The following is a 144,179-nucleotide window of genomic DNA, read 5'->3' on the forward strand; positions in this document are numbered from 1 at the left end:
TTCTCTGGCTCTATGAAGCCAGAGCGATCAAAGAATAGGGTGTGGGGCGGAGAGCGAGGGGGGGGGGGGGAGAAAGCAGGTGGAAGGCTGCATTTAAATGTTTGGCTATAGCAGAAGAGCAACGAACACCTGTACTTTGTTTGAACAGTCATTCTGTGCTGACAAAGTCTAACATGCAAAACAAGCAGAAAATAGATTTCATATTTATGAATAATCCCTTTAATCAATTTCACTCTCCCACCATACTATTGCTTATGGGGTCATGAATGAGAACGCGTTTTACTTGAACAATGTTTACTTTACTAAATATGTACAGTACAGACCAAAAGTTTGGACACACCTCATTCAGGCTGTGTGCCCACATAGCGATTTTTAAGCGTTTTTGCCACGATTTTCGGCGGGAAAACGTTTAAAAATCGTGTACAGAACGCCCCCCATGCATTCCTATGGCATTCCGCACATGCTGTGCTAATGCTGCGCTTTTTTCCGCGGCGGAATCGCATCGCGGAAAAAAAAAAAAAAAAAAAAAAAAAAAAAAAAAAAAATCGCAGCATGCTCATTCTTTTGTGCGGAATCGCAAAGAATTGCCGCGATTCCGCACCCATAGGAATGCATGAGAACCGCTTACTTCCCGCATGTGGCTCTGCCCACCATGCGGGTAGTTAAGCGTCTCATGTGCGGTTGATACCCACTGTGTGGAGGAGAGGAGACTGTCCTCCAGGCCCTGGGTACCATACCCCTGTAAAAAAAAAAAATTAAAAAAAAAAAATAAAAATCGGGGTATATTTACCTTCCGGCGTCGCGCGCTGCATTCCCGGCCTAAGCGTTCCCAGTAATGCCTTGCGGCACGGTCCAGTGATGACGTGGTCTTGCGAGATGGCTATAGCACGCTAGACTTCGTCATCACTGGACCGTGCCGCAAGGCATTACTGGGAACGCTGTGGCCCGGGAATGCAGCGCGGGACGCCGGAAGGTAAATATACACCGATTTTTTTTTTTTTTTTTTTTTAGCATTTTAACATTCTATCTTTTACTATTGATGCCGCATAGGCGGCCTCAATAGTAAAAACCTGGTCACACTCGTCAAACACTATGTTTGACGAATGTGACCAACCTGTCAATCACTTTCCAAGCGACGCTTCAAATCGCTTGGAAAGTGCTTGAATATCGCACACGAAAATCGCGGCAAAAACCGCACGATTTCTGGGAAGGAGTCCGGTTTTTGGTGTGCGTTTTAACACGCACCGTGGGCACATAGCCTCAAAGAGTTTTCTTGATTTTCATGACTATGAAAATTGTAGATTCACTCTGAAGGCATCAAAACTATGAATTAACACATGTGGAATTATATAATTAACAAAAAAAGTGTGAAACTGAAAATATGTCTTATATTCTAGGTTCTTCAAAGTAGCCACCTTTTGCTTTGAATACTGCTTTGCACACTCTTGATGAGCTTCAAGAGGTAGTCACCGGAAACGGTCTTCCAACAGTCTTGAAGGAGTTCCCAGAGATGCTTAGCACTTGTTGGCCCTTTTGCCTTCACTCTCCTGTCCAGCTCACCCCAAATTATCTCAATTGGGTTCAGGTCTGGTGACTGTGGGGGCCAGGTCATCTGGCGTAGCACCCCATCACTCCTTCTTGGTCAAATAGCTCTTAAAAAGCCTGGAGGTGTGTTTGGGGTCATTGTCCTGTCGAAAAATAAACGATGGTCCAACTAAACGCAAACCGGATGGAATAGCATGCCGCTGCAAGATGCTGTGGTAGCCATGCTGGTTCAGTATGCCTTCAATTTTGAATAAATTTCCAACAGTGTCACCAGCAAAGCACCATCACACCTCCTCCTCCATGCTTCACGGTGGGAACCAGGCATGTAGAGTCCATCCGTTCACCTTTTCTGCGTCGCACAAAGACACGGTGGTTGGAACCAAAGATCTCAAATTTGGACTCATCAGACCAAAGCACAGATTTTCACTGGTCTAACATCCATGCCTTGTGTTCTTTAGCCCAAACAAGTCTCTTCTGCTTGTGGCCTGTCCTTAGCAGTGGTTTCGTAGCAGCTATTTTACCATGAAGGCCGGCTGCACAAAGTCTCCTCTTAACAGTTGCTGTAGAGATGTGTCTGCTGCTAGAACTGTGTGGCATTGACCTGGTCTCTAATCTGAGCTGCTGTTAACCTGCGATTTCTGAGGCTGGTGACTCGGATTAACTTATCCTCCACAGCAGAGGTGACTGTCTTCCTTTCCTGGGGCGGTCCTCCTGTGAGCCAGTTTCTTTGTAGCGCTTGATGGTTTTTGCCACTGAACTTGGGGACACTTTCAAAGTTTTCCCAATTTTTCAGACTGACCTTCATTTCTTAAAGTAATGATGGCCACTCGTTTTTCTTTACTTAGAATTTGTATTATGACAAGAAAAAAAGCAGCTAACAGTCTATTCAGTAGGACTATCAGCTGTGTATTCACCAGACTTCTGCACAACACAACTGATGGTCCCAACCCCATTTATAAAGCAAGAAATCCCACTTATTAAACCCAACAGGGCACACCTGTGAAGTGAAAACCATTTCCAGTGACTACCTCTTGAAGCTCATCAAGAGAATGCAAAGAGTGCGCAAAGCAGTAATCAAAGCAAAAGGTGGCTACTTTGAAGAACCTAGAATATAAGGCATATTTTCAGTTTCACACTTTGTTGATTATATAATTCCACATATGTTAATTCATAGTTTTGATGCCTTCAGCGTGAATCTACAATTTTCATAGTCATGAAAATAAAAACTCTGAATGAGGCGTGTCCAAACTTTTGGTCTGTACTGTATGTTTTAGCTTTATATAATTTGAAACTTATGAATTCCCAGTGTTGAGTTTCAACCTTTAAGCACACCATTTCCTGCATCTTCTATAGATTTCATTGCTTCTAAATGGATTTGAAATATACAGTAACTAGTTTTCTTGGCGTCTTATTTTTCAATATATTAACGAGAATCTGTCAGTAGGCTCATCCCTCATAAGCCAAGTATATGGCCATGTAAGGTCATAGGAAGCTGAATAAAATTATCTGATGTTGTAGTCCAGAGAAATTCATGTTTTCCTTACTAAGTAAATGAGTTAAGATCTATTGGCGAGACAAGCTCTGGGAGGCAGATTCTTGCAGAAATCTATTTCAAATGAAAGGGGTCTTTACCAGTGTGAAACATGTAGTGAATGACAGTCTGCTCTCCTGAACTACATGGCTCACACTAGTAATGCCCCTTTTATTTAAAATAAGCTCTGGAGGCAAAAGTCTCCTACAGATCAGTGTCCAGCCATAGATCTTAACAGCTCATTTACATATTAAATTGTGTATTTCTTAAGCTGGAGTCACACATAGTGACTCACCAGCGATCCCGACAATGATATCAACGTGTCAGGATCGCTGGTAAGTCGCTATGTGATCGCTGGTGAACTGTCAAACAGACAGCTTCACCAGCGATCAGCACAGTGATGCCGAGCGCCCGGCCTCGCTGTGTTCGTTAGCGCTGATGCCATATTCCAGAAAAAAAAAAAAAAAAAAAAAAAAAAAAAGAATTAAAATAAAAAAATATTGTTATTCTCACCTTCCGACGTCCCGCGCAGCCATCCTGCCTCTCTCCACGCTCCGGTCCCAGTAATCCTTTGCGAAAATGACTGCAAGAATGTCACGGTCTCGCGGCAGCACGACGTCTCGTGGTCATTCGTGCAAAGGATCACTGGGACCGGAGCGTGGAGAGAGGCAGGATGGCTGCGCGAAACGTCAGAAGGCGAGAACAATATTTTTTATTTATTTTACAGCTGATCGCTGGTCTCTCGCCTGTCACACGCAGCGATGCGTGCTGGCCAGCGGGAGACCAGCGACGAAAAATATGTCCAGAGGTTTCTTGCAGCGATCCCGGCAGGGGGCCGATTGCTGGTCAGTGTCACACAGCGATCTCGCTGGTGAGATCGCTGTTGTGTCACAAAAGTTGTGACTCAGCAGCGATCTCGCTAGCGAGATTGCTATGTGTGACTCCCGCTTAAGGAATAAGACATTGGATCGCAGATATCAAGGCATCATTGAGATTTCTATGACCTACATGCTCATATAGATTATTTAGGAAGGTGGATCCTACTGACAGACTCCCTTTAATACGCTTCAGTTAAGGAGATGTTTCGTCATTGAAATACCAGAGTTAAAAAGAAAAACCAAAAACAAGTAGCTGGTTTGACATAAAACATTTATTTAAGCAAACAAAAAGTAAACTGCATAGGAACAATTTAAGGTCCACACAGACATTGACTTTATTTAAAGGCTCCCAAGTAGCTGACGTTTCATCCCTTTGCTACCCCTCTCAGAGCCTTCTCTACGGACCGTGGAGGACAGTACATTCAGCAATTTCCATCGGATCATTTTTTAACCTTTGCTCTTTGGAACAGAGGCACACATTCAGTCATGCTCTTCCTACATACAGTGTGGGAGTTCTGTGCAAACAGCTTGATTGTGGGGCTGCCACTCTGGTGACGCAGTGGTGCATCGCTTTGCAATGTATTACTGTCTTACACCATCATCCCAGAGTCATCACCGAATGGCAAACCCCAAAAATCATGAAAAACATTCAAGAGAGTTCTCAACCTTATCAAGGTGCAGCAGATGTAAGATCAGAAAGCAATGACAGGTTAGAGTCATTTTTGTAACAACCCCCCTCCCCCCCGCTGGGATACAGTCTGTGCTTTACAAAAACCCACAGAGTAAAACAAAATCAAAATCTTAGACAATAAAAAAACAAAACTACAAATTCACAAAATGTAACAGATTAAAAAAAAAAAAAAAGTAAACACATTATGGTAAAATACAAAGGATAAAACTCAACAAGTTAAAGTGTGCGCCAATACCTTTTTAAACATGTCACTGTGGATATTTAAGGTTTTACTAGGAGGGGGAATGTGACCATTGTCACGTGCAGCGGTAACAAAGGCTCAGCTGTAATGGGGAGGCTCGGCTATTGTTACTCTTCCTTGATTGTCGTCCTGCTTATTACATGACACTAGGCAGGGAAGGGTAAAGCATGGTGGTCATCTGGGTGGAGCTGTAGAGGTGACTGTTAGAAATCAGCGAGTTGTAGTGTTACAAGTTTACATCCTCCATCATAATCCTTCACAGAAACAGTCTAAAAAAAAGGTATTTACACACAGTAACAGCATTACATTGATTGAATAATGAACTTTGCCAAATCGGTTCCATTTAAAGGGGGACGTACAAGTCTAGCACTGTAGATCAATTCCTGCTATTGTGTGTTCAAAACATAACAGAGAACTCAATTTTTATTAAATGCATTTGTAACCTAATCTTGTACCTTGAATTCTAGTTCTTTCTACCCTGCCCTAAAAATGATTCCAAAAACATGAATCTTTAATCAGATACTTCACCTTTAAATTTTTGAAGATCAGGGAGCTGATGAAGAAAGTGAAAATCAGGGAGGTAATTAAGAACCTAGGCTCCAGTAGAGTGTGGGATTTATTTTCATAAAGAGTTTAATTTTTCTTTGATTTACTGAAAACTGGACCCAGGATACCACACAATGAATATGAATTGGCTACAGCTGACCTCTATGTTCGCCTCCGAGCTGGCAATATCAAGAGTTTCAAAACTAATTTCCATGAAAATAGCAGAGGTCACTGGAGATCTGGCAAGCGTCGATGGCAGCTGTGAGGGTACTTGTCCTAAGGAAGACCACTAATGTCTAACAAAGCATGACAGGGCACACCACGCCATACAGAAGTTACACAGTTAGGGTTACAGTGCAGCTGTCCTGTAAACACACAGAAGAGGCAACTATTTGGATTGTTACCCAGATAGTCAGGAAAAAGAAGCAAATGCCATTTAGAAAGAGAAATGTGACATGAGATTCAACCCATAAAGTGGCTAATCTACGCAAAAGAGGCAACTGGAGCACTGGCTGATTTTTACCCAGTAGTTGTGCTACCCCCCCCCCCCCCCAAGCATCCTAGCTTGGGAGAACACATGGTCGCACATGCCAGATCTAGTAAATCAAAAATAGTGAACATAGTTAACATTTGTTTAAGGGTTGGTAATCTGTCTAATTATGTTGTACCGCTTCCTCCACCTTCGCCTTAGTTTCCTTTAATGTTCTGCTAATTTTGCATCCCTATTACTATGCTACGTAGTGTTGATGGGTTAATTAGGAGTTTTCTTGAGGACACCCTTTCCATTTGAGCAGGAAGAGATACAGGGATCTCACTGGTCCAGAAGGGTCAGCGGCAGGAGAAAAATTCAAATTAAAGACCCTGCTTTCGGCGGTCTCCAGCAGTTACAGGAAGAACAGAAGCAGCTGCAGCGCGCCCCCCCCCCCCCCCACACACACTTTTGTTAATTGAGTTATTGTCGTAGTGTTTAGCAAGTAGGGTATAGGTGCTCAGCCAATGCTGGGTGGACTTGATTATACACTTATGGGTTATTTTATTTGGGTAACTTTTTAAAATTGTGGACCAGTTGATCCAAAATTGGCGTTTGTCTCATTTTGAATTAGACAAGCAATTTAATTAACTGTTCATAGTAAAATTGGCATTCGTGCTACCACGTGTAACGTGGCCTTTACATTTTTTGCTTAGCCAGTCCAAGCTACTCTAGGACCCGTTGAGACAATAGGTCATGTAAACTCGAGATAACGAAATTGAGGTATTGCTTTAACACAGTAATTCAATCAGAATGCGACAATTCTTTTAAATCTCTTAACACTATTTGGACATGTAAAACCTTCTAACATCTCCTGAGCATGCAGATTTGGTACACAAGTAAAACTGCACTACAGGCAGCAAAAAAAAAAAAACAAGAAAAAGCAAAAAAAACAAAACAAAAACACAATTATCCACTCCCCCAAAAAAACAAACATATATAGACTAAGGGAGAAATGGCTCCAAACCCACAGGAAAAAAAAAAACAAAAAAACCCACGATTGATACAAATTAACACACGGAGAAGAATTACATCATCATGACACTTTACATTCATTTTTAATCACCGCTCCCAAACTCCAAGCTACTGCTGGGAAGCAAAGGATTCGGTCTGAAGAGGAGATGCTGCAAGAAAGATTTCTACCTGAGTTTGCAGCAAGGTAAGTACAATCATTAACAGGTCTATGACCATGCATTTGTGTTTACTTTCTTTAAATCTTCGTTTTGCATTAGAATCACTTGTGGTCAACCCTTCCAGTACAGCAAGATGAGGTTTTCCAGATCAGCTGCTGAAGACTTAACACAAATTAAGATGGCCGTACACACACATTGGCCTAATCTTAAACATGTGATCGGAAATGGAATCATGAAAATTATAGACTAGCAGTAATGAGAACATTCAAAATGATAGCCTGTAAATACTGGACTAAAACTGGGTTCACACGTGTCGACCACGGCCGTTCACCACCGACTGACTACATACAAGCCAATAGGCGGTCATCTGATAGCCTGTTTAGACCGGCCGACTGCATTTTCATGTGCACAGACCAATACGATAATTCTGTGCCTATAGAGCATCATTGTACTCGTCAGCGCCTGTATCTACACAGCACCATGTACGCACAAAAAAAGGATTTTTAAAAGTCAGCGTTTTCGCTTATTTTTCTACGAGTCCTGACCTATTTAGATGGCCCGACCATTCACAAGAATTATTGGCCGGTCTAAAAGCAGCATAAGCCATTAGAGTTTTCTTCGTCTTGCTTCTAGAACCACAATCAAGGCTGTCTATAAAGCATTTATTTTCCTGAGTACCTATCAGTAATTTGGTGTTGCCTACAGAAAATATGTTTCCATTATAATAGTTCACTAAAAAAGAAAAGTCAAAGGAGCAATGGAAGGGTGCAACATTTTAGGATATATTAAATCACAGTATTTTCTCGTTAATGATCTTGCGTCCTAAGATGGATTTCCTTCCACAATCTAAACTAACAGTTTTTACATTTTGGAGGTATATTCCCTAATCTGGTTCAGTACTTGAAGGAGGGCAGCAAATATTGGCTCCTGAGGTATATGTATAGGACCGGCCTTGATGTCTAAGAGCTGGTAGTTTCATTTCCATTTGATGCCTTAGTGGTTGTGAAGCGGTGCCAGTTACTTTTGGCACTTTCGAGACCTGAACGCTTTGGCAATACATCAACATTTTAATAGACAAAAATTGTACAACGCTTAAAAGGAACTTGTCGCACTGTTCATATAGTCTGATCTGTGGACTTGATGGTATGGAAGAGAAGCGGAACATAATACACTGAATATGGTCCAATAAACCTAAACTTGTGTGCATATAATGGACAGAGTACGAGGTCAGCAGGCGGTCCTATTCAGTGACTGACCGCTATCTCACCATGTACAATCATACAGGGAAGACCGTCAGTCACTGAATAGGACCGCCCAACGGACTCATACACAAACACTAGGGATTTCAATGAAGAAACTGCAAAGATTACTGAAACTTTTCCCACAAAAATGTATATCCATCTTATCACATCCTCCAGCTCTATAACATCCTGCCTGCAGAACAGATCATGGTCAACATGACAGGCTCCCTTTTTGCCTGTTACGGTGATAAACTATCAGAAGTTATATCGGTATTAGACATCCCATATAATGATTTTACTATTGATAACAAGATAAATCTAGAATGAAGGGACATTTGTAGTGTGCATAGTAATGCAAGAAGGCATGGGGTAACGGAAACATCCCATTGTATTTCACTACAGCTCACAAGCAATGACATAACTGCATGTAAACGCATACCATGTCATATACACACTCGTCAAGGTTATAACCCCTGGCAATAAATACCTGGAACACATGCACGGAGAATAATCTGACACTAAGCATGCACCAAACCTACTACGGTCGGGAAAGTAAAACATTAGCAATGAGTTAATCTATTCCTTGCATTGAACTTCATTTTGGAGGCATTTTATTCTTTAAGAAAAATTTTGAAAAATGTCAGTCTCGGATGGGGAATGGAATGGCAAGCCAAACTTCGGAGTCATAGCCAGCAATCTGGTGGCTACTGATATATTGTCTAGCAACCACAGGATGAGGGTATGTCTCCTATACCACAGATCTCTAAAGAACCCCTAAACCCATATATACATTTGAGAAAATGTGTCTGAACCCCTGGATGTTGGACGCTGGGCTGACTAATGTGTATGGGCGAGCTCCTGATTCTTCATGGCCTAAAGGTTCTAACACGCTGAATTACAAGGCCCAATTCTTTAGTTTATTTGGCAGAGGGCTCTGCAGCAGCTTGAGCGCCCATCGGTACTGTGACATCTATTACATAAAGGTGTTTAATATGTGGCTGCATGCAAGCACTACCATGTCTTTAGCCACACAATGCCCTCTGAGATGTGTCACCTCATACCAATGCATTAACATGAAAAAGGCAAAGCTCATATGTTCATATCCAGTAAACAAAAACTGAAAGTTTCAAACTGATGAAAACCTGATACACGTTATGGGGGGAATTCAAAGTAAATGGTATTTATAGGACAGTAACACGGAGGGTCTACTCGCCTGGACAACATCAAAACCAGACCCATTCACATGGACTTCAATGATGTTGTGTTAACAGATCCATCTGTAATCAGGTTTTTTTTGCCAAAACAAGACGGTCTAATCAATATTTTTATATTTCCAGAAAAATGATTGCTGCCGGATCCATTGGTTAAAGGTGATCTTTCATTAGGATCCACTCTCCTAAGCCGTCTATATGGACATGCAGGTCATCAGACGCTGAATAAAGTGATACCTTGATATCTACGATCTGACGTCTTAGTCCAAAGAAATCCATGTTTTTCTTATGTAAATGAGCTGTTAAGATCTATGGGCTGGACAGAGATCTGTTTGAGAATCTGCTCCAGAGATTATCTTTAATAAAAGGGAGTGTTACTCATATGGATTGCTTAGGAGAGTTGACTCTACTCATATTTCCTTTAGATAAGTCAAATGTGAATGGGTCAGTTTTCAAGGCATGTGCACAAAGTATATGTATCAGAAATGTTTGCACCAGAAACACTGCATAAAAACACACTTATTGCATGTGTTTGATGCCTTTATCCCCTATTCATTAGAATGGGTGAAAAACACTGCAAAAGCGCTGAAAGAATTGACATGTTGCAGATTTGAAACAGCTTCAAGTCTGCAAGGAAAAAATAAGCAACATGTGCATGAGGTTTCAGAAATCTCATTTTGCTAGTATTGTCAACTGCAGCATTTTGGTACATAGATTTCTGCAGCAAATACTTAGCATGTGCGCATACCCTTGAAGCTGCATGAGGTAGAGGCGGAGACACTGGTTTCAGGGATGTCACTTATTAGGCTGTGTGCTGTTTCAATACAATGAGTGATTTTGTCAGCAGGAGTCTTGGTCCAACCCTTGCCTTCAGCACAGATTAGCAGCTTACTGTCAAACTGAACACAGAAAGCTGCTAATCAGGGATGGGGCTAGCTTTTGAGCTCTGCTACATTTACAAAGTCTGATTGTGTGACAACTGCTGCACCCAGTAAACTAAGTGATAACATCGCTGGAATCACAGTCTCTACATTATTCTGCTCTCATGAGGTACCAAAAACCACATTTCCTTTTAAAGTATCAGTTTTTCAGCAGTTTGAAACCATTTTTGCTTTTGATCTATTTCAAATAGATTGCTGGAAAGGTGAACTCTGCCTTGAAATGTATGTGCTGCTTTTAATGTACAATAAATGATAAGATCTACTTTATTTCAAGTTGATCTGCTATAGTAAGAAAAATCCTGAAAAAAGTATTAAACGTCGGACTTTTTCCTGCTGTGAGTGCCACGTTTTTAAGATTATCCAAAAACCGTACTAAGTGGAGATTCAATTAGATGTTGAAAGAACAGGTTAAAAGTAAATTTCCCATAAACTACAGTGAACTAAAAGCCAGGTTCACACAGCAGTGTTCTGCCTTAGCCAACGTGATTAACAGTAGTTGCAGCATGTCGCACTTTTTCCTTTTGCAGCATGCTCCAAGTGACTTTTTGTGTTTCGGATAATTAGAAACATTTCCAACTAAAGCCATATCCTCCAATAACTGCATTAACCAGGAATCAATCTGGAGAATAAAGTCTAAAAAAAATCCTAAACAAACTGCAACAGTAACATTTTCACCACTGTAAAAATTTTTATTAAATATATAGAAGTCAAGGTGATCTGAGTGTCCAGATTTCTGATATCACGCAATGCCTCTCCATGGACAATCAGAATTCTCGGCAGTCAATACTCTGAACAGAATGGCAACATGAGATTATTGGTATAGTCTATGTATACGAAGAGCACTTGGGGGGGGGGGGGGGTGGGGTGTTGTGGAAAAAAAAACAACAAAAAAAATCTTTGGTTTTTAGGTTTCATTTGTAGAAATACATCACATTCACATTTAAAAAGGGAAGATTTGGGTAGAAAAATACTAATTATAATTACACACATACATTCAATGTCCTAGAGGCATAGTTCGTATTTTAAGCAATAAACTTAGATCAAATCACAAAAACACGATGTGGTTGAGAGTGTGCACCCCCACGGAAAATTTTAAAGTACAAAAATTTTAGAAATCAGATTAATTTTTTTTTTTTTTTTTTTACTTATCTTGCTAGAAGTTTAAAGTGTAATGGTGTGTGCACACGCTGCGGATTCTGCTCCGGATCCACAGCAGTTTTTGCTGCGTTGTACAGTAGCATTCTAACCTATGGAAAAAAAAAAAAGAAACCGCTGTGCAGACACTGCGGAGTTTTCTGCGCGGATTTGCTGCGGTTTCAAAACCGCAGAAAGAATTGACATATCAGTTCTTTCTGCGGATTCTGCTGCGGTTTGCCATCTCCTCCATTGTGGAGATGAAAAACTGCAGGGCAAAACCACAGAGCAATCCGTAGGTCTTTTGACCTGTAGATTTACCTGCGGATTTTACAAAATCCGCGCGGCCAAATCCGCAGAGTGTGCACATACCCTTAGGGGCTTTCACACTGCGTTCTGGCAGCAGTCCGCTGGTCCCTTCAGGGCTTATGTCCAAACTTCCAGCAAAATGGGATTCGGATGTATGTGCCGACAGGGCCATGGACTATAATGGTGCCAGAGGGAATGCGTGCTCTGTCATGCATACTTTTCGGGCATGTACGCCTACTGGAAATGGACACTCAGACGAACGGGTGCCAGAGTGCAGTGTGGAAGCAGCCTTATTCTGAAGCTATTCCTGGAGGTCACATTCTACAGGTGCTTGCTGGAAGAATGACCGGCCAGTATCATGCACCTGTCCTATTCTAGAGTCCGGCCAGGACGCGTGCATCTGGCACAACAGGCATCGGTAGAAGTGTGTACAGAGCAGTCTATAGGTACCATGCTATTGCTCTGTACAACACTAATCCACAAAACAGCTGTGGGCATGAGGGTTAAATGTTGATAATATTTTCTGTTTTTTTTTTTTTCTTTGTTTTTTTAAGTGTATTAATCCTTTAAAATCTTTTAAAAAATCTGCAATACCTAAAGATTCACCCATGAACAATCAATTCTGGTGACAAATTTGGCTAAACCAAGTAGCAAGAAAAATTATTGGCAAAAATTGCAGCGCCCCATGGGTCTGCACACACTTTTTTTAATCCAATAGGATTTTTCACTTACATTTCTCCAATTTAAGTCACAGCCATACAAATTACTGATGCAAGCAACCACTTACGCTTTAAGACATGAAGACACAGGAGATGACACTTTTGGTGGCCACCAGTGTGATCATTCTGAGATCTGCGTGCACACTGGAATCATTCCTCGAGTTGTGGCAGTGATTGCAAATGGTGATTGCACCGAGGAGACCAGAATTAAACGCAAAAATGTTTTTTTTTCTATGGACCAAGAGATGTTAATAAACAGACTTGAAAAAGCAGATTATATACTATTTGGTAGTCAGCTAAACAGGTTCAGAAGTTGTCACAATCTTGCACAATTTACATACAGGTCAACATGAAGGCCAGGGACTAAGACTAGTGAGGCATTTTTATCTGCATATTGGTCAAACTACAATTACCCACAAGTTTTGGCAGCCAGGAAAGTTAAAGCACAGATGACCTCCTGCCTCTATATGGCTGTTGTGACCAAGTTCTTGCACTACATGCATATTTTAACCTCTACTTCTCACTTATCTACTAATACAAGTTGAAGAGTCAGATATTAAACGCCTCTTCAGAGGGCATGCTTCTACTCAACTGGCATCCAGAGCATTAACTGGAGTGAGGTTTAGAAATCATAAAGGGGATCTGTCCAGCAGGATTTCATCCCCCAAACTCTAATTTACATATGCATGTAGCTCTTTCAAAGACAAGTCCAGCAATACCTTTACATGACTAGTTCGTTAATCCGTTACTCAGAATTTAGAAATTGAATTGAGAAATTGAAATAAGGTTAAAAAGCAATTGTAGATCTTTAAGCCTCCGTCACTTCAGCTCTACCCCCTGCCCAGTACCGCCTCCTCCTGACTAACAGCCACCATGCTGTGTGACTTCAGGCAAAGGAGCGGGTAGTCAAACAGGAGACTGGCACTTGGTGGGGAATAGAGCTGGAGTGACAGAGGCTTCAGCTCTACATGAAATTTGCATATCTATTCAAAGACTGATTTCTCAGTACCAAAGAGAAGAACTGGCCATGTAAAGGAATTGCTGAATTTGTTTTTGAAAGAGCTACGTGTGCATAAAGTTTGGAGTATAAAATCCTGCTGACAGATTCCCTTTAATCCTTAAAGCAGAGCCACTGTTTTACAGAATGTTTAATCCAGCCTTCTTTTCGGCGGATATATATATATATATATATATATATATATATATATATATATATATATATATATATATATATAAAACAAGTGCAAATCAAGAAAAATATACTCATTCACACAGATATTTAGACTTGCGAATCTGTTAGGATTTCCGAGAAGAAAAAAAAAATGGGGAAAAAAATTGACAAGCTTGACTGACGTCTGGAGATCTATCATTCTTTGGTTGAGCAGTTGCTATTTCTTTGTGTAAAACTTAATTAATTTTAAGACCAAAGACATTAAAAAGTAGCATTATTCGGGGGAAGCATCACAATATAAACTTAATTTGGTGAACCAAGTCTTCTGGACAAACATCAATTTTAGGTTTGGTCTCAAAATGCAGTTTACATATCACTAAGGCTGGATTCACATACACACCAGTGGGGTTTCTTGTAGAGTTTTCAAAAAGGTCAAACATTTTGAGGCCAAATTTTAACACTACACACAGAGGTCTGTGGCATCTATGAGGAGGCTGGCTTTTTATCAAAATACAGCATGCTTTTTTCACACAGGATTTTCTAACGGAACTTGTAAAAAAAAAAAAAAACCTAAAGATCAATTGTCCAAAAGGAAACCATTTTTACCAAAAAGAGTATAAAAGCAGCATAAAACACAAACACCAAAATGGCTTTTTTTTTTTTTTTTAGCAAGTTCTTAAAACTGCTGAAAATTTTTTTTTTTTTTTAGGTGTTAAATAAAACTATATGCTGATAAGTAAATCCCAGCATAATTGAATTATTCTGCAAGTTTCTTTTTTTTTCTTAATATTGTATATAAAAAGAAAATCAACAGCTATCAATCATAAGACTTGTGAAGCTGGATGTCCTGAATTGCAGCTATGGTTGCAAGCCATTCATACACTAAGTTTACCATGGTCTCTGCAATAACTCCCCACCCTCACCCCCCAAAAAAATCCATATCAACCATGGTATAAAAAGTAGAATAGTCTTAACCCTTCTATTGTAACAATAACCATTTTCACAACAAGTATACTGATCTTTACAGCAATACATTTGCTGAACACCAATATCACGAGCGCTTTGGTGTCCAGTCACTTGCTAGAAATTATTCAGAATTGGGGTTTCCATATGATCTTCTTAGGCCATGTCCGTCCATTAATATTTTGACCCAAAAGCAGGTTCTAGAAAAAAATAAAAATAAAATAAAACGGTGTATATTAAAATCACCCTGCTGTTGTGTCTGAATGTAACCCACAAAATGCTTATTTTGTTTCAACAAGAAAATAACTTGACCTTTACGTGTTGTGCTTCATCTTTCACAATTTTCAGCCTCAAGGGTATTTACGAGGAACATGTAGAAAAAAAAAAAAATCTTGTTGCAATATTAACATACAGTCAAACGCAAGCGCACACAAACATCTAAGACTGGAATTTGTAAAGAAAAAAAAAAAAAAAAAAAAAAAAAAAAAAAAAAAAAAACACTGGCTTGAAAACAAGCAAATTATCAATAAATCCAGGATAAACTAGGCATCACACTACTAAAAAAACAAAAAAACAATGCAGAAAATAAAATATTGTCTTCGGTTTGAGGTATGACATTTGTTCAGAAAAAAAATTTAAAAAATACACCTTGTACAATTTGCATACTGAGGTATTTCTCGTGTCGAAACGTACTGAGGTAATAGCAATATACAAGGCGTCCTCTGTTGCAGCAGCACGGGGAAAGGAGGAATTTAAAAGTTTGGTTAAATAGGACACAAGTGTTTATAACAAAAAGAAACCTGTCTCAATTTTTCCTGTTATGGTTTAAAGGTTATAGCCCTTTTTGGCTCTTTCTCAGCAAGAGATTTTTTTTATTGTTTTTACACACTTAGCAGGTGTAGTCTATTTTGTTTCAATCATTCAAAGCGAGGCAAGTTGCTAGTTTGTGCAGGATCAGAAAAACAAAAGAAAAAACAAAATCAAAATAACACTGAGAATCTGAGGTAGATTTTTTCTCATCCCAATTTTGTTTTCTTCACAGGTTCTACTTCTGCAGTTATGTGTGTTTACAAGAAAAAAAAAAAATGAGGTAGGTGCTCCATCTTGGTGTACATTGATTATATACTTCTTGAAAACATTTCCCTGAGACAATTTTGTGTTGAAAACTGATTAGAAGGCTACAACTCGGTTGTTACCAAAGTCCACCACAACAATTGTGCCACCAGGTGTGACAGCTATGCCAGATGGACGATCCATCTGACCAAAGCCACTTCCATGAGTGCCAAACTTGTACAAGAAGTTGCCATTTGGCTCAAAAATTTGCACTCTGTGGTTTCTGGAATCTGCCACAATAATGCGTCCTTCTTGATCAACTGCAACACCTTGTGGTCGCAGGAACTGCCCATTTCCTATACCCTCTGTGCCCAAGAAATGTGCTGTCAGGCAATCTGGTCTGACGATTAGCAGTCGGTGGTTGTTGAAGTCTGTCACCACGAGATAGCCATCATGACTGAATGCCACTCCACGTGGGGAATCAAAATGCTTCCATAGTGCACCATCAAAACCATACTTATTCACGAATTTCCCATCTGGACCAAATAATTGAATACGATGGTTCCGAGTATCGGACACTAAAATCATCCCTTCTGAATTAATAGCAACATCCCATGGGTAGTTAAATTGCCCATCATTGGTCCCCTTCTCCCCAAATTTCATAAGGAATTGGCCCTCAAAGGTAAATATTTGAACACGATGGTTATCTTTATCAGCTACTACAATCCTACGGGAACTGTCACAAGTGATTCCAGCAGGGCGATCAAACTGGCCAGGTCTTGAACCCAAGCTGCCAAACTTGTGATTAAACGTGCCACACGGTTTAAAAATCTGAACTCTGTTGTTGCTCCTATCCGCCACAATTATATATCCTTCTTTGTCCACACAGACACCCCAGGGACGACAAAGCTTTCCGTCAGCATTACCTTCTCCTCCAAAAGAAAGTGATGGGAGACCAATGCCAGAATAGCATCGTCCCGATTTCACATGGACTTTAAAAGGGCTGTTGTCAATGTGTTGATTGCACACCATTACAGAAATTATGTGTTCTCCCTCAAGCGGAGGTTTGTAACTAACCAAATATGTACCATTTAATTGGTCAGTAACATCAGCTGCAAACAGATTTCCATCGGGACCCATCACAAAAGCAGTTACGAGATCACCACCTGACGTACGAACTTCACCATCATGGTCACAACCTATTACTGTGAAAGAGGCAACTTGTCCTTGAATGGCTCGTGTCAAGCCTTCTCCTGTGGCTTTTGTTAGTGGCCCAAATGCTCCACTAGTTACTAGACCCATAGATTTGATTGCAACATAAAGGGCCTGATCAGGGAGTGTAAACTGAATTCTGTCATCCTCTTGAAGTTGTAATAAGCCTCTAACATTTTTTAGATCTTGAATTTGGGCCAAGACGCGGTCACGCGCTATGAGAATATCAATCGTGCAGCCCTCTTCTAAAACTTGCTGAACTGCATGGATTGTGCTGTCCAATTTTTTAAGAAACTGGTGGAGTCTGTCAACCTGGTGGTAGAGACACTTTGCTTTCACCTGACGAATTTTCTCAACCTATGAAAACAAAAAAAAACAGGACACAAGCCTGGTGAGAATTTCCAAGAAGCCCTGAATAAAAAAAAAAAAAAAAAAAAAAAAAAAAGCATGTCATGTTCAAAACGCTCTCTAAATATTTAATTTTAAAATATTTGTAGTGTCTGTACCTAATAGGGCTTATGCATGTCACAGTGGGACACTACAGAGACCCAATAACAAGAAAAGATTTGTGCTTTGTATCATAGCCTCAATCTAAATGGTCATGGGATACAACATATTTCCTGTGCAAGTGCAGCCAGTGGCTCACTGTTTTATCTGCTGCCTGCAATGATACAGGTTGTGGGTTTGACTCCTGGGGAGAACAAATCACAAGACAAGAAGAGAATTGTTTGTTTCCTGTGATGTCACCTTTCTCAGTGATGTGGTCCAATGTAAGATGCATCTTTTGAGGGCAGGTGACATCACTTCCAGTTTCCTCTGCAGCAATGAACCTCAGTATGTATCACACAGTTACACCATTACACCCATAAGTTATTTCTCACCTTTGAAACAAGACATGTACTTTTCCAGACAGCACAAGGGATGATTCATCATATATGAGGTTATAATAGTGATACCGGAGAGGTTGAGAGTTTATGCTATATTTTTATTACTTGCACAAGGCACTATTTAATTGGTGCAGAGACTTTTACACAGATTAGTCTGCTCTTCTAGTGCCTTTGATATGGCTTCAAGGCGAATCACATCTATAGGGATTAGTATTTTAATTTCATTATACTGCTGTGACCAGCTATATTTATGTACCACCTCTTAAATTAGAATGTTGCATACTACTATGGCACTATGCTCATTTAACCTGACCTTATTACTGTGTTATACCTTTTGCTGCTATGCACAAGTCACTTAATTGTGTAATTCTGCTTATACCTCCTTTGTATAGTGTTTTTTTTGCTGCATTTTCTGTTTGTACTGGCTTTTGAATAAATGATATTGATTATAAAACTTAGAACTGTGAACCTTTGAGATATTCCTTCTAGGTATAAGGCCGTGTGTATACTATTGAGATGCAGGTTCTGTGTTTGTGCACGTCCAGTGAGCTGAAGGATTAAGGATCGGGCTATAACAGCTTTTGCAGGCAAAATAAGCCGTTTGCCTGGAGTTCCAGTAAACATTCATGCGGTCTCTCTGTGATGTGACCATGATGATGTAGGGTTATTGTCACATGGTAGAGCACAAGCCCCAAAGCAATAAATGCAGGTCTGACTTGGGCTGGAAGTCTATACACCAAACGTGCTTGTCATCTTCCTCTGAAACGGAGGTTACACTCATTTGGAGACATACCCATAATTTTAATAGACTAGCCACTCATTCCTCATTCAAGGTGTTAGGATATGTCTCATTCAAATGCTATACAGCACAAATCACAATAAGAAAGATTTATGCTTTAGAGCCAAGAACCTTCAAATGCTTCTCATCTTTAGAGGACTGAAAAATTGTATGCTAGGAGGAAAGTTAGACTAGTTGCAATGAAGGAGTGAAGAAAGGTCAGGTGGGCGCCAAAAACCGACAAATAAATTACCATATGGGAAAGGAAAGAGAAAATGCATATACATACACCCAGAAAACAATGAAATGTGTCACCCATACCCACCTTTACTGTAAGATCATTGGGGAGTCTGGGACAGAATGTTACTAACCTTCCATGTCAGCTCACATTCCCTCTCCTCCAGTGCCTTCTTATGGCTGGAGGTGACCACTTTGATCTCAGATTGCACGCCTTTGGCTTTCTTCTCAATGTTCTCTGCCAGTGCTTGAGCCTGTTCAAGAGTGACCTGCAAGAGGAAATAAGACACCACCTTCACAATCAAAAATGCATTCTGTTACATGCTTCCCATCTCTGGTAATGTCAGACACCCTGCTATGAGCACGGAGGTCACGGTGTTCACAGGACCCTCGGCAATGTATTACACTGACCACACAGAATATTAGGAGCTTGTTGGGAGTTACGACCACAACAGAATCTGCTTTAAAGTTTGAGAACCATTATGAAACCTCTATTCTAAACAAAACCCAAGATTTCCTTTTAAACTTTAATCCATCAATGGAATCTGTATTTTAAAATCAACTTACGGTAATGTTTTTTTTCTTTGCACAGTTTTTTTGAGAAAAGATATTGAGCCTAATTTGTACCTCCTTTTCATATAGGTCTTAAGCCCCCCGTTACATAGCAATATCGCTAACAATATCGCTGTAAAGTCACAGATTTTGTGACGCAGCAGCGATATTGCTAGCGATATCGCTATGTCTGATACTTACCTCCGACCGGCTCCCCCACTGATTATCACTGATCGCTCGAGAACGTCCTGGATCATTTCTCTTCGGGCGCTTCCTGTGGCGACGAGCGACGCGGGCGTGAGGACGTCAGGATCGCTGCGTCTGACAGGTAAGTAGCAACCTCCGACCCTGCGATGTCACTGGTGAGATCTGCCTGTGTGGCAGCTCACTAGCGACCACTTAGCGATGTACCAGCGATCCTGACCGCATCATATCGCTGGTCGGGATCGCTGGTGCATCGCTAAGTGTGACAGTACCCTTAAACAATGTGTTTCCAACAACCTCACAAACAAAGCTATTAACATTTAATCCCTGTTACAATGTCGTTATGGGGTCCTGAAACTGATGGATTAAAAGTTGTTTAAAAGCCAGTCTGTTAGCACAAAGTGACTGCATGGGATGTGCCCTAATAAAAGCCATACCCTTAGAGGGGTTGTTGAGCTTTATTATGAAAGTCTGTACAACCATATAGGACTTCAGACTTGTGAATTCTCATGTGGTGTACAGTGCTCACTGACTGGATTCTCTGGTGCAGGCGCCAAGACTGAGTGGTCATGTGACCGCAAGAACATGATATGCAAACTCTTGGTCACATTCCAACTAGACGTGTGCAGCCTCGCTCAATGCAAGGGAATTGAATCTGGTGGGGATTATACATTCTCATAATTGTGGCCACATGACCGCTCAGTCTTGGCAGAGACTGCACCTAGTACACCGAGTTGTGAGGAGTAAAGTCTGCAGTCAAAGACCACCCTTTTAAGCCCCCGAACACACTAAACTAATGTTGGCCGAACCCGCCGATTTGCTGACAGTAATGTATTTGGAGGCCTCAGACGATTGCCTACTAGTATACACATTTAAAGTTTTGGAATTTGGCCACAACTATAGGATTTCAAACAAATAAAACCTACAAGGGGACTGGGAATTAGATTCATGATGCCAAAACCAGCATCAAATCAGAGGCTGGCCATGCAATCACCAGGCATGTTTTATTCTTAAGGTGTTTCAGAGAACACAGTTTAGGCACCCAGCGGGGAACACAGGGAGAGACCCGACTCGCTGGCTTCTCCCCGCCACACTCCAAGTATGAGAGCCCAGTAGTGTGAAATGTTTGGCTCCAGGGCTTTGTGACCCAAATATGTAGTCTAAGATTTGTTAATGTGTTGCTTTATTCAAGTAATAAAAGCTTTATAGTACAAAGGTTTTACAATGACTCAAAGTGAACATTTACTTTTTAAGTAGATTCATATTAACATGGCTAATATGATATTTGCAGGTCTACATCTGACAACAGCAAACTACTCTTTGGGTTAGCATTAGACGAGAGGTCTACCCCAATATATTTAGTTTTATACATGGGGGGGGGGAGAGACGGGACTTCTGTCACAATGGAGAAAAATTGTAGACCTGGAATTTTTTTTTTCTTTTTACACTAAGCAGTAATTGTGTGATCTTGATATCACTGGAAGCTGGTAGAAGACCGCTCACCTGGAATAGGCTAGTACCACATGTTGGTTAAATCAACAACCCCTTTGTAGGGCCATTCAAATTGGTTACATTGTGCTTCCCATCCCTCCCTTGTGCGAAACAATGCCTGAAAGGTTTGCTGGAAAACTGGCTGGGTGGCTACAGTGGTGACCCCACATTGGCAGAGCTGCAATAACAGCGACGAGCACTTCATCTGGATGTAACAGAAGGAGACCTTAAAGACGTGCGTTTATGGCAGGGCTATGAGCCACAGATCCGCACAACTCTTTGTTATGCAGGAAGTAAAGCTGACAATTGAGTGAAAGTTGGTTAAAGATTAAACATTGCCTTTAATATGTCTCGCTGGGAGCAGTAAACTCCATCTTTCCATCAATTAAATACCTGAGCTTTTCCTAGGGGGAAAACAAAAACGTCAAAATTAACCCCTTAATGACAGCCAATACATCTTTTTACTGACCTGAGATATAAGAGAATCTCATCCCCATACAGGTGACAATCCAGCAGCTGTCGGCTGTCCACTATATCTGACAACTTGCTGTATCAAACGATCAGTGCTGGCACTGTTCATATCTGTTTAACCCCTTAGTTGCTGCTGTCAAAAGTGACTACATCAGAAAAATGGTTAATAGATTGTAGCGGCTTCCGCTTTAATCTAACTGACACACAGAGATCATGATTGTGTGGTCCTGATGTTTGCCATAGCTGTTCATGGCCAAATAGCGGCCTTAGAGTCTCCAGGCTCTAGCGGTCAGTTCAGAAGTTAGCGACATTTAGGTGGTAAACAAACGCTTTTTCATTCCGGCTATACCACTTTGCATTAATTCCTGAAAATCACCTGAAGGGTTAATAAACTACCTGACAGCAGTTTTCAATGTGTCAGGGGGTGCTGTTTTTAAAATGGTATCACATTTGGGGTTTTCCAATATATAGCACCCCCAAAGTCTCTTCAAACCTGGATAGGGCCATCAAAAAAATAAATTTTGTAAATTTCTTTGAAAAAATGAAAAATTACTGCTACATTTTTAAACCTCCTAAAAGGCTGACAAAATAAATTAGCGCATTAAAAATGGTGCTGATGTAAAGCCGACATGTGGGAAGTGTTATTTAATAATGTTTTTCTGTGGTATGACTATCTGGATTAACGGGATAATCAAAGTTTGAAAATTGCAATTTTTTTTCACTTTTGTCAAATTTGATATTTTTTTTTTTTTTATAAATAAACGAAACATATCAACCTAAATTTACCACTGTCATAAGTTATAATGTGCCATGAAAAAAACTCTCAAAATCAATGGTATTTGTTAAAGCATTCCTTAGCTATGACCACATAAAGTGACATTGGTCAGAGTTTAAAAAATTGGCTCCGTCACCAAGGGGTTAAAATGCTAACATTGTTAATGTTAAAGGAATATATCAACGTCTACCAAGATCATGCCGATCAATTACTTGACCTGGTGCCAAACGTGAAGGAACTGGGGTCCAGACCATGGACTTAATGACACCGAACACAATTTCCAGTGTACATTAACTTTTCTTTTGTGGAGACACCAACAATTTGTCTTTCACTTTCATTCTTAGAACTTATAACCTTAAGCTCAAGAGAAAAGTCACAAGTCCATTGAGTTCAACTTGCACCCTGGCTGTAGTGTACAAGTACTTGCTTAAAAACATAGTTGTAACACCGGCATATTCTCATATGGAGTTAGCAATTTGATTTACGCCGTCCTGGTCCGGTGTCTAGTCCTCCACGTCAGTCAATCTTCATTTATACGCCCAGGATCTGGGCCACCTGTGGTGCTCACAAAGCACGGTCACATCATGACCTATGTCCTCGATTCCAGTAAGTGGCAGAGGTGTTAAGGATGCCAGGCAGAAGGTGCCGGATGCAGAAGTGAAAACCCGCTGTCAGAGGGTTGGACTGGACACCCATCCAGGGCTGCATAAATTCAATTCTCATGCCTAGAGGCTGTATTACATTTGTTTTTGTGCCTTGAAATAGTCCTTGAGATATCATTATTCAGCAGGTTGGGACAGTAAAAGATTGTGGGATTGTATTTTGGATCCAGGATGGGGGCGTTTGTCTTTTGTCTGTATGGACTTCCATGGGGACCGTCTCAACTTCAAAATACAATCTGATATATGCATTTTTATTTTTGAAAAGGCTAAATATGCAACTGCCTGTGCAGAAAAATATTTATCTGAAAATTTTTTTTGATTACATTACTGTTCTTTCTTGGTGTAGCAATTTCAAAGTTGAGGAGGCAATATAACATTTACAAGGAGTAGCAGCAAAGTGAAAAACAAATTTTTTTTTTGCATCCTGTGGAAATTCACACGCAGTAATTGATTTTAATCCTACAGCATGTCAATTTATGCTGGAAACTTTAATTGTGATTTGACCCTGTTCTTTGAACGATGTAGCAGATTTTGTAGGATTTGCCGTACACCTAATAAATCCCCATCACAGTCCCTCCCACCAAACGTTTCTAACTCCCTGAATGCACATTCTAGCCATTCCATACAGGTATGAATACGAGCATGTAAGATCTACTGCAGGACGTAAACCGAAATGTCACGTTTGCCCTAGATGATGAAAACGTTTCAGAGAGTCTACCATGGATAAGGAGCAGAGGCAATGAGGCTGCAAAAAGGAAAAAAAGATAGAAACTTGGAATTTTTAGACAATTCTTTTCTGCTGGCCTTTTTCAATGAATTTGTCTTGCAGATAAGAGTGATCATCAGATAAGACAAGACATGATGTGGCTCAGGCTCAATGAATTCATCTGCCACATGAGGACAAAACCCGTTTTATGTGCCCTAATGACCCTTCTGTGCAACCAGCTTTCTGACCCTTTGATGTTGGGAGATAACAGAATTACTTCCTCTGTGTTCTGCTAATGAGCTGCCCCTGCAGCAGGCTCCACAAAAGTTAAAGGCACTAGCTACCATTCAGCAGGAGTAGCCTACAGGGAGGCAGAGGAGGAAGGTGCCAAATTACCTCATTTACTGCATCCTTTTCAAATTCATGTTTACTCTAAATGGATTTTCTTTCAGCTCAAAAAAAAAAAAAAAAAAAAAAAGAGGAGAACATTGTCTAAGAAAGGCCTTTATCTTCGCTGTGTGCCCTAAAACTAATGGAAATGACCAACAGCTCACAGATGGCCGGAGATCTTTCACTGTACTCCTGGGATAGGATTGTCAAGATGATCCAAGGGTGTAACTTTCAATACATTAGTCTAAAATGTAACGGGCTGTGTGCCTTGCTAGGATTTTAATTATATGCATAAAACTTTCACTATTTTGATTTTAAAAACCAAACTACCTAGATTAGACAGGTCTATAGCAAATTACAAAGATCTGAAAAAGACTCGCAGTTTGGGTTTATCGAGTACTAAAGGAGCATTAAGCCATTTTCCCTTATCCTTCAAAAAGAGGTCCCATGCTAAACTGTAAAGAATTTAGCTTAGGTAAGGTTCGACTTTTTTTCATTTATGTTTACCTAGACTCAATTATCTCAAGAGTAGACAAAATCATGTAAGAGTCAGCTGATTCCTTGTTAGATCATTAGTGACTTTGGCAGGTCTCTGATAAAGAGCTAAAACAAAACTGACAAATAGGTTTTCTCTGATCCTTTAAAGTATTTACGCCAGAAAAATGGAGTAAAACACTTTGAAAAATCCCAAAAATGTGCTGCTTTTGGCGTTCACACCAGTTTTGGCCATCTCAGTCAAAATGGGCGAAGCTGGGATGGGAAGACAATTCTTCAGTCAGTGGCTCTATGCACCTACCTAGATGTAGACCACTTTATTGCAGATGATGTATTAACTACATGCACAATCATTCTCCAGTTTGGGGGGGGGGGGGGGGGGGGAGGGATGTCGCAGTATACATCTGACAATAACAAACAATATTCTTACCAGAATGGCCTTGCGTTTTTGTTGAACATCTGCCAACAGCTGAATGGTGAGGGCCCTTGAGTCTTGAAGAGCATCTTGGAGATAGATAAAGCTGTGCCCAGCATGACGCCCCATAGTGCACTCTCGACAGAGAGGAATAGAGCAAGTATCACAGTAGAAATGCAGAACCTAGAATGTAGTAAACAAATGGCGCATTACAAAAACGGGCAAAGGAAAAAGAAAAAACAACTTGCAGCTTACTCTGGGTAAAGCTGACCTATTCACATTAGATAAGTGATCCTATAACACTAAGGCTACTTTTACATTTGCAGTGTTTTTGAGGGACGTTTTTGCGTCCAATAGATTTCTATACGGCCGCAAAAATTCCACGGTGCTCCGTGTGCCATACGGCCGTGAGGGCTGTTTTTGCGGACGTGAAAAAGATCGAGCAGGCTCAGACACTGCCCCCATTGAAAATCAACGGAAGTTTGTTTTTGTGGTGTACAGTCACTTTCAGTTTTGCAGAACACCGTTTTTCCCCCAATACTATTTCCATAATATTGGAAAAGTGAAAAACTGCAAGCCACAAGTTTTTTGCGGTCCGTTATTGCAGCAAACTGTAAAAATTGCGGCGATACAGCCCGCAAAAACAGGCCTCAAAAAACACAGCAAATGTAAAAGTAGCCTAAGTGAACGATGAGTGCACAAATATCTTCCCACATTTAGTCTTAAAGTTAATGACCTGTGTTCAGTTATTGCATCTTTTCCTAGGTTATCAGATTGCCAGCACGCTGGCTCAGTGGTTAGCACTGCAGCTTTGTAGCGCCTGGGTTCTGGGTTAAATCCCACCAAGGACACATCTGTAAGGAGTTTGTATGTTATGTTCGTGTTTGGTCTGAGTTTCCACTGAATTTTACCACCCCTCTCACTCCAAAGACATACCGATAGGGGACTTAGATTGCGAGTCCCAATGGGGACAGAAGTTGAAGCGCTGAAAAATCTAATGGCACTTTATAAGGAAGCATCAATTAAAAAAAAAAAAAAAAAATTATATATATATATATATATATATATATATATATATATATATATATATATATATATAAATAAAACAGTAAATCCAGCTGGTAGGAAAAGAAAACTTCTCTAATAACTTTAATGGTGTACAATTACTTTCTGCAGACAATGAAACCTCATTCTACAAGGACAACCCAGTCCATATTCCTTATTAATTTATTAAGATTACAATGTGGTCCTAATTTTTGACCTCCATAAATTAGCCAAGACTTAAGGCCCCGTTACACACAGCGATATCGCTAGCAAGATCACGGATTTTGTGACACATCAACGATCCCTCCAGCGATATCGCTGTGTGTGACATCCAGCAGCGGCTAGCCCCCCCCCCCCCCGCCGGGTATCGCTGATCGTGCAGGATTGTCCTGGGCCGTTTTTTCATCACTGGTCAGCGCGCATTGCTGCCTGTGGCAGCGGGAGCCAGCGATCAGCGACGCTGCACGCTTGTATCCAACGTAAATATTGGGTTTCTAAGAGCCGCGCAGCCCTTAGAAACCCGATGTTTACATTGGATACCAGCTTGCTCGCTGGTCCTGATCGCTGGAGGGGCCGTCTATGTGACAGCTCACCAGCGATCAGCCTAACAAGTGCCAGCGATCCCATCCATGTCGGATTGTTGGTGGAATCGCTGGGACATTGCTATGTGTAACGGGGCCTTTAGAGTCGGTGCAGTGTATCCTACATATATATATTACACAGGTAGCCCAAGGAGTTAATTGGCATTGTGTCATGCCTCAATTACACACAGGAGGATGGGCTGTGAATTTTCCGCCCCGATATTTGTGGCCTGAAAATCCTTAGTGTGAATGAGATCTTAAGAAATCTCATCTTTCAACCTAAAAAAAAAAAAAAAAAAAAAAAAAAAAAAAAATTAAAAAAAAACTCTGGATTCTGAGCTGACAAGGATCGTCAGCTTGACTTTTTGGACAGCTTATCAAGAAATCACAGAGAGACAATATTTAAAGACATCTAATATATAAAGCTCAAGTGTGTGTGTGTGTGTGTGTGTGTGTGTGTGTGTGTGTGTGTGTGTGTGTGTGTGTGTGTGTGTGTGTGTGTGTGTGTGTGTGTGTGTGTGTGTGTGTGTGTAATTGGCATGCGTACCATCGCATCTACAGCCACACGTCTGGACCCAGACAGTGTCCTAGGCTATGTTGTGAGGCAAAATTTTAACCCCACATGTTCCAATTCACCAAACAAATTTTTCCCCTATGTACATAATGGGGAAAAAGTGTGTGTATCAAGCCCCACCCCTCATTATGATGTCATAATGGTTGCCATGGCGACGCTGATGTCATCATAGCTTGCAAGCCCCGCCGCTCATTATGATGTCATAATGGTTGACTATGGGATGGAGGATGTGTGACGGGTATATGGGCACGGGACTATGGGATGGCGGATGTGTATGATGGGTCTATGGGCATGGAATTATGAGATGAAGGATGTGTGATGGGTATATGGGCACTGACTATGGGATGGAGGATATGCATGATGGGTATATGGGCACGGGCCTATGGGATCATGGATATGCATGATGGGTATATGGGCATGGGACTATGGGATGGAGGATAATTATAATTTGTTATAACTAACCACAGTTAGTTACTATGCCCAGGCAGCGCCGGGCTCTTCCGCTATTGTAAATAAATTGCTAAGATTAAAGCTGATCTAGGTCTACAGTCCATAAATCTGATATGAAGCCATCAGATGCATTCAATGGAAACTGACGATTACAGACAATAAATTAACTTTCTTAGGACATTAAAAAAAAAAACAAAAAACAGTAATGTCAAATTTTTTTATTGACAGAAAAAACAAAACAAAAACAAAAACAAAAACAAAAAAAAAAAACCACAACACCCCATTTTCTTAGACTGTCTTGGAATTTCTGGTTGGTGACCGATATGGCTATAGGGTGTGTGTTTTATATCCCTAATATGTCAATTCATGCTGCAGATTTTCAATGCGGAGTCCACCTTCAACGCAAAGGATGAAATCTCTGGCAAATTTGCAGCTAAATTCATAGCAAATCCACATCCAACTAATGTGGATTTTGCCATAGCTTCACATTTTTATTTTTGTTCATGTCCTAATACTATGTTCAGATGGATTTACACACCGGTAATAACTGCAGATACCATGACCCAAAAATACAGTTCTACGGGCATATGAGGCTGTAATTCGGAGTCTGTTGACCCACAATTGGTTCGGCACAAGGACCGTCATATGAGGTCACTTAAACCCAGGCTAATAAGGTTTTGATTTCTTTATGGCGCAGGGTTTTAAGAGCGATTAGTCTGCAGTGTTAGTAGTTTCAGTGGAACCTTAAATATTCCAAGGCTATTCTAAAAAATAAAAATACACACATAGCAAACCCAAAGAATAATTGCTAGCCAAATCAACCGACGCTTGGAAATTGAACAGATAACAATGGCAAATACAGATTTCTTGGCGTTTCCTTAAGTTGCTTCAAATAACTAGATAAGTAAAACCAAAGTCACCAAACAGGAAAAGGATTGAACAGGGGAAATTCCTGGGTGGCACAAGTCCTGGCTACTTTCTTGTCCATCTGCTCCCTCAGGAGAGGGGAGCTGATGGATATGTCCCCGGGAAACATGTGGCAATCAATCAACATGTGATGAATGGTCACTAGAGTTAAGCCCTGACCTGACGCTGTGACCTCTCTTGCATCACTAAAGTGTTCTAATCCACCTCTTTCCAGCATGAGCCAGATAGCCATGGGCTAAATAGGAAAGAGAAAGAGCCAAAGGGTATCATATCTTGGCTTCTCAAGTGGACCGCAACAAAAGAGCAATATTTGGCACAACCTTAAGTCTAAAATGAATGGAACATATGCACAGAAGTGACGGTTATTGTATCAGTTCAAGAAAAAAAAAAAGCAAATCAAACTCGGATAATTTGAGTAATTGACAAAACTAAAATCCTTTAAAGCTAAATCTATCCATCGTTGGCCGTATACAGCACAGACCTGCAATATCATATGGGATATTAGAAAAAGAAAGAAACAAGTTTTGAAGCCAAAATAAAAATATCTAAGCACCTAAATACAACACACGAAAATTCGAGAAAGTAGACACCCTGTTTTTTTTTTTTGCAAGTGCTCATTATCCTGCTGAACGAGGACAATAGCAATTAACAATACTTAGTTAGCACGTGAAAGTAAATTTTGCAGCATTAAATGACTGCCAATCAGTAAAATATTTACCAATCAGAAGCCATTTATAGCCGGTTTACACACGGACAGACCGTGCTTCAGATGCGCCCTGAACAATCAGTGATTGATCATTCTCTGTATAGGCCACCATTGTTCTTGGCAACATAGGTCTGGTTTACACAAGACGACGTGCTGCCGAGAACGATCTTTTCAGCCGTTTGCTCGCTAGCTGGGTGTTCGGCAGCCAGTTTAGAGTGCACGATGACCGTGAAGGAAACATTTAGGAGCACACGGTCACAATAATCGTGCAGTGTAGAATAATGCTTGGGTGGCCAAACATTTTCCAGCAGGGCATCGCCCAGAGTATTGCATGGCCTCTGATGGCTTGCTTTTTTCACCCCCCATAGTTTGTACTAAGGAGACACATGGCACCAAGCGACAACGGCAAAAAATAAATATATATATATATATATATATATATATATATATATATATATAACTGTCCATGCTGTAATCAATTACATTAATGATAGTAATCAAAAGTAGTTGTGTACCTCAATAGGGACATGTCATGTTCAAAACAGCTTCTGCATGTAGAACTAGTGTTCTTGGACATTACATGTAAAAGCACAAATACAAAAATATATAATTTCCATGTTTAACACATAAGACAGGCAAAGTTATTAAACGCTAAAGTCTCCGCTCCAAAACAAACATTTTTTGAAGGGGTTCTACTTCACCGTTGTGATTTTATCATCATCTGTCACCTATTTTGACAACAGCATTACTGGTCTTTCAGGGAGAAGAGAAAAAAAAAAAAAAAAAGAAGCACACACAGGGTCAGATCGAGATTGACACGAGTAGGAAGGTCAAAGGTTATAGCAGTTTTAAATCATCAATGGGCCCAGCTGCCTCAAGAGAAAAAAAAACAAGAACCCAACCTGATTATATAAAAAGCTTCATTCTATCTGCACACTTCTGGCTAATGCGGCAGGGGTAAACACTAGGTCATTTGTCACTAAACTAAAAAGAATAGCAGATACACTTGCACGAAAATAAAGAAAAAGAAAAAAAAAAAAAAGCCGTTTACGGCACAATATTTTCATCAGTTTGGAACAATAGGAGACTGCAGATCGCACTCATAGCAGATTTCCTTTCTGCAATGTTCCAAGAGTCCAATCGGTTGCTTGAATACGTACATCTCCTCAATCACCAGAGAAGCTAAAGTCTCTTCTATACAATGTTAGTTGTCAAATAACAGCTGTTTTAAAAAGAAAAAAAAAAAAAGACAAAAAAAAAAAAATACAAACTTGACATGTGAAAAGTTTTGATTGGTGGGATCTCAGACTCACACTGAACGCCAAAATTTAGTATAAGAAACTTAGGCTAGTGTCGTTTTGCTCAGAAGCAAGGCTGGGTGAAGAGTGGATCCTAGAAAGTCCACGAGAGAGCAGCGCTTGGCTCCGAGCATCTGTCCCTTCGCTCGAGCAAAAAAAGCCTTTTTGAAGGTGCAGTTAACTTTTCAACTGACCCGAATAAAGGCCCTGATTATTTACATCAGTCTTAATGATGTTAGAGCATTTTATTATCAGCCATGCTGACCCTTACATAAAATGGTGCATTTTTTCCAGTGCCATGTGCTACCACCAGAAATGGACAGCAGGTAGAACAAATGATGAATTTGTCAGGCGCACTTGGCTACACACAATCCAAGCTTCACCCATTTTTCAAAAAGTTGATTGCTCTGGCCATGAATGGCATAAAATCCAAAAGAAGCAATAATTTTTCCATAACTTCGTGTTGAACAAGATTGAGACATTTCAAGCAGCTTTATGCCAAAATTTTGGAGAAAATGGCTTGATGAATCGGACCCTAAAAGTAATCATAGATATTTAACGACAGAGGAGACAACCAATGTCAAAACATCTGTACATCTTTCTAGAAAAACCTACAGTTCTGCACAATTCACTGGTACTCAAATCTAAGCAGAATATTAAAGCCAATGTTTTCTGGATTTTTTTTACGTGCAGGTTTATTTCAGATTTTGTAAAGCACAAAGCAGCAAAATGTACACACATTATCACTAGTCTTTTAAAAGCTTTTCAGTGGCCAAAAAATAATTATATATATATATTTTCAAACAATGTGAAAAACATATAGCCAGCTCACCATAAAGGAGTTCCTCTTAATGCAGTAGTCGGTGTTCACCTTATATTCTGCACGGATCCAGGCAGGGAGTATGCCCCAACAAATAGGAATAAGAGAATTGGGATCCAGCAAAAAGATGAAAGTTCACCAGAATTATAAAATCTTCTTTATCCATCAATTCATATAAAAAAATAGATGAGGAACTCCAGACAATTGGTAACATTGCTGGAATGTTACCAATTGTTCGGAGTTCCTCATCTATTTTTTATATGAATTGATGGATAAAGAAGATTTTATAATTCTGGTGAACTTTCATCTTTTTGCTGGATCCCAATTCTATATCTATATATATATATATATATATCTCTCTCTCCATCTCTCACGATGCCATATAGTGCGCCACGATAATCATTCCCCCCCCCCCAGTAATATAAAGAAAATAAAAATTGGGTTTCATAATTTCCATGTTTGATTCATAGTGTACAAAAGAAAAACAAAAAAATAGTTTAGTTCAGTAGGAGTTAAAGGCCGGATTCACATATAGCAGTATTTTAGCGGTATTTTCCATGGGGTGGGAAAGTGGGTGAAATTGGTCAGAAACTGTAGCCAGACGTTCTTTTAAAGCATCTAGAGCAAATTAAAAACTTTGTACAGGGTTAAGTTTTTTTGGGGGGGGGTTGTTGATTTTTTTTTCTCTGTGTACTTTACGTGTGGTGTTTACCATGACAGTGTTGAAAAGGAACCCTCTTTGCTTCAATTTCACAGGAGACCCCCAGCATTGCAGCCTATGGATCAAAAGTCCAAAAATAGTAGGGTTGTTCAGCAATGCAATAATCTAAAAGGGAACGGGTCATCAGAAAATTACCTATTGTTTAAATTGGGTTTTCGTGTTAAGTGTAATAAGACAAGGATCCCCTCCCAATCAAAATCTTTATTAAAGATAAAAAAAAGAAATCTTGCAGTTTTCACATTGGTTACCGGGGCTTAGTTTTTTTGGCCTTTCAGGACATTCTCATGAACATTAGCCACACTGAAGCATCTAATGAGCAAGTCATTGTAAAAGGGAAAGTAGTGGTTGGGTGTGCAGTGTCACTTATTGTGATTGGTGGTTCCTGTGCTCATGGCATTGTAACTGTTCCTTTAATGAAAAGGAAGCTGCTGAAAAGTCTTCCTGAAATTAAAGGACGAATGAGCCTAAAGTAACCCCAGTGATCAGTGTAAAAAATGCAAGATTACCAATTTTGTTTTAGGAGATTGTTTTTCTCCATAATACTGCCATTTGTAAATGCATTTAACACACCAAAAAACACAAAACAATAGGTCATGGTCCGATGACATATGCCCTATTAGGGGTGTTTACATAGCTGTCTGTAGACTACTAGATAAAAGTCAAATAACGCAGTTACTGTCCTGCTTACATAGAGGCATCAATACTCATGAGGACAAAGCGATCGTTAACATGATCGTTCTGTTCCCATATAGCATAATGTTAATTGGCAGCACATCACCTATGTACACTTTTATTCTGGCATATAAGATCTCATCACCTAAAGAGTGTTTGGCTCATTGGTCATGTGGCTGCTGACTTGCTTACATGGGCCGATAGTCGGGAACAAGCATTAAGAATGTTTGTGTGCAGATTATCAACCTGTCTAAAGGTCCATTTGCACTGGCCGAAGGGTGGCACTAAAAGACCTGCGATAAGCTATTTGCTTGATCAGGTAGTTTTATAGCCTGCTTACACAGGCAAGCAGCGCGCCAGACGCACACAGAACAATCTGTATTAAACTGCTCGGTGCGCATAGGCCTCAATTGTTCTTGGTAGCGTAGGTCTAGTATACACAGGAAGATGTGCTGCAGAGAACGATGAACTTTAGTGCAAACCAAAACATTTCACTTGTTTGTCGGGTATTCAACAGCATGTTTAGTAAACATTCACCTTTCATCAATCATTGAGCAAACAAAACAATGTAAAAAGAAATAAAAAGCCCTCCATACACAGATTAAGGTCGGCTGAACCTGCTAATAACCACGGTTGGCCGACTGTCTAATGTGTATGACTCAGTCGGGAGATAAAAGGAATCCTGTCAACAGGTTTGGCCAATATGAGTTACGGCCACCGCATTTCAGGGCTGATATACAGTATATCATTCTATAATGCTGTATATCTGCCCCCAACCTGACCTGGAAGAAAAGAAGAATAACGTGTATTATACAAAATCCTGCAGTGCGGAGGCGCCAGGAAAGGTCAGAGGTCCAGCACCTGCACACTGCAGGATTTTGCTCTGCCCTCAACAGATAAGTATGCCGGCGCAGGAGCGTGATGCTGAGCAGACTGTGGATGATGTAGGGACGAGTCATCCACATGAAACAAGGAGGGCGGCGATCATACGATGGGAGGTGCCAGACCAAGAAGAGTGACTCCTTGGACCGGACCGCCCAGCAGTTGAGTATAATACAAGTTATTCGTCTCTTGCAGGTTGGGTTGAGGGAAGATATACAGCATTATAGAATGCTGTATGTAAGCCCTGAAAGCTGGTGGCTGTAACTCATATTGGCCAAACCTGGAGACAAGTTCCCTTTAACAGGAGAATGATCCCCTGTGTTGTCAGTGGTTGGCGGGAGGGGACGGAGGAAGCAACACTGGAGTTATACCCCAGCACCAACCCACCATGGACTTGGACCGCATGGAAGCGTCCAACACATGAGCGCCTTCTTGCTGCACTATCTTCAATATGATGCCTGTATTCTTACAGTTTGAAGTAGTGCTGACTACTGGGTTGCCACTCATTTAGAGCCACAGTTCAAGAGTATTAGCCAGATGCTTTCCTCTCTGGAAAGTGATGCACACATGCTAGACTATTGAAACACTTGTAGACAAGAAAAAAAAAAAAAAAAAAATATTTGGGAGGTGTTGCAGGAGGTATCAGGACTCCCAGATAAGGCGGCTTACACCACTCCCTTAACCGCCAGGTCCTGATTGAAACTTCAATTCCAAGCTGTAAATGTTGGGCCAGACCCCAATATCTCATGCATGACCCCAACGGCATTGCATGTAACAGATGAATCATATTGCTTCATTACATTTTTTTTTTAAATGCCAAACAGATGTTTGAAGGAATAGTTCCATTCAGACCACTTGTATGTTAGGGATTTCCATACACTCCAATTTAGACAGCAGCTCATAAGGGCATAAAAGTGGTACCAATGATCACTATGAATGAACTAGCAGGGTTTACAGGACTCCTAACCTACCAACAAATGAAGAACCTAGAGCTAGGAACCCCACCCACTTCATTACATATTCATAACAAATCTTCGGGAGAGTAATGAAATTATTTAACATATAAAAGGGCATTCCCAGCTAAAACTTTAAACAAGACACTATACAAAAGCAATTATACAAAGAAAGTGAGAAAATCTTCCATATTTTCAGAGATTAAAAATACAAACCTTGAGCCACAGTACAAACCACTCATTCTATAAAATAGATACATGGTGACAGTGTGGGACTGTGGAGCCAAGGGGCCACCAATAACCAGCTACAGGGCTCCACTTTTCAGCTACATGCAAAGGTGACTTATCCTCTATCACAAATGTGTTTAACAATGAACTGGGTATTAAGATGCCGCCTTTGTCTGTACATAGTGAATAAAGTATGTTGTGCCAAGTACTGCTCATATAAGAGGGTGGTGATCCACTCTTGCACAGGGGCCCACCGGAGAATTCTCCTGTGGGCCAATCCAAGTCTGTATGGTAAGGGATCACATATTTGGGAGAGATTTTCCATAATGTTTTGTAGAAGGAAAAGAAAAAAAAAAATCTGTCCTGCTATGTAACATTTTAGAATTGCACTAGATGAGGAGGGGCTCCTTTAACAAGGACATTTTTGCTTAATTTTTATTCACGAAACAGAGGGATGACACGTCAAGAGAGATGTGCCAATAAGATTAATAGTTGCCAGGCTCCAGGGTGCCATCACGTGCCCTGCAGCTGGAAGCCTACATGACTCCAGTGGCACAAAGGACCTCATTGTCCCATTATAAAAAGTAGCAAGTGTCTTAAGAAACAAACATGAAACTTGGAACGCAAACAGGATGAGGCTTCCCAAACGTTTTCTTTTCAAGTAATTGCCTGGACAGCTGGTTTAAAGGGAGAAAGAGCATCTTTACAAATTCCGGTATAGATAATACCAAACAGCATTGGGGCAGGGGGGGGGGGGGGGGGACATTTATATAATGCAAGCATCACAACTTCTACCACTGGTTTTGCAGACAATACAATTAGATACATCAGGGGGAAAAAAATAACGTATGCATGCCTAAGTTAAGCGCAAAAAAACGCTACTTGGATAATTAAAATAAACAAAGCCACAAAAAAAAACATCTGAGTTTATCTGGCCATTTTCTGTAAAAGGATAATAAAGCCATGCAAACCTTTTAGGAGAAAAAAAGTTTACATACATGTCCATTATTGTATGAACCTGTGTAAGAAAAAAAGCCATGCACACATGTAGCAGAAAGTCAGATGGCAAATCTACTGCAGAAAATGGATTAAAGTCTGTACCGCTCATTCACAGGGCAAGGAAAAAAAAAAAAAACAAAACAAAAAAAAAAACTAAACAGTTCAGATTTTAAATATTTGTTGCATTTCTATTCTTTCGGCAGATCGGCCTTGACTTGCTGTGGAATTTTCTCCTTGGAGATCACGAGGATTTCTAATTCTGCAATAATCGGTGTTTGCTGTGAATTAGTGGAGGATCCGCAGGAAAAACCACCAGTCTGGAACAAAAACACTTTCCATAAATTGCGCCTGTCACTTGGAATGATACATTGTCACAGGAGGCTGGGGTGTACAGAAACAGCAAAAGAGCCAGAGAGGCTCCAGAGGAGAGGACCATAGTGGTTTTGTTATTTTACAAGCTGTGCCAATTTCCATAAGGAAAGTCTGCAGGATTTAGTGGGGGATTTCTATGGAATTGTTTAAGAAGTTTTCTGTAGCAATGAAATGACACAAACATGTGCTTAAGAGCATAAAATAGGTTCATGAAAAAAAAAAAAAAACAAAACACAACTCCTAGGAAAAATGCACAATATTATAATTGTATTTCTATTTATGACTGTTCTGCACCTGCAATGATCTTTTGACAAACTCTGTTAAGTAGCTAAGCATTTCAGATTTGAAGAGCTATGAAAAGGTTAAAAGAACAAGTTCTTCCTTGGAAAAAAAACATCCACTGTCAAACTAGTCTTTGGGTTAAAAGAATTTCTTGTTACCATTCTAAGCTTCCCCTGACATCCCCTTGTCTGCATATTTAAGTTCTGGGCTAACAAATCCCCATTTGTTCCTGTATACGCTTCATTTATACTTGCGCTCCAGAATCCAGTCCCCTTCTCTCTTCTGAAAACAATCGCCATTCCTTTGAAGGATCCCAATCCCGCCAGTGCCAAAAAAACATTTCCCTCTTCCTTGTGCCAATTTAATCCACAATACAGCAATTGACTCAGAATGGGAAATCACAAAGTAAAATTTGAAATTCCGACAATTTCAGACCAATTGCCAAACGGGAGTCGCATAAATCACTTACTAATTGGAACTACATAGCTAAGCCCTCGCAGAAATAATTCATCCACAATATAAACAGTAACAAAACAGTAACAAAAAAAAAAAAATAGCATTTGCAGTCATTAGCAGCAGAATCTTGTAGTTGGATGATGAGGGCTCCTTGGCTCGCACCTTTTTCTTTCAGCTCATCTCACAGATACTCAGTCACATTAGAATCTGAGGCAGTGTCAACAACTCGGACCCTTCATAAACGGTTTGAAGAACATAATTTTTGTTTTTTGGCTGAGAAATGATACTGCTAAGATACAACTTTTACTACACAATTCAGTTGCCATGAAGTTTGTCTGGAACCACGTTTCACAGGTACAGCCCAGCCATAGTTCACCCACATAAATGCATGAACCCAAAGTTGTTACAGGGCAGATTTTACAGTTATTAGAATGTGATTAAATCAAGTCAGAGGGAAAAATTGACTGACCAACACCATCCAACCATCACAAAAAGAGGGAGGATCACACAGCTTAACACAACTTTGTTTTTCCTAAAATTCATTCCTAGAAATAAAATGCCTGCTCAGTCATCTTGCATACTGGAGGGGGAAAAAAAAAAAAAAAAAAAAAAAAGGAAATGCAGCTATCAAAATGACTATGAAATATAAAACATGTAATCAGCACAGGATGTGGCACTTTTAGACAGTGTTAAAAAGATATATTAGAAAAGTTGTCACGTTTACAGGGGTTATCCACTTTCAAAAAAATGGATCTTTAGAGATCACCAGTAACAGTACTAGTGGAAGGCTTGGACACTTGTTCATACAATAGTTTTCTTAGCTCTTATTGGCAATGCTGGTCCTCCGTTCCATACAGTGCTGAGCCCTATTCCACAATTAGGCTAAGTGCACACGTTGCAGAAAATTTCTGCTCAAAAACCTGAACCCCTTCCCAGAAACCGCACCTATTTTTCCACTTTTTTTTGTGCGTTTTTGATGCGTTTCTTCCGCAGCGGTTTCTAAAAGCATGGGAGAAGCCTAAACCGTGGAAAAATCCGCAAAATTAATGTGCATGCTGCGTTTACCGCGATGGTTTTTTTGCGGTAAAAACGCATCAATGTGCACAAAAAGTGCAAAATGCATAGAAATGACTGTGCAGCTTATTTTTAGCTGTTTTATAGCGAAAACTGCGGTAAAAACTGCTAAAAAAAAACGCTGTGTGAACACAGCCTTACTCTAAGACATAGTATGGAAACAGTCACGCTCTGTGCCCACGTTGCGGTAAGCATTTTTGGAGCGTTTGTGCTGGATCAGACGCTTCAGAAACGCTTAAAATAAGCATCCCATTTGTTTTAATGCATTTTGGCCTTTTTGTGCCAATTGATGCGCTTTTTTCCGCATAGGAAACGCTTAGCGGCTAAAAACGCAGCATGCTCATTATTTTCTGCTTAAGTCCGCGTTTTTAGTCATTTCCTATGAGTCCAGAAGATGCACGGAAAAAAACGCATAAGTGTGGTTTAAGCAAAAACCAGCAAAAAACATGCGTGTTTTCTGGGAAGGAGTCCGGTTTTGTATCAGGTTTTAAACGCTAATGTGGGCACATAGCCTCAAAGAATTAACAGTGCATCATTGTTGTAAGACACAAAATGTCAATCTGGTAAACTGCTAAAACTCTGAAGGTACCCTCAGGTGCAGTCATGAAAACCACTCGCCGTGATGAACCCGATTCCTATGAGGAACACTCCAAGAGACATACTTAAGGTCCCTTTACATTTAGCGATGCACCAGCGATCCCGACCACAATACGACCCGGTCAGGATCGCTGGTGCATCGCTAAATGGTCGCTAGTGAGCTGCCAAACAGACAGATATCACTAGCGATGGAGCAGCAGTCATACTCACCTTTCAGATGCAGAGATGATGTCTTCTTCCGCCTGCGCCCATGGATCGCTCGTCCGCGCCAGCAGGAAGCAGACGACGAGAAATGGACCAGGCCGATCTCGCGCGATCAGCGATAACCGGCGGGGGAGCCGGTCGGAGGAAAGTATCAAATGTAGCGATATTGCTAGCAATATCGCTGCTGCGTCACAAAATCGGTGACACTTTAGCAATATCGCTATGTGTAAAGCCCCCTTTAGAATTACCTCTGCTTGAAGATAACACTGGAGTCACCAGCATCAGAAGCCAAAGATTGACAGCACTTCATAACATAACAAAACAATGCACAGACATCAAGCAGCAGACACAACATCAATTGTCCACCAGACTGCGAGGTGGTCTTTGAAAATGAATTGATGCAAAGAAGCCACTACTGGAGGAATGCAAACAAGTGGCAACATGTTTGGGCCAAGCAACACAAGAACTGACCATCAAATAAGTGAACATCTGTATTATGATCTGGTCAAAATGAAATTTTTAGTTCCAACCGTCATGTGTTTTGAGACATAGCAGAGGCAAGCAGATGGTTTCTACATTTGTGGTGCCTGACATGAAGCATGGAAGGGAAGGTGTGATGCTGTGGGGGTGCTTGGCTGGTGACACTGCAAATTGACTTATTGCAAATTCCAGGCACATTACCAGGCATGGTAGCCACCACATTGTGTAACGTGCCATCACATCTCGTTTGCACTTTGTGAATATCATTTGTGTTGCAATAGGACAATGACACTGCAGTACTCTGCTCTGCTGTCAACAGGGCAGATAAAGTGCGCCTGTGCAGGAGCCGTGGCAGAAGGAAGTCATCGCTAGAAGATGGGAGGCGCCGGACAATAACACCCATCGGACCGGACCCCCGGGTGAGTATAATCTAACGTGTTTTTCTCAACTTTCAGGTTACATTGGGGGCTTATCTACAGCATTACAGAATGCTGTAGATAAGCCCCTGACGGCAGTGGCTGCAGCTCATAGGCCAAAAATGAGGTGACAGATTCCCATTCCCTTTAATCTTTCTTTTCAGTTTATGATATGCTCATGCCCTGGGGCAGCCTGTGGTGATCTGAGATATTCATAATGCAGCCTGCTGACACATCACTGACCTGCCCCCTAGTTTACATAATGATAGACACACGAAAAAAAAAAAAAAAAAAAACACCCCTTCCGCAGGAAGGCGCTGGCACACTGCAGCATGATCGCATATATAATGTGTATGTCATTTGATGTTATCCTTAAATTCATTAAAAAAACAAAAAAAACTAAAAAATTGTGCTTGCCGAACCTGCGCAGTAGCAGCCATCGGTGATCCTAATCAAAGGACCACATGAAGACCTCCCACAGACTGCCTTGATACACGGGCAGATCATTAACTCAAAACTGAAGATAAAGATTAAACAGCCACAAGACGGATTTCATCAACCAAGGTATCATTGTAATCAGTATAACGGCACCGACCTGACACTGTAGGTTACTGTGCACAGTCCTGCTGACAGGTTCCCTTTAAGCTTAATAAATGCAACAGTTAATCAAATAAAAGATCATAAACCCCTAATATTTATTAAGTCATTACTGAAAACATTGCCATAAAATATAATACAAGCAGTTAGGGGGTTACATAAATGGGTCATTTTAGAGGCCAGAGCGATATGATCTCAATACATAAATGCCGACACTCAAGGACCACGCTGTGCTAACAAAACATTTCTGCGGAGTGATGAAAACATGATCCTTCCAGCCATGCAAATGGTGTTTATTAGGCATTTAACGGAGAGGACTTCGGCCACGTGACAATCACTAACCAGATAGCTCACAAGAGGGGGAAGACAAAAAAAAAAAAAAAAAAAAACACAACCTCTAAAAAAGACCACATACCTTGGCTTTTACTAACCAAAGGAATTCCTTTATGGTCTTATAAAAGGACATTGTAATGGTATACTCTAAGTTTAAAAGACACTGATCAATGCAGCATGTTAGGTGTAGGATGTGGGGGGGGGGGGGGAAGAGTAGTAGGTCAAACTTGGAAGGGAAAAAAAAAAAAAAAAAAAAGGAAACCAGAAGTTAACCCTTGAGCTCCCATGTCAGCATTACTAGTGTCAGATCGTTTAATGCACAGATGTTTGTGCTGATTTTATGCAGTAATAATTTGCCATTCTATTCCAGAAGGTTACAGACATGAAAATTTACACATTTGCAAGTTCCTCTATAAGTGTCAAAACTAAAGCCTCAGTAAATCTCTGCTAGGTGGCAATACACACTGCAGTCAATTACGGGCTCATACAGTCGAGCATAATTAATCTTTTTTATATAGCGCTAACATATTCCGCAGCGCTTTACAGTTTGCACACATTTTCATCACTGTCCCCGATGGAGCTCACAATCTAAAAATATAAAGCATATAAATCAGACGTGTGCCATCAGATTTTTAATTGGAGAGCACACTAACCCATGTTATTATTCAACAGTGCTGTTCAGATGAATGATTTTTTTCCCCCCGATCCAAGTGCCCAAAAATAGAAGAAAAATTGCAGCATGGACAACTTTCATGCGAATCACAGATGAGACTCACATTCATGTTTATTAGTGCCATCCCACACGGACTATGAGGCCGGGGTCACACTAGCGATTAAATCGGACGAATGCAATGCGATAAGAAATCGCATTCATCCCAATGTTATTCTATGGTGCTGCTCCCATCATGCGATTTTTGATCGGATCCGATCCTCGGACTGAGACAATCGCAGCATGCTGCGATTGTCACCGATTTTCGGATCGGATTCGACAATGCAAGTCTATGGGGGCGAGACAAAAATGGGACTACAAACGGACCAGATGTGTGACTTGCGACAAAATCGCACCCGGTGTCCTTTAGCAAAAGCCGGCAATTCTTCCAGTACAGTAAAATCACACTGACCGGTTAAATAAAGAAAGAATGATTAGATCTAGATAGATGAGAATATATATATATATATATATATTTATATATATATATATATATTTTCTCTCATGTATAAAATACATACATATATATTCTAATTCATACAGTTCTTCATAGCAGAATAGCCGCAGAAACATTTGCCGGCTTTTGTATAATCATTCTCCTGCCCGACATGAAATGACACATGGTTTACATATAGTTAACCATTTCATTTCATGTTTTTTTGTTATGTCTATCACTATTAATTAGATGAGGGTTTGTGGTTAAAATTTTGGAGTTGTAGGGGTTAATTTAAGGGGTTAATTCGTTGTATTAAGTTACGGGGACTCCCTGCAGCCTCAATGACGTTAGCAGGAGTCCCTGCAATTTAATACGAATTAACCCCTTAAATTAACCCCTACAACAATATATGTATAAATGTGTCTGACATGTATAATATATATTTATTTTAATGTGTCTAGATCTATTCATTCTTTGTGTGGGGAAACCTGTCATTGGGCTCCATTTTATGTCCATTTAGCTACCCTGCGAGAAAATCTCGCCAGACGGATGTCAAACGGATCCTTACATGCGATTAAAAATTGCATCAATGAAAGAAAAAAAAAAAAAAAAAAAAAATATAATAATAGATATTATATATATATATATATATATATATCTCTATCTATCTATCTATCGCATCAAAAATGGATCACTGGTTAAGATACTTTTATGCGATTTCGGACCGTTAAAATGGGACCGATTTTTTATTCGTTGTGTGTGACTCCAGCCTAAGAGTAAGATACAATTTAAGGACAGATTTCTATTATAACCTAGCAAATGGTTTGTGATCCTTACATGTTCGGACGGCACCCACAGACGTGAAAAAAACGGACGGCATCTAGAAGTCACTGATGAAAGTTGGAAAAAAAAAAGTGCTGAAAAGTTTATTCCAGAAAACTTCATTTGTTACACTTTACCTAGCAAACAGTTTTAATTGAATGACAGATTCTTAACAGAACATTAGTTGGCCTTGTTTAATACTCCAGGCTGTGCGCACAAGATGAGTTTTTGCGGCATCAAAAACAGCATCTTACAGTTTCCAGCTTAGTGGATCAGATACAATATATGGAAATCTCATGCCAACTGTGCTTTTGTACTCAACGCAAACTCACCAGTGGTGTGTTTCAAGTCAGCAACACACCAATTTATTTTGCAAAATACACAGAATTTTATGCGCAGGTTTCTCCATTGAATTGCAATTGATAAGGCAGATGCGCAGTGGAAACACATTGAAACTGCAATAAAGTTTTATCAAAGCCAAATACCAGGAAGTATCAGAAAGCAAAGTAAAAACAGGATGTAACAAAAATGTGATAATGCATGTAAAAAAAAAAAAAAAAAAAAAAAAAAAAAAAAAAATACACCCAAAATTTGTATCATCCAAAACTCATCGTGGGAACGTAGCCTTAAAGGGGGTTGTCCCTCCGTAGTTCATTTTAATCAATAGATCTTGGAAGAATACCGTAATTTCCACAATTGGATGTGTTGACAAAAAAAAAAAAAATGCTTAGATAAGTCTGATCATACCACAGTTCCTGGGCAGGGGAGGATGCAAAAGAGTATACAGACGTTACATCATTTATAAGCACAGGAACATTTTTTATTTAACACAATCAATGGTAGAAATTATTTTTCCAAGATGCATTAATTAATATCAACTTTAAAATTAACTTTGTTCGTGGGAAAACCTCTTTAAGGGGCAAGATAAACTTAAGTGTATGGTCGCATCAGCGTAACAATAATTCACCAGGAAGTTTGTTCAGCAGTTGTTGAACCATCAACCTACTTCTAACTATTGTGTATGCCCACAATAAAGGGGCTATTAACGCTCCCCATACACAGACTAGTAACGGCCGAACCCTGCCAGTATCGATGGGCTCGGCTGACAGTTTTATATCTATAGGGACCTCTGACAATTTCTTGTCATAGGATATATCTATCCGGCAAGTCCGATTTCCAACTGCCAATCATATCTCCTAGAGATTAGTCAACACCACCAGAACCATCCATGTGATACACAACATATCTGAACGAGCGCTCCCGTTTATGGGAGAGTCGGCTGAACGACTGACCGAGCCAAAATTCAGCTGACTAGTGTGTATGGTGGGCTTAACAGTACGCAGTCCCTTTATGAACTTATTGGAGACACGTATCCTATTGAATAGGTTTATCCCCCAAAAAAACAAACGAAAAAAAAAATTTCTGGTTGAAGCAGGAACAGTTTTTTTTTATACTAAGTCTTTCAGAATCTATCAAAAGTGATGCAATTTAACTCAATTTTCAGTGCTTTATAGGAAATTCTTTTTTGTAAATCTGAAAAAAAGGCAACTTGAATTTTCATGCAAAAGTTGATCAAGAATGGTTAGATGTTTTAAAGAAAAAGTACAATATATAGTACACAAGGCATAAGAAATATATTTAAGTTGTCAATTATCTTGAAAGCAATCACAGCGAGTCTTATACAAGTGGACTCTACGACCAAAAATTCCAGACTTATAGAAAAAATAATTTCCTTTCAAATCATACCGTCCTTGCCAAATCATGCAAATTGCTTCAAAAATAAAATATATATATATATATATATATATATATATATATATATATATATATATATATATATATATATATAAAAAGGATGGCACGAATAGGTAGAGAGTAGACACTTCATATGGGTAGCATTATTACACCGATCATAAACCACACACTAATCATACGATGGGATGAGAAGGTGACACATGGGAGATTACAGGAAATCAGGCAGCTCTTTTCAACTCCATCTCCTCGCCCTTCCCCCTCCTAAGCTACTTCCAGGAATCCCAGGCATGAGTCACACTCCAAAGTCTCACCAAAGCTGGGTGCCCACAGCTCCTAAATTAAAAACACTCAACCCTATTTTACCAGCAGTTATCAGTCTACTCTAAGTACAGCGCTTAGAAAAACATCCACATGGCCCATATGTGGACCACATTCCAATGAAAACCGACTGCGTTTGTGGAGAGGGGCCTTACATAGAACATTTCAGAAATCCATTTATCATTTCCCATCATCTGATTAGACGTTGCTAATACCGCAAAGTCATTTTCTGAAAATATGCACCCAAAACGAAAAAACTATTTGACACACTGAACAGCAGCATGTTCCAGGCTGATTATAAAATTCTGTATAAGTGTCCTCCATGTTTTTTTTGCAGGATGCATGGTGGCCTCTCATTTCTTCAGTCCAGAGTCCGAACACCAGATTGTCGGCATCAGGCATAATGAACTTGAACAATTTTTTTGGTCTCAAGAAAAAAAACAAAACAAAAAACACAACTGAGGGGTGCCAGCAGTTGCCGATTTCACTCCTACTGGGAGCACATGAATGATTGGTCAAATAGAATACATGAATATGTGGAGATTTCAGAGGAAAAAAAGGTGTCGGATTAACCAGTATTAAGGGTACCGTTACACTTAAGGTACTGTCACACTAAGATATCGCTAGCAATATCGCTATAACTTGTGACGTTATAGCGATATCGCTGTGTCTGATACTTAAGCCCCCGTTACACACTGCGATATCACTAGCAATATCGCTGTAAAGTCACCGATTTTGTGACGTTGCGGTGATATTGCTAGCGATATCGCTGTGTCTGATCTTACCTCCGACCGGCTCCCCCGCTGGTTATCACTGATCGCACAAGAAGCTCCTGGACCATTTCTCGTCGGCCACTTCCTGCGGCGCTTCCTGCTGTGACGACGAGCGACGCGTGGAGCCGAGCAGGAGGATGTCAGGATCGCCGCGTCTGACAGGCAAGTAGCGATCCCCGTCCCCAGCGATGTTGCTGGTGAGATCTGCCTGTGTGGCAGCTCACTAGCGACCACCTAGCAATGCAACAGCGATCCTGACTGCGTCATATCGCTAGTCGGGATCGCTGGTGCATCGCTAGGTGTAACGGTACCCTTAGCTACGACCCGCTCCCCCGCTGGTTATTGCTGATCGCACGAGAACATCCAGGACCGTTTCTCGTCAGCTTCCTGCGGCGCTTCCTGTGGAGAGACGAGCGTGGAGCCGGGCGGGAGGACGCAGGATCGCCTAGTGTGACAGGTAAATAGCGACCCCCGTCCCCAGCGATGTCACTGGTGAGATCTGCCTGTGTGGCAGCTCACTAGCGACCACTTAGCAATGTACCAGCGATCCTGACCGAGTCATATCGCTGGTCGGGATCGCTGGTACATTAGTGTGACAGTACCTTTAGCGATGCACCAGCAATCCCGACAACGTTATGGATCGCTGGTGCATCGGTAAGTGGTCGCTAGTGAGCTGCCACACAGGCAGATCTCACCAGCAACATTGCAGCGGTCGCTACTTACCTGTCAGACGCGGCGATCCTGCGCCCTCCTGGCCGCATCCTCCCGTCCGCGCCACAGGAAACGCAGCAGGAAGTGGCAGACGAGGAATGGTCCAGGACGTTCTCGCGCGAACGATGAGCAGCGGGTCGGAGGCAAGTATCACATGCAGCAATATCGCTGCAATGTCACAAAATCGGTGACGTTACAGCGATATTGCTAGCGATATCGCAGTGTGTAACGAGGGCTTTAGTGATAGCAAGTAATCTTAGCCCAATGGACTTCAACCTTGGTAAATTTCAAATGTCTACATTGGTGATTCACCACAAAAGAGAACACAAAGGAGGATCTGAAGTGTCCACAGATGATACCACCAACTATGGGGGAAGCAGGAAACTTAACACAGGATAAACATGGTGGTGTTCCAATAGGCATTTGGCACAACTTCTAATTTTCCTTGTACAAATATACCAATGTCTTAACATTACTGGCTAATGAAACTTACAATCCTGTAAACATCAACTCTTTGGATTTTGCTTATGAAACCACCACTTTTCTTCACTAACCGCTACCATTTTTAGATTAAACGCTGACATAGCCCAAACAATTACGATCAGAAAATGAGGGGTTACATCCCCACCAATGCATTAATGTTCCTTATCTAAAGCAGGAGGGGTACCAGAAAGGAGGTCAAAATGGGGCCACAACATTAAACTACAGGTTAAAAACCTGAATCAATATTTTAGGTCAGAGGGAGACAAACATAAGGTACTTAATCTTAAAGGGGAAATAGCTGCCATTTTTCCTTCTTTGTAAAGCCACTCCTTATGTTATTTGTTAAAATAGGAAATGCGATGCTAGAAAAAGCATCAGTAAGAAATTCATGGATCGGCAGCAAACCTACATGGAAGGGATTGGGTAACAAGTCTAGAAATGTGACTTCAGTCAAAACTTAGAACATTAAATACTTCAATAGATTTTCAAAGCCTAAAAATACCCCCAAAATTCAATTTAAATATAAAATAAAAAAAACAGAAAAAAACCACACTGCTTTTCTATAGGATACCAAACAATTTGCTCTTTGACCACAGCTAGAATTAGTCATGTTAATGTTTTATTTGGAAGTACAATACCCATTTGAGATAGATGTATAATTTTAGCAGGTATAAACCTCAACCTCCTACCTCCATTTGAACAAAGTATATTGTTCACTGGAATCTGGCATCTCTGGCCAAGGAGCAGAAGACTGCAATGTTCAGCAGTGGAATAACAAAAATCTAGAAACATTTCTGGACCAAAAGATCAAAGCTATCCAATGTCTAGTTTGGAAAAACTTCATTCCAGTACATTTAAAAAAAAAAAAAAAAAAAAACACTGTTTTGCAAAGGTCCACTACAGTGTTTTTATTTCAGCGCTGCAGTGGTGGCGCTAATCCTAGTTCACTGAGCACAGTCACTTACCAGCTGCCATCTTTTGCTCTTCTCGTCGCTGCTCCGATCCCACACCACCATTTTGTGATCGAAACTTCTGACTGACCAGAACTCCGAGGTTATGGTCACAAGCTCTCAGTGCAAGTCTATAAACATCCTCGTTCTGGCTCTTAAAGACTTACATCTGAGTTGTGACTGCAAACACTGGAGCAATCAAGCAGGTCACAAACTGCTGGAGACTGACCAGCGTGACGCCAATACAAGATGAAAATTTACTCACTTACATAGCTCCATTAATTCCACAGTGATTTATAGACATCAGCATCACTGACCCCATTGGGGCTCACAATCTAGACTCCCTATTAGTAGGTCTTTGGAAGGTGGGAGGAAACCCACAAACACAGGGAGAACATGCAAACTCCTTGCAGATGTTGTCCTTAGTGGGATTTGAACCCAGGACCCCAGCGCTGCAAAGCAACAGTACTGACCACTGAGCCAACTTTGTTTAGGGTTAATCATGCTCTAGGTCAGTGGTCTCCCAACCTGACCTCGAGAGCCACATTCAGCTTAGACAGAGGGTCGCAAGCCACATTCAGCTCCCATCTCCTTCAAAGTAGTGTCAACCAAAACCTCCATTACAGGTATAATGATAACCAAAGCTTTTCCACAGAAATCACTCGAAAGCAGTACACAGATCCAGGGGTTCCCACAATACCCCCATTCAGTATTTTCCCATTAAGGATTCCCAACACTGTCACAGCCAGCTTTGAGCACCTCCTCTAACAGGTAGAACCATCCTCCAGCGTACCATACCTAAAACATCTCTAAACCCCTACCACTATGTGCATCCAGATCTGCACTTCTCTGCAGGGCAACTCACAAAATTGACCATTTTGAGATGTGCTCCTCATACCTGTTTACTAGACCTGGAGCTAATGCACCAAGCTGGCTGACAGTCACGAGCCACAATTCATGGGACCGCGAGCCACATGTGGCTCCCGAGCTACAGGTTGGGGACCCCTGCTCTAGGTAATCAAAATGGAGCACAAAATGTACCAATATACATCTTGGCAAAGTTAGCCTCTATCGGCAGGACTGGCTGACTACTACTTATGTAAGGCTCCTAACCCTCCCCATACAGATATTTGGTAAAAGATGCAGAATTCAACATGCCCAATCCTATCCCTGATCCCTTAGGCTGGGGTTCACACGTAGCGGAACTCTTGCGGAAATTACCGTGAGAATTCCAGAACTCCATTCCGCAGGAAAATCGCATTTTAAATTCCAGCGATTTTCCCACGGAAAAACTAGCATTTTTGCGGCCTCAAAAGTATAAAATAGAATGTAAAAAAAAAAAAAAAAAAAAAAAAAAAAAATATGTTATTCTCACCTTCCGTTGTCCCGCGCAGCCTTCCTGCCTCTCTCCATGCTCCCAATCCCAGTAATCCTTTGCGACAATTACCGCGATGACGTCCGTTCTCGCGAGATCGCAACGTCTCGGTCATTCGCGATGATGTCGCATGAATGACCGCGAGACTTCCCGATCCCGCGAGAACAGACGTCATCGCTCGCAAGGGCTTACTGAGACCAGGAGCGTGGAGGCGGGAAGGCTGCGCGGGACGTCGGAAGGCGAGAACAATATTTTTTATTTTAAGTTCTATTTTTTACAGGGATATGGTACCCAAAGCCTGGAGGACAGTCTCCTCTCCTCCGGACCGTGGGTACCACCCGCAAATGTTTTGCTTACTTTTCGCATGGTGTGCACAGCCACATGCTGAAAGAACAATGCATTCCTATGGGTGCGGGATCGCCGCGATTCTGCGAAATTAATGAGCATGCTGCGTTTACCGCGAAGCGATTCCGCCGCGGTAAAAACCGCAGCATTAGCACAGCATTGCGGAATCCCATAGGAATGCATGGGATGCTTATTTTTCACGTTTTTTGCAACAAAATCACACGGTTAAAAGCGCCGTGGAAACACGAAAAAAAACACCACGTGTGAACTCAGCCTTAAGGTACTGTCACACTTAGCGATGCACCAGCGATCCCAACCAGCGATATGACGGTCAGGATCGCTGGTGCATCGCTAAGTGGTCGCTAGTGAGCTGCCACACAGGCAGATCTCACCAGCGACATCGAAGGGGTCGGGGGTCGCTACTTACCTGTCACACTAGGCGATCCTGACGTGCTCCCGCCCGGCTCCACAGGAAGCTGACGACGAGAAACAGTCCTGGACATTCTCGCGCGATCAGCGATAACCAGCTGGGGAGCGGTCGTAGGCAAGTATCAGACAGCGATATCGCTAGCAACATCGCTATAACGTCACAAGTTATAGCGATATCGCTAAGTGTGACAGTACCTTTATACTGAGGGGAGCCAAGCTGTTGTCCAGAAGTCCACTTACCCTCTTTGAGAAAACAAAAAAAACCTGCATGCATTTTCAGCCAAACGCTAGGGACAGGAAGAATAGCTGCCAACTAAGGTGTATTGGTCAGTAATGCTTTTATCTCTACTTGAATGGGAGATTACACGCACTATATGTTTCTTATATCTGCTCACGACTTGATCAGATTTCTCCTGTTCAGTGAGGGGGCCAGACCACCATCAATATATTGAGGCCTTATCCTAGGTCATCAATTGCTTAGTCTAGGACAACTATTAGGGTCAGTTTTGAATGATGAATATTTGTTCCACCAGCCATAGCTAGATAAATACCACACATTTGCAGAAATGTCAATAAATTACAGAAATCAGAACTAGTTTTAAGTGGGCTAGTGCATTTCACTCTTGGCACATCTTGCAATATAACGCCCTTTCCCAGTCAGCATGACAACAATTAATACTCGAAGGCAGGTATGACAATGAATTCAACTAAAAAATATCAAACGAAAAAACACTGTAGAATTTCTACATTTGAGCTGCACAAACCAAGTCACTAAACTTCAAAGAACATTTTGTACTATGGGAAGAACAGGTAATAGAAAAAGACAAAATTACCAAACTCTTAAAAGGGAATCTGTTACCCTATTTTTCGCCTATCAGCTGCCCTCACCGCCATCAGGGGGCTTATCTACATCATTCTGTATCAGCATCCATTAATGCTGATAAAAGTTAAATGCGCGATGCGAGGTGGGGTCGGCACTGGCACCAGGCCCCTGACTCACAGGCCCCATAGTGTGTCACTATTCGAGGCACGACACTGGCTGGAGGCCCCTGGGAGAGTGGGGGCCCTAGGCAAATGCCTAGTTTGCCTGCCCGAATGCAGACCCTGCACATGACCTGTGCGGAGGAAAACAATGGCAGCCTATGTGCACTGATTGGTCTATAGGGGTCGCTTACTGAACTGAAGTGCGGTCGGACTCTGTAAAAATGCAAATCGACCGCCAAACATGTTGCTGGTCGTTTAATGCTGGATATCGTGCAGTGCAGGGCTGTGGAGTCGGTAAGCCACAGTTGCGACTCCGACTCCTGGATTTTATCAGGCTCCGACTCAGACTCCTTCATAAATGGCCAATTCATAACACATTTACTGTTGTAAAATATTAAACATCGTGCTTATTCAGTTTCTCACCATCATATAAGTAATCAGACCACTTAGAGCAAAAACTACATTAGAATACAATTAGAATATAGCAAATAACTTTTATAAACTGTAAGTAAATATGCAATAAACACTTTTATGCAGTTAATAAGAAGAAATCTATAAATTTGTCCTCAGAAAAAGTATTGCCTCTGTCAGATCCTCCTTCATGGATGCCCTCAAATCTGATCTAATTATTTTGAGAGCAGAGAACAACCTCTCTACACTAACTTGTGTTGGTGGCAAAGCAGTAACCACTCAGGCAACATCTCTGACAATGTCAGGATACAGAGGAATCGCTTGTTGCACGGTTATTTTTGATGAACGGTCAAATTTCTCAATTTCTTTTAGTGCACATGAAAAATTCTGCTGAAATGTACTGGCTGTGTTGCTTGATGGGGATGACTTCTATGCGGGAACGCTTTGCACGGTCCTTGTGATCCAAATATTTTTCGAAATTAAATTCTTCATCAGTTGATGATGAGGGTGAAGATGTGGCAGGACGACCAAATTCTTCTTGTTCCTCCTGACTGTTCTGCAACCCTTTCATCCTTACTGCCATTTCAAACAGAGCTTCTTTTCCTTTACTTAGCTGTTGATCATCTAGAAGAATCCGATGCATTGGGTCTACATAAACAGCTGCCAAAAGAATGTTATTTTTTAATAGTAGCTCCTCTCTCCGTTTCATTGATGTAGCAATGCCACTTGCAGTTAACCCTCCTCTTTGGGACAGGCGAAACATCAGGTTCTTCCACTCCTTTAAGAAAATACCTGGAGTTAAGTCCTCTGCTTGTAATTTTTTAGTCACTGTAAATGGGTGCTCTAGCAATTTCCAGCTCAGTCACCTGATTCCACTGACTTTCATTTAGCGTCAGTTGAGGGTTAGCCATGTCTACAAGAAAGGTTTTCTGTTCAACCAAGCGCTGAATCATTAAGTAATTACTGCCCCATCGTGTGGCTTGATCAATAATTGCCCCTTTTCCAGCACGTCTCTTCAAAACTGAGTCAACTTTAGGGGTTCTGGCAACAGTAGCAAATTTTCTCACCTTGCCAATCAGTGCAGCAGCATGTCCTTCTTGCAGACTGTCTCTTATAGCCAGCTGTAGCATATGCACAACACAGCGCATGTGATGAATGAAAGAACATATTGACAGTTTCAACAAGATCTAAACTATCATGTTGCTGTTCATCTGAAGCAACTTCAGTTTACTTCTCAGTTACAATACTGTGTTCCTCTATTTCAAACATTTCTGTGTCTGTGGACCAAGAATGTTCTTCTAGCTACTGGTCATCATTACTCTCATTCATTAGCTTTATAGTACTTATCATATTTGAAGCATTGTCAGTTACGACAGAAAGAACTTGCTCTTTTTTAAGTTCATAGTCTTGCAGAACCTTTTCCACCAAGACCTGGAGAAACTCACTGGTGTGATGAGCTTTGGAGTCTTTTACTGCCAATGTCTTGGTAACCATTTCATTTTTGTCAAACAAATCGGACATTGATGGCAAAATAGTTCACTCTGACGTGTGCAGGCATCCATTTTAAGAAACAGAAAGCGTCCCTTGAGAGTTTTTTTTAAGTTCTTCCTTTTGTTTAAAAGCTTCTTTGATTACTAATTTTCTAATACTCTCGCTCTCTCTCTCTCTCTCCAGAGAAACACCAAGCTTGCTGGCCATTTCCCCATTCAGACACAAAAGCTGGTCGTGAAAATAATGAAATAGGCACACTATCCTTTACAACAAGCTCTATGATCTGTTTTTTAAATGTATCTGTCATTGTCACAGTAACTGTCACTGACAAAATATCTTGCATCTGATGGCTGCAAAGTTCTCTGCTCCTTGTTTGGCTGGAAGAGCTGGGCACTGGTTCATTGGTTTGGATGCAGTCTCATCCACTGCTTTCAGCACTTCTGGATGAAAGCGCTGTAAATGTCTCTTTAGATTAGAAGCTCTGGTAGGAGCATTTTTATCTTTGCCCGAATATGCACTCATCTTGGCTTCACAGCATTTGTTTTCGTCTGGATCATTTGTCATACACTGACAGACAATGTTTTCTATCTTGAGTGATGGTGAAATGTTCAAATACAGCTGATTTAATGTGATGCTTCTTTGACTCTCAGGTTTTTAATTCTGCATTCACAATCCAAATGACAATTGTTTTTCCTAAAAACAATTGTACAAAATTATTGCCAGGTCGTACAACTGATATAGTGGTCAGTAATACTGTTATTATTCCTCATGTACTCACAGTTAACTGATGCAAAGTTTGTTGAAAGGATAATACTTCTTACAGTCTTCCTCTTCTGAGTAGCAGGCAGCTGTGAGATGCTTGGAAGACGCACACCTCCTATGATCTAGTCTAGAGGAGGAGCTTTACTACTAAGAATTTGCAACACATTTTCACTTTCAGTTTCATACATTGTAAGTAGGGGGGTAGGGGCAGCATGAGGTTAACCAAGTATAAGATTAGATAAGGGCAGTGGAGAACAGTGACACACAAGAAGTAAGAAATGTCTGTCTCCAGCAGAACTGCTTATCACTGTTGTTCATAGTTTGATAGAACCTATATATTTGAGTAACATTTATAAGATTCAAATGACAGTTCAATTATGAAATATTAATACATTTTTTTTTTAAAGCTGGAGTCTGAGTCGGTACATTTCTACCGACTCCAACCAAAACTGACTCCGACTCCACAGCCCTGGTGCAGTGTGAATGGATATTAAAGAAAATGTAGAAGTAGCTCAATTTTTATTATAGTTAGTAGTTATGTAAACACTTATATCTAGTGAATGTAAGATTTACTGGTGTAATAATTTTAATTTATTTCATCAGGCATGGGGGGGGGGTTGTCTGCCTTCTTTTGGGCTTGTGTGTAATGTGACTCAGCACGCCACTTACACACTGCGAATGTCAGATACTGGCCACATCAGCTGTGATCTGTGCACAGCCTGTGTCATGTGTAGTTTACAGCTGTAGGGGGAGCCGGGTGCCATTTTATTGTAGCTTAGCGCTGTATATAGAGCTGCAATTTCCCACTCCTGTCAGGGTCGCAGCAGTGATAGTATTCAGCAGAGGCAACAGGGCTGTTGTGGGGACTTTCAGAGGTGAGAACATATCTAGTAACCTGGAATTAGAAGTACAAGAGTAGGCTGCCCAGCTCATCACTAATGGATTAAAAAAAAAAAAAATAAAAAACGAAACACCACAGCTTCCTTGTCTTCAGGCTCCTGTGCTGGAAGGGAGATGGAGAGTCTGTAGAGGCGAAGGCGAATAGCAGGCAAATATGAACACCGGCATCTCAGCTTCTACTGGGGCCATGACACCAACAGCACTGATGTGGGCTGACCTGCACTACGACCAATTGTCGGCAGATTAAATGACAGTCAGCGGCTACTGTGCTCCTCACAGTCAACTTCAATGTACAGTGACAGCCATCTCGTCTGCTGTTCTCTGCACTGGCAGCCGTTACAATGAAAAAGACAAGCTCAATAAGTGTAAGGGTTCCCAATTCACACCAGAAGTTGCATTGGTACCCCATGACTTGATCATGGACACAAGTAGCCTATAATGGCAGCGGAGAGCCTTCCTAAGGCTATGTGCCCACGTAGCGTTTTATTCCGGACACTAAAAACCGGACTCCTTCCCAGAAATCGCGTGTTTTTCTGCGCGATTTCACCGCGATTATGTTTGCGATTTTCACGTGCGATATTCAAGCACTTTCCAAGCGATTTGAAGCATCGCTTGTAAAGTGATTGACAGGTTGGTCACACTCGTCAAACAGTGTTTGACGAGTGTGAGCAGCTTTTTACTATTGAGGCTGCCTATGCGGCATCAATAGTAAAAGATAGAATGTTAAAATGCAAAAAAAAAAAAAAAAAAAAAAAAAAAAATAAAATAATCCGGGTATATTTACCTTCCGGCATCACGCGCTGCATTCCCGGCCTCAGCGTTCCCAGTAATGCCTTGCGAGACTTGTGATGACGTTGGTCTCGCGCGTTGCTATGGCGATCTCGCGAGACCGCTAGAGTCACGCGAGACTACGTCATCACAGGACCTTGCCGCAAGGCATTACTGGGAACACTGAGGCCGGGAATGCAGCGCGGGAAATTTGGGGTGTGTCTTCTAATCTGGAACGTCTTCTAATCTGAAAAATACGGTAGCTGTAGAAAAAGGCAAAATGAGCAATTGCAAGGTCATAGTGCTGTATAATATGATTGCAATATATTTAGAGAATATTGTGATGAGAACTCTTCATTAAAAATAAATGTTAAAAATAAACATACTGGGTATCAGAGTCCACACAAGTCCAGACTATCAAAAATTAAGAAATTGCTCCTACCGTAGATGCTGGATCTAATGAAATGCTACTTACTATAAACAGCAGACCAAATGAGAGGAAATATGAAGCATATGAGGAAACTATGGATTGATTGAAGTGCTTGAAAAAGGTCTTAGAACCAAAACGTCACCCCAGGAGGCAGAATAAAATGTAAGCCTTTCCCCCCCCCCCCATTGTCTGAGGCACTGTATTGTTATGGAACTTGTTCCAGGATGGGTTCCCTGGTTTTGACGTGCACCTCTACAAATCTGTCTTAAAGACTTTGAGGCTTATAGGGTCCCGTTTAACTTTTTTCAAGATCCAGACAGATCAAATCTCAGAACAGGCTGGAATGACTACAGGAAAGCCTATGACAATGCCACACACGGGTCTGTGAACCTTCCTCAAACTCAGTGGGGCAATGGAGAACATCGGAAGTCAACTAGCACAACTGACCATCAAATGCGGCATGTACCAAGGTGATGCACTGTCCCCATTGCTGTTCTGCATAAGCTTGAACCCCCTCAGTCAGATAATTAGAGAGTCTGGGTATGGATACAAGTTCAAAAGTGGAAGCACCATCAGCCACCTCCTCTACATGGGTGACATCAAGCTGTATGTGAAAAGCAAACGAGACCATCAATTCACTGATCCACCTGACAAGGATCTACAGTGAAGACATTGGGATGTCCTTCGGACTAAAGAGCAGCTGGTTGGTAATAAAGAGGGGCAAGGTAGTCAAAACTGATGGAGTGGAATTACTGGCAGGGCATAAAGCAGATGTACAGACATGCTACAAGTACCTCGGCATCACAGGGATACGTTAACCATGATGAGGCAATGAAAGCAGCAACATCCAAATACCGTTAAAGGTAAGACAGGTCCTGAAGAGCCAGCTCAAATGGGAAGAATAAAATCTGTGCCATCAATACATATGCCCTGCCAGTTGTCAGATACCCTGCTGGCACAGTGTGCTGGCCAAAAGAAATGGAAGCTGCAGATGTGAAGACACGAAAGCTCATTACAATGCATGGAGGTCTCCACCCTAAAGGCCCCTTTACATTTAGCGATGCACCAGCGATCCCGGCAACGATACGACCCGGTCAGGATCGCTGGTGCATCGCTAAATGGTAGTTAGTGAGCGGCCACACAGGGAAGTCTCACAGCGATGCAGCAGCGATACAGCGGTCGTTACTTACCTTTCAGACGCGGCGATCCTGACGTCCTCCTGTCCGCGTCCACGCGTCGCTTGCCGGCGCCAGCAGGAAGCGCCCGACAAGAAATGGATCTGCGCGATCGACAGACAGCGGGGGAGCCGGTCGAAGGTAAGTATCACACATAGCGATATCTCGCTGCTGCGTCACCAAATCAGTGATGCTTTAGCGATATCGCTATGTGTAAAACCCCCTCAAGTCTAGCACCCAAAGATTGTATACCAACAGAAAGGAGGGTGGTCAAGGCTCGATAAGCATCCAAGCCACCATCAGATTGAGAAAGAAAAAAAAAAAAAAAAAAAGAAGTATCCAGTAATACATCAGAAAAATGGCACCAAAAGATGAGATGCTGAGAGAAAGCCTAAGACAGCAACAACTGATCTGGAAGTTAGAACAGGAACATTAAGCGCCATGGCAAGACAAGCCGCTGCATGGGATGTACCATTCACAGATAATGGAGGTGACTGACATGGAGAAATCCTACCGATGGCTGGCGAAAGCTGGACTCCAAGACAGCACAGAGGCACTAATCATAGCGCCATAAGAGCAAGCACTAAGTACCAGATCCATAGAAGCAGGAATATCCCACACAAGACAAGACCCAAAGTGCAGACTATGCAAAGAAACCTCAGAAAGCGTCCAACACAGTGGAAGGATGCAAACTGCAAGCAGGAACAGTGTATACCGAACGCCACAACCAAGTAGCGGGAATTGTAAACAGGAACATCTGCACAGCACATGGGCTAAGTCCCCCTAAGTCCAGGTGGGAGACCCAGAGATAGTATAAGTGAAAATAAAAAAAATAATATACATACTCTCACTCTTTAAAAGACAAAACAAATCCCCCACTGCAGACAAATCAGTTTGAAAATGGCGCCGACCACGCCTGTTCAGTAGTAGCCATTAGCTATCCGATAGCTGTTACTGCCCAAGTGCTGCCAATGTGCCGCCTGTGCAGTAGCAGCTTATATGGCTTACAATAAAAGCACTATTTGAAGACCTCCCCCCCATAGGCTGCCCCAAAGCACGAGCATCTCATTAATTCAAAACTGAACCATCTGGCTATGTGCACATGGTGCGGATCCTCCCGCAGATTTTCCCACACGGATTTTACGAAATCCGCAGGTCAAATGACCAGCATTTTTCCTGCAGATTTAGTGCATTTTTTGTACAGTTTTCCACATGTGGATTTGTAGACTGGACCAGGTGGAAAACTGCAGCAAAACCAAACAAGTAGTGACATGCAGCTTTTTATTCCGCATGAAATCCGCTGATGATTTTTCAGCGCATGTGCACACTGGGTTTTTTATTTTACATAGCCAATAATGGTAACTGTACATCACCTGCAGTTCTGCTGCGGATCCGCAGGGCCAAATCCGCTGCAGAATCCACACAGTGTGCACAGAGCCTTAATTTTTGATTGAATAGACTTTGTTTTCTGCAAATATTGTATCAGGTGTAATCGGTTCAGTTGACCTTTTACGTACAAGTATATATTTATGTTCCTATGTCCCTCCTATCTGCATTTTGTTTCTCCCTTTTTCCTCCCATTTTTCTTGTTACATATACCATTTCTATGTATATTTCCATGCGTGATTTCAACCCTTCCCTATAAAGTTAATAATTTGAAGAAAACTGAAGAGAGTAAACAACCACAAGACAGATTCCATCAAGAAAGGTATCATGTTAATCAGTATAACAGAGCCAATCGGACACTGTTTGTAGGTTACGGTGTACCAAAGTGCTGACAGGTTCCCTTTAAAGGTCATAGGTTTAGTTGACACAGGACAAAACTGGTGACAGGTTCCCCTTAATAGTTGTGGGGGCTTTTAAAGGGGGCTGACTGAGCCAGAAGTTTTATACTGAAATTCAGGATGAATGAGCGAAAAGAACTCTATATTCTTCAAATTGTTTAGATCACAATTTTCACCCTTAAAAAAAAAAAAAAAGAAATCCTCACAGCAGAGCCGTATTAAACAAACTGAGCTAACGTACCGTACTTGTGGTTATACGGTTATGGTCCAAGTGGTGGATAAACTGGGGATTTTCCTTCTGGATTTGTGGGAAGAACAATTTGGTATCATTTTTACTGCTGCAAATTTGTGATATGTACACTGGATTATTGGTCTGGATTTGCAGCTGAAAACTGCGTGCAGTGTGGATTCTAAAATGAAACATGCCAATTCATGCTGCAAATTTTTATCTAGTAATTTTACCTCTCAGGTATTTCATAGGGTGATGTTCGCTGCGAATGCCCTTCAAAAATCCATGGCAAGTTGTTAGCGCGTTAACGTAAGTGAGAAGTGAGCAGCTAAATAAATTGATGATGCGCTAAGGGTACCGTTACACTTAGCGATGCACCAGCGATCCCGACAACGATATGGATCGCTGGTGCATCGCTAAGTGGTCGATAGTGAGCTGCCACACAGGCAGATCTCACCAGCGACATAGCAGGGGGTCAGGGGGTCGCTACTTACCTGTCAGACGCGGCGATCCTGACATCCTCCCGCCCGCATCCACGCGTCGCCACAGGAAGCGCCCGACGAGAAATGGTCCAGGACGTTCTTGCGCGATGAGCAGCGGGGGAGCTGGTCGGAGGCAAGTATCACATGTAGCTATATCGCTAGTAATATCGCTGCTACGTCACAAAATCGGTGACGTTACAGCGATATCGCTATGTGTAACGGGCCCTTTACTGTAGGTGTGATCAGCACTGACAACTGGTCGGATGTGACTAGACAGCGGCCAGAATGCTGTGACATTACCATGGATGCATTCTAGAACTATCCACAGAAGTCAGATTTGGATAAGATTTTATACGTATTTATGATTTTTCAGAAGACTAACGAGTCGGAGTTCTCAAGACATACAACATGGCAAATAATGAGAAAACCTGCAGAGCGGAACCCTGAGGAAAGGTTCTGCCATCCAATTAACTCTGAAGACAGGGGAGGCACTGTAACAACAAGATAAGAATTTAATTGGATTCTACTCTACATTTCAAGGCTCCCATGTAGACAAAGAATCCCACCCCTGTGACCTGAAGCAATTACTGGTAATTAAATTACAACAATTGTCTTGCTACTATTGTTTCACATTTACATACAGCAAACACCATTTGGCTCTGCTCATCCCCTATTACTCAACTTTTCAAAGATACTGGTAATGTGGCTGGCAGTACCATCAAGTCACCCTCCTGTAGGTTTATGCTCAAATATGATATGGAATGATCATAATGTACATAAAATAAAAACACAAGCTTAAGACAAACAGGACTATAATTAAAGTGAAGGACTAACCACTTCACCAGATCTTGACCACATCAATTTGATACCAGCTAAATAGCTGCAAAGATAAGACTCCAGAGTTGTGAAAAATCTACCTTAAATTACAGGATTTTTTTTTCCATTTCTGACATCTATTTTTATAAGATAAATTACACCGAGGGTATAAACATGTATGCACTTAATGAATTCTCATTCACACGTCAGTCTCTGCAAAATCTCCACAATTTTGTGAGAATTGTCACAGGTAGCAAGGATATGTGAAGACATTTTCATTCTTGAGGAGCGTGCCACTCTAGTTTCTACCCAGGGACAGTGACTGACCGTTTGGTCAAGGAAAAAGGTTGAACCACAGGCCTAAACTGTGAGCTGACCAATGCTACAAAGAACAGGCAGCTTTGCCTCTGCAGCATCATTGAAGTTGACCAGATTGTTGACTTCAGAGCAAAAAAAAAAAAAAAAAAAACTATAGAGCAGTGGTGGACTGTAACCTAGGCCACAAGATGTAAGCTATAGAATTAAAAATCCCTGTTCTTGAAATTTTACTTTACAGATCTGCTTCAAATCTAACAATAAAGGGGGTTGTCCACTTCTAGAACAATCCCTTCTTGATCAAAATGTTTGGCCCACATAAAACATTGATGCCTATACTTGCCTCCCGTAGCGGCGCCGTTCTAGTGGTGTTGGCATTCACGGTCAAGGAGCTCTTGTGCAATGTTGTGACATGCGACGCCGCCTTCCCTGTCCCCACCTTTGGGCAAATCGAATATAAAGAGGAAGTCTAGGCTGCAACTAATCTTGGACTTCCTCTTCCTGTTCAATTCGTCAGGAGGCGGGGGACAGTAATGCCAGCATTGATTGGGCACCAGTGTCACGTGTCAGAACAGCACGGAACCCCAGGAGATGGAGGGCCAACACTGCAGAAATGCTGCCGGCACTGGAGGCAAGCTTTATTTTATGGGAGCCAAGCGAGGGATATGAAGGGAGTTGTCCAAGCAGTGGAGTTTCTTAAATTCAAAATAGAGGAGATTGGCATGCACGCAATCTAAGTCGAGGTAAAAAGGATGTGGAATCCCCAGAACCAGTGTAGAGTAAGTCACTGCACACTAATTTCAAAATGCAGATGAAGGTTTATTTGTAAACGTGCAAATAGACACTTGGGGTGCAGGGAGTAATGCAACAGAATGTAAAACGTTACGACCCCTCCTGGGTCTTGTTCATAGTGTCGTTGGGGGAAGAAGCGAAACACATGAGTATCACATACACAATGGGAATATATGTACCCTATATACAATAGTGTGTAGATGCCCAGTGTAAAGCACGGGATATATTAAAAAGATGCACTTGTAACACACAATACAGTGGTGCTCAAAAGTTATACACCCTGGCAGAATTTTTGCTTTCTTGCCCGTTTTTCAGAGTATATGAATGCTAACACCAAAACTTTCTCCACTAATGGTGGTTGGGTGAAGACATTTGTCAAACTTTTTTTTTTTTTTTTAAATCATAATGACAACCCAAAACATCCAAATGACCCTGATCAAAAGTTTACATACCCACTTCTTAATACCATGTATTGCCCCCTCTAACATCAATGACAGCTTGAAGCGATGGCCACTCCAGAACCTTCATTTTGTTCTGCTCTAGCCAATGACCGGTCGACTTGGCCTTGCGTTTTGGATCGTTGTCATGTTAGAACGTTCAATAACGTCCAATGCACAGCTTCCGGGCTCATGATTGCAAGTTTGCCTCCAGTATTTGCTGATAACATGCTGCATTCATCTTTTCTTCAACCTTGACCAAGTTTCCTGTGCCTTTGAAGCTCACACATGCCCAAAGTGTCAGCAATCCACCTCCATGCTTTACAGTAGGAATGGTGTTTTCTTCATCATAGGCCTTGTTGACCTGTCTCCAAACGTAACGTTTATGGTCGTGGCCAAAAAGTTGAATTTTGGTCTCATCACTCCAAATTACCTTGTTCCAGAAGATTTGAGGCTTGTCTCAGTGCTGTTTTGCATATTGTAAGCTAGATACTTTGCGGCATTTGCGCAGTAATTGCCTTCTTCTAGCGACTCGACCATGTAGCCCATTTTTCTTCAAGTGCCTCCTTAATTGTGCACCTTGAAACAGCCTCACCGCTAGTTTACAGAGAGTTCAGCATTTCAGCTGATGTTATTTGTGGGTTTCTCTTTGCATCCCAAACAGTTTTCCTGCCAGTTGTGGACAAAATTTTTGTTGGTCTACCTGACCGTGGTTTTGTTTTTACATAGCCCTTGATTTTCCACTTGTTAATCACTGCTTGAATGCTGCTGACTGGCATTATCAACTCCTTAGATATCTTTGCATCCCTTTCCTGTTTTATACAGTTCAACTACCTTTCCCTATAGATCCGTTGACTATTCGTTTGCTTTCCCTATGACTCACAACCCAGAAACATCAACGGCTGGATGAATGATGCAAGAGTGGATCCCAGAAACTCACTCAGCTTTTATGCACACACACTGATTACAAGCAAAACAGGTCACAGGTGAGGATGTTACCTTTAGTAGCCATTCAAACCCATGTGTGTCAACTTCTGTGCATGTTATCAGGCCAAAATTACCAGGGTATGTAAACTTTTGATCAGGGTCATTTGGCTGTTTTGGGTTTTCATTATGATTTAAAAAGCAAAAAACAGTATTTTGACAATAAATGGCTTCACCCAACCACTAACCATGAGTGGAGAAAACATTTTGGTGTCATCATTCTTATTCTCTGAAAAAAAAGGCCAAGAAGGCAAAAATTCTGCAGAGTTTTGAGCACAACTGTATAGGGCACTTGTCAGTATCTGTAAGCACATGTGAAGCGCTATGTAGGAGCACGGTAATTAGGGAGTGCTACGGAAAAGGAAGTCACACCAGTGTGTACTGACACTGTATAGCCAGAGTTACCACAAACCATGTAGGTGGGTATGACGAGGTGGGAGAAGACCCAAATGAAATTATGAGTAGGGGTGTTGTGAAAAATCACAGTGGGTGTTGGCAAGTGGATAAAGAGCCCCACCCCCTTTACAAGAGCCCTCATCCTAATGTGCTGTTCCTCATTGCCCCCATCCTTCCTTTCTCCCCCTCTGGTAGGCCCATCACGCTTATTTATACAAACTGACTTTTAGCAGCCAGAACTCCTGTATTTTTTCATGGAGCCCTCATGCATATAAAAGACTACTGTACACATTAAAATAGTAAACTCTTCACTCAGTGTTTGGCGATACCTGAGCGACCCATCAATATGGAGACTGAACGGTAGAATATAACCACAATGAAGGATTTTCTGTAACTCCACTTCCTAAGCTGTTTCGCCACAAGTTGTGTGTCTGTGGTTTCCTAAGATTAGTGGAAACATTTGATCCAGCAAGAACTATGACGACAGGATTTGTAATACACGTTAGAAATCATGCAACAGATCAAGCACATTATCGTGGCACAGCGTATGGAAGGCTTATTAGTGAAATTGGGATTTAACTATGAAAACACAGAAAGGGCCAAGACCTTAAAAATGGTTTGTAGAAGGCTAGCCATCACCAAGATGGCCCAAGTCCAATCTGACAAAACAGGGCCAATCATGGTATATAACGAGTGTATGTAAAGACATCCATAAGCACAGAAATATTCTGTCATAAGACTCTAAAGTATGATTGTGAAAAAAAAAGCAAACAAATTCAGCAATAATGCTAAAGATGAGCTTACATTGCACGATGCGCAGTGTTAAAATGCCGGCGGGCGAAATACTTGTTGATCAGCCGTCATTTAACAGGCTGTTTACAGACGGACCCCCACTTAAATATGCACATTGTTCAGTGCGTGAAGTCTGATGCTCTCAGTAGCACTGGTCCTGTTTACACAGGATAATGTGCTTCTGAGAAGCAAAATATTGTGCAGATCAAGTGACCATTCCACCCAAAGAACGAGCAAAACGCTCATTCACCGGGTGATTGGAAGCCTGATCAGTTACATGATTACTGTGAAACGAGCGTGCCTAGCAATGCTCCATCACAAAAATAGTGCAATATACATGGACCTGAAATGAGATTATATACTTTCGATACCAGAGTGCTTGGTGACATTCATCTTTTCTTCGGTATTCATGCATGCTCAGCTCGCCAGATACATATGAACTAAAAGCCAGACATCCATAGTGGTGACTTATCGCTTGGGAAACAAAAGGAACAAGTGTTGTATTTCAACATGACAGATCCTCCTTTCCTATACGATAGTCTTTTGGTGAAAGTGATTGTAATGCTTGCCATGCACATCTCAGCCGGCTCTCCCATACACAGGAGCGCTCATTCTGCTGAAAACACCTATATTCTAAGAGAATGCCACCAATGGACAACTGGACAGATGCTTAGTTGTGGGAAACATGATTCATAGTCTGATGGTTATATGTGATCGATATCTCCACTCAGTTGGCCGATGTACCCCATACACATGAAGCCATTGACAGAACCAATTAACATCAGCAGATATTAGTCTAATGTGTATGAGGGGCTTAACACCTTGTACACATACAAAATGGCTGGTGGTTATGGCCTACAGGTTGTAACCATTCAAAAAAAAAATAAAAATAAATTTAACCATTCATCAGGTCTACAGAAATGTTCAGTGTATAGGTATGGACCATTTCCACACGATCATAGTCAATTTGGCATCGGACTGTGTTTGGCAAGTTCCAAGTCAAAGTGATAAAAAGGCAAATTCATTTCCTACAGCAGAGGGAGAAAACAAAAAACACAACCATACCATGTTACATTGGAAACAGGCTATAGTTCATTAAAACCACAGGAGGTCCAAGTGCTACATCCAGAAGATGGACTAAGGAAACCAATTAGGCTGCATAGGTCCTAGTAAAATAAATATCTGTCTTGAAGTAATATGATGTTATACGGTAGATGAAAAATGCGAGTGTTAAACTGGGGTCAGAGAAATACAATCCAAGTAGACCGACACTCCCAATACACTTACAGGTGGTGTCGCTCTGGGAACCTTTGTGCCCTTTCATATTAAAGCACATTAATTCTCAGCGTAATCTTAGTGATGTTATAAGGAGATCAGAAGCTTTTTTAGAAAAAAAAAAAAAGACGAATTTCTGCTCCTCTTACTGCAATGATGTATTGATTTCTTAGGCTGGCCATACACGGGGCAGCGACTGGACAGCATGCAGCTGATCAATGGTATATCAGATTATTCCTATGAATGAACGGACTATCGGTGTGCCAGACTAACTTGGCAGTTCAGCGTACAGAGTCAGTGTAAAACCAGCAAAGTGGGATTTGTGCCAAGAGCTTGTATTTTCAGAAGGCAAACAAACAAAAAAAAAAATCCCTAATAGATCACATATTGGGCAGCTTGCTATTATGTTTGCATATAATTTCCAAATAAACGAGTGACCAAATAAGTAAAACTAAATCAGCTATTTTGGCCAACAGTTATATTATCAACGTTAGAGTGCGCACTGACTGAGGTGGAGAAGAAAAGAGTCATTTTTCACATCGTTCATCTAACAGATCTGTTTACAAGGCTGTCAAAGACGGATTGTGCAATATGACATAATTGCATAACCCATTATATAAGATATGTCACTGTCACACGTTATATAAAAGCTCAAGTTACATAGTGTGCACACAGTTAAAACAGATCCAGCAGATGCAACAAGTAGCCGAGGGCGACACCACTCGTCAGACACGCACACGACCTGACAATCATGCACCTTGTTTGCTACTTATTGTATTTGTCGTGTGACCATTTTAAGATTTGATTTTGCTGTAAATTAAAGCCAAATCGCATGCAAGAAAGTTTCATTTGAGACTTACAGTACATTAAAGTCTATGGCAAGCGAGTTGTGTGTGACTTGCGACCCAAGACTGACAATCCAAGACATTGGCGAGTGTTGTAATGTGGCACAACGCTACGCCAGAGGAAATTAGATGCAGTGTCACGATGCCTCGGATAACCCTAAATCATTAAATAAACCGTTCTATAGGTGGTATGGCTGAGTACCTCCATCAAAGAGGGAAGAAATCGCTCATTTCACAATTATTTTGTTCCATATAAACCGGCTGCAGATTACCAGAAAAACGCTCATCAGTTGAAATGATGTTTTATGCAGCACAGATGATCGTTCTCAGCACGATATCGTCCTGCGTACACAGGCTCATTCCATGCAGCGAGCGATCTAGTATACGGCGCTTGCTCTGGTCTGCCTATATAAACAGGTATTTAAATGGTAAAAGTTTGACGGTCATATTGTGCCGCTATTTGGTTTATGTAAACAGGCCAAATACTATACATGTACCACTCATCATGCAGACTGATGCATCGCTGTTTTTGAAGGAAAGCAGACATGTTTTTCTAATCCGACACCCCTTTCACATTGACAGAGGAAGTCTCTCGATTGGTGCTTGATTTAGGGGTGACAAAAACAGTTGACAAGCAAGCAAATGCTATTGGCCAATTGAGTGTTTTACGCAGGCCTTGATAATCATTTCCATGAACAATTACGGTGTGAGAATAGTCATGGGGTAGCCAAAAGTGCACTTTATGAATTTTATAAAAGCCAGCAGGGAAACAAAGCTTTTCCTGAGAAAATTATCGCCATCATTCAACACCCAGAGTATGGTGCACAGTCCCAAGACAACAGGCACCCTACATGCCACTGGGACACTTATACCCATATATTAGGATTTAGGTGCAAACTTACTTTTGAACTGAACACTCTACCCAGTCTATTTCACTTTTTTCTCTCTCCTATACATGGATTGATAAGGGTTGGACCACCCTTTGACAGTATTACCACCATAAATGGCATGTGACACAGAGTCCAGGAATTTGTACAACTGCCCTGGCCCTTAGGAGGTTAAAAATCTTCACATCTTTGAAGTCCTGTTTAATTACCCCAAGGAAATAGAACCCTGAAGGAATTTATTGACTCTAGGACAATGGAGTTTGAGCTCATTACTCTAAATGCAGAGACATGGCTCAGGGAATGTTTGTAAAACAGACACACTGGTGCCGACTATCACAACAATCAGGACGATTCCTGGCTTTTTAAAGGTCTTGAAAGGGAGGGAGCCTACAATCTAGAATTCCCAACAAAGGATTTTAGCAATTCATTAATTAACAAATGGTGATATCAGGTCAGAAAACACATGGAGGCCCTTTTGGCATTTGTTTACCTTTGTTTTAACCTTATTGACAGAATTATACCAGTGATAACTTCTCCATTGAATGTACATCTAAAGAGATAAAGTTTAAAGAGGCTGTCCACCACATTTAAAGAGTTTAAAAATTGACCAGCAGTCAGATTGAAAAACAAAAAAAAAAAACCTGCACACATCTTAACCCCAACCACGCCTCTGTACTGCTGCCGGAGGGCCAGAATGTGACTTCATTAGACAGTCGATGGTCGCTTTACCCGTTATCTCACCCACCACTAGCATAGGAAGCCAGGAGACTGGTGGCCAACATCCGCAAATGGCAGGCGGATGGTGGATGATGGTTACACCCCCCCCCCCCTTACAACCCTCATCTTTTCTTTTTAATTTTATGGGACAATTTTTAAACTAATCAAATGATCTCAAAAGGCAATTGATGAGAACATGAAGCACTCTGGCAACCCCAAATGAGAGACTGCTTTTCCATATGAAAATTGCCTCTTTAGAGAAAGGGACATGAACTCTAGTGCCACCTATTGGAAGTAGCAATCCTACAAGTCATTATCGACCCTTTAATGAGCCTTGAAATAGAACTTTGGATAAAAGCCAAAACAGAATTTCAATTTGTAGACATGGTGTTTTGGGATATTGCCCCTCATCAGTGCAGAGATCTGACTAGGCTAGGTGAGAGGCTAAGATTGGGATCTAAGGGGTAAGGTTTCTCCTAGTGGAGTGACATGCCAGATCTCGCATGCCAGTATGAGGAGACCTGAATGCCTTGCATGCTCTTCCTCCTTGGGAATTAAATATGCAAATAGACTCTTTAGAGGGGAAGAGGACTTGTATTCTTGTGCCACCTATGGGAAGTAGAAATTCTACAAGACATCATCATATGCATGCTTATCAAATGGAGGAGGCTGCTGGACAGGTCTGGTCACATTCTGCCCCATCAATTGCCATTTTGTGGACAGGAGAGCTTGACTGTCTGAAGGTTGCACGAACTTGAGGAGCACCTAGAATTCTTATATATTACCAAGTGCCATAAACTCATGTCCCCAATGCATTTGTTAAGTCTAAATAGACAACCCCTTTAACCATTAAGTGGTGTAAAGTTAGACAAAAGAGTCTACAAATCTGCCAAATTTATAATCCAATGTGAACTTCTGTGAGATTTGGGGACTGTAGTCATACACCTTAGATAACTTTCTGATTAACGCTGGTATATAGTTTTTCACAACTGTCAGGGAACAGTTTAGAGAAAGTTGTATGGGGACCTCTAAAGTAAGAGGGCCCCTAAATCCCCTCTGAAATGTAAAGTGCTGCGGAATATGTCGGCGCTATAAAAATAAAAATTATTATAAAGGGGTTGTCCAGGCTTAGGACATCTATCCTTCAGATTGGTAGGGATCTGACACACCCAACAATCAGCAGCATTTCAGCTTTGGCACCAGGCAGATGTAAACCAGTGAATGAGCTGAAAGAGCTCAGCCCACCGTGTAGTGACGGTCACAAGAACTGCAGTTCAGCTTCTATTCGATGGAATGGGCGACGGCCACTACACTGAACAGAAGCACACGGTCCTGATCACATCCAGCCTGCTCAAAACAGCTGATTGGTGGAGTGCCTGGTGATCTGACATTGATGACCTATCCTAAGGATGGGTCATTAAAAATAAATGGTAGACAACCCCTTTAAAATTTTCAATCTAAAACCACACACACACACACTAGACCGTGTTTACGTCATGTTTTTCCTAGAAAATGCAACCAAATGGTGAGGGTGCCTAATCCCTAGGCATCTGTCTGGTGACACATCCTTTACAATCAGAAATAAGAATGAAGCAAGATGTTACGTGATCACATCCTTAATCACTGCAGACCAGAAGTCATAACGTGGTAACTACTTGACTGACACTGGAATCTCGGCTTATATTATTCCGTGACCACGAGACAGTCTGAAATGAATGACAGCGCTCAACTAAGAAAGGCAACACTGACTCATTACAACATGTCTGACCGAATAGTCAATGGTTTTTGATGTCCATGTTTTATTGCAGTCTGAAACCTTCATCTGTAGTGAGAATGCCAGTAATTCAGTGCGGGAAGGAACCATTTACACGCCATCGTTTAACTCCTTTCTAGTAACACAATTATGAAGGAGACGTTAGAGATCCTTATCCCTCTGCCCTGACTACAGCCAGAAGCAACATCAGAAGATTCATGTGAAAGTGTCACGCTAACATTGCCTTTACCTGCTGCCATGATGTGAAGTCTCCAAATCCTGCACACTTGTGGGACTATTCACTACTAGTCATTATATGGGGGGGGGTAAAGATGCAGCGGACCACAGCCTAGATAAATGATTGAAAAGGTGTTGTCCACTACTGGAAAAAAACTCCTTAGGCCACATGCACATGAGTTTTTTTTACCTCAGTATTAGTAAGCCACAATCAAAAATAAATACTCAACATGTGAATGTGATCTTAAAATCTAAGGTGCCCTGGGGGGGGGGGGGGGGGGGGGGGAAATTTGCCTCCCTGATGGGTGATCGTCCAGATACATGGCCGCCGTGTGAGCCAGTGCTTGTATGATATTACCATGTCACAAGCACTGCAGCACATAAGCAGCTGCTGAGGTTATCTGAGCGCATAGCGCCAAAGTCACTGGACCAGTGCCGGTCCCCAGACAATTATGTACATGCAATAACATGGGTTAGTGGGAAGAAAACAAACACTTTCAAAAAATTATGTCAAGGAAATTGAGATCATATAGTGAACATAAATCTCCTTTAAAAAGCAGATATTAATATTTGCTCCTTAATGGGAAGAAAACACTAAATTGGTGCATGGTGATTTAAATACGGTAGCTTCCCCCATCAGTGACCCACAAGCCCTGGAAGAAGCTTTTGTGGCTAAACATAAGTTTGGTTTGTTGGATCACTTGATGTAAGCCAGCTTTTCTCTTCTACACTGGGGTTACTCTCTAACACTAAGGCGGTAGGAAGCGTTATAAGTGGTGTTATTTAGGGTATGTAGATAATTTGGGTCTGCTGTCACTTCTTGCTATTCGTGGATATATATTTTTTGATTTTTTTCCCCAGAGTTTTTGAAGTTCTATACAGCAGCGGCTCTGTGTAAATCGGAATCAGCTCACAGCGGATTATGATACAAAATAAGAAACTCATGTTGCTGACTAATTTTTCTGCAATATTACAAACATTTACTATCATGTTCATGCTAATTTTTCTTTCCACATACAATTTGTTGAGTGTGGAAACCACAAATGAAAATTTGTGCAGAGAACTGAATCAATCACGAAAAATGGAGTTAAATGGCAACCGCAGTACTGTCTGGATATTCATTAAATGACAATAATATAACAATGTTTATGGCAAGCTGAGACATCATTCTGTGCATGCACCACCTCTGCCGCCATTTTCCTGAAGACCACTGGAGGTCAATATGCGCTGGTACATTTCCATGAAGACCAACAGCGAGAAGCGAGAGCACCGCCCACACCTAAGAAGGCACCAGCCCAAAATTTAAATGAATGCAATGGAGGAAACCAAAATTTATCATGATGATTTAATGAAAACCAGGCTGCAGATTTTTACAGGACTGCGCCATTCTGCTCATACCTTTAGTTTAAACATGGATGATCCTGATGACTGTTCTCTTTAAGTCTCCCCAATTACTATACATTATCTTGATCTAAATTCAGCATCTTACACATTAATGTTCATTTACCAATCAACTTGTTTAACAAATTTATTTCAACTACAAATAGAGAAATTAGAAAATGTACATAAAATGCGACTAAACATCATTTGAATGCATTCTGTTTGATCATCAGAGCCATGGAGACAAAGATTTTTGTCATTACTGGCTGAATTACACAAATGTACTTGTTTTGTAGAGTCTATGACCAACGCTACAGATGGTTTAGATTTCAGGTCACCCATCTATTTTTTTTCTCTCCATCCGCCTTGAGGCATATCATGGATTTCAATACACAATAAGTAAAATATCTTGCAAACAATGGAAAATACAGATTCCAAGGAGTATAATGGTAAACCTGTAACATAAAGAGGAACAAGCACATCGGAACACATGTAAAGTCTTGTCCAATATAGTCTAGATCTGAGGTCTTCATCAGACATGGCTCATCACTATATGGCCATATTCAGGTGGAATTATAACTTTAGAGTTTTTTTTTTTTTTGGGGGGGGGGGGCTTTAATAAATGCTGATTTTTTTTCAATTTTTGTGTGTGTAAAAACGTATTTCATTTGTCACCGATATTTTTAGCAGTGAAGGAGGTGTAATAAGGATCTCTTCAGGGTAGACCAAGCACATGGCATTTTATACCACAGACAAACCCCTACCATAAGAACTACATGTTAAAGGCTGATTTTGATGGGGACCAGCTGTGACTGTCACCCTTTGCATTGCAAGTGGCATCTAAATCTGCATGTAAGACATGCAGACTTTCTCAGAGCGAAGCATGCCACGTGTGATTACACCCTTCCTTAGTCAGTTCATTTTGTTTAATCCCTTCACAAACGGAATTAATAGTGGCATGTGTGACATTAAGCCATTAGCAAAAAAAAAAAAACAAAAAAAAAAACAAGGATAGAAATATTGCATCCCTTTAATTATTTTGCTTACTTCTATAGTGCCATCATATTCTGTTTTAGAAGTTGTCATGTTTCTCATTTTTCAAAATTAGCAGCAAACACATTTTATGCATATAATAAGGAACCCCTGTTTTACACAAGGGAATATTGAAGGGAAATGAATGTGCTTATTTGTATCCTTTAGAATAGCTATTTTCATACAAAGTATTTTGTTATATATTTACAAAAAAAAGCTTCTTGTATGAAAATAAAAAGCCAAAATTCTAAATGATACAAATAAGCACATATTCATTTCCCTTCTACATATATGTCTAGCTATAGGACAAAAATGTGGGGTGAACAGACTAGCCTCAAATCATTTCAACAAGAAGAGACCATTTTCTTTTACTACAATCATTTTCAACTACCACTGTAGCAGACACACTGATGGAGAGGTTAATGGCACATAGCATAAAAAGTAAATAAAAGTCCAGGCTAAAAGCTCATATGGGAAGGAGGTTTTTTTAATGTATATCTAGTTATTTTCTCTATATACCTGCTTCTATCTTTTTTTTTTTTTTACTAGCTAGTGATCATAAAGGTGCTTAAAAATCAGTTTTTTGTACTTATCGGGTCACTCCCTTCATGAATTACAAACTCTTATGGACAGGAGCCTCTGTTCTGGTGTTATTTAAGGATAATTGGCTAATTTTCAGATTTGCTGTTTGGTATGTTTGAGCAAAGTATGGTAAAATATATATATTTCTTTTTTTAATATAAAATAGAGTAGGGACAAGTTATACCAGTTGTACCTAAATCAGATGTAGAAGCAAAAGGTGTGGGACAACTATTGAAATTCCATTTTAGAGAGTCATAATATCAGGGCAGAGGTGCTCAAGGGCAGGTGGGTAATAAAAGGCTAAAAGTTTTAAACAAGGGACTGCAAACTGGTTTAACAGGCAGAGTGGACACAATGATTATCAGGGAAAATCCATGAATACCTCCTCCCTTAGCTAATCGGTCAGGGATAGAAATTGAGCAGATTTGCCATGGCTCTGCCCTTATGCATTGTAAATAGTGAAACCTGGAGAAAATCCACATTGTAGGTCAAATTCAGGGCAGAGAAAGATATATATTTTATGCAGAGAATCTATTGGTACAGTAATAGTCTGCAGAATCGGAAGGACAATCTGCAGAGTATCCACCCCGCATAAACATAGCATAGTGTCCAGAAACCTCAATGACCCTTTCCATTGATCATACTTCTGTATGAAAGCACAACGTCCTACAACCAGGCAGTCCTGGCCATGCACGACTGCACGTGACCACTAAGTAAGTTGTACAGGTACATCAATTTGCACAGGGGTGATAGATATTGCAGTGCAACGTCAGTGATTTTTCAAGTAGATAAAATAAATCTGATTTTCATCAGCGCTTCAATTTTTACCATCAGTGATTTTCTTGTAGGAAAAGAAGTAAATTTGTAAAGCCTTCCCTACCCATTACAGTATTCAAAACAGACAAATTGCAGACGGATGATAATGTGCGCAGTCAGTGATTTTTCATGGACCTATATAGGCTGGTATGGGTAAATTTTTTTTTTTTATATCTTTGACATCATAAACACACATCTTGCTATTTTTTGCTTTATTACCCTAGACATGTGAATAGCGTCAGACTATAATCAGTACACGTCCAAATCCATGAAAACATGGATAGAAGATGTATGTGTCTCACAGATGACAGTGAGGCCTAAACTAGAGTCTGGATTTAAAGAGAAAGGAATTTTCCTACAGAAATTCATTACCCTACTAAATCCGATTGTGCGCATGAAGTTTTGTATGTTCTCGCAGCGTTTGTGCTCGTTTCCTCCCACAATAAGTACTGTAACTACACAATTGCCTCTTCGCCTAATCTAATAGGAAAACTAGATTGTGAGCTTCAATGGGGACAGAGACTGGAGACAATTAACAGATCTGCCGGAAATGTTGGCACCAGAAGCAGCAGGAAATGAAAAAGTTTCCCTTCTATTTGTAAATACAAAACTGATCTAATGCATAAAGCATCTATGGGTCACAAACAAGGGGGATTTTTAAGGCTCCTGGATGTTATATGTCATGAATACTGAATAAAGAGAAGTCAGGACAGTTCTATGTAGGTGCAAATATTGATTTATGCAAAGCAGGCAAAGTGAAGTATTGGAACAAAATACTGAAAATTGTATAAAAAAAAAACGCACAGATCATTCACATCTGACACTTCAAAAGCTGCGGCCACTAGCCACACTTATAGGAAGCGATTTATTTTGGAAATGTCGGACTGAACCCATGAACTGTAATACTGGAGGTCAGTGAACATTTAAACTATACAATTTCATTCCTGAACTAAAAGGTTTTTACATTACTGAATATGCAGCAAAGATAATGATATATCTGTAATCAGGGTGTTACATTCTGTCATCTGCGTGAACCTTTAGACGTTTAATAAGAACAGAATATATATTTCTTATAGAAGGATAGACTTTACCCTTCTCTGGGCCAACACCATTCATAAAGGCTGGCTATTTATACAGCTACATGGGAATAAATAACATCCGCGCAGCGTGTTCCCGTACGCCATCCACGCAATACTATATTTACAAGCCACACCACCACGCCCACCGTATACACACTGTACATCCAACCACAAGGGGAGGGGGCCATAGCCAACACTTAGATATCAGACCGCAGGGCATCCTGAAAGGCAGGGATATATAGATTTTTTTTTTTTTTACATTTTACAGAACAGCCCTTCTGCTTTTGCTGGGGCCACACACAATATGGAATAAATTACTCAATTATGAAAGGCTAATGAGAGGGGGGGGGCACTATCAAATGCAGCTCCCTGCCACCAATACAGAAGGAGCACAACTCCCTGCCTCCCCAACATTATCTGTATAGATGAGCATCGACATAATCAGAAGTTTAATGTTTAGAGGGAAAGGATCCAATCACTGCACAAAATGCAATTAAAAAGGATCATTTTTATCTGAGAATATTAATTAAAACATTGCATCACAGAGCTAAACGGAAACCCTAAAAATAAAAGGTCAGGTCCCAAAGTGACGATTTAAGCTTAGTATTCCTGTATTAGCCCAACTCCAGGGACTGGATGGAAGAATCACTGATGACCTATTTACCGGTATATGTAGAGTCAGCAATGCTAATAGGTTATTCATATTAAACCCCCAAACAATGGGCGGCCAGATGAGAACAGACACCATTTCTAGACTCTAATATGAACAGAGGGATCTCCCCCTTACATGGGACTGCATAAGGCTGGGGCACTTCATACCAGAGCTGGCTGCTACCTGTGTATTTGGCATCAGCTAAAGCGCTTAACCCTTTCTATGCTACAACAGTGATCTACAAACAGAAGACAAGCTTTATTAGTGCGGAGCTCCGCGCCCGCGGGACTCACCTCCTCCTCGTGGTGCTTGCAGTAGGACAGCCTGGGCAGCATGGAGAAGGCATTGCCCGGGAAGGGCGAGGAGGAGGACGAGGTAGTGGCAGCGCTGGAGGCTGCGGAGCTGCAGGGGGAGGCCGCGCCACTGATGCCCCCGGCTGCGCGGCCGCCCGGCCCGGTGAAGCGCTCGATGAAGTGGTCCTTGGTGAGCCGCACTCTCTGGTGCGCCCGCAGGCAGTTGTCGCACAGGTTCTCCTGGCAGTCCAGGCAGTGGGAGCTGGCGCCGTTGCCCTCGTCGCAGGAGGAGCAGCGCGGCTCAGGCTGGCAGGGGGCCGCCCGGCGGAGGAGGCTGGAGGATGAGCACGAAGCGGAGCGGGGCCGCGGTCTCAGGGCGCCGACGCATCCTCCCCGGCTCCCGTTGCTCTGCGGCTCTTCGGCGGCTCCCACTACGGCGTCCAGCAGGTTGCTGAGGTGAAGGAAGGCGGAGGAGGGCAGCTCGTCCATGCCGGCCTCAGACATGAGCACCTTGTGGCCACACACCGGGCAGTGCAGCTGCAGGGGGTCCCCGGGGCTCTGGTGCCCCTCCAGGCACTGCCTGCAGAAGGAATGGAGGCAAGGTAAGAGGTGCAGGCTGCGGGGAGCGGAGCCCAGGCTGCCGCCCCCACTGCTGCCGCTGTTGGAGGCTTGTGACGAGGAGGACGAGCTGGACGAGGAGATGGGGGCAGAGGACACGCACAGCTCCTGACACAGCAGGCACTGCTGGAAGTCGGACTCCGGGAACGAGGCCATCTCCATGGGGAGAGGGGCTCAGCCGTGCAGCATGTCCCAGCCCGGAGAGTGAGCGGTCAGTGGCAGCAGAGGCGCAGTCCTGCGGGGACACACGGGCAAGTTTTCAGACACACCCCCCTGTGCCGACAGCTACCTGCAGCGTCAATTATTCCTCTGTCCGGTGCCGCAGCTGATCACCATCACTCCATAGCCCGCGGATGGGAGACTCCGGAGTGCTGTGCAATCTGAGCGGTGAGGTATAGTGTGTGGCCGGGGCTCCCCTCCATATGTGGTGGTGCGGTCTCCCTGGCCGGCGTCACATGTTATCAGTGCGCGCTGGGTTTCCTGATTGTGCTCGGGCGGGGGGATGAGCAGTGCTGGCTCCTGCTCTAGCCGTGCGCTCTGGACATCTGCACTATATGACCGCCAGAGCTGCGCTCACTTCCGCCAGAGCTGAGGGGGAGGAGAAGAGGAGGAGGGCACCTCACAAAAACAGGAAACACTACTAGTACTACCATCTTACACCAGAGGCTGGAGCCGGTGTGCTCTACCTCAGTGTTACTGACTGTAGGAGCCGGGCTGCATGTTTGCCTCCAGAGCAGAACTCCCGAGTGCTGCTGAGCGCATAGAGACCATTCCCAACATGCAGACATTTCTGCACCAGATCTTGCTCCTTCCATGTGACTGTGGCGGCTTCAGGACATGGGATAGCAGGCACCAAAACTCCCCCGCCTCTAACCACCTACCCACTTACCAAATAAATGACACGAAACACATGGTGTGAAGAGAAAAGGCCACGGTATTTATTAATGGTTACCCAAATATTAAATATATTGAGCCACTAAATAACAATATCATTTATTACTCCATAGACAATAAAACCATCCAGTCTCCACCCAGAAAGCTGGGCGAGCGCCATCTAATACCACGGCAACGTTAACTCGAGGTCGGGCAGCTGTAATTCTTCTGACAGGAATGCAGTGTTTAAAGGGAATCGGTCACCCCATTTTCGGCCTATAAGCTGCGGCCACCACCATCAGGGGCTTATCTACAGCATTCTGTAATGCTGTAGATAAGCCCCCGATGTAACCTGAAAGATAAGAAAAACGAGTTAGATTATACTTACCGGGGGGCGCGGTCCGGTGGGTGTCGTGGTCCAGCGCCTCCCATCTTCTAGAGATGCCGTCCTCCTCCTTGCTTCATGCTGTGCTCCTGCGCAGGCGTACTTTTTCTGCCCTGTTGAGGGCAGAGTAAAGTACTGCAGTGCGCAGGCGCCGGACCTCTCTGACCTTTCCCGGCGCCTGCGCACTGCAGTACTCGGCTCTGCCCTCAACAGGGCAGAAAAAGTACGCCTGTGCAGGAGCACAGCATGAAGCAAGGAGGAGGACGTCATCTCTAGAAGATGGGAGGCCCGGACCACGACACCCACCGGACCGCGCCCCCCGGTAAGTATAATCTAACTCGTTTTTCTTATCTTTTAGGTTACATCGGGGGCTTATCTACAGAATTACAGAATTCTGTAGATAAGCCCCTGATGGTGGTGGCCGCAGCTTATAGGCCAAAAATGGGGTGACCGATTCCCTTTAAGAAGTTCTCCTTGGCGCCGAAGTTCGTTAACCAATCAGACTCCTGTTGCTCATTTCTGCCTGTCACCTGAGAACTAGAAGAACCAATCACCAAAAATTAAGTACCATTAACATCACAAATCCAAGAGGGGGGGATATGAATAAACCCTAAACATTCAGAGAACTATGGGAACATACCAAAACTGAACTCTACTCCAGTTAGCCAATAGAAAATATGGGGGAGCTGATGCCGCAATCCCATGAAGCCCCCACGCTATTTGCTCTAAAGGGGGGCTTGCACATTCTGCAACAAAATCTGATTTTTTTTCCGTTGCATTTTTCAACCGTTCATTGTGCGATCCGATTGACCCGAGATTATGATCTGCACATAAAACTCGGCGTACCCACAAGAGAGATTAACAAGTTGTGGATCTGAAACTCGCACCGCAACATCAAAAACTGAGCAGGAGTAGGGCCGCCATCAGGGCATTACTGCCCTGACTGGCGTATGGGGCCCGGTGGGCAGAGGGGGCCCGCATCGGGCCCGGTCTCCTCAGCTCACGGGACCCTACCTGCACGCTAAACCGGGCCCTTGGCGCTGCAGCAGTTGATCGCTATTGACATGCGGGCCCGCACGTCAATAGTTAACAGCCGCCAGCCAAGCGGAGGCTGGCAGCTGACATCCTCCGCAGCGCGCACCTCGCCGGCGTCTGACGTCATTGTCAGTCGCCGGCGAGCACGCACTTCTGTATGGATGAACGGAGCGTCGCTGCTGGAGCGCGGCCAGGTAAGAAGAACTTGTGTTTTTTTGTTTTTTTTTCTTTTTATTTATTGAGAGCGGCGATCCGGGGGGCCTGGGGCAGATGGCAGAATCCTGGACACAATGGGGCAGAATGCTGGGCACGATGGGGGCAGAATGCTGGACACGATGGGGCAGAATGCTGGACACGATGGGGCAGAATGCAGACATAATGAGGGTAGAATGCTGGACATGATGGGGGCAGAATGCTGGACACGATGGGGCAGAATGCTGGACATGATGTGGCAGAATGCAGACATGATGGGGGCAGAATGCTGGACACGATGGGGCAGAATGCTGGACACGATGGGGGCAGAATGCTGGACATGATGGAGGGGGCAGAATGCTGGACACGATGGGGCAGAATGCAGACATGATGGGGCAGAATGCTGGACACGATGGGGGCAGAATGCTGGACACGATGGGGGCAGAATACTGGACACGATGGGGGCAGAATGCTGGACATGATGGAGGGGGCAGAATGCTGGACACGATGGGGGCAGAATGCTGGACACGATGGGGGCAGAATGCTGGACACGATGAGGCAGAATGCTGGACACAATGGGGGCTGAATACTGGACATGATGGGGGCAGAATGCTGGACATGATGGGGGCAGAATGCTGGACACGATGGGGGCAGAATGTGACAGTGATGCACAGGAGGGGGCAGAATGGACACGGGTGCAGAATGTGACAGTGAGACACAGGAGGGGGCAGAATGAGATACGGGGCATGATATTATTCTGTCACTGTGGTGGTAATACAGGGGTTGGATAAAATAATGGAAACACCTGGAAACATCAACAAAAGTTAGTTTAATATGGTGTAGGTCCACCTTTTGCGGCGATTACAGCCTCAATTCTCTGAGGTATGGATTCATACAAGGTGTGAATTGTTTCCAAAGGAATTGTAGCCCATTCTTCAGTTAAAATACCCTCCAGTTCTGTGAGCGACGATGGCGGCGGAAATCGACGTCTAACTTGAATCTCTAAAATCGGCCATAAATGCTCAATAATGTTGAGGGGGCCAGATGAGATGCTCAACTTCATTACAATGTTCCTCGTGCCATGCTTTAACTATTCTAGCTGTATAAATTGGTGCATTATCATCCTGAAAGATGGCGTTCCCCTCCGGGAACAGTGCTTGAACCATAGGATGCACTTGGTCGCCCAAAATGCCTAAATAATCGCGGCTGTTAATTCTTCCATGAAGGGATATCATTGGCCCGGCGGATCTCCACGAAATAGCACCCCAGATCATCACAGAACCTCCGCCATGTTTTACGGTTGGGACAAGGCAGTCTGGATGGAATGCTTCTTTCGGCTGTCTCCAAACGTACACTCTGCTGGAGGTTGGAAATAGGGTAAACGATGATTCGTCTGAGAATATCACGTTTCTTCCACTGCTCGAGGGACCAATTCTGGAGGTTTCTACACCACTCTAAACGCTTGGAAACATTTATTATTGAGAGCAGCGGTTTTCGAATTGCAGCTGTTCCGTGGAATCCAGATTTGTGCAGCTCCCGACGAACAGTTTTTGTGGAAACTGGGTTCTGTAGGTGTTCATTGAGCTCAGCAGTGATTTTCGGAGCCGTGGTCTTGCGATCCTCTCTCACAATTCGCTTTAGAGTCCAACGGTCTCTCTCTGTCAACTTCGACTTTCGGCCGGACCTGTGCTTTGCTGCGGACGTTTTTCCTTCTCTTTCAAACGCAGTCATTACTTTGGAGTCAGTACCTCTTGACACGCCAAGCATTCGGGCACTTTCTGTTACACTAGCGCCTGCCATACGAGCACCAACAATTTGGCCTCTTTGAAAATCCGAGACGTCTGCCGTTGGTATCAGGTTTTCATCAATGTTCTTTCAATTCTGCAAAACAAACAGTTAATTTACATACACATTTCACATAACACAAATAATCAACTACAAAACATTACCATATGTCATGGTTTGCATGTTTATAACATGTTCGAAGATTATAATGCCAAAACGTTAGGTCTGGACATGGTATAGCGGTATTTGTTCCTTGTATGTGATATTATTGGTCATTTTAAAAATTGAAAAATAAAAATATACCTAAATTGTATCAGATATTTTAACAAATATTTAATAGGTTACAGTAGATTAGGGCACGGCCAAAAGAGTCTACCGTATTATGGTGGCGGCTTAAAATATCTTTTGACCAAAGCAAAAGCTGCCGGCTATATGTCTGATCTGGTGATGGGAACTGTTAATGTGTGATTGGTGAGAAGTGGAGTTTTTCCAAGAGAGAGCGGTGAAACTTTGGACAGTTCGAGGGGTGGAGGCGGGGCTGGGGTTGAGCCTGGGCGGAGTCTCAAGAGGGCCCCGAAAATGTTACCAGTATGGGGCCCCGAAATTCCTAGTCGCAGCCCTGAGCGGGAGCACCCAGACTTACGTGAAATAATTTATTATTTTAACAGATTGGACTTTATCAGACACAACAATAACAAATATGTTTATTTTTAAAAATGTCTGTATTTTTAACTAGGTAAATAGGGGTGATTCAAATGTATTTATTTTTGTTTAATTTTTTATTTTATTTCTTATTCCTTATGGGGGACATGAACCTACTATATAATTTTTTTTTGTGTGTAATTTTCATTTGTTTTTATTCATCACTGTTGAATATTATTTATACGCTACTTATTTATGATGATGGGTTTAATGTTTTATTTAGATATAACACCATTATCACTGGATGCTATCAGTGTGTGGCCGGAGTCACACGAGCGTATGAATCAGACGAGTGCAAGCCAATAAAAAAAATGAATTGCACTCGGACCTATGTTCTTCCATGATGCAGGGCTGTGTATTTTTCCCTCATCTCTAATTGGACTGAGATAGAAATTGCAGCATGCTGCTATTGTATGCGTATACTGGACAGACGAGACTCGCCAATGCAAGTCTGTGGGTGCGGGAACAAAACAGACGGCATGCGGACCGTGCGAGTGCTGTCATAATTTTATGCACACATCTCAAAGGAACCACAAAGTTTAATCAGCCAAGAACCGTAAATTCACAGCCCGAACTGTCAGAATAAATAGATGCTATAAAGATAGATATCCTGCAGATATATAATTTCACAAGCCCCCTACATATAATAAACTTGCACCCTTTATTTCCTTTTATGTGGCACTAAAGAGTGTTTAACCTTGTTTAACATAATAAATAATAAAAAAAAGCAACTTGGTGCCACCCCTATTTTTGAAAACCAGACAAGGTAAAGCAGACAGCTGCGGGCTTCTATTATCAGGCTGGGAAGATCCATGTTTATTGGACCCTTCCCAACCTAAAAATACAAGCCCGCAGCCACCCCAGACCTGGCGCATTACATTAGATGCACCAATTCTAGCGCTTTGTCTCGCTCTTCCTGATTGCCCTGGTGTGCTGGCAATCGGGATAATAAGGCTTGGGGTTGAGTTCAGCTGTGATTTGGTAAAAATCATAGCTGGCATCAAGCTCTGATGTTAGTAATGGAGAGGTGTCTATCAGACACCCCCATTGCAAACCCAGAAATTAAAAAAAAACAAACTTTATTTGACCACTCCCCCACACACACTTTCCCTGGTTCAGCACTTTTTTAAAAAACACGAAAACCAAAAAAACCCTGTAGGTCCACCGTAGTCCATGAATAAATACCTTAAAAACCTAAAAAGAGATTAAAAAAAACAAGACTGTCCCTCGCTCACCAATTTTTTAGAAAATACGGATCTGACGTAGTCCATGGTGTTCCCAAAATCCGGCCATGGTTACTGTGAATAGCAATAACGTTACTGCTGTTTACAGTCGCCGGGTACTGACGTCACCACTCATCAGAGCCGCCAGCTCACTTTGCGTTCCGTGAGACCTTACGGCTCTGAACAGCGGTGACGTTAGTAAATATACTTCTCATCAGAATCGCCAAGTGACACAGAGTGCAGCGTGACCCGGCGACTGTCGAGCCGTACAGTATAGTTACTGACCTTACCGCTGTTCAGATCCTCCAGGTCTCACAGAGCGCAGCGGGAACCTGGAGTGGTTGCTTCTAAAAGCCTCCATAGGCTTTTACCAAAGGAGTCTGGACTACATCAGACACTTATTTTCTAATAAATTAGTGAATGAGGGACAGAGTCTAGTTTCTGTTTCTCTCTTTTTATGTTTTTCAAGTTTCCATTTGTGGACTACGTCAGATTTCCTGGACTACAGCGAACCTGCATCAATTTTTGTTGGAGGGGGTTTAATAAATAGGTAATCCAGGGAAAGTGTCGGGGAGCGCTAATTAAAATAAAATATTTTTCTGTGTGTGTTTTTATTTTTGAAAACTGGATTAGTAATGGGGGGTGTCTGAAACACCTCTACATTACTAACACCAGGTCTTGAGGCCATCTGTGATTTTTGCACCTGACATTAACCCCAATGCCCCGATTGAAACTGTACCACGGCAATCAGGAAGAGCAAAGGTGAAGGGTGCATCTAATGTGATGTGCCACTTCTGTGGCAGTCAGGCTGGTACAGTATTTTTAGACTGGGAAAGGCCCAATAACCATAGACCTTCCAAACGTGATAATCAGCTCTCACCTGTCTGCTTTACTTTCACTGGTTATCAAAAAGAGGGGGGACCCCACATCATTTATTTAATTCTTTATTAGGTTAAACAAGGCTAAATACCCATTAGTGCCACATGAAAGGCACTAAAGAGTGCAAGTTTATTATATGTAGGGGGGTTGTGAAATTATATATCTGCAGGATATGTATTCTAGCTATCTATTACCTACTAGATGGTGGCCCGATTCTATCGCATTGGGTATTCTAGACTCTTTCTCTCTCACCCTCGCCACGCAGATGGGGTCCACTCTCCTGCCGGTTGGAGACCCCTTTAATTCGATGTGTGCTGTTCTCTTCTCGGGAAGGGTTGTCTCCAGTCACAGCCTTGGCTCCCTGCCATTATAGCAGTAGTGACACACATACACATGTCTATGACCCTGCAGCGCCGCTGTGGCCCGGAGTCCACCTAGCTGTATTTAAAAAAAAAAAACTAAAAAAAATTATATACTCACCTTCCGACGGCCCCCGATCTCCACTCCACGCTCCCGGCATCTTCCGGTACCAGTAATGCTTAAGGCGAAGGACCAGAGATGACGTTACTCTCGCGAGAGACAGACCAAAAGTTTGGACACACCTCATTCAAAGAGTTTTCTTTATTTTCATGACTATGAAAATTGTAGATTCACTCTGAAGGCATCAAAACTATGAATTAACACATGTGGAATTATATAATTAACAAAAAAGTGTGAAACAACTGAAAATATGTCTTATTGTCACGGTCACGTGTGTCTGGATGCAGCGAGTACCGCAAGGCGAACCCATGACACGCATGACCCTGGATACACCGCCTCCAGTAGGGCGAATTTAAATAATAAAACGTGCAGCTGGATACACCGCCTCCAACTGGCGAATTTAGGTAATACACGTTATATATACAGTAGTCTGGAAACCCCGCCTCCAGTAAGGCGAATTCAAATAAAAGGGGAAACCTGGGTAACAATAACAATGGTGGGCCCTGCGATAGGGAATAGGGACGTGGAGACCTCCTGTACTCCCCTGAGCCAGAGTCCCTGCACTCCTAACGTTCCCTATGCCGGTCCCACACCGGGCGACGCACGCGTACCTCAAACCCTGACTCACCCTGCACCTAAACCCTCACTAGGGAATTGGTCGGTGCGGAAACTAATCCCACCACTGCACTAAACACACATAAGGGAAAATGACAATACAGGGGGAACACCACTTAGCTTTGCTCTGTTGCGTACGCTCCTAGCAACAGAGCCCACCACCTGCGTGCATCTTCTCCAAACGGATCCATTATCATAACCGGATCCATCACCATAATGCAGCCTTGGAGCAGAGTCCACCACCAGTTGCAGCTGCCCAGTAAACAGTCCCAAAGATGAGTCCAGCTTCTGCCAAAAAGTCCAGCATTCTCGAGTCCAACTTTTCTGCCAAGAAGTCAAGCATGCTTGAGTCCAGCTTTCAGCAACCAAGTCCAGCATGCTGAGTGCAACTCTCATCATAGTCGCCACTCCACCAAGCCATGCAAGCACTTCCTGCTGACACCATAAACTGCGACTCCACCACGCCATGCCAGCCCTTCCTGCAGACACCAATGTTGAACTCCACCAATCCATGCCAGCACTCCCTGCAGACTCCATAGCTGACTCAACCCCTCTGGCTGGGCTGCCCAGGACTCTCATTCAGCTCCTTTATCACCCAGGCTCGCTTCCTAAATGACGAACTATCAATATCACCCACGATCATCAAACACACCTGAAACTCTTTTATAGAGCCTCACACCTGATTTGTAATACGTGCACATTAAAACTAAAGTGTAATACCACTCACCACCACCGGGGTAACTTAGAACAAACGACACCACGTATAATAATTCTAATGGCCACCGGGGGCAATCAACCCACTTTGGCACCAAGCCAAAGGGAAAAAAGTTCACTTTGTCCATTTACTTGTCAGATCCACCTTGGATCATGACACTTATATTCTAGGTTCTTCAAAGTAGCCACCTTTTGCTTTAATTACTGCTTTGCACACTCTTGGCATTCTCTTGATGAGCGGGGGTATGAGAACATGAGAACATGCTTACCCCCCGGCACATCTCTGCAGCCCCCCGCTTCTCCCACGGTCTCCCTTCCTTCAGCGGTAATGTGGTACCGCTCATTAAAGGCATGAATATGCGCATATTCATGACTTTAATGAGCGGTACCACGTGACCGCTGAAGGAAGGGAGACAGTGGGAGATGCGGGGCTGCAAAGACCGCGCCAGGAGGGGGTAAGTATATCCAATATTCACCTGTCTCCGGTCCATCGCTGCTCGCCGCTGTCTGCCGCGACCTCTGTCAGTGACATTCATGCACCAGAGGGCGTGGTGACGTAATTAGTGTGCGCCGCGCCCTCTGCTGCCTGAACAGTCACTGACAAGACGCGGCAGACAGTGGCAAGCAGCGATGGACCGGGGACAGGTGAATATCTCAGGTGCCGGGTCCTGAACCAGCGGTGACATCGGCATCTGGCCCCCATAGCGCACCAGTGTCCCCACCTGCTCAGGACCCGACATCTGGCCCTCAGGGACAAGAGATGAGTATGTCATTTTTTTTTATTTGCAGCAGCAGCTCCAGCATATGGGGCAAAATCTATGGAGCATCTTATGAGGGCATAATCTATGGGACATTTTATGGGGCATAATCTATGGAGCATCTTATGGGGGCATAATCTATGGGGCATCTTATAGGGCATAATCTATGGAGCATTTTATGGGGGCATAATCTATGGGGCAACTTATGGTGCATAATCTATGGAGCATCTTATGGGGACATAATCTATGGTGCATCTTATGGGGGCATAATCTATGGAGCATCTTATGGGGGCAATAAGTTTTCCCAGTTTTTTGTGGCAAAATTAGGGGGGGTCGGCTTGTACACGAGTATATGCAGTAGATGGTATTCTGAATTAAATGTTTTAGCAGGATCCATATCTAGTTATTTACAATATTTTTTATTTGATAGGATGTTATAAGCTTCCTGTAAATATATCTCTCTATCCTGAATCACCACCACTCCACCTCCTTTATCTGCTTGTCTAATGGCTATTTTTTATTATTTTTTAAATGTTAGTTTTTATATCGAAGGATCTTTTTGCAGTATTTTTATTTGGGAAATTTTTTCTCTGTTTGGTATGTTTTGCTTTGTGTTTGGGGTCAGTGAATTTTTATGATTTTTTTGATGAATTTAAGTTGCGAAATTCATCAGCTACTAGTGTATAGAAAGTGTTGAAGCTGCTCCCCTTTTGATGTACAGGGTTAAAGCTGGACCTCGTTTGGACTTCTTTGTGAATGCAGTGGTTACCCAAACCTGCAAATTCATTATCTGTAGGTTTATTTGTTTCTGCTGTTCGTTCCTGGATTGCGAAATGGCATTTTAAAGTGAGTTTTCGCACAAGTTCATTAAGATCCAGAAATAAATCGAACTCTCTTGCTTTTTGTGTAGGGCAATAATTGAAACCCTTTGATAGGATTTTTTGTTCCATTGTGGTCAAATTGTGTGTTGACAAATTGAATATTTTTATTGTGTTATTTCTGTCTGGTTTTCACTTTGATATTTTTCAAACAATCTGATTTAATTGTTTTTGTCTTGTTTTTTATAAATTTATCAGCTCCATGTTTATCGGTGTCTTTTTTGGTTCCATATTTCCATATACTTAGGTATACTAATACATTATTCTGATATACTAACCTATTTGGGGTGTGGTGTTGATCCTATTTGATGAAAACACACCCCTTTGAGGTGTTAGTAGTCTCCAGTTTATAAAGACATTCTTCTTTTAAAAATGTTTGGAAGTCCTTGTCTCAGGGCTTCCACCATCAGGGAGTTGGCAGGATCTAGAAGATCATATGAGACAAGCTAGGGATGTCTACTATGCCGATGTACACCAGGGTGGAATGAGGACTGTGGAGTTTATTCGCAAGGACAACATGGAATATGCCTTGAGGAAACTGGAGGGAGAAAAAGACAAAGGGGTTAAATCAGGCAGTTGGAGTGACTTCGATGGGAGAGGATCCAAGCTGGGATGGATGGATGATCTATGGAGTTTTGGAGATTGTTGCCTGGAGTTGTATCCATGAGCTACAGTCGTGATATCCATCGTCTGGAGGAACATAGGCTGTGACTGCACACTATACAGGCTGGAAATACCAAAAGCTGTGGGCCAACCAAAAGTTGGGAGACAGTGGGTATTACCTGGCATGGGAACAGTGGAACTACCTATCTCAGATTGGGAACTTGTGGACTGAGGACATTGTATGTTGGCCATCTATATGGATTTTCTGTACAACCAAGGATGAATGGGAGAAATATAGTTGCATCGTTAACCTGCCTAGGTGATATTTTATAACCCACAACATCAGATCCTTACAACTTCTACCACTTTTCTTGATTTGCCTTCCCTAGTCTCACCCTTTCCCTCTTATTTTGTTCTCTATTCCCTCCCTCCTTACTCAGGGAGTCAGGTGATCTTCATTTAACATATCTATATGGTGTACATCTAGCTTTTGGCAATATGTGGCACCTGTATATGGGCACTTCAATAGACAAAAAAAATTACCTTTAGGGCTACGTTTCCACTTTGAGCTTTTGATGTTGCAGCTTTTCTGCACCTGTTAGGTTACTTGTGTTTCTGAGTGCGTTTTTATTGCGCTCTTTGTCTGTTGTTGCTATGTCATGTTATCTATAAACACTTTGTTTTTGATGGTTCCTTATATGTGGCTTTGACAAAACTTTATTGATACAATCATGTGCAGATTACATGCATTTTTGCTGAGTTTCCGCCACGGAAATGCACTAAAAATGCATGTGTGTTTTTTACCTGTGGATTTTCCACATCTAATGCAAGTTTCTGGGAAAAATCCGCACAGAAAACTCAGTGTACCCACAAGAGAAATTTACATGTTGTGGATTTGAAATGCTCACCGCAGGTCAGTTTACTCTTAATAAAAAAAGAAGCACAATGAGTAGGATATTTCTGTATATCCCATTCACTTTGCTGGAATTCTAATACGCCTCGTTTTTGACGCTGTGAAAATATGCACCCTCTCTTTAACACCTTCACAACCTTGGATGTATCCATATGTCTTGGGCAAGCAGGCACGGCTTGGAGACACAGGGCAAGCAGGCACGGCTTGGATACACAGGGCAAGCAGACACGGCTTGGAGACACAGGGCAAGCAGGCACGGCTTGGAGACACAGGGCAAGCAGGCACAGCTTGGAGACACAGGACAGGCGGGCATGGCTTGGAGACACAGGACAGACTGGCGTGGTATGAGAAGGGACAGGTAGGGACCTGTTCACACAGCAGGTGCAGGTGTAGGCAGGAGGGAGTGGTGTATGTTGGAACAGGATTTGGACCTGTTCACACAGGAGGTGCAGGTATGGATATAGGCAGGAGTGCGGAGTAGGCTGGGCTGCAAGGGAGCCGGGCAGGCAGAGCAGCAAGGGAGCCGAGCAGGCAGAGCGGCTAGGGAGCAGAGCCGGCAGAGCGGCTAGGGAGCAGAGCAGGCAGAGCGGCTAGGGAGCAGAGCAGCTAGGGAGCAGAGCAGGCAGAGCAGCTAGGGAGCAGAGCAAGCAGAGCAGCTAGGGAGCAGAGCAGGCAGAGCGGCTAGGGAGCAAAGCAGGCAGAGCTGCAAGAGAGCAGATGCAGACAGAGCTGCAAGGGTGCAGATGCACAGACAAAGCTGCAAGGGTGCAGATGCACAGACAAAGCTGCAAGGGTGCAGATGCATAGACAGAGCTGCAAGGGTGCAGATGCACAGACAGCTGCAAGGGTGCAGATGCACAGACAGAGCTGCAAGGGTGCAGATGCACAGACAGAGCTGCAAGGGTGCGGATGCACAGACAGAGCTGCAAGGGTGCAGATGCACAGGCAGAGCTGCAAGGGTGCAGATGCACAGATAGAGCTGCAAGGGTGCAGATGCACAGACAGAGCTGCAAGGGTGCAGATGCACAGATAGAGCTGCAAGGGTGCAGATGCACAGACAGCTGCAAGGGTGCAGATGCACAGACAGAGGGGACACAAGGAAAGACACAGCAGGGAAGGAAGCCACAGACAAGGAGAAAGGGAGACTAAGGTAGGACAGAGTACAGAAAAGGTACTGGGACCAAGACTCAAGGGCCAGGATATTCAGCCTCCTGGCAGGCAGACAAGGTACAAAGCAAGACAAGAAGTATTCCTCCAGAGAAGGAGGAAATACACAGGGCCTGGCTTCCTCAGCAGCAAGATACTAACTGAGATTAGACATTGCTCAGGCAATGTTTCAGTGGGTGTGGTGGAACTAAATAGTCAAGGTCTCTAGGTGATTGGTCAGGGTCAGATTAGACAGGTGCACCCTGACTGCATAAGAACCAGAGAGTTCTGGCACCACCCCCCTATACACACATAGCCAGGAAACATACAGGAGAGCAGAGGCACAGAGCACAGGACTGGCAACTGACAGAATTCACAGCATGACCCGGAGCAGTGAGTAAGTTGGTGTGCGGGGGATGGGAGGCCATGCAGTGACGCCAGCAGGGTTGTTACAGTACCCCCCCTTTACGGCCCCTCTTCCTCAAGCCTACCAGAATGACCAGAAGGAGTACTGGACCACACACAGTCCAGGCTGACAGGGCATCCTTCAGGTGATGTGAAGTAGGCGTGCCATCCTGAATCACTGAGTGCCCAGTCTCTTGGTGCCCAACAGCTTCCAAAACAGAGGGTACAAGGACTTCTTCCTCCTGATTGTCAGAAAGTAGGGACCTGGAGGCTTCAGACTTGATCCCTACATCAGCCGGCCAGCTGGAAACTGAAGACACCTTCAATATGTCCAATTTCATCCCGTTGTCAAAAGAAAATTTGACCTCCTCCAGGAGGGTGAGAAATGGAGATACGTAGGCCACTGTTCCAACCTCTTCATCCACCTGCCACATGGAAGCTGGAGGCATACATACAGGGAGCCATTTCAGCCTGTTACCCTGAAAAAACTGGACCACATCTTCCGGGTTAGAGGATGAGTGAAGCTCTGTCTTGGGACATTCACCCCTAGGCCACAGGGGAGCTGAAGGCATACACTCTGGATCCATCTTCAGCCCTTTATCCTGGGGAAGACAATGAAGAGGCAGGGGTGCTCTTGGGAGCAGAACACTGGTATAGTCGCTGGGGATGTGTGAGGAGACTGAGACCGCCTCCCCCTCTTCAGAGGCATCCTCACACCTTGACTCGGCGACTAGAAAACCAGGCGAAGAAGACGACCTTGCTGACTGAATGTGATGCAAGGGAACCAGACACCTCTTGTCACTTGGTTGTTTCAAGTGTGGTGCCTTGCTGGGTCTCCAAACATAAATGGGCATCAGGATCTCGAACTTCGCATACAAAGCTCCGACCTGGAGCTGTAGTCCTTGCAGGACTAGACTGTTCTCAAAGAGGGCTTGGCCACCTTTAGACGATGCCCACGCCGGGTTCTGAAGCTGAAGAATGGAGATCACACACCAACTCTGCATGGCTGGTGGCTCGAACACCCCAAAGCTCCCAGAAGGCAAAGAAACAGTCATAGGCTTTAATGGAGAGGGAGGACTCTCGCCAGGGGCAGCCTCTCCTACTGGCCCAGGGTTCTGGAGTACGCGCTTCACAGAGCAGAGGCCAGATTCCATCTGCAACTTGGCCCGCTTCTTTTTAGACCTCTTGGATCTTGCACGGGAGGCCGCATCGGCAGACTGTGGAACAGGTGATGGCTGGACGGTCATAGGTGGTTGAGACGATTCACCCACAGGTTCCTCTTGTCTCTGGAAGCTTGGAGGGGAAGACTTTTCAAGAGCAGCTGGACGAGGCATGTCGAACACTTTACGGAAGGCCACCAGGAAGGCCCCCAGGCTCATGACGACAGGGTCCCCTGCTTCCCAAAGGGGACAGATCCACATCAAGGCATCACCAGCTAGGTAGGACATGATGTATCCCACCTTGACCCGGTCAGAGGGGAAACAAGCTGCATTCTGCAGGATGTAGTGCAGGCACTTTTTCAGGAACCCTTGGCACTGTTTGGGGTCCCCATAGAACCTAGGCGGGTCTGCTGGGTCGTGCTCTTCATAGGCCAGGAGCTGCTCATAGATGGCCTTGGAGACTATGAGTGGTTCAGAAGTCTCAACAATTGGAACCACGCAAGGCGAAACAAACTCTTCCGGTGGCTCACACTGGTAGGGAGAAAGTTCATCATGCAATGTGAGCGGAAGGACATGGGACTCAGCGGGGACCATGGCCTGAGCAAACTGTCACGCTCGCGCCTTGGCTGAATGGCGCGAGCCGGGGGGGTTGTGGCCCCACTGTGCCACAAACCAGACTAACCTGGAAGGGGCGTGACTACGACAGCTACCTCAGTCTTCACTGGAGCCTCTGATGGTGAGGTCAGACTTGTGCGGCAGGTAGCTGTCGGGTGCCACACCAGGGTGGTGTCTGGCTCTGGCTGCTGATCCCACTCGGGGACAAGTCACTTGGACAGGTGTGACTAACAGGCAGGCTGAGACACAGGGCAAGCAGGCATGGCTTGGAGACACAGGGCAAGCAGGCACGGCTTGGAGACACAGGGCAAGCAGGCACGGCTTGGAGACACAGGGCAAGCAGGCACGGCTTGTAGACACAGGGCAAGCAGGCACGGCTTGGAGACACAGGGCAAGCAGGTACGGCTTGGAGACACAGGGCAAGCAGGCACGGCTTGGAGACACAGGGCAAGCAGGCACGGCTTGGAGACACAGGGCAAGCAGGCACGGCTTGCAGACACAGGGCAAGCAGGCACGGCTTGGAGACACAGGGCAAGCAGGCACGGCTTGGAGACACAGGACAGGCGTACATGGCTTGGAGACACAGGACAGACTGGCGTGGTATGAGAAGGGACAGGTAGGGACCTGTTCACACAGCAGGTGCAGGTGTAGGCAGGTGGGAGTGGTGTATGTTGGAACAGGATTTGGACCTGTTCACACAGGAGGTGCAGGTATGGATATAGGCTGGAGTGTGGAGTAGGCGGAGCCGCAGGAGTGCGGAGTAGGCGGAGCCGCAGGAGTGCGGAGTAGGCTGGGCTGCAAGGGAGCCGGGCAGGCAGAGCGGCAAGGGAGCCGAGCAGGCAGAGCGGCAATGGAGCCGAGCAGGCAGAGCGGCTAGGGAGCAGAGGAGGCAGAGCGGCTAGGGAGCAGAGCAGGCAGAGCGGCTAGGGAGCAGAGCGGGCAGAGCGGCTAGGGAGCAGATCAGGCAGAGCTGCAAGAGAGCAGATGCACAGACAGAGCTGCAAGGGTGCAGATGCACAGACAAAACTGCAAGGGTGCTGATGCACAGACAGAGCTGCAAGGGTGCAGATGCACAGACAGCTGCAAGGGTGCAGATGCACAGACAGAGCTGCAAGGGTGCAGATGCACAGATAGAGCTGCAAGATACTAACTGAGATTAGACATTGCTCTGGCAATGTTTCAGTGGGTGTGGCGGAACTAAATAGTCAAGGGCTCTAGGTGATTGGTCAGGGACAGATTAGACAGGTGCACTCTGACTGCATAAGAACCAGAGAGTTCTGGCGCCACCCCCCTATACACACATAGCCAGGAAACATACAGGAGAGCAGAGGCACAGAGCACAGGACTGGCAACAGACAGAATTCACAGCATGACCCGGAGCAGTGAGTAAGTTGGTGTGCGGGGGATGGGAGGCCATGCAGTGACGCCAGCAGGGTTGTTACAGAGAGGGAGGGGACGCCATCTCCCCTCCGATTGGTGCCCCTGTGACATCATCGCGAGGGCCTGATCGTTGCCATGGTGACTCAAGGTCATTATGACATGATGACATCCATGTTACCAGGCTACGGAAAGCCTGCTAGACTATGCTTAGAGCATGGTGTAAGAGGCTTCTGTCAATGGAGCACTGACAGTTATAAAGCATTGCAATGCTTTATACCAGCGAGCCGAGTGCTAAAAGTTAAAGTCCCATAGAAGGACAAAGTAAAAAAAAATTGTAAAAACATTTTAAAAAAAAATCAAAGAAAAAAAATAAATATTATACCCATAAATAAATATTTTTCTGTAAAAAAAAAGTACTGAAGGACCTGACCTATAAAACTGTCAAACTAGTTAACCCCTTGAGTTAATGTAGGGTCGGTGGGCCGAGCTGGGGGGTGGTCCCTTGATATACCACGCAGTGACGTACAGACACACGATGAGGCAAGTTTCGGGTACAACAGGTCCAAGTTTATTCTCTTGCCGTCCACCTGACGGCCTCCGGAGTACACCGCACTTTAATTCACTCTGCTTCACTTCATTTATCGGCCCCCTCGTTTCCAGGGCCACTTCCCGCACACCGTACTTTACACCGGGGACGTACATTTACGCACCGTCCCCTCTTCACTCTTCGACGCTCCTGTCAGATCCGTCACTGTGGCCGCCTTAGGCCAGTAAACCAACAGCACTTTTACTGATCAGTTGTCTCTCTCTCAAAACGGTATGCTTTACCTCAGTGCCTCGTCTATACTGCAGTTCTCTGGTGTCAAGACCCCCCCTGACTTTCTCTCTCCTCAGTCCCCCTGGTTCGGTTTTCCTCACAGTGCACAAACTTTAGTAGTCCTCCTGTCACTGGAGCTCCCTTTGGGGACTGGAACTTTCTGGAACCCTCTTTTCAAATTTATATCAGTCCTGGATCACTGTAACTCCGCCTCCCATGACCAACGGTTTCCTAAGCCCTAAGCTGATGTCAAGTCCTTTGCTCACACTCCTCCCTGCCCTCTAATGGTCATCCCAAGGTACTGCACGTCCACTACACTTTCTCAGCTGTTTCCCTACTGTAGAAACTGACACCTGTCTAAACTGTGCAAACCTTCCTTTCTCTATTCTGACACGTCTGTCCATCCGTCAGGTCACCTTCCCTACATTAACACCATAAAAAAACAGGCATAAACTGAGCTTTTTAATAATAATAATAATCTTTATTTTTATATAGCACTAACATATTCCACAGCGCTTTACAGTTTGCACACATTATCATCGCTGTCCCCGAAGGGGCTCAGAATCTAAATTCCCTGTCAGTATGTCTTTGGAATGTGGGAGAAAATTGGAGTACCTGGAGGAAACCCACGCAAACACAGGGAGAACATACAAACATCTTGCGGATGTTGTCCGTGTGTTAGGAACGGTGGAACGCACTAAATAAAAATAATAATAAAGTGCGTTCGCCGCTCGGGGTCCACCGTGCAGTAGGTGATATAACCGCTGCTAAGTGGTGGCAGGAGCAATATGGCGGTGATGCGCACAGGGTTAAGCATCACCCAGGTGCGCAGAGCAATCTCTTGTTAAGTCACAGAGATGCCAAATAAATACAAATACAAAAGACTGAGCCTGTTGAGATCACAGTACTCACTATAAATACACACATGGTATCAGGTCACAGGAGTAGCCCAAGACGGCGGCACTACGTCCGTCTAGACCTACCGTGTGTGCGGCGGCGCAGCTGTGGACGCTAAGGAGGGCTGCTACTGCAGCGCAGCGTGGACACTGGCGCTAAACGACAAAGCTAAGACGCAAGGGCAATGTCGGACGCTAGCAGCTGTGGATGTTGCAGCAGAGGAGCGCTGGCGCTGATTCTAGACTCAGTCCCTAACCACATACGTAATATCAGAAGGAAGGGGTTTTATAATAAGTCATTTACCAGAATCATACATCCGTCCTCATGCACACAGCAGCAAGTAAGACTTTACTAGCACATGGCGGAACAGCCATGCGCGCCTTTTATAGCAGCCGGGACCTTCTGCAAGCTTCCAGATCTCTGAGATGGACCAATGAGATCTGGAGCAGGACCTGAGCACATGACTCCCGATCTCCAATTCGAGATCGTCCCATGAGCGAGCATGCTCAGTAGGAGGACAGAAGGACTTAGCCTCAGGAGAGATTTGCTGCAAGGCAATCTCCTCTGCAATCTCCTCTGCAGTAGATAAACAGCAGGAGACTGCAAAATGTGAGAGTCTGGATCCCTGCAGAGTAAACGCAGAAATCCGACGCCTAACATTACCCCCCCTCCTAGAGCCCCCTCCCCCCTGAGCCTTCTGATCCAACAACTTGTGCCACTTAGAGGTATAAACCTCAGACTCGTCCGAAGACAAGTCAGATGTCCCAGTAGGTGACAGAGAAACTCGGGACAAGTGGAAGGCATCAGGGGCGGCAAGGTCGCCAGGTTTGAGAAGGGACCCATGGGAGACAACAGGACCGGAAGTTAAAGTGGAACGCCAGTGTGTGTTGGCAGGCGTCTCCATCCTTCGTTTAGGGAGGCTATTCCGAGCACAAAAGGTGCAGGCGCGAATATATTTTTTTAACATCCCGAGCCTTGTGCGGCCACCAGTGAGACCCTGCCAGGAGTTTTGTGGTCTGCATATAACCACAGTGACCACCCCTCCCGGATGCGTGTACCCACGCGAGAACCTTCGGCCGAAGGCGAGGAGGAACAAGGGTCTTGCCTGGTGGCACAGAGTTTGGCCGTTGTGGGGCACTGTTGTCCTGAGAAACAGTGTGTTGTCAATGATAACCGCAACTGGAGTCTTGTGCCGGACGCGCCTTGAGAACGGCGCGAGACACCTCCATGGGCTCTAGGGGTGGAACCTCTGGCTCGGGTAGTTCCAGAGGCTCAAAAAAATTCGGAGCCGGGGTAACCTTCCCTTTGGATTGAGCACACTCCATAACGCGCTCAGTAAAACAGAGATCAATGCGGGTGGAAATGGCAATCAGCTCTTCCAAACTTACAGGAACCTCTCTAGTAGAGAGAGCATCTTTAACATGCTCCGCCAAACCTCTCCAAAACACAGGGATGAGGGCTTTGTCGTCCCACTCTAGCTCAGAAGCCAGTGTCCGAAAACGGACGGCATACTGACTAATCAAGAGAGAACCCTGGGTCAAAGCAAGAAGCTGAAGAGAGGTGCCGTGCGTGACCCGTGGGCCAAGGAAGACCTGCTTAATAGCTGTTAAAAACTGAGCAGCAGTCCAAACCTCTGGGTCACCACGCTGCCATATTGGCGTAGCCCACTCCAACGCCTTGCCCGACAGAAGGGATCCAATAAACCCCACCTTGGCCCGTTCCGTAGGGAATCGCGCAGCCAGTAGCTCCAGCTGGATAGAGCACTGGCTGATGAAACCCCTACAGGAGGCGCCATCGCCAGAAAATTTATCGGGCAACGGGAGGCGAGTAACTGTCGGTGCGAGGAAGGACGTGGTCATACGTGAAACTGCGTCTGTGATTGCCCTTACAGCAGCTTCGGTGGATTGTGCAGCTGAGAGAGCCCTCTCAAGAGTGGCCAATCGGCCCTCAAGCTGCCGAATACACTGTAAGGCCGGAGTCACACTAGCAATAAAATCGGACGAATGCAATGCGATAAAAAAATCGCATTGCATTCGTCCCAATGTTATTCTATGTTGCTGCTCCCATCATGCATTTTTTTATCGGATCCATTCCTCGGACCGAGACAATCGCAGCAATGCTGCGATTGTCACCGATTTTCGGATCGGATTCGCCAATGCAAGTCTATGGATGCGATTAAAAATCGCATTGAAAACGCACCACACGGGTGACTTGCGATTAAATCGCAAGTCTTCTCCTGGTCAACAGGAAATAGCAGGAGGCATGGCCAGGAAGCTTTGGGATGCAAATTTCTCTTGCAGCATAAAAAAAACCCAGGAAGAACGCCTCCACGGAGTCCTCCATCATGTCCACGCCAGTCAGTGTGGAAATGCTGATAGTTCTGGTCCAGGAGAGGCCAGAACTATGGGACCAGAGAGATCCCCACTATGCTGACCGCACACGCAGGGAGGCAGCGTGGAGAAGAATCTGTGCCCAGATGTTCACTGGATATGCGGCAAGACCTCGGGAGGAGCGGCAGCAAAATAGTAAGTGAAATAATGTGTACACATAATCAAATCCCCAAATCTAATCTGCTCAAGGTAAGTCCCAATATGTGTCGTCCTTGCTCACATATCTGGACATAATTACTCCGCCATTTTTATTGTGTGCATATTTAAAACATCTAAATTACAACTTCCTGACTGGTTGCACCATGACGAATTTGGCTTACAAAAATTTGAACTATTTAGCTAATTGTTCTGCCACCAAATGCAGTGCTCTCCTTGTTTTTTTGCCCGTATCTTAGCCACTATATAACTTTTGTTTTTTGACTCAAAACATCATAGATGTTCGCATTATTACCACAGGTTTTTCTAAATTTTGTAAGTAATTCTGTTGGTTAGAAGGTCCTTTGTAGTAGGCCTCAACCTTTTCCTTATTTTTTTGATTGGTGAGGAGCCAACAGGAATATAAATCATATCATTTGTAAAATGTGTGCCTAAACATAGGTAAACCCTTGATACCATAGCCATATGTGTGGTGTAACAAAATCCTGTGTTTTTGTTCACATTGTAGTGACTGATGTGACAAGGCATTGGCGCAGCTGCAGGGACACATATAGGAGGGAGAGACAGCTGAGGTCCCGTAGTGGAGCGGCCGGAACCACAAAGAGAAAATACCTGTACTTCGACCGCCTACATTTCCTTGCTCCTGTGATGGATCTGAGACCGTAAGTGCAAGGTTTAATGTAGTACTTTGGATATTCTCTATGCAAAATTTAATTTATGTTATTTTTTCCATTGTAGCACCGAGTCAAACCTCACAGAGAGGGAGACGGGTTCCGACTCTGAGGTGGTGATTGATCCTGAGTCGGATGTTGCTGCAGGGTCCGGCCCATCTGCAGGACTTCCCAGAGCCACACCACCACCACCAAGATCACCACCACCAGAATCTGTTAGCCAGGCAGCACAGCATGATGACCGGGGCAACAGTAGCAGCCCCACCATGCCACTGGATCACTCCTCAGCCTTCGGCCCTACCACGACGAGGCAGGCGCAGGAGAGAAGGAGCACCTTTGGGAACAAGAATGCAGGTGGACAGAAGTGTATTGGACTACTTGTCCACAGCTGCTCATGATGATGGGGAGGTGGCTTATGGGCGCAGTCTGGCACAGTATTTGAGGGCAATTCCCCGTGGGTACAGGCTGCGTACGAGAGGGGCTCTCCAAATCGTTTTGGATGCCAGCACACCCCCCAATAATCCCCGCAGTGTGTTTCAGTTTCTTGAAAGGTGGCAGCTGTCAGATGAGAATCAAATTGATAGGCTGGTTGGACTTGATGTGACAAGTCAACCATCCTTGGAACCTGTTCCTCCTCCTCCACGGGTGCCAACACCTCTGCCTCAGCCTGCACACATCCCCAATGTGGCTCCACAGGTCCAATATATGGGCCAGGGCGCACATGTCCAATATGGCCACTTTAACGTACCCAATGTTGGTGGGTGGCCACAACATGGGTATGTTAGACATGGACATATTGGGGGATATGGGCAATTAGGGCAGTCCTAACAGGACTACCCACACCAATATCAAAATTACCCCTACCCAAACCCACAAATTGATCCTGGCAGGATGCAACAGATGGCACTGCCAGCTGCCAGCGCACAGGGGGACAGAGATGTGGCCCAGCAACCAAGGCCAAATGTCCAAACAGGCCCCCCACCTTCACCACCCCCAACCTACCATGACTTGTAGGTTTTCGTTTTTCCCTTGATGTAATGTTTTGTGTTTTGTACATGATGTTTCATTTTTGATTTGGACTGTTAAATACTAATGTGCTGATAACATTAGGCCATATGCCATTACTATGGTTATTTGGTATGGCAATACCAAAATAAAAAACAAGTAATAAACTTGTTAACATTCACAATGTGTGTCTGTTCATGTTCGTACATGTTCTGTAATGTGTTAGATAGATATAGTAAAAAGGACTGTTTAAAAAAACAAAAAAAAAGGCCAAGCAAACAATCTTTATGAGAACACAACACAACCAAAGCACTACATAGATAAGGCATCATCTTGCCAGGGAGTAGCACCGTGAGGTGTTAGAAAATACAGTTGTGGCCAAAAGTATTGACACCCCTGCAATTCTGTCAGATAATACTCAGTTTCTTCCTGAAAATGATTGCAAACACAAATTCTTTGGTATTATTATCTTCATTTAATTTGTCTTAAATGAAAAAAACACAAAAAGAATTGTCCTAAAGCAAAATTGGATATAATTCCACACCAAACATAAAAAAGAGGGTGGACAAAAGTATTGGCACTGTTCGAAAAATCATGTGATGCTTCTCTAATTTGTGTAATTAACAGCACCTGTAACTTACCTGTGGCACCTAACAGGTGTTGGCAATAACTAAATCACAATTGCAGCCAGTTGACATGGATTAAAGTTGACTCAACCTCTGTCCTGTTTCCTTGTATGTACCACATTGAGCATGGAGAAAAGAAAGAAGACCAAAGAACTGTCTGAGGACTTGAGAAACCAAATTGTGAGGAAGCATGAGCAATCTCAAGGCTACAAGTCCATCTCCATAGACCTGAATGTTCCTGTGTCTACCGTGCGCTGTGTCATCAAGAAGTTTAAAGCCCATGGCACTGTGGCTAACCGCCCTAGATGTGGACGGAAAAGAAAAATTGACAAGAGATTTCAACACAAGATTGTGCGGATGTTGGATAAAGAACCTCGACTAACATCCAAACAAGTTCAAGCTGCCCTGCAGTCCGAGGGTACAACATTGTCAACCCGTACTATCCATCGGCGTCTGAATGAAAAGGGACTGTATGGTAGGAGACCCAGGAAGACCCCACTTCTTACCCCCGAGACATAAAAAAGCCAGGCTGGAGTTTGCCAAAACATACCTGAAAAAGCCTAAAACGTTTTGGAAGAATGTTCTCTGGTCAGATGAGACAAAAGAAGAGCTTTTTGGGCAAAGGCATCAACATAGAGTTTACAGGAGAAAAAAGAGGCATTCAAAGAAAAAAACACGGTCCCTACAGTCAAACATGGCGGAGGTTCCCTGATGTTTTGGGGTTGCTTTGCTGCCTCTGGCACTGGACTGCTTGACCGTGTGCATGGCATTATGAAGTCTGAAGACTACCAACAAATTTTGCAGCATAATGTAGGGCCCAGTGTGAGAAAGCTGGGTCTCCCTCAGAGGTCATGGGTCTTCCAGCAGGACAATGACCCAAAACACACTTCAAAAAGCACTAGAAAATGGTTTGAGAGAAAGCACTGGAGACTTCTAAGGTGGCCAGCAATGAGTCCAGACCTGAATCCCATAGAACACCTGTGGAGAGATCTAAAAATGGCAGTTTGGAGAAGGCACCCTTCAAATATCAGGGACCTGGAGCAGTTTGCCAAAGAAGAATGGTCTAAAATTCCAGCAGAGCATTGTTAGAAACTCATAGATGGTTACCGGAAGCGGTTGGTCGCAGTTATTTTGGCTAAAGGTTGTGCAACCAAGTATTAGGCTGAGGGTGCCAATACTTTTGTCTGGCCCATTTTTGGAGTTTTGTGTGAAATGATCAATGTTTTGCTTTTTGCTTCATTCTCTTTTGTGTTTTTTCATTTAAGACAAATCAAATGACGATAATAATACCAAAGAATTTGTGTTTGCAATCATTTTCAGGAAGAAACTGAGTATTATCTGACAAAATTGCAGGGGTGTCAATACTTTTGGCCACAACTGTATGTAGCAATATAAGGGCATGTATAATCTACATGGTATAAATGATTTAATGTGCACAACTTATTGTCCTTTTGCAAATGTTCCATAGGTCACATATATGTCATTTTGGATATATATGAGAGGGAACATTTTATTTTATGTTTAATAATATATATGAGTGTGTACATTCCATTTTGTGTATTAATAATATATACAAGTATGTACATTCTATTTTGTTGTTAATAAACTAATTTAAAAAAAAAAATTAGCAAATTCTGCGCTCCCAAATCCAAATGCCCAGTCCATTCTCAGCCCCACAGCGTGCCTAAACAACATTTAGCGTCCACATATTTGTCAGTTGGGTAGCAATGAGAGCTTGCCTAATTTACCGATGAATGTCTCCAGAAACACAAGCAGGGCATAATGTATTGGGTACTACAGTGTACAATGTTTTCGGCAGTACAATATATGGGCACTACACTAGCATATTTGCAATTTTCAACTAGCAACATCCACTCCTGCTTGTTTCTGGAAAACACCCATGGAGTCAAATCATTTCTACACCTGTAGATAAATTCCTAAAGGGGTATAATTTCCAAAATGGGGTCACTTGAGGGGGGATTCTGCTCTACTAGCAATTAGTGGCTCTGGATATGGAGTCCGCAAATTATTCCAGTAAAATTTGTGCTCACTATCTGACTAAGCAGTACTGTACAGCCACATATGAGGTATTTCTACATTCAGCAGAAATTGTGTAACAAATTTTGGTGCCATTTTTAATCATTTGTTATGTGAAAATGTAAAATCTGGGGCTAAAACAAAATTTTTGAGGTAAAAATGTAATTTTTTTCTTCACTTCCCAATGATATAAAATTCTGTGACCCACCTGTGGTGTCAATATGATCACTGCACCCCTAGATGAATTCACTGAAAGAGATACTTTATAAAATAGGCTCACTTATGGGGGGGTCCTGTTCTGGTAACTCAGAGGCTCATTCAGTGGGTCTTGGCACAAAGGTAAAATCTGCACTATAATGTGGTGCTCCTTCCCAGTTGAGCTTTGCATTGTGCCTAACAAGTAGTTCCCGATTGCATGTAGGTAATTGGCGCACTCAGAAGAAATTGCACAGCAAACTGAGAGGTCAAGTTTCTTCACTGCCAAATAGTATAAAATTCTGTGAGACACATGTGGTGTCAAATGATCACTGCACCCCTAGATAAATTCATTGGGCGGTGTAGTTTGTAAAATGGGGGGGTCTGCTACCCTGGCGTCTCAGCGGCTCTGCTAGTGTGGCACCAGCAAACCATTCCAGCAAATTCTGAACTCCAATATGGTGCTTTTTCCTTGCTGAGCTTTGCACTGTGCCTCAAAAATAGTTTTTGACCACATATGGGGTATCGTTGTACTCAGAAGAAATTGCACAACACATTTTGGGGTTCATTGTCTCCTGTTACCCTTGTGAAAATAAAAAAAATTGGGAGCTGAAAGAAATTTTGTGGGAAACATTAGATTTTTTTATTTTCACGGCTCAACTTCTAAACTTCTGTGATATGCTGTTCTTACTTGCACCAACGTGACATTCCGCACCCTCTGGGGACATGTAAGGTCAGCTTGGCAAAGTTTTACAAGACGCCGTCTTCCCACACCAGCCCAGGACGGCACGGAGAGTGTGAGAATGTGGCCCACGCAGTCACTGATGTGGCACCACACTTGCTCTCAAAACTGACAAGCTGAGAGGTCCCTTTCTCTAGCACCAGTGAAACAGTACCTGGTTAGCCCAGTAGGACTGCCACTAGTTCCTCGTTAGATATAAGCCCACTCCATTAACGGGATTGTATCAGGCCAGAAGTTATTCCCAGTAGCATGGAAAGTTAATCCGAGATCACGGACGTGTGTATTCGTGGATCGAGATAAAAGAGCAGCCCAAGCTTAAATTATATATTTAATATCTTTAAGGGCACACTAGACAAAACAATATAAACACAATCATTATACATATACAATGGTCAAATTTGCAATTAAAATAGTGATAAGAAAAGGTATGGAGAAAGTAGAGTTACCAGTCAGATGAAAGGCATGACTTATGGGGGAGGGGTTGCCGCATGGGAGACTAGTGGTCCCCTCTGTTCCTTGACTTCTCCCCACATGATGTATCGTCGCGACCTCCCCAGAGAAAAAGCAATAGGCCATGCTTTACACGCGGGATTAACCCCTTTGGGTCACTCCCCTTCTGCCCTCTGGGGTTTACCTAAATCCCCTTCCTTGCAGCTAGCAGCTAAAAACTCCACCTAAGATGGGTCATAACTCTTTTGTCCGCTGACTGTCCTACAGATGCGATTTTTGCACCATCGAATCCAGCCGGGCCCCTGCTATTTATTGAGACCAAACACAGCTTTACAACATGGCACCTACTAGCCATCCTATGTAGCTCCCCACCCTGGGGTGCTAGAGGTGATCGAGACCTTGGAAGGCGTTCAGCACGTTCCAGAGATCTTGAAAATGTAACTGGCGTGTGGCTAGGACATTCGATAAGTCCAGATTCTACTTATGAAATCCTAGCTGTCTGAACAAAGCAGTTATACTGCATGGATTCCAAATTGTTGGCAAGCCTTTTGTCCTGAGCTTAGCTAGATCAAGGTGTGAGATCTTTCACTCACAGCCTTTTGAGGATACAAATGATTGATATAAAATTATATCTTCAATATACAGAGGTATAGTTTCCAAAATTGGCTCACTTGTGCAGGGTTTCTACTGTTTAGGCACATCAGGGCACTCCAAATGCAACATTGAATCTGCTCTCGATTCCAGCCAATTTTATGTTCAAAAAGTCAAATGGTACTCCCTCCCTTCCGAACCCTGCCATGAACTGAAACGGTAGTTTTCCCTCACATATGGAGTATTGGCGTTTTCAGAAGAAATTGCACAATACATTTTTGGATCCATTCTGTTACCCTTGTGAAAATAAAAAAAAATTGGGGCAAAATAGCATTTTTGTGAAAAATGTAAAATATTTTTTCCCTTCCACATTGCTTTAATTCCTGTGAAGCAACTGAAAGGTTAAACAAACCTTTTTGAATCTGGTTTTGAGCACTTTGAGGGGTGCAGTTTTTAGAATGGTGTCAATTTGGGGTATTTTCTGTCATATAGGCCCCCCAAAGTCAGTTTAAATGAGATGTGGTCAATAAAAAAATGGTTTTAAAAATTTTGCTGGAAAAAAATTGAGAAATTATTGATCAATTGTTAACCCTTCTAACTCTAGAAAAATATGTTTAAAATCATGCAGATGTAAAGCAAACATATGGGAAATGTTATTTATTAACTATTTTGCGTGAGTTAACGCTCTTGTTTAAGGGCATAAGAATTAAAAGTTTTAAAATTGCGAAATTTCCGATATTTTACCAAATAAAAGTCATATCAAACAAATTTTACCACTATCATGAAGTTCAATATTTCACAAAAAACAGTCTCTGAATCACAGCGATCTGTTGAAGCGTCCCAGTTGTTACCTCATAAAGTGACACTGGTCACAATGGTAACATTTGGCATAGTAAGAGAGGTGAAAACAGGTTGGAGGTGAAGGAGTTAAAAACTCCACAAATAAAAACAACTACAGCCTTTGTTATCTTCATATAAATTATTTATCTAAAAAAATGGCACAGAATAGCACCCATTTGAATTATTCCGAGTTCAAACTACATGCAGGATAAACAACACAGTAAATACTGTAATTCCAAGTGGAAATTTCATTCCAATAAGGAAAATGCAGAGACACCGGATCAGTCACTCACACCTGAGCACCGCTTTGACAAACCACCCTCTTTTTCAAACTCACGCTATATAGTCGTATCTTTCATTATGACCACCATCACCAATCCTAGAACAATTAAAAACAATTAAAACCATATCATATGCAGTGACAGCAGAGACCAAGATACGGTTTTGGTTCTGGGGGATGGGCAAAAGTTCTGAGTGGGACCCTAACCAGATAACCCAGATTACAACTATGGTGACGCATCCTAATAGCATATGTAGGAGAACCTAAGCAGATGACTAAGCTGTTACTGAAAATAACCTCTATACAAAGCCCAATACTGATAGCAGTGCTGCAGATTATATAGGAGTTTACAGTACAGTTATATACACTCCCTGACAGAAATTATGTCGCTTATCCATGTTATGTAAATAAAAACTTATAACCTGACGTTAAATTCATCCATTGGTTGTATAAATTATTCTTTTGAAAGCTGAAACCCTCCGAAATGTGGTTTAGGTTAAGAAAATAAATTGGCATCAATGCAATATAATGCCCTGTGCAAGTGCGCTAGACAACAGTGCCCACATTTTGCACCTGTGACAGGGTCACTGGCACTGTATGTAAGGGGAGATATGTATCACAGAGATTGCTTTCTTTCATGACCTAGAAACCCATAAGGTTCACTCCAGCATGATATATGTTGAAGGAGTTAATCAGCCATGTTAAGGGACAAGTTTGTAGATGAGTAAGTCAGAGATGGACAGGACGCCTACTCACCATATCTCCACCTCAAGGGTGTGGCTGGGATGTTAAATGTACAGCCACTGTTTTTTGTTCCGTGTTGTGGTTTTTGAGAGGAGAGACTTCAGACTTGACTCCAGGAAGGAGCTGAAGACACATGGTGGTCTGAGCAGGATAACCCCTCAGATATATGGACTTTGCTATACGTTATCTTTTGTCATTATGCCACATTTACTTTGCTAAACCCTCTGTTAGGCGTCGGATTTCTGTCGCTGCACAGCCAGAATCCCGAGCCTTACTTCCAGCGGTCTCCCATTCCTCTCCAGCCGCAGAGGAGGTTGCTCAGCAAACTCGTCAGTTCAGGCGCTCTGCCCAGACTAGCTCCGTGGGTTTGCTTGCTGCTGCCACCTCTGGCACAGCTATGTCAATACATGCTGCTCAGCAGCGAGAGTCTCCAGGGACTAAGTCCCCATGTCGGGCCACTGAGCATGCCTGTGGAGTGATCTCCCATTGGAGATCGAAGGTCACGTGCTCAGGTCCTGCTCCTGTTCGGATTGGCCCATCCGAGAAGCCTGGAAGGTCCCGGATGCTCGCAGCTATAAAAGGTTCGCATGGCCGCTCGGCCATGCGCTAGGATAAGACAGTATATACAAGACTGTGGAGTGAGTGATTATGCACGCATGAATGTCTCTGGTGAATAACTCATTAAGAAACCCCAACCCTTGGTATGCATGTGTTGTGCAGCCTAGCCTGCTAGCACCCAGGCTTAGGCGTAAGTAGGACAGAGGTTGAGTCAGGCATCAGTCATCACCAGGGACTCGGCACGCCTCAGTGCACGTGCTCCATAGCCAGCATCTATAGCGGCGTTCGTGGCAGCGGCGCTGCGCGTTCAGTGGGCCTAGAAGGACTCTAATCCCGTGTCCTTGGGGTAGAGTTCTGTGGCCGTACACTGTGCGCTCTTTTGGCCGGGCTCTGTGAGCTTAACAGGCTCCGGCATCTACGTTCAGCGGTTGTGTGGCTCTGTGCTTTAACAGAGTTTGCACCTGTTCACATTGGGTGATGTAACCCACGTGTGACTGGTTTCACACCGCTTAATTCTTCCGCCATTACTTAGCAGCAGTGTACCACCTCTGCATGGTGGACCCCGGGCTGCGAACGCACCTACTATTATTTTAGAATTTGGTGCGTTCCGCCAGCCCTAACACCCTGCTAAGGTTTATGCTGTTCCGTAATAAACCAGCAGGTGATTTACCACAAGAAGCGTTCCTGTGTTTAACCTCTACAAGCAGCCGGGTAAGTCAACCAATCACGTGGTGTTTTGAATGGGGCCAGCATTCCAGGAACATGCGTAGCAGCTGTGGACAACTGCATGTCCTGGGTAAAATCCGCCATCCAGATGTCCTGCAGCTGGGAGGAGCTTGTGAAGCATCTGGTCCAGGTTCAACAGCAGCAACAGCTGGCCAGTCAACAGCAACAAATGGCGCAACAGGAGATGAAAAAATTGTTGGCACAACAGCTCCAACAACAGCAGCAGCGACAACAACAGGAGGCTCTAACACAGCAAATGGAACTCCTCACAGAGGTGGTTCATGGGAGGCCGGCGGTCTCCTCCCCAACTCCAGGTGATGACTCATATGTCCGGAAAGCGGTAAGATGAGTCGTCCAAAAAATGACCCTGGGGATGATGTGGAAGCTTTTCTGACTGTTTTTGAGAGGGTGGATGAATGAGAGAAACTTCTGCCAAAGCAGTGGGCGGAGGTGCTGGCACCATATTTGTCGGGAGAAACTCAAAAGGCATATCATGACTTAGCACTCCAGGATGCCAAAGAATATGCCAAATTAAAGACTGAAATCTTGGCACGCCCTAACACCCTGCTAAGGTTTTGCTGTTCTGTAATAAACCAGCAGGTGATTTACCACAAGAAGCGTTCCTGTGTTTACCTCTACAAGCAGCCGGGTGAGTCAACCAATCACGTGGTGTTTTGAATGGGGTCAGCATTCCAGGAACATGCGTAGCAGCTGTGGACAACTGCATGTCCTGGGTAAAATCCGCCATCCAGATGTCCTGCAGCTGGGAGGAGCTTGTGAAGCATCTGATGCAGGTTCAACAGCAGCAACAGCTGGCCAGTCAACAGCAACAAATGGCGCAACAGGCGATGAAAAAATTGTTGGCACAACAGCTCCAACAACAGCAGCAGCGACAACAACAGGAGGCTCTAACACAGCAAATGGAACTCCTCACAGAGGTGGTTCGTGGGAGGCCGGCGGTCTCCTCCCCAACTCCAGGTGATGACTCATATGTCCGGAAAGCGGTAAGATGAGTCGTCCAAAAAATGACCCTGGGGATGATGTGGAAGCTTTTCTGACTGTTTTTGAGAGGGTGGATGAACGAGAGAAACTTCTGCCAAAGCAGTGGGCGGAGGTGCTGGCACCATATTTGTTGGGAGAAACTCAAAAGGCATATCATGACTTAGCACTCCAGGATGCCAAAGAATATGCCAAATTAAAGACTGAAATCTTGGCACGCCTAGGGCTAACTGTCATGGTTTACTGAGGCTCCAGGTTAAGCGGTGCAGAGGTTAATCTGGGAAGCCTCTCTATGGATCTGGGGTGGGTTCTTATAGCCTCATGGAGGAGCCGTCCCCTGTCGTTTATACTCCTAGCTGAGTGTGCCTGACCCTGTTCTGTCTGTGCTTCATGCCTGTCTTCGTATGCTTGCTTGGTGTTTGATTCGGTCCTGTCTTGGTTAACGTCTCTTGTATTCTGACTCTGTACCTCGCTGCCCGCTCTGTGCATGGCCCCTGGCTATGTATTGACCTTTCTGTGATTATCCCTCCTGTACCTCGCTGCCCACTCTGTGTATGACCTCCTGGCTTGCCTGACCTGAGTTCCCCTCTCCTCTACTTCAGTATTCCTGTAGCGAGTATATTATATCATCTGCAGTAGTAGGACGCTAACCCCCGCCCCCTGAGGTCACATGATCGTAGGTCCTGTGTGCACCTAGCTCTTCATCATTGCTCCACCTCCCGCAGGTCCTCAAGCTACTCTGCTCCTACCCACGTTAGACGCCAAGACTCCCGTGACTGCGGGTAAGAGTCCTCCACGTGCACTCTGTGTCCTTGTTACTTGAGGTGGCGGTGCTGCTGAAGCACCCCTGACACTAACTATGGCCGTTAGAGCTCAGTGAGTCCACTGCTGGGTGTATGCTGGTGACAAACCCCCTTGCTCTCAGATGTTTTTTGCACCTGGTCCAAAAGTGGTTGCAGCCAGAGACTACTCTCCGTCCCAGATGGTTGAACTTGTGGTGTTGGACAGGGGGCATTTGATAATGTTACTGTATGTAATGGGGTTGCTCAAGAGCAGGGGGCTGACACCAGGTTCCACACTTTGCCATCAATAGCAATTTATTGTATTGGGTGACCAAACTATGGGAAGGTGAGATAGTGAAGCGGATGTTGGTCCCAGGACCCTATTGGCGGAGGGTTTTAGACATGACTCATTCACATGTTTTGGGGGGACATCTTGGGGTAGAGAAAAGTCAGAGCAGTGCAGAGGTTCTATTGGCCAGGATGTTACCGGGAGATCCTAAATTATTGTAGGTCTTGCCCCACCTGTCAGATAACCACTCCTACTTCTCACTTCCAAAGTCCCTTATGTTGTGAGTTCATTTTCCCCTTCACCGTCGATGTCTGATGAACTCCCTCTTCTGGTGAAGGAAGGTAGTGAGGCTGATTACCAAACACCTGATCTGGTAGATGATGACTGGGTAACAGGAACTGCTGACTGGATATATGGCAGCCGACGCCCTTCTGAGTCGCTGGTGATTTCTCTGCTGGATTCTTGGAGACCAGTCTGATTCCTGCTTCCCAAAGATAAGTTTTTTCTCTGCTGTTGAACTTATTGGTTTTGTTTTGTTTGCCTTGTTTTTTGGAGTTCAGTTCCATTTTTGTCTCTGATCAGTTTGTCTCTTTGCTCTGTCTTCAGAATTTACCTGAGTGCTGATATAGTCATTTTGAAGTCCTAGCAACTTCAGGGCCTGTTTTTCCTACCAGACGGTTGGGACATTTTTTGGTAGGGTTTTTTGCGGATTGCAGACAGCAGCTTTTCTATCCTGTCCTTTTTAGTTAGCTTGGGCCCCATCGTTTGCTCAACCTATCTTTCTATCTGTGTTAGTGTTTTCATCTTGCTTCACCGTCATTATATGTTGGGGGCTGCCTATTGCTTTGGGGTCTGCTCTGGGGCAGTTTAGATTTCCGCTTTCTTTCTTTAGGCCTATTTAGTTCTCCGGCTGTGATCGAGGGGTCTAGGGCATCGTAGGAACCCCCCACGGCTACTGTTAGTTGTTGTGGATAGGATCAAGGGTCTGCAATCCGATAGCTACCAACCGCTCCGGTTTTCTGGACTTAGCTTGTATTTTTGTTTTTTCCTCCTTCGGTGACTCATTCATAACACCCTTAGTCCCATTGCCTGTGATAGAGTTCCCCTTTGAGAGGATTTCCTAGTAGGTCCACTAGTTATGTCTTCACGGGGCCATCAGCACATCCTAGTGGTAATGGACTATGCTGGCCTGCTAAAGGAGATTTTGATGGACCAGGGAACCACATTCATGAGCAAAGTGATGAGGGAGCTGTATAGAGTCCTCCAGATTGCCCAACTGCGAACCTCAGTTTACCATCCGCAGTGATGATCTGGTAGAATGCTTCAATAAGACCTCGAAGGCCATGCTCAAGAAGATCGTTGATAAGAACAGTCGAGACTGGGACTATCTGCTTCAATTTCTGCTCTTTTTCATCAGAGAAGTCTCTGAAGCCTCCACTGGCTTCTCGACGTTCGAGCTCCTGTACGGTCGACATCCACGAGGGCTCTTGGACATTGCCAAGGAAACCTGGGAAGCCGTGGTCACGCCACACTGGAGCATCATTGAGCATGTCGCCCAGTTGCAGGAGAGGATGGCGCACGTGATGCCTATCGTGAAGGAACATCTTCTCCAGGCACAGGAGGCACAGCAAGGGTATGTAACTGATCAGCAAGGCTGAGGCAGTTCCAGCCTGGGGACTGCATGCTAGTGCTTATCCCCACAGAGGAGAGCAAAGTTCCTAGCCAAGTGGCATGGCCCATACTAGGTAGTGGAAAAACCGGATGAGGTATATTACAAGGTACACCAGCCCAGTCGAAGGAAGCCGCACCAAGTGTACCATGTGAACTTGCTCAAACCATGGCAAGATAGGGAATCGCTGGAAGCTCCTTGCCTGGGGGCCCATCCCGAAGCCAAAGTGGAGGAGGTCACAATTGCAGAGACGCTAATGCTGACCCAGAAGCAACAATGTCGGGAACTATTGCAGCTGAACAATGACCTATTTTCAGAGTTGCCAGTGCGTACACAGGTGGTGGAGCATGATGTGGTAAAAGAGCCACATTTAAGCCCTATAAAATTCCCAAATCACGCCGGGAGATAATATCAAAGGATGTTAAGAGAATGCTAGACCTCGGTGGCGGTTTTGTGATGACTAACGCAGGCTGAACGAGGTGTCCCAATTTGATGCGTATCCGATTCCCCACATAGAGAAACTCATTGAGCGACTTGGGCCCAATAGGTACATTACAACTCTTGACCTGACGAAGGGGTACTGGCAACTCCCCATGTTCCAGAGTGCCAAGGAGAATACAGCCTTCTCTATATGCCTGATGGGTGTTTCCAGTACACTAGAATGACCTTCAGACTGAAGGGGGCCTCAGCTACCTTCCAGAGAGCGATGGATTGGATCTTGGCTCCACATAAGAAGTATGCTGGAGTCTACCTTGATGACATTGTTGTCTTCAGCCCAGACTGGATTAGTCATCTACCAAAGGTACAGGTGATCCTGGATGGGTTAAGAAAAGCTGGGTTCACCGTAAATCCAAAAATGTGTGCCATAGGGAAGGAAGAGACCAAGTACAGGTGCTTCTCACAAATTTAGAATATCATCAAAAAGTTAATTTATTTCAGTTCTTCAATACAAAAAGTGATCTATTTCAAGTGTTTATTTCTGCTAATGTCGATGATAATGGCTTATAGCCAATGAAAACCCTAAAGTCATTATCTCAATAAATTATAATACTTTATAACACCAGTTTCAAAACTGATTCAAAAATTCAAAATGTTGGCCTTCTGAAATGTATGTTCAGAAAATGCACTCAATCGGGGGCTTCTTTTGCATCAATTATTGCATAATAAAAAACATAATAAAATACTCTATTGTCTACAGCCAAGCCGTCAGATACAATCGTATATGTTCCAACCCCATGGATAGAGACAAACACCTTGGTCGCCTCGGAAAGAACTTTTTGAATCAGGGCTACCATCCAAGAACAATTGAAAACCAAATTACAAGAGCCACCAGAATATCAAGGAATCACCTGCTACATTACAAAGCTAAAGATGAAACTAGCCAGGTGCCTCTAGTGGTCACCTACAATCCAAATCTGGAGGTGCTAAGGGGAGCTGCACAGAAAATCCATATTTCCAGACCCCCCACTGCTGTGTTTTAGGCAGTCCCCAAATTTAAGAAGCATCATTGTTAGAAGCTCTCTGAACTCCCCAACATCTGCAGGAACCTTTCCTTGCAACCAGAAAAAATGTAAAACCTGTCCTTTTATAATGACCACGGACAAGATAAAGATCCCCAACTCACATCAGGACTACAAGATCCCAGGTACTTTCAGCTGCATCACATCTAATGTGGTGTACTTAATTATTTATACTAAATGTCCTACTGGGGGTCTGTATGTGGGGGAGACAGGGAAAAAACTGAAAACAAGGATGAATTCTCATCGTCACACAATAAGATAAAAAAGAATGGATCTACCTATGGCAAAACATTTTTGTAGCCCTGGTTATAACATGATGGACATTAAATTACTTGTATTAAAAGGTAACTTCAAGTCTCAGAGAGACAGAAGAGTTTGGGAGTACAAATTTATGACAACTTTTGACACGCTCAGTGCTGGAATAAACGTGTCACATGGATTTATTTTTTTTTACATTAATTAAGGAATTTGCTCTTCAGACCTTCTGGGGTCATCACACAACACAGAACCAGACCCCAATCAGAGGTCAATAAAACTTTCACACTCATTATCTATGAACTGTTCCAGTATTTATGTTTATCCCTCTCCCATAATGACAATTCTGCTTCATATCTCTTGTCTTACCTATTGCATTATTTCTGTGCTGTTTTGTGTATAAATGTGTGATTCTTCAGATGTTGTATAAGTCTAGCCTGATGAAGAGAACTGAGTAGTCTCGAAAGCTTGCAATTTGTTACCATCTTTTCAGTTAGCCATTAAAAGGTATCAACCACTGAGGACTGTCAATTCTAAATATTCTTCTATCTACTGGCTAACATGGTACTGGGTCGCCCTCCCAGGCCTGTGGGATACTCAGTACCGGGCCGGTGTCAGGGGATGTGTCACAGCAGCGGTGACCCGGTCCGTGACCCTGGGCGCCCAAGTAATGGGGAGATGTAGTTAATGGTAGGATAGTTCGTGACGCCACCCGTGGTGTTTGGCAAATATTGTGTTAGGCCAACGCTGCATACAGATCCGCAGGGACTGATGGTATGTGCAGCTTAGATGGTAAAGCTCCCCACAGGTGGAGCTGTAGTCCCAGGGCAGTGTAGATGTAGCTGGCACGGGGATGTAGCAGTGCCGAAAGCGTAGGGAACAGACAAGACAAGACACAGCGGTTGTAGTTTCTGTACCTTTACTGAGTATATGCAGTCCAGAGTCCTGATTACAGATGGTATTGGAGCAGGTTAGCCTGGAAGCAGATCAGGATTCTCTCTCAGCAGAAGGGCTGTGCAGTCTCCTTCCTAGCGCTTTGTAGTGTGAAGCACCCCAGTACTTAGTTACTCTGAAATGCCTCTCTTCAGATGTTCCTAGAACTTTACTTGTATGACAGACAGCTGTAGCCTCTCTCGGGGACTCCTCTCCTGAGTCCTGGCTCACTATTCAATTGCTGTTGTGTCTCAAGTCTTTGCTGGGAGCAGGGAATTTACAGCCTCCTACTCCTCTGGTATCTGTGGTAGGACCGTCAGTATCCGTACCACCGTGGAGACCAGGCTCCAGTTCTGTGCGCTCTCAAGCTGAGGGAGCTCGCCTTCTGCAGCTCAACCTCTCAGCTTCGCACCTCCCGTCTGCACACTTCACCCTCCGCAGACTATCTGATCTCTTTTCCTCCTGGCCCTCAGAGGACACCCTTTCCAGAATCCTGGTTCAGAGTTCCCCCTGCTGGCCCGGAGTGGAACTGTGTTACATGCATTAGGTTAACTGCTGGAGAGACCCATCACTGCTTCCAAGCCTGGCATTACCCTCCCCTGGAGGAAGGCAAAGCCAGTGTGGTGACCATACCCCTGGGGGCACCACAGTACAACAATATATATCTTTCCTGTAAGCATCATTGCGGCGTGGCATGGAAGCGATCAGCTTGTGGCACTGCTGAGGTGTTATGGAAACCCAGGTTGCTTTGATAGCAACCTGCAGCTCATCTGCATTGTTGGGTCTAGTGACTCTCATCGTCCTCTTGACAATACCCCATAGATTCTCTATTGGGTTAAAGTCAGGCAAGTTTGCTGGCCAATCAAACACAGTGATACGGTTGTTTTTAAACCAGGATTTGGTACTTTTGGCAGTGTGGACAGGTGCCAAGTTCTGTAGGAGAATAAATTTCCATCTCCAAAAAGCTTGTCAGCAGAGGGAAGCAAGAGATGCTCTAAAATTTCCTGGTAGACGGCTGTGCTGACTTTGGTCTTGATAAAACACAGTGGACCTCCACCAGCAGATGACATGGCTCCCCAAATCATCACCGATTGTGGAAACGGCACACTAGACCTCAAGCAGCTTGGATTGTATCCTTCTCCACTCTTCCTCCAGAGACCTTCATTTCCAAATAAAATGCAAAATTTACTTTCATCTGAAAACAACATCTTGGATCACTGAGCAACAGTTCAGTTCTTTATCTTCTTGGTCCAGGTAAGACGCTTCTGGTGTTGCCTATTGGTCATGAGTGGCCTGACGCAAGGAATGCGACACTTGTAACCCATCTCCTGGCTCTGTCTGTGGTGGCTCTTGAAGCAATGACTGTAGCAGCAGTCCAGTTCTTGTGAATCTCCACCAAACTTTTGAATGGTCTTTTCTTAACAATCCTTTCAAGGCTGCGGTTATCTAGGTTGCTTGTGCACCGTTTTCTACCACACTTTTTCCTTCCACCCAACTTTCCATTAATATGCTTGGATACCGCACTCTGTGAACAGCCAGCTTCTGTAGCATTGATCTTTTGTGGCTTACCCTCCTTGTGGAGTGTGTCAATGACTGCCTTCTGGACATCTGTCAAGTCAGCCGTCTTCCCATGATTGGGGGGCCTACTGAAAGAGACTAAGGGAAGCCTTTAAATAATATGAGTTTCACTTTTTGTATTGAAGAACTGAAATAAATTAGCTTTTTGATATTCTAACTTTGTGAGAAGCTCCTGTACTTAGCATACATCATCGGGAGAAGCGAAATCAAGCCACAGTTAAAAAAGATCAAGGCATTTCAGATGTGGCCGCAACCACTCTCCAAGAACCAAGTGAGGGCATTTCTTGGAATTGTGGGGTATTACCGATGGTTTATCCCAAATTTTGCCATAATTGCCGCATCATTAACAAATCTCCTTAAGGGCACCAATTCGACGATGATGAAATGGACTACTGACACGGAGGTGGAATTTCAGGAGCTTAAGCGGGCTTTGTGCAAGCATCCGGTTCTGGTCGCACTGGACTTTAGCAAAGAATTCATGGTCTAGACCAGGGTTCCCCAACTCCAGTCCTCAAGTCCCACCAACAGGTCATGTTTTCAGGATTTCCCTTGTATTGTACAGCTGATGCAATACTAAGGAAATCCTGAAAACATTAAAGCCCCCATTACACATAGCGATATCGCTAGCAATATAGCTGTAACGTCACCGATTTTGTGACGTAGCAGCGATATTGCTAGCAATATTGCTATATCTGATACTTACCTCCGACCGGCTCCCCCGCTGCTCATCGCTGGTCGCACAAGAACGTCCTGGATCATTTCTCGTCGGGCACTTCCTGCTGGGCTTCCTGTGGCGCCGACGAGCGACGAGTGGACGCGGGCGGGAGGACATCAGGATCACCGCGTCTGACAGGTAAGTACCCCCGACCCCTGCTATGTCGCTGGTGAGATCTTCCTGTGTGGCAGCTCACTAGCGACCACTTAGCGATGCACCAGCGATCCATATCGTTGTCGGGATCTCTGGTGCATTGCTAAGTGTAACAGTACCCTACCTGTTGGTGGGCCTTGAGGACTGGAGTCTAGACGGATGCTTCACAAGTCGAATTGGGAGCTGTGCTGTCTAAGGAAATAAATGGAGAAGAGCATCCATCCCTGTATCTAAGCCGGAAACGCTCTTCATGCGAGAAAAGCTATGCGATTGTTGAGAAGGAGTGCTTTGCCATAAAGTAGGCTGTGGATACACTGAAATATTACCTACTAGGATAAAAGTTCAGGCTAGTGTCAGAACATTCTCTTCTGAGACGGTTAAGAGAAAAGAAGGGTAAGAATGCCCAGGTGACTAGGTATTTCTTAGGTCCCTTTCACACATCAGTTTTTTACTATCAGTCACAATCTGTCATTTTGGCGACTGATGCCGCTGGATCTGTTTTTTTCTCAAAGACTTGTATTAGCGACGGATTGCGATGGCTGGTCTCACGTTTCGTCCGTCGTTCGCCAGATCTGTTGAAAAATTTTTGTCCGGTGGCCGGACACGATGCACAAAGCAACATTTTTTGTGTCCGTTGAAAAATCGGATCCGTCGCTGTCTGTCATTTGCTAGAATGAAAGCCTATGGGTGCAGGATCCGTCGTCATCCGTCAAATGCCGGATGCCGGCGACGGATCCGTTTTTTTTAACTGAGCATACTCCTGACAGGTTAAAACACCAAAGAAAGAATAGATATATACACATAGAATACATATATATATATATACACACATGTCATTGAGACACATATATATATATTTATAGTTCATAGAGTTCATAATAGCATAATAGCCGCTAAATCAATTGCCGGCTTCAGTAAAATCATTCCTGAACCCCCCGACATGATTTGACATATGGTTTACATACAGTAAACCATGTAATATCAAAACAATTTATATATGTCAGTGTTTAATCAATTTAGTAGTTTGTATTAGGAAAAATTTGGAACTCTAGGGTTTAAATTTAAGGCTATAATCGCAGGAAAAAATTGCGTGGGCTCCAGCGCAATTTTCTCCACCAGAGAGGGCAAGCCAGTGAGTGAGGGCAGATATTAATAGCCTAGAGAGGGATCATTGTTTTTGGCCCCCCCGGCTAAAAAAGTCTGCCCACAGCCACCCCAGAAAAGACGCATCTATAAGATGCGCCTTTTCTGGCACTCAGCCTCTCTATTCACATGGCCTTTAGGGGTGGCTCATGGGCTAATAATAATGGGTTAATGTCACCTTGCTATTGAAAGGTGACATTAAGCCGGGTTAATAATGGAGAGGTGTCAATAAAACACCTCTCCATTATTAACCCTAGAATAGTAAAGGGTTAAAAAAGACACACATTAATTAAAAATTCTTTTAATGAAATAAATACACAAAGTTTTTGACCAAATTTATTATTCTGCTAATCCCAAAAAAGCCCTTGTTCTGTAAAAAAATAAAATAAAAAAATCAGCAATATACATACCTCTCCGCCGTTCAGTCAGGTCCCCCGCTGCAATCCATCACAAGGGGTTAACTAGTTTACAATGGGGACCGGTACTATTGCTACTGGCCCCGCTGTAAACCACTGCAGAATGAATTAATTCATCTCTGCGCAGGCGCCCTGGCTGACCGGAGATGAACTGATTAGCGTGGGAAAGTTTCTGAACTTTTTTCCACGCTGTCAGTTCATCTCAGGTCAGCCGGGAACTCCGCGCAGCCTCACTGACTACCGCTGACGTCACTGAGGCTGCGCGGAGTCCCCGGCTGACCTGATGTGATTTGACTGCGTGGGAAAATGTTCAGAAACTTTCCCACACTATCAAGTTCACTTCAGGTCAGCCAGGGACTCCGCGCAGCCTCACTGACATCAGCGGTAGTAAACTAGTTAACCCCTTGTGATGGTTTACAGCAGGGGACCTGACTGAACGGCGGAGAGGTATGTATATTGTTGGTTTTTCATTTTGTTTTTTTATGAAAATGAGTGTTATTCTGTGCCATTTTTTGAGATACAGAATTTACATAAAGAGAACTAATGCTGCTGTTGTTTTTATTTTTGATCTGTATATGGGTACAAAGAACATGGATGCTAACATTTTTGGTTTCGTGTAATTGCAGAAATATGCAAGGAGTTTGTATGTTCTCCCTCTGTTTGCCTGGGTTTCCTCCAGTTTCTCCAGCACTCCAAAGACATACTGATAGGCAGTTTAGATTGTGATCCTCGATGGGGACAGTGATGATAATGTATGTAAAGCGCTGTTGAATATAATACACTATATAAATTTTTTATTTTTGTAATGTGTATATCTTTTTAATGGATTAACAATAAAATCAAAATTTTATCTCTTATTGGATTTGGAATCTAGACCTTTTTCTCTTAAACTTGTAGTTTTGAGGATGTCATGATAATCGCCAATAATTTCCATCTGTTGTCATGCACAACAGCATGTGAAATTGATTGTCAATCAGTGTTGCTTCCTAAGTGGACAGTTTGATTTCACAGAAGTTTGATTTACTTGGAGTTATATTCTGTTGTTTAAGTGTTCCCTTTATTTTTTTGAGCAGTGAGTGTGTGTGTATATATATATATATATATATATATATATATATATATATATATATATATATATATGTATATATATGCCATCATATCATGGTATATGCCACCATATCCTTATTGTCATAAGTACATTTCAACTGTGAGAGACAGAATGTACAAATAAAAAAAAACAAAATCACATTGTATGATTTTTATATAAATAAATTGCATTTTATTGCATTAAATAAGTATTTGATCACCTACCAATCAGCAAGAATTCTATCTCTCACAGACCTGTTGTTTTTTCTTTAAGAAGCCCTCCTACTCTGCACTCATTACCTGTATTAATTACACCTGTTTGAACTTGTTACCTGTATAAAAGACACCTGTCCACACACTCAATCAATCACACTCCAACCTCTCTACCATGGCCAAGACGATAGAGCTTTCAAAGGACACCAGGGACAAAATTGTAGACCTGTACAAGGCTGGGATGGGCTACAGCACAATAGGCAAGTAGCATAGTGAGACGTCAACAACTGTTGGCACAATTATTAGAAGATGGAAGAAACACAAGATGACTGTTAATCTTCCTAGGTCTGTGGCTCCATGCGGGATCTCGCCTCGTGGGGAAAGGATAATTCTTAGAAAGGTCAGGAATCAGCCGTACCACACTACGCCATCATGGATTAAATTCCTGCTATGCAAGCAAGGTCCCCCTGCTCACGCCATCACATGTCCAGGCATGTTTGAAGTTCGCCAATGACCAGGGAAGGCATGGGAGAAAGACATGTGGTCACATGAGACCAATATGGAGCTTTTTGGTCTCAACTCGAATAGCCATGTTTGGAGGAAGAAAAAGGATAAGTACAAGCGCAAGAACAATGTCCCAATCGTGAAGCATGGTGGAGGAAATATCATACTTTGGGGGTTTTTTCTGCAAAAGGGACAGGACGCCTGCACTGTATTGAAGGGAGGATGAATGGGGTTATGTATTGCAATATTCCCTCAGTAAGAGCATTGAAGATGGGTCATGGCTGGATCTTCCAGCATGACAATGACCCGAAACACACAGCCAGGGCAACTAAGAAGTGGCTCCGTAAGAAGCATTTCAGGGTCCTGGAGTGGCCTATCCAGTCTCCAGACCTGAACCCAATAGAAAATCTTAGGACGGAGATGAAAGTCAATGTTGCCCATCAACATCCCCGAAACCTGAAAGATCTGGAGAAGATCTGCTGTACAGGGTGGGCCATTTTTATGGATACACCTAAATAAAATGGGATTGGTTGGTGAGATGAACTTCCTGTTTGTGGCACATTAGTATATGGGAGGAGGGAAACTTTTCAAGATGGGTGGTGACCATGGCAGCCATTTTGAAGTTGGCCATTTTGGATTCAACTTTATTTTTTTCAATGGGAAGAGAGTCATGTGACACATCAAACGAGAATTTCACAAGAAAAACAATGGTGTGCTTGGTTTTAAAGTAACTTTATTCTTTCATGAGTTAATTACAAGTTTATGACCACTTATAGAATGTGTTCAAAATGCTGCCCATTGTATTGGATTGTCAATGCAACCCTCTTCTCCCACTCTTGACACACTTATAGCAAAACCGCAGAAGAAACGCTAGCACAGGCTTCCAGTATCCATTGTTTCAGATGCTGCACATCTCGTATCTTCACAGCATAGACAGTTGCCTTCAGATTACCCCAAAGATAAAAGTCTAAGGGGGTCAGATTGGGAGACCTTGGTGGCCATTCAACTGGCGCACGATGACTAATCCATTTTCCAGGAAACTGTTCATGTAGGAATGCTCATACCTGAATCCGATAATTGATGGTATGGTGTGGCATATGGGGTACAAAGATAGTGGGGCCATTCCTCATCAATGGAAACTTAAATGCCACTGGATATCTGAAATTGCTACATGATGATGTGTTGCCCTCTTTATGCACTGAAGATGGCACGTTCCCTGAGGTTTTCCAGCAAGATGGTGCACCACCACATTATGGGTGTCAGGTCCCAGCATTCCTACAAGGAATCTGACCCCCTTAGACTAGTATATCTTCTGCAGTGTGTCAAGAGTAGGAGAAGAGGGTTGCATTGAGAAAGTTCCACAAAGTCAACTATCACTGTAGCCCTCCACCAGTTTGGCAGAGTGGCCCGACGGAAGCCTCTCCTCAGTGAAAGACATATAAACGCCCGCATAGGGTTTGCTAAAAACACATGAAGGACTCCCAGACTATGAGAAATAAGATTCTCTGGTCTGATGTCTGATGAGACGAAGATAGAACTTTTTGGTGATAATTCTAAGGCCTGTTTCACACATCAGTTTTTTGAAATCCGTCAAAATCCGCCGTTGTGCAAAAAAAAACGGATCCGCCATTTTGCTTGGCGGATCCTTTTTTTTCCCATTGAGTTGCATTACCGGCGGATCTTGACAGATGGCCATCCGTTCGATTGATTTTTTTGCGGATCCGCCAAAACTTTGGCGTCCGCCGACATGCCTGAACGGACCATGCGACGTTTTTTCGACGGCCGGATCCGCATTTGACATTGCGCATGACCGGAGGATTTGCCTCGCTCGGAAATATAACCCTAAACTCTGTTCTGGCGGCGAAAAAACTCTCTCTCTCTCTTTCTCCCCCCCCGCCAGGCAGCGGTTCCTTTAAAATTCTTCCTTCAACGGATCCGGTGACAAACGTTGTCATCAGTCCAAGAACGGATCCGTTGTCCGCCATTTTAGCGGATTTTAACTGAAGCAAAAAAATGATGTGTGAAACAGGCCTAAGTGGTATGTGTGGAGAAAACTAGGCACTGCTCATCACCTGCCCTATACAATCCCAACAGTGAAACATGGTAGTGACAGCATCATGCTATGGGGGTGTTTTGCAGCTGCAGGGACATCATGACTGGTTGCAATTGAAGGAAACATGAATGCGGCCAAGTACAGAGATATCCTCTTCCAGAGTGCTCTGGACCTCAGACTTGGCCAAAGGTTCCAACAAGACAATGACCCTAAGCACACAGCTAAAATAACAAAGGAGTGGCTTCAGAACAACTCTGTGATCATTCTTGACTGGCCCAGCCAGAGCCCTGACATAAACCCAATTAAGCATCTCTGGAGAAACCTGAAAATGGCTGTCCACCAACGTTCTCCATCCAACCTGATGGAACTGGAGAGGATCTGCAAGGAAGAATGGCAGAGGTTCCCCAAATCCAGGTGTGAAAAACTTGTTGCATGAAACAAAGAGTGAAAAAATTAATGGGGTCTGAACACTTTCAGTACCCACTGTATATCCGCCACCCTGGTAACGTCCCTTATCTTGGTAATTTGTTCCTTATCCTTGACCCTATCCTGGAAATATATCCCCTATCCTGGTATTTGTCTCCTATCCTGGCACCATGATGGTATATGTCCCCCGTTCTGCCGCTGTTCTTTAATGCATAGAAAAAAATCAACCATTATACTCACACTCCCTCTGCTGGCCCGCTGCTCAGCGGCCTCTTCTGGAGCAGGCAGCTGAATTCAGTGTGCAAGTGACAGGATTGTCCGGCAGCATGTATAGCCATGCATGGACCCAACGGGTCTGTGTGGCGCAATACAGTTCAACTGGATATGTGTGCCGCACCCACACGGGACCCTACCCCATTTGGTCTTAGAGATAAGAACACATTTGAGGTTATTTTAGTGACTTCACCATCTTATCCTATTAAGGGAGGAGAACAGATGCAAATTGGGGCCTGCAGAGAGTCCAGGGAGGGAATTGAACTTGAAAACACCTGCTCATTTCTGTCACATCCCAATGGAAGACTTGGAGTTAGATGGTCATGTCGGGTAATGAATCGCAGGTCTTCTTTAGAGATGGTGTGATTTGTGTCCCATATTAAGTGGATTTAATTTTTTCAGTGTGCGACAGGGGAGGATATTACGTCACTGCCATGCACCCTATCATGTGCACGCCGACATCAGCTGCTGTACTCTGATTGGCTGGCAGTGTGTATCTGTGCGCCGTAATACACTTAAACTAGATGTGTGTCCGAGGACCCACATCCACTTGAGGTTTCTGCTGGCGTCGACTTGCTCCTGACCTGCCTGGCCAGGTTGCAATGACGATGTCTCGGAGTGACTTTCACGGTGTGACACGACCCAACGGGTGGTCGGTCAATGGACGGTACAACACACACTGCGGGATGGAAAAAGGGGTGAGGAAGGTCCTACCAATAGGGAATGAGGGATAGTCACCAACTGAGCTCCAACCTGAGCCTGTTCCTGCACTCCCCTACTGCCCTATGCGTGTCCTTCCCCCCGCCGCCGTCAAGATACCTCATCCCTATTTGTCACCTAATACTGCCCTGGCTAGTGCAGTGGCTGGCATGGAGCACTAGCCTTACCTCTGCAGGTAATAAACACAGGGGGAAGTGACAGACACCAAAGGTACAAGGTAACAAAAACACAGCACTTAGCTTTTCTCTGCTGCAAAACACCAGGCAATAGATAAGTGAACTCAGCAGAAGCACCACTGCACCCAGAAAGCTCCTTACTCCAGCTTGGTCACTGCAGATTGCTCTAACACCGACAGTCAGCTGATGCATCAGGTAACCTTTTAAAGGCTGGAGAGAGTGGTCACCGCCCACATCAGCTGACCCAGCAGCATTGCAATTACACCAGCTTGCCAGCGGGGAAAAACTGACATTTAGGCTATGTGCCTACGTAGCGTTTTTTTCCTGAGCAGAAACTCATGCCCTTGCCAGGGAAAACGCATGCGCTTTTTGACACGCGTTTTTGATGCGATTGTGAAGCATTTTGACATGCGTTTTCCTATGCGTTTTTGCAATTACAGTGTATGTATGCTCAATCGCATGAGATTCCGCACAATTAATGAACATGCTGCGTTTTTTTCCGCTAAGCGTTTCCGCAGTGGAAAAAAACGCACCGTTAGCACAACATGTACGTTTTCCATTCTATTACATTAGATGCTTTTCTTAAGCATTTCTGCAGCAGAAACGCTTGTCTAAAAGCGCTGCGGAAACGCTTAAAAAACGCAACGTGGGCACACAGCCTTAACCACCACTCGCCTGAAAGGAAAAAAGTTTTACCTTTGTGGAGCCAGAGCTGCCACAAATGCAAAAATGAATTGTGACAGTACCCCCCTTTCAATGAGGGGTCTCTGGACCCTCAACACCAGACCTCACCAGAAAACGACATACGGTGAGGATGTCTCGATCCACCAGAGTTCACCAGTGTAGTCACCTGACCTTCAGGTTTATGGCGAATGTAGCCCGATGGAAGTGATAATAACGTAGGCTCCAGAGGCCTCACAAATCTCCAGAGCGCTGACCTGTTGAATGTGTTGTGTACGTGCATTACTGGGGGTAATTCCAGCAGGAAAGTCCCCGTGCCAAGAATGGCCGACACCCGATATGGCCCGATCACCCTAGAACACCAGGTCCCTTTAGCACACTTCCACCTGATGTTTTTGGTGGACACCCACACGCACTCATTCACACAGAGGTCTGGACCTGTTTGTTTATTGCCACGCATGCATTTTCCACAAGATGGTGAACTCTTTGAGGAACAGACAACAGAGGCGCCCCCTGCATCACAACACTCACAACCCCACAGAGGAAACCACCACCCTCCCCTGACCCCTCCTTCTAAGAGGACTCTGACACTCAGGGTCAGCTTGTGGGGAGGGTTGAGTCTTGCCCCTACTCCCTGGCAGCACGTCTGCTGCCCCCACCGGAGAAGAAGGGGTAGGTTGTAGAAGGATGGCAGAGCTCTTAGATCCTGGGCAGCAGTCCTTACACGACTGGTCCCAGCTGACTACTTGCCTGGACCGCCAATCTATGACCGGGTTGTGTTTCTTCAACCAAGGGAGGCCTAAAACGATGGGAGTTGGCATTTCCTCCGAGACGTAGCAAAGCTGGGACTCTTCATGTCGAGTCCCTATACACAGGTGTATATCATCTACGACTTGGATCACCCTCCCCTGACTGAGTGGGACAGAGCCAAAGGCCAGGACACTTAGAGGTCTCGCTAGCGTCCTACTCCTCAGGCCATGGGTCTGGACAAAGTGAGCATCCACCAAATTGACTCCCGCTCCACTGTCCACAAGCATCGGTATAGCCTCAGTCACCTCGCCAACAACCACTTCAGCAGAGATGATGCACTGAGACGAGAAGATGGAGGAAATATACACACCCTGGTCACCTCTGTCCACGCGACCAAGGGGAACGTGGCTTTTTAGATGGTGCGGGTACTTTGGTGCAAGCTGGGCAAACATTGATAAAATCACATGCCCCCACACCACAGCAAACCGCAGGCAACCCTGTTTGAGAAGCAACTTCTCCCTCCTGCATGGGTTCGTCCATCAGCACCAGTGTGTCCCCCTCCCAAGCAAGGACAACAGTGTGCAAAATCGGTGTATGCCTCTCCCTGAGGCATCTATCCACCTGGATAGCAAAGGACATGGAGGATTCCAACGACTTGGGAGCAGCATACTGCACCAGAGTATCCTGCAACCTAAGAGACAGACCCTGACAAAAATGGCTCCTAAGGGCAGGGTCATTCCACTGCGTGTTATTGGCCCATGTCCTCAACTCTGAGCAGTACTCCTCAGCCATCCCGCTCCCTGTTGTGAATTCTCTTTCTGGCTTCCCTCTGGTGATTACTGAAGATAATGGAGCTGGTCATATTGAGAGTTCTCTTTCTGGGCTCCCTCTGGTGGTTACTGGATGTAGTGGAGCTGATCTGATTGATAGAGGCTTGCCACCTGATAATGAGGAAGACGATTGGAGATCTGGGGTTTCTGATTCGGATTTAAGACAGCTGACTCCCTCTATCCCTGCTGGTGATTTTCTTCCTGTGCCTCCTGAGGTCTGATGTCTCCTGGTCTTTCCCTGCATGTTCAGCTAAGTGGTTCATTTGCTATTCTGTTTGCATTTGATCTGGTTTTGTTTATCTCTGCTTTGTGCGGGTCAGCTGCCTTCAGCTGGGGCTGTGCTGAATCACCGCCCATATGTTACTGCATGTGCCAGTTTGTTTTGTCCCCTTTTATATTGGTCTTTTTGCTTTCAGAATATACCAGAGTGCTGATATAGTGGGGCGAAGTCGTGCGACTTCAGTGTTTTTGTGCATCAGACGTGTTGGACTTTTTGCAGGGTTTTTTGCGTGATTGCAGACAGTGTCTTTCCTTTCCTGTCCTGTCTAGTCAGTGTGGGCCCCATCGTTTGCTCAGTTTATTTTTCTGCCTGCATTTGTGTTTTCATCTTGTCTCACCAACAATATATGTTTAGGGGCTGTCTATTCCTTTGGGGTCTGCTCCGGGGCAGTTTAGATTTTCCCTTTCTTGCTTTAGGCTTAGTTAGCTCTCCGGTTGTGCCGAGGCATCTAGGGCATCGTAGGTACGCTCCACGGCTACTGCTAGTTGTGTGGATAGGATCAGGGGTCTGCATCCGCTTAGTTACCAACCTCTCTGGTTTCCTGTGGCTTAGCCTGGCCTGCTATCCTCCTCGGTGACCCATTCATAACAGAATCACCAGCCTAACTGTAGACTCTAGGGTACTCTAAAGAAGGAAAGAATTAATAAAAGTGTCAGAATTTTTTTATATATATTTTTTCCTCTTTTTTTTCTGGGGCAGTAGGAGGATATTTTTTGTCTAAATGGAGACTAAGCAATTGTCTGATTGTGTTGAGCAGCTCGCTGCTGAAGTGCGGGGACCCATTCATTACAGCCCCCCTTCTTCATTTTACGAAGTCGGGATTCTGCCAGGGAGACGCCATCAGGATCCCAATACACTAGCGCCATTGTCGCGAAACTCATCCACTGACCACAAAGATGGTGAATCGGTCAGCAGGGAGAAAACCCAGGATTGGGGATCACCCTTAAGAAGGGAGACTATGATTCCCACACGCTGTTTCTCCCTGATGAACGAGGGCAATGTCTGAAGTACAGCTTAAAAGCTTCTTTAAACACCAAAAACTTCTCTCTCCCTCCATAAAACCAGTCAGGGAGAGATATCTTGGGTTCTGGAAGAGCCTGCAACTGAGACAAGGCTCAGATCCCCGTCAAATGCTGAAGCTGCTGAGTCACCTGACCCCGCAGCTCCTTAAGCTCATCAGTGAGGGTCTGGATCAGTTGGGCAAAAACCTGCTATTGAGCCATGGCTCTCCACAAAAAATGTGACAGTCGGTGTTAATGTCACAGAGTGACTTTCACGGTGTGACACAACCCAACGGGTGGTCGGTCAATGGATGGCACAACACACACAATCAACGGGATGGAAAAAGGGGTGAGGAAGGTCCTACCAACAGGGAATGAGGGATGGTCACTACCTGAGCTCAAACCTGAGCCTGTCCCTACACTCCCCTAATGCCCTATGTGGGTCCGTCCCCCTGCCACCGTCAGGATACCTCGTCCCTATTTGTCACCTAATACTGCCCTGGCTAGTGCAGTGGCTGGCAAGGAGTACTAGCCTCACTTCTGCAGGTAATAAACTCAGGGGGAAGTGACAAACACCAAAGGGACAAGGTAACAAAAACACAGCACTTAGCTTTTCTCTGCTGCAAAACATCAAACAGCAGGATAAAAAAAACAGATAAGCGAATTCAGCAGAAGCACCACTGCACCCAGAGAGCTCCTTACTCCAGTTGGGTCACTGCAGATTGCTCTAACACCAACAGTCAGCTGATGCATCAGGTGACCTTTAAAAGGATGGTGGGAGTAGTTACCACTACATCAGCTGACCCAGCAGCAATGCATTTACACCAGCTTGCCAGCGGGGAAAAACTGACATTTAACCCAAGCTGGCCTGAACGGAAAAACTATTTAGATTGTGAGCCCCATCGGGGACAGTGATGATAATGTGTGCAAACTGTAAAGCCCTGCGGAATATGTTAGCGCTATATAAAAATAATGATTATTATTATTATTTTAACTTAGTGGAGTCAGAGCTTCCACAAATCCAAAAATGGATCTTGACAGACGACTACTGCGATCGCGGATTTATGCCCCTGTTAGGAAAAATTATTGTCATGATCAAAGTCCGGGTTTTGAGTCCTGTCTGCCCTTTTCCCAGGCTGATCGTGTCAAGGGTTAACTTTGCCTGGCCTCATTTTGGATTCAGGTTTGCTATTTCTGCCTGCTGCCTCCTGCAGGCCATGTCAGTTATATTTTCTCCCAATGGCATGAGTATCTGACTCTGGAAGTACCCTGATTTGTCCTCCTGCTGTTGCTGACTTTGCCCATGTCTGTTTGTTCCCCACTCCCCGTCCCAACTCAGTGTTTCCCTTTCATGTATAGGACTCCCTGGTATCTGACTTGGCTTGAACCCTGAACTGCTGTTTGTCTCTTGTCTTTGTCATATCTGCTCCTGACTGGTACTAACCCATTTGGCTTTCTTCTGACTGTGATTGTTTATTCCTTTGGTACTGCGATACAGACTAATATCGACTCAGCTTGTTTGACTATTCTGATGCCACCTAGTGGCAGCCTCGCTGCTGCAGTGCAGGTCTGCTCTTGCTGTGTGCAGTCCTCCCTCCACTCTATTTCCATCTAGTGGAGCTTTCATCTACCTGCATAGCAGCAGCGTGACAATCATCAGATTAGTGGGGTCCAAGTCCAACCCCTAAACCTCTTCCAATGATCTGTTCTCAGTGTTGGCAGCTGGATGTAAGCAGTTACAGAGGTGAGCAGCACAGCTCCATCAATGTTTTTCCTTGCAAAATAAAATGCCACTGATCTTATATTGATGACCTATCCCAAAGATAGATCATCAGTATCGAAGTAGTAGAACAACCCTTTAAAGAGAATTTAACATGTTGAAAATGGCATCTGATCTCAAGACAGGATGTCATAGAACAAAAGCTGATCAGATTGATGTGCATTTTTGTGGGAAAAGTTTCATTAAAACTTGGGCGGTCCTTCGCTGCAACGTTGGACTGGTGCACCTTGGGCCAACCAGAGAAAATCATTCTTGGGGCCCACTATGTAGCTACATAGAAATAAATAAAAGACCCCTAATTGTGCGGTAAAACACGCTAATATCAGGGTATAATATAAGGTAGTACACATCTTAATTATGTAGCAGGGGTTGTTGTAGCCCCCTCATAGAATATAAAGTAGCCCCCTCATAGAATATAATATAGCCCCCTCATAGAATATAATGTAGTCCCCCTCATAGAATATAATGCAGCCCCCCTCATGGGGTATAATGCAGCCCCCCACAAAATATAATGCAACCCCCTGATAAGTATAATCCAGCCCCCCATAGAATATAATGTAGCCCCCTCATAGGGTATAATGCAGCCCCCTCATATAGTATAATGCAGCCCCTCCACAGAATATTATGTAGCCTCCTCAAAGTATAATGTAACCCCCTCATAAGGTATAATGCATCCCCCCATAGAATATACTGTAGCTCCCTCATAGGGCATAATGCAGCCCCCACTATATAGTATAGTGTAGCCCCTCCACAATATAATGTAGCCCCTGAGAGAATAATGCAGACCCTACAAAATATAATGTAGCCCCCTCATAAAGTATCACACAGCCCCCTTATATAGTATAACACAGCCCCCATCATATAGTATAATGCAGCCCTCCTCATAGGGTATAATGCTGCCCCCCTCATAGAGTATAGCAGCCCCCCTCATAGGATATAATGCAGCCCCCCTCTCCATCATTGCTCTCCCCCTCCACCCCCATCATTATCCTCATCACCACCTCCATCATTGCCTTCTCACCCACCACCCCTATCATTTCCCTTTCCACCACCTCCATCATTGCTTTCACCCCCACACTACCATCATTGCCCATTCCACCACCTCCATCATTGCCTCCCAAACCACCACCACCATCATTATCCTTTCCACCAATGCCATCATTGTCCTTTCCACCAAAACCATCATTGCCTTTTCCCCAACTACCCCATCATTGCCTTCTCCCCACCATCCCATCATTGCCCATTCCACCACCTCTATCATTGCTTTCTCCCCCACCACCCCATCATTGCCCATTCCACAACCTCCATCATTGCCTCCTCCTCCACCACCCCATCGTCCTTTCCACCACCACCAACATTGCCTTCTCCCCCACCACCTCATCACTGTTCTCTCCATCACCCACATCATTGCCCTCTCCAATACACACACACACAGCAACACACACACACCCACAGCACTACTCACCTCTCTGCATCTTCCCTGCAGCCGCAGCACATCTCGGCAGCATCATCGTTGCCGGCAGTTTTCTCTCTGAAACAGCCACGTGCTGAATGATGTCATCCAGCTGCACAGCTGTGTCTGACAGAGCCGGGCAGGAAGCAGGACGGCATCGGATCCCTGCAACTCCACTCCACTGCCATTTTCTCCTGTAGGCAGTGGAGCTGCAGGGATGGCTCCCGGACCACGGATTGCCCTCAGGGTTAGCCGCCCTGCAGGGGCCCATCTCCGGGACCCTGATGCAGCCGCAGCAGCTTAACATGCGGATACGGTATGTCTGCTCCTGCGGAGAGTGCTAGCCTCAGGCTGAGGCTAACACTGCCCGCTATTAAAGTGCAGGCATGGGGAAGCGTGAATATTCAAATATTTCTCTTTAGCAGCAGGGACAGGCTCCTGTCTCCAGCTGCTGCTCCGCTGGCACCGGGCGGGCCCCCCCTGATTCAGGGGCCCCATTGCAGCTGGGTGTGCCGCTATTAGCAACACAACACTGGCTGGGAGCCCCTGGAGCTTCAGGGGCCCTAGGCAGCTGCCAGCCATGTATGCCAGCAGGTGTATGTGCCTGCGCCCACCGGAGAGTCCTGTATGACTAATATGCAGAGACAGCTGTCAATCACTGTTAGGACCACCCACTGGACTCCTAGGTATACGAACACTAGGGATTTCAGTGACAAATTCAAGTTAAGACAAATGTTTTCCAATAAAGCGTATATTTTTTAATTGAAATGCCTGGTGTTTGTATGCATGAGTCCATATGGTGTTCCAGTTCAGTGATTTACAGTCTTCTGATATGATCATGCATGCATAGATAGCTACGATTCAATAGTAGGACCACCCATTGGATTTATGTTCATACAACTGGGATTTCAGTGAATAAAATATAAGTTGTACTGAATCTTTTCCAACAAACCTATATATCATTCTGGTCAGCTTCTCCTCCTCTATACTATGCTGTCCATAGATCAGACCACATGTACAACTTGACTGGTTCCATTTAAGGTCCGTTAGATTTCTGCCTAGAACGAGCGTTGATCAACTACATACAAGTCAAAATGTGTTTGCTTAAAGCAGACTTGGGGAACATCTGACCTTTTCTGCGGCCCCCCTGCAGATTCTTGTGGACTGCATTGCTTTAAACCCCTACTTGGTATTGCGAGAACATGCATGCAGCGTTCAGTAGTGAACGCTGCGTGCGCATGCATTGAAAGAATGCGGCCTCATGCTAGCCAGTGCCAGCTTGAGGAAGTTCTTTGTGGGTGGAGTCAGCGTTTGATGCACTCCTGTCCCACAGATGAACAGAGCAGCGGCAGCCCCACAGTCCCTGATGACATCTATGCCCCCAGCCCTCCCCAGTGATGTCTATGCCCCACCATATATGTCAATGCCCTCCAGCCCCCCAGATATGTCTATGCCCTCCTGCCCTCCCTAATGATGTCTATGCCCCCCAGCCCTCCCCATTGATATCTAGGCTCCCCAGCCCTCCCAGTGATGTCTATGCCTCCCAGCCTTCCCCAGTGATGTCTATGTCCCCCCAGATATGTCTATGCCCAGCTCTCCCCAGTGATGTCTATACACCCCAGATATGTCTATGCTCCCCAGCTCTCCCAGTGATGTCTATGCCTCCCAACAGTCCCCAATGATATCTATGCCTCCCAGCCCTCCCCAGTGATGTCTATGCCCCCCAGATATGTCTATGCCAAGCTCTCCCCAGTGATGTCTACACACCCCAGATATGTCTATGCTCCCCAGCTTTCCCTGTGATGTCTATGCCTCCCAACCCTCCCCAGTGTTATCTATGCCTCCCCGCCATCCACAATGATGTCTATGCCTCCCAGTCCTCCCCAGTGATGTCTCAACACTCAGACCCCAGTGATGTATATGGCCCCAGCCCTCCCGGTGATGGCTATGCCTCCCAGCCCTCCCAGTGTTATCTATGCCTCCCAGCCCTCCCCAATGATGTCTGTACACTCATACTCCAGTGAAGTATATGCCCCCAGCCCTCCCAGTGACATATATGCTCACCAGCCCTCCTCAGTGATGTATAAGCCCCCAGCCCCTGGTGATGTATATGCCCCCCAACCCTCCCAGTGATGTATATGCCCCCCATTCCTCCCCAGTAATGTATATACCGCCCAGTCCTCTCAGTGATGTATATGCCCCTCAGCCTTCCCCAGTGATATCAAAATTCACCATGAAACAAAGAGAGCATGGCACTCACCGATCCACAAAAATTTTCTTTATTTCGGATACATAGAGTTAGGTCCATATATATTTGGACAGAGGCAACATTTTTCTAATTTTGGTTCTAGACATTACCACATTGAATTTTAAACAAAATAATTCAGATGCAGTTGAAGTTCAGACTTTCAGCTTTCATTTGAGGGTATCCACATTAAAATTGGATGAAGGGTTTAGGAGTTTCGGCTCAACATGTGCCACCCTGTTTTTAAAGGGACCAAAAGTAATTGGACAGATTAAATAATTGTAAATAAAATGTTCATTTCTAGTACTTGGTTGAAAACCCTTTGTTGGCAATGACTGCCTGAAGTTTTGAACTCATAGACATCACCAGACGCTGTGTTTCCTCCTTTTTGATGCTCTGCCAGGCCTTCACTGCGGTGGTTTTCAGTTGCTGTTTGTTTGTGGGCCTTTCTGTCTGAAGTTTAGTCTTTAACAAGTGAAATGCATGCTCAATTGGGTTGAGATCAGGTGACTGACTTATAGAATCATAGAATCGTAGAGTTGGAAGGGACCTCCTGGACCATCTGGTCCAACCCCCTGCTCAAAGCAGGATTTGCTAAATCATCCCAGACAGATATCTATCCAGCCTCTGTTTGAAGATTTCTATTGAAGGAGAACTCACCACCTCTCATGGCAGCCTGTTCCACTCATTGATCACTCTGCCAAAAAGTTTTTTCTAATATCTAATCTGTGTCTTTTCCCATTCAGTTTCATCCCATTGCTTCTAGTCTTTCCTTGTGCAAATGAGAATAAAGATGATCCTTCTGCAATGTGACAGCCCTTGAGATATTTGTAGACAGTTATTAAGTCTCCTCTCAGCCTTCTCTTTTGAAAGCTAAACATTCCCAAATCCTGCAACCTTTCCTCATAAGGCAGGGATTGCATACCGGTCACCATTCTGGTCGCTTTTTTCTGAACTTGCTCCAGTTTGTTGATGTCTTCTTTAAAATGTGGCGCCCAAAACTGGACACAGTATTCCAGATGAGGTCTGACCAAAGAGGAGTAGAGGGCAATAATGACTTCACGTGATCTAGACTGTATGCTTCTGTTAATACATCCTAGAATTGCATTTGCCCTTTTAGCAGCTGCATCACACTGTTGACTCATATTCAGACTGTGATCTATTAGTATACCCAAGTCTTTTTCCACATGTGCTGTTGCTTAGCCCTATTCCCCCCATTCTGTATATGCTTTTTTCATTTTTATTGCCCAGATGTAGTACTTTGCATTTTTTCCTGTTAAAAACCATTCTGTTAATTGCTGCCCACTGCTCCAGTTTATTTATATCTTTTTGAATCTTTTCTCTCTCTTCTCTCGTTTTAGCTATCCCTCCTAGCTTTGTGTCATCAGCAAATTTAATCAGTTTCCCTCAATTCCTTCATCTAAATCATTGATAAAGATGTTGAACAATACAGGGCCCAGGACAGAGCCCTGTGGTACCCCACTTGAGACATTCGTCCAACTGGATGTGCAGCCATTTACGACCACTCTTTGGGTCCGATCACTAAGCCAGTTATGAATCGACCTAACAGTTGCCTTGTCCATTCCATACTTAGTCATTTTTTTCAATAAGGATTATGTGAGATACTTTGTCAAATGCTTTGCTGAAGTCAAGATATACTATATCTACAGCATTTCCCTGATCCACCCAATCAGTGATTCTGTCATAGAAGGAAATTAAGTTAGTCTGACATGACTTATTAGTTACAAACTCATGCTGACTCTGTTTAATCACTTCATTCTTATCCAGGTACTGACATACATGTTGTTTAATAATTTGTTCAAAGATCTTTCCTGGTATAGAAGTCAGACTCACCTGCCTATAGTTGCCTGGGTCCACCTTCTTCCCCTTTTTGAAGATAGGAACAACGTTTGCTCTTCTCCAGTCTTCTGTGACTTCTCCTGTTCTCCACGAATTTTCAAAGATTATGGAGAGCGGTTCAAAAATTTCTTCTGCTATCTCCTTCAGTACTCTGGGGTGTAATTCATCTGGTCCTGGAGACTTAAATTCATTTAGGTTAGCTAAGTGTTTCCTCACTATATTTCTGTTGATAGATATCCTGGATTCTTCTATTCCCTTAATAGGACAGTAAAGAGTAGTTGATGTTACATTTCCTTTCTGAGAGAAAACAGATGCAAAATAGGAATTTAAAAGTTCGGCCTTCTCAACATCCTGTCTTACCATTTCATCATTTTCATCCTGTAAAAATCCTATAGCATCTTTGACTTTTCTTTTACTTTTGACATATCCCCAAAATCCTTTATTATTGCTTTTGACGTCTCTTGCAAGCCTCAGTTCATTGTCAGCTTTAGTAATCTGCTTCCTGCCCTGCAGGTTCTGCAGACAGCATTATATTTTTCTTTAGATATGCCTCCCCCTTTCCATTTTATAAACATTTCTTTCTTCCTTTTTAGCATGTGCTTAAGTTCTGTGTTCATCCATCCTGGTTTCCTTAAACGCTTCCTATTCTTCCCTCTTTTCGGAATTGTTAACAATTGTGCTTTGAGAATTTAATTTTTCAAGATTTCCCATCCTTCCTGGACACTTTTGTCCTTAAGAATATCCAGCCATTGGATCCCTCCAATTCTCTTTCTGAATCCCTTAAAATCTACCTTTCTGAAATCTAACCTTGACGTCTGAGTCTTCACAGGTCTTCCTCCTCTAGTTATCCAAAATTCTAAAATAGCATGGTCGCTACCTCCTAGGGTCCCAGCCACTTTTACCTCCTCAACCATTTCCTCCCTGTTTATAAGGATTAGATCCAAGGTAGCAGTTCCCCTTGTTTTCTCCCCTACTTTTTGGAAAATAAAGTTGTCAGCAAGAGAGGATAAGAGTTTCCTTGACCTGTTAGTTTTGCCTGAGATTCCAAACAAATGTCTGGATAGTTGAAATCTCCCATGACAATTATGTCATAATTATTAGAGAACTTGGCCATTTGATGTATAAAGATTTCATCCATATCTTCAGCTTGAACAGGCGGCCTGTAGTAAATGCCTACAATGGTGTCCTTTCCATTGTTCTGTCCTTGTATTCTTACCCAAACAGTTTCCACAGAACTCTCAATCTCTGAAGCTTCAATCTCTGTGCAGATATACGTGTTTCTAACATACAATGCGACACCTCCTCCTCGTGTATCAAGTCTGTTTCTTGCAAATAAGTTGTATCCTTCTAGCCTTGTATTCCAATCATGTGTATTGTCCCACCAAGTTTCAGTGATTCCAATGACATCATATTTCTTTTCCTGTGTTAGTAGTTCCAATTCTCCTTGTTTGTTGCCCATGCTTTGTGCATTAGTATAGAAACATTTTAGTTTGTGATTGGTTTCTCTTTCTCCAATATTTTTATTATTTAGATTTTTTTTGTCTTTGTTCTTTCCTCCCATTTTTAATAGCAGAGTTCTCAATAGCATTTGTCAGGTGTATGGCTTTTTCTGGCCTTTTGCTTCCCTTCCCGCATTGTTCTAGTTTAAAGCTCTCCTGATGAGTGTAGCAAGGCGACTTCCAAATACATGTTTTCCAGTCTTCGTAAGGTGCACCCCATCTCTAGCAAGAAGTCCATCGTATAGGTAATTCACACTGTGATCCAGAAATCCAAATCCTTGCTGACGGCACCATCGACGTAGCCAGTTGTTCACCTGCAGAATCTTATTGCACCTCCTTGTTCCATGGCCATCCAGTGGGAGGATGGAAGAGAAAACCACCTGTGCCTTGGTCATTCAAGAATATTCTACTTCTTTGCTTTAATAAACTCCTGGGTTGCTTTGGCTTTATGTTTTGGGTAGTGTTGAGCATTCCGATACCGCAAGTATCGGGTATCGGCCGATACTTGCTGTATCGGAATTCCGATACCGACATCCGATATTTTTTCAATATCGGGCATCGGAATCGGAAGTTCAAAGTTGATTGACAGCCGAAATGACGTCATCATGATGCGCGGTGTGTGCGCATCATGATGCGATGTCATTTCGGGCCTTCCGGGGGTCTCTGCCGGCCTGCCGGGGGGCTGTGCCGGCCTGCCGGGGGGCTGTGTGGACTGCCCGGGGTCTGTACCGGCCTGCCGGGGGGCTGTGCCGGCCTGCCGGTGGTCTGTGCACCCTGTGGGGGTCTGTACCGGCCTGCCGGGGGGCTGTGCTGATGTCCGGGGGTCTGTGCAAGCATCGTCCGATGGGACTACAAGTCCCATCTGGCGATGCCTGCTACCATGACAGTGATTGACACATTAGCCAATGATGGGACAGTAGTAGTCCCATCATCCGGCTAATGTGTTAAATGTTTAAAAAAAAAAAAAAAAAAAAAAATACTACATACATACTACATGCTACATACATACCACATATATACTACATGCATGCTACATACATACTACATGCTACATACATACTACATATATACTACATGCATGCTACATACATACTACATGCTACATACATACCACATATATACTACATACATGCTACATACTACATGCTACATACATACCACATATATACTACATACATACTACATGCATGCTACATACAGTACATACTACATGCTACATACATACTACATATATACTACATGCATGCTACATACATACTACATGCTACATACATACTACATACATACTACATGCATGCTACATACATACTACATGCTACATACATACCACATATATACTACATCCATGCTACATACATGCTACATACATACTACATACATACTAAATGCATGCTACATACATACTACATGCTACATACATACCACATATATACTACATACATACTACATGCATGCTACATACTACATGCTACATACATACCACATATATACTACATACATACTACATGCATGCTACATACATACTACATGCTACATACATACTACATATATACTACATGCATGCTACATACATACTACATGCTACATACATACTACATACATACTACATGCATGCTACATACATACTACATGCTACATACATACCACATATATACTACATGCATGCTACATACATGCTACATGCTACATACATACTACATACATACTACATACATACTACATGCATGCTACATACATACTACATGCTACATACATACCACATATATACTACATACATACTACATGCATGCTACATACTACATGCTACATACATACCACATATATACTACATACATACTACATGCATGCTACATACATACTACATGCTACATACATACTACATATATACTACATGCATGCTACATACATACTACATGCTACATACATACTACATACATACTACATGCATGCTACATACATACTACATGCTACATACATACCACATATATACTACATGCATGCTACATACATGCTACATGCTACATACATACTACATACATACTACATGCATGCTACATACATACTACATGCTACATACATACCACATATATACTACATACATACTACATACATGCTACATACATACTACATGCATGCTACATACAATACATTCATACAATACATACATAGACATGTCTATGTATGTATTGTATGAATGTATTGTATGTAGCATGCATGTAGTATGTATGTAGCATGTATGTAGTATATATGTGGTATGTATGTAGCATGTAGTATGTATGTAGCATGCATGTAGTATGTTTGTAGTATGTATGTAGTATGTATGTAGCATGTAGCATGTATGTAGCATGCATGTAGTATATATGTGGTATGTATGTAGCATGTAGTATGTATGTAGCATGCATGTAGTATGAATGTAGTATGTATGTAACATGTAGTATGTATGTAGCATGCATGTAGTATATATGTAGTATGTATGTAGCATGTAGTATGTATGTAGCATGTAGTATGTATGTAGCATGCATGTAGTATATATGTAGTATGTATGTAGCATGTAGTATGTATGTAGCATGCATGCAGTATGTATGTAGCATGCATGTAGTATGTATGTAGTATGTATGTAGCATGTAGTATGTATGTAGCATGCATGTAGTATGTATGTAGCATGCATGCAGTATGTATGTAGCATGCATGTAGTATATATGTAGTATGTATGTAGTATGTATGTAGTATATATGTAGCATGTAGTATGTATGTAGCATGCATGTAGTATGTATGTAGTATGTATGTAGCATGTAGTATGTATGTAGCATGCATGTAGTTTATATGTAGTATGTATGTAGCATGTAGTATGTATGTAGCATGTAGTATGTATGTAGCATGCATGCAGTATGTATGTAGCATGCATGTAGTATGTATGTAGTATGTATGTAGCATGTAGTATGTATGTAGCATGCATGTAGTATGTATGTTGCATGCATGCAGTATGGATGTAGCATGCATGTAGTATATATGTAGTATGTATGTAGTATGTATGTAGCATGTAGTATGTATGTAGTATGTATGTAGCATGTAGTATGTATGTAGTATGTATGTAGCATGTATGTAGCATGCATGTAGTATATATGTAGTATGTATGTAGCATGTAGCATGTATGTAGCATGCATGTAGTATATATGTAGTATGTATGTAGTATGTAGTATGTATGTAGCATGCATGTAGTATATATGTACTATGTATGTAGCATGTAGTATGTATGTAGCATGCATGTAGTATGTATGTATGTAGTATTTTTTTTTTTTTTTTACATTTAACACATTAGCCGGATGATGGGACTACTACTGTCCCATCATTGGCTAATGTGTCAATCACTGTCATGGTAGCAGGCATCGCCCGATGGGACTTGTAGTCCCATCGGACGATGCCTGCACAGACCCCCGGACATCAGCACAGCCCCCCGGCAGGCCGGCACAGCCCCCCGGCAGGCCGGTACAGACCCCCGGCAGGCCGGCAGAGACCCCCGGAAGGCCCGTACAGACCCCCGAGAGGCTGTACAAGGGCAGGAAAGGGTTTTTCCAATTCCGATACCGGAAGTCTCATAGACTTGAATGGGACTTCCGGTATCGGCATCGGCGATACCGATACTTTTTTTAAAGATCGGCCGATCCATTCCGATCCAATATTTTGAAGTATCGGACGGTAGTTTTGGGTCATTGTCCATCTGTAGTATGAAACGACGACCAATCAGTTTGGCTGCATTTGGCTGGATCTGAGCACACAGTATGGCTCTGAATACCTCAGAATTCATTCGGCTGCTTCTGTCCTGTGTCACATCATCAATAAACACTAGTGAACCAGCCATGCATGCCCAAGCCATCACACTGCCTACGCCGTGTTTTACAGATGATGTGGTATGCTTTGGATCATGAGCTGTACCACGCCTTTGCCATACTTTTCTCTTTCCATCATTCTGGTAGAGGTTGATCTTGGTTTCATCTGTCCAAAGAATGCTCTTCCAGAACTGTGCTGGCTTTTTTAGATGTTTTTTAGCAAAGTCCAGTCTAGCCTTTTGATACTTGATGCTTATGAGTGGCTTGCACCGTCAGTGAACCCTCTGTATTTACTTTCATGCAGTCTTCTCTTTATGGTAGATTTGGATATTGTTGCACCTACCTCCTGGAGAGTGTTGTTCACTTGGTTGGCTGTTGTGAAGGGGTTTCTCTTCACCATGGAGATTATTCTGCGATCATCCACCACTGTTGTCTTCCGAGGGCGCCCAGGCCTTTTTGCATTGATGAGTTCACCAGTGCTTTCTTTCTTTCTCAGGATGTACCAAACTGTAGATTTTGGCACCCCTAATGTTGTAGCAATTAGATGTTTTTTTTTTTGTTTTTGCAGCTTAAGGATGGCTTGTTTCACCTGCATGGAGAGCTCCTTTGACCGCATGTTTCCTTCACAGCAAAACCTTCCAAATGCAAGTGGGGCGCCCTCACACCCAGGGCTGTGGGGTACTCGGTACCGGGCCCGGTGGATCTCAATGGAAGTTGTCACGGCAGCTGTGACCCGGCCCGTGGCCCTGGGCACCCATTGTAAATGTTCAGTGTGAATGAATAAGTTGTGACGCCACCTGTGGTATTCAGCAATGTAGACGTTAGGCCAACGCTGCAGACAGATCCTCTGGGACAGATGGTGTGGTGCAGCAGTGATGGTATAGCCCTCCACAGGCAGGGCTGTTGTCCCAGGGCAGAGTAGATATGGTGACACTTAGATGGTGTAGTGTCAGGCGTAGGGGATGTAGCAGTGCCAGGCAGGTTGATGCTGGAATAAGTGGAGGACACCAGGGCATGTAGTTCCAAAGCTTTACTCACAGTCTGTTGTACAAACAGGTGCCCGCTTCCATGCTGTGTCCCCTGTTGTGAGTTCATTTTCCCCTTCACTACTGAGGCCCGAGGAACTCCCTCTTCTGGTAAAGAAAGGTAGTGAGCCTGATTATCAAACACCTGAGGCTGATGATGATGACTGGCTGAGTGGAGTTACTGACTGGATATAAGGCTGCCAACGCCCTTCTGCCCTGCGGGTGATTTCTCTGTGGGATCCTTGGAGACCAGTCTGAATTCCTGCTCCTCTAAAGTTAAGTTTGCTGCTCGGCTTTTTGCATTGGTGCTTTGACTTTGTTTTGCTTTGTTTTTCTGGATTTCTGCCATTCCCTGCTGGGGTGTGCTGAATTCCTTTTGCTCTGTCTTCTGAAAATACCTGAGTGCTGATTAAGTTTTTGAAGCCTAGCTGCTTCAGGGCCTTTTTTCATATCAGCTTGTTGGCTTATGTGTTTGATAGGGTTTTGGCAGATTGCAGACAGCAGCCTTCCTGTCCTTTCCTGTTGTGAGTTCATTTTCCCCTTCACTACTGAGGCCCGAGGAACTCCCTCTTCTGGTAAAGAAAGGTAGTGAGCCTGATTATCAAACACCTGAGGCTGATGATGATGACTGGCTGAGTGGAGTTACTGACTGGATATAAGGCTGCCGACGCCCTTCTGCCCTGCGGGTGATTTCTCTGTGGGATCCTTGGAGACCAGTCTGAATTCCTGCTCCTCTAAAGCTAAGTTTGCTGCTCGGCTTTTTGCATTGGCGCTTTGACTTTGTTTTGCTTTGTTTTTCTGGATTTCTGCCATTCCCTGCTGGGGTGTGCTGAATTCCTTTAGCTCTGTCTTCTGAAAATACCTGAGTGCTGATTTAGTTTTTGAAGCCTAGCTGCTTCAGGGCCTTTTTCATATCAGCTTGTTGGCTTATGTCTTTGATAGGGTTTTGTCAGATTGCAGACACCAGCCTTCCTGTCCTTTCCTATCTAGGTAGTTTTTGGGCCCCGTCTTTGCTCAGTCTATCTTTCTGTCTGTGTTAGTGTTTTCATCTTGCTTCACTGTCATTATATGTTGGGGGCTGCCTATTGCTTTGGGGTCTGCACTGGGGCAGTTTAGATTTCCCCTTTCTGTCTTTAGGCTATGTAGTTCTCCGGCTGTGATCGAGGGGTCTAGGGCATCGTAGGAACCCCCCACGGCTACTGCTAGTTGTGTTGATAGGTTCAGGGGTCTGCAATCTGATAGTTGCCAACTTCTCTGGTTTTCTGGACTTAGCTTGTATTTCTGTTTTTGCCTCCTACGGTTACTCATTCATAACAGAATCACCCGCCATACCGCAGATCCTAGGGTACTCAATAGCAGGAAAGAATTGTAAAAAAAAAAAAAAAAAGTGTGTATATTTTTTCCTCTATATCTCTGAGGCCGTAGGGGGAATTTTTTTTTTCTCTCAATGGAGATAAAGCAATTGTCTGATCGTGTGGAGCAGCTCGCTGCGGAAGTGCGGGGAATTTCCGCCTACCTTGCTCATTCACATGCTGCTGAACCAAAGATTCCTACACCTGATGTATTTTTTGGGGATCGGTCTAAATTTTTGAATTTCAAAAATAATTGTAAATTATTTTTTGCCTTGAAGCCTAACTCGTCAGGGAGCTCCACGCAGCAGGTTAAAATTGTCATCTCTTTGCTGCGTGGCGATCCCCAGGATTGGGCGTTTTCTTTGAAACAGATGATCCTATTCTGACTAATGTGAATGCATTTTTTCAGGCCTTGGGGTTGTTGTATGACGAACCTAATGCCATTGATCAGGCTGAAAAGACCCTGCTGGCATTGAACCAGGGTCGTGATTCTGCAGAATTGTACTGTCAAAAATTCCGAAAGTGGGCAGTACTTACTACCTGGAATGATAATGCCTTGGCTGCTCTCTTTCGGAAGGGGTTGTCAGAAGCCGTAAAAGATACTATGGCGGGATTTCCTGTTCCCTCTGGTCTTGACGATTCTATGTCATTAGCCATTCAGGTTGATTGGCGTTTGCGCGAACGCAAAGCTGCACGAGAGGTGTTGCCACCTGTTGAACAAATGTCTGAACCTATGCAATGTGATAGAGTTTTTTCTAGAGAGCAGCGTCTGGAGTTCAGAAGGCGTAATAAGTTGTGTTTTTTCTGTGGAGATGCTTCGCATATTATTTCTGTCTGTCCTAAATGAGAGAAACGCTTTGCACACACGTTTTCTGTTGGGGGTGTTCAACCTAAGTTTCTTCTGGCTATTACTCTGATCTGCTCCCTGTCCACATTTTCCGCCAAGGCTTTTGTGGATTCGGGAGCAGCCCTAAACCTAATGGACTTGGATTTTGCTAAACGTTGAGGATTTCCGATGACACCTCTGCAGACGCCTATCCCTTTGAGGGGGATTGATGATACTCCTTTGGCTAAAAATAAACCTCAGTTTTGGACCCAGGTGGTAATGCGGGTCGCCCCAGACCATCAAGAAAATTGCAGATTTTTGGTGTTGCATAATCTGCATGATACTATTGTTCTGGGGTTTCCCTGGTTACAAATTCATAATCCAGTTTTGGATTGGAAATCTGTGTCTGTGGTGAGTTGGGGTTGTCGGTGTGCCTTTAGTGAGGCTCCGGTGTTTTCCACCTCTCCTCAGTCGCATGATGTTCCTGATTATTTGGCGGACTTTTATGATGTATTTAGTGAGAATGAGTCTGCGTCTTTGCCTCCTCATAGGAGTTATGACTGTGCAATTGAACTGAGCCCGGGGTGTAAATTTCCCAAGGGTCGGCTCTTCAATTTATCTGTACCCGAGCACAAGGCTATGCGATCCTATATTAAGGAGGCGTTGGAGAAGGGTCATATTAGACCATCCTCGTCACCCTTAGCTGCCGGGTTTTTTTTGTAGCCAAAAAGGATGGATCATTAAGACCTTGTATTGATTATCGTGCCCTCAACAAAATTACTGTTAAATATCAGTATCCGTTACCCCTGATTTCTGATCTATTCTCCAGAGTTAAAGGTGCTTGCTGGTTTACCAAGCTTGACCTCAGGGGGCGTATAATCTTATTCGCATTAAGCATGGGGATGAATGGAAGACGGCGTTTAATACTCCGGAGGGACATTTTGAGTACCTGTTGATGCCTTCTGGGCTCACTAATGCCCCTTCTGTCTTCCAGTGCTTCATGAACGATATTTTCTGAGATTTTGTCGATAAAGTTTTGATTATCTATCTGGATGATATTTTGATCTTCTCCAAGGATTGGGATTCTCATGTGGAGCATGTTTGGACTGTGTTCCGGATCTTGAGGGAGAATTCCCTGTATGTCAAAGGATCTAAATGCCTTTTTGGAGTACAGAGGATTTCTTTTTTGGGATTTATTTTGTCCCCGTCAACTATTGAAATGGACCCGGCCAAGGTACAGGCCATTTACGATTGGGTTCAGCCCACTTCTTTGAAGGCCCTCCAGAAGTTTTTGGGTTTTGCTAATTTTTATCGGAAATTTATAGCAAACTTCTAGTATTGCCAAGCCATTGACTGATTTGACTAAGAAGGGTGCTGATGTGTTAAATTGGTCTCCGGAGGCTGTTTCTTCCTTTCAGGAGCTGAAGCGAAGATTCACCTCCGCCCCGGTTTTGCGGCAACCTGATGTCTCACTTCCATTCCAGGTAGAGGTGGATGCTTCTGAGATTGGCGCAGGAGCTGTTTTGTCCCAAAAGGATCCTGTAACATCTAAAATGAATCCCTGTGCTTTCTTTTCCCGAAAGTTCTCTCCATCTGAACGTAACTATGATGTGGGGAATAGGGAACTGTTGGCCATGAAATGGGCATTTGAGGAGTGGAGACATTGGTTGGAGGGAGCTAAGCATCAAGTCGTGGTCCTCACTGACCACAAGAATTTGATTTACCTAGAGTCGGCTAAGCGCTTGAACCCTAGACAGGCTAGGTGGGCCTTGTTTTTTACACGTTTTGATTTTGTGGTTTCTTTTCTTCCTGGAACGAAGAATGTCAAGGCAGACGCCCTCTCTAGGAGCTTCTTTGCTGATTCTGCTGTGGTGACCAAGCCTGCTACCATCTTAGGTGAAGGGGTAGTTCTTTCTGCCATCTCGCTCGATTTGAGACGTGCTCTGGAAGAGTTCCAGGAGGACAAACCTGAGCGTTGTCCCAGTGGAAAGTTGTATGTTCCTGACCAGTGGAAGAAGAGAGTGATGTCTGAAGTTCATTGCTTTGCTTTGGCTGGTCATCCAGGTATTTTTGGTACTAGAGATCTGGTGAGTCGGTTTTTTTGGTGGCCCTCCTTGTCTCGTGATGTCAGGAATTTTGTGCAGTCCTGTGGGACGTGCTCCCGGTCTAAATCGTGTTCTCGCTCTAGTGGGTTGTTGATGCCTTTGCCTGTCCCCAAGAGGCCATGGACCCATATTTCAATGGATTTCATCTCTGATATGCCTGTCTCTCAGAGGATGACTGTTATTTGGGTGATTTGTGATAGGTTCTCTAAGATGGTTCATCTTGTACCACTCCCTAAGTTTCCGTCTTCCTCTGAGTTGGTGCCCCTGTTTTTACAACAGGTGGTTCGTTTGCACGGGAT

The 144,179-nt window shown here is 43.6% G+C and overlaps 1 protein-coding gene across 2 annotated transcripts; it reads right to left on the bottom strand.

The window, feature by feature from the left end:
- Nucleotides 1-4,208: 4,208 nt before the first annotated feature.
- On the bottom strand, nt 4,209-76,552 carry TRIM71 (tripartite motif containing 71). 2 transcript variants are annotated; one of them, XR_012230964.1, is made up of 5 exons: nt 75,380-76,552; nt 25,127-25,294; nt 19,085-19,219; nt 15,096-17,405; nt 4,209-14,983 (listed from the first exon to the last, which is right to left on the bottom strand). XR_012230964.1 is itself a non-coding variant. In XM_073568856.1 (4 exons), exons 1-4 carry the CDS (start codon nt 76,157-76,159, stop codon nt 15,954-15,956), a joined length of 2,535 nt encoding a protein of 844 aa, XP_073424957.1. In that variant the 5' UTR covers nt 76,160-76,552; the 3' UTR covers nt 4,209-15,953. The 2 variants fall into 2 exon arrangements, 1 of the variants encoding a protein (XP_073424957.1); XM_073568856.1 differs by having other exon boundaries at nt 4,209-17,405.
- Nucleotides 76,553-144,179: the final 67,627 nt, after the last annotated feature.

This window comes from Dendrobates tinctorius, unplaced genomic scaffold, assembly GCF_039654945.1.
Source record: "Dendrobates tinctorius isolate UK_male_01 unplaced genomic scaffold, ASM3965494v1 ptg000005l, whole genome shotgun sequence".
Classification (NCBI taxonomy): Eukaryota; Metazoa; Chordata; class Amphibia; order Anura; family Dendrobatidae; genus Dendrobates; species Dendrobates tinctorius.

Bases quoted from the DNA above. Each gene is read 5' to 3' on its own strand.
- TRIM71 (XM_073568856.1), bottom strand. From the start codon at position 76,159: ATGGAGATGGCCTCGTTCCCGGAGTCCGACTTCCAGCAGTGCCTGCTG. The intron at 25,295-75,379 runs GTGAGTCCCGCG...ACTACATTCTAG, and splicing joins GCAAGCACCACGAGGAGGAG to GTTCTGCATTTCTACTGTGA. The intron at 17,406-19,084 runs GTTAGTAACATT...TTGTTTTCATAG, and splicing joins AATGTGAGCTGACATGGAAG to GTTGAGAAAATTCGTCAGGT.